Source organism: Neltuma alba, unplaced genomic scaffold, assembly GCF_004799145.2.
Source record: "Neltuma alba isolate B1F8T4 unplaced genomic scaffold, ASM479914v2 tig00011822_pilon, whole genome shotgun sequence".
Classification (NCBI taxonomy): domain Eukaryota; kingdom Viridiplantae; phylum Streptophyta; class Magnoliopsida; order Fabales; family Fabaceae; genus Neltuma; species Neltuma alba.
This window is the reverse complement of record NW_021636436.1, coordinates 1-139,891: the sequence shown is the minus strand read 5'-3', so window position 1 is coordinate 139,891 and position 139,891 is coordinate 1. Positions and strand designations below refer to the sequence as shown.

The 139,891-nt window shown below is 35.6% G+C and overlaps 18 protein-coding genes across 29 annotated transcripts; 10 read left to right on the top strand and 8 right to left on the bottom strand.

Moving 5' to 3' along the window:
- The first annotated feature begins 845 nt into the window (after window positions 1–845).
- Window positions 846–6,655, top strand: LOC114718257 (ADP-ribosylation factor GTPase-activating protein AGD12). Of its 3 annotated transcripts, none has more exons than XM_028903529.1 (9): window positions 846–918; window positions 1,664–1,746; window positions 2,243–2,324; window positions 2,474–2,549; window positions 4,533–4,696; window positions 5,344–5,473; window positions 5,752–5,868; window positions 6,009–6,104; window positions 6,204–6,655. In XM_028903529.1, the coding sequence occupies exons 2-9, from the start codon at window positions 1,710–1,712 to the stop codon at window positions 6,483–6,485; spliced, it is 984 nt and encodes a 327-aa protein (XP_028759362.1). In that variant the 5' UTR covers window positions 846–918; window positions 1,664–1,709; the 3' UTR covers window positions 6,486–6,655. The 3 variants fall into 3 exon arrangements, with proteins under 3 accessions (XP_028759362.1, XP_028759363.1, XP_028759365.1); XM_028903530.1 differs by lacking the exon at window positions 846–918 and adding an exon at window positions 1,242–1,396; XM_028903532.1 differs by lacking the exon at window positions 846–918 and adding an exon at window positions 1,448–1,466.
- Window positions 6,656–7,479: 824 nt separating this feature from the next.
- Window positions 7,480–8,299, bottom strand: LOC114718261 (uncharacterized). Its single transcript, XM_028903539.1, has one exon. The coding sequence runs from the start codon at window positions 8,128–8,130 to the stop codon at window positions 7,648–7,650; it is 483 nt and encodes a 160-aa protein (XP_028759372.1). The 5' UTR covers window positions 8,131–8,299; the 3' UTR covers window positions 7,480–7,647.
- A 1,955-nt stretch (window positions 8,300–10,254) lies between these two features.
- Window positions 10,255–13,872, bottom strand: LOC114718258 (ferredoxin--NADP reductase, root isozyme, chloroplastic). Its single transcript, XM_028903533.1, is given in 7 exon segments — window positions 10,255–11,019; window positions 12,138–12,252; window positions 12,254–12,343; window positions 12,345–12,359; window positions 12,446–12,757; window positions 13,312–13,368; window positions 13,649–13,872. Coding segments are annotated over 7 exon segments (1,113 nt in total). The 5' UTR covers window positions 13,673–13,872; the 3' UTR covers window positions 10,255–10,519.
- Window positions 13,873–20,985: 7,113 nt separating this feature from the next.
- LOC114718260 (nuclear transcription factor Y subunit A-7) lies at window positions 20,986–25,594 on the top strand. 4 transcript variants are annotated; one of them, XM_028903537.1, is made up of 8 exons: window positions 20,986–21,217; window positions 22,446–22,498; window positions 22,661–22,723; window positions 23,810–23,865; window positions 23,949–24,091; window positions 24,333–24,431; window positions 24,521–24,685; window positions 24,875–25,594. In XM_028903537.1, exons 5-8 carry the CDS (start codon window positions 23,990–23,992, stop codon window positions 25,058–25,060), a joined length of 552 nt encoding a protein of 183 aa, XP_028759370.1. In that variant the 5' UTR covers window positions 20,986–21,217; window positions 22,446–22,498; window positions 22,661–22,723; window positions 23,810–23,865; window positions 23,949–23,989; the 3' UTR covers window positions 25,061–25,594. The 4 variants fall into 4 exon arrangements, with proteins under 4 accessions (XP_028759370.1, XP_028759368.1, XP_028759369.1 ...); XM_028903535.1 differs by lacking the exon at window positions 23,810–23,865; XM_028903536.1 differs by lacking the exons at window positions 22,446–22,498; window positions 23,810–23,865.
- A 3,760-nt stretch (window positions 25,595–29,354) lies between these two features.
- Window positions 29,355–33,790, top strand: LOC114718247 (translocase of chloroplast 159, chloroplastic). Its single transcript, XM_028903516.1, has 2 exons — window positions 29,355–30,318; window positions 30,426–33,790. The coding sequence occupies exons 1-2, from the start codon at window positions 29,502–29,504 to the stop codon at window positions 33,524–33,526; spliced, it is 3,918 nt and encodes a 1,305-aa protein (XP_028759349.1). The 5' UTR covers window positions 29,355–29,501; the 3' UTR covers window positions 33,527–33,790.
- Window positions 33,791–44,407: 10,617 nt separating this feature from the next.
- Window positions 44,408–51,328, top strand: LOC114718259 (homeobox-leucine zipper protein ATHB-14). Its single transcript, XM_028903534.1, has 19 exons — window positions 44,408–44,683; window positions 44,721–44,947; window positions 46,636–46,795; window positions 46,938–47,050; window positions 47,301–47,391; window positions 47,506–47,601; window positions 47,713–47,826; window positions 47,940–48,023; window positions 48,216–48,371; window positions 48,464–48,538; window positions 48,614–48,720; window positions 48,870–49,059; window positions 49,167–49,355; window positions 49,471–49,551; window positions 49,798–49,932; window positions 50,017–50,342; window positions 50,482–50,593; window positions 50,667–50,816; window positions 50,962–51,328. The coding sequence occupies exons 2-19, from the start codon at window positions 44,736–44,738 to the stop codon at window positions 51,106–51,108; spliced, it is 2,538 nt and encodes an 845-aa protein (XP_028759367.1). The 5' UTR covers window positions 44,408–44,683; window positions 44,721–44,735; the 3' UTR covers window positions 51,109–51,328.
- Window positions 51,329–56,921: 5,593 nt separating this feature from the next.
- On the top strand, window positions 56,922–59,896 carry LOC114718243 (kxDL motif-containing protein 1). Of its 3 annotated transcripts, none has more exons than XM_028903509.1 (4): window positions 56,922–57,124; window positions 57,746–57,898; window positions 59,373–59,511; window positions 59,626–59,896. In XM_028903509.1, exons 1-3 carry the CDS (start codon window positions 56,997–56,999, stop codon window positions 59,473–59,475), a joined length of 384 nt encoding a protein of 127 aa, XP_028759342.1. In that variant the 5' UTR covers window positions 56,922–56,996; the 3' UTR covers window positions 59,476–59,511; window positions 59,626–59,896. The 3 variants fall into 3 exon arrangements, with proteins under 3 accessions (XP_028759342.1, XP_028759341.1, XP_028759340.1); XM_028903508.1 differs by having other exon boundaries at window positions 56,923–57,124; window positions 59,687–59,896; XM_028903507.1 differs by lacking the exon at window positions 59,626–59,896 and having other exon boundaries at window positions 56,923–57,124; window positions 59,373–59,591.
- A 1,855-nt stretch (window positions 59,897–61,751) lies between these two features.
- LOC114718234 (beta-amylase 7-like) lies at window positions 61,752–63,090 on the top strand. The gene is made up of 2 exons (XM_028903498.1): window positions 61,752–62,103; window positions 62,463–63,090. The coding sequence occupies exons 1-2, from the start codon at window positions 61,873–61,875 to the stop codon at window positions 62,805–62,807; spliced, it is 576 nt and encodes a 191-aa protein (XP_028759331.1). The 5' UTR covers window positions 61,752–61,872; the 3' UTR covers window positions 62,808–63,090.
- Window positions 63,091–63,491: 401 nt separating this feature from the next.
- LOC114718235 (DNA-damage-repair/toleration protein DRT111, chloroplastic) lies at window positions 63,492–66,668 on the bottom strand. The gene is made up of 2 exons (XM_028903499.1): window positions 65,494–66,668; window positions 63,492–64,040 (listed from the first exon to the last, which is right to left on the bottom strand). Exons 1-2 carry the CDS (start codon window positions 66,322–66,324, stop codon window positions 63,744–63,746), a joined length of 1,128 nt encoding a protein of 375 aa, XP_028759332.1. The 5' UTR covers window positions 66,325–66,668; the 3' UTR covers window positions 63,492–63,743.
- A 5,018-nt stretch (window positions 66,669–71,686) lies between these two features.
- On the top strand, window positions 71,687–83,117 carry LOC114718251 (serine/threonine-protein phosphatase 6 regulatory subunit 3). Of its 2 annotated transcripts, none has more exons than XM_028903522.1 (19): window positions 71,687–71,949; window positions 73,242–73,345; window positions 74,123–74,209; window positions 74,297–74,372; window positions 74,457–74,531; window positions 74,650–74,703; window positions 75,238–75,297; window positions 75,480–75,596; window positions 77,039–77,133; window positions 77,272–77,474; window positions 78,586–78,683; window positions 79,121–79,224; window positions 79,299–79,464; window positions 79,601–79,723; window positions 79,930–80,012; window positions 80,204–80,345; window positions 81,500–81,529; window positions 81,759–81,829; window positions 81,995–83,117. In XM_028903522.1, the coding sequence occupies exons 1-19, from the start codon at window positions 71,911–71,913 to the stop codon at window positions 82,551–82,553; spliced, it is 2,286 nt and encodes a 761-aa protein (XP_028759355.1). In that variant the 5' UTR covers window positions 71,687–71,910; the 3' UTR covers window positions 82,554–83,117. The 2 variants fall into 2 exon arrangements, with proteins under 2 accessions (XP_028759355.1, XP_028759354.1); XM_028903521.1 differs by having other exon boundaries at window positions 79,598–79,723.
- A 685-nt stretch (window positions 83,118–83,802) lies between these two features.
- LOC114718252 (U3 snoRNP-associated protein-like EMB2271) lies at window positions 83,803–88,351 on the bottom strand. The gene is made up of 7 exons (XM_028903523.1): window positions 87,812–88,351; window positions 87,166–87,505; window positions 86,454–86,678; window positions 85,762–85,990; window positions 85,130–85,308; window positions 84,700–84,765; window positions 83,803–84,226 (listed from the first exon to the last, which is right to left on the bottom strand). The coding sequence occupies exons 1-7, from the start codon at window positions 88,237–88,239 to the stop codon at window positions 84,149–84,151; spliced, it is 1,545 nt and encodes a 514-aa protein (XP_028759356.1). The 5' UTR covers window positions 88,240–88,351; the 3' UTR covers window positions 83,803–84,148.
- Window positions 88,352–90,925: 2,574 nt separating this feature from the next.
- LOC114718254 (accelerated cell death 11) lies at window positions 90,926–93,683 on the bottom strand. The gene is made up of 4 exons (XM_028903525.1): window positions 93,391–93,683; window positions 92,557–92,729; window positions 91,826–91,971; window positions 90,926–91,255 (listed from the first exon to the last, which is right to left on the bottom strand). Exons 1-4 carry the CDS (start codon window positions 93,583–93,585, stop codon window positions 91,149–91,151), a joined length of 621 nt encoding a protein of 206 aa, XP_028759358.1. The 5' UTR covers window positions 93,586–93,683; the 3' UTR covers window positions 90,926–91,148.
- Window positions 93,684–94,652: 969 nt separating this feature from the next.
- LOC114718253 (patatin-like protein 6) lies at window positions 94,653–96,974 on the bottom strand. Its single transcript, XM_028903524.1, has 2 exons — window positions 95,832–96,974; window positions 94,653–95,412 (listed from the first exon to the last, which is right to left on the bottom strand). Exons 1-2 carry the CDS (start codon window positions 96,783–96,785, stop codon window positions 95,053–95,055), a joined length of 1,314 nt encoding a protein of 437 aa, XP_028759357.1. The 5' UTR covers window positions 96,786–96,974; the 3' UTR covers window positions 94,653–95,052.
- A 13,701-nt stretch (window positions 96,975–110,675) lies between these two features.
- Window positions 110,676–115,212, top strand: LOC114718263 (E3 ubiquitin-protein ligase WAV3-like). The gene is made up of 2 exons (XM_028903540.1): window positions 110,676–111,203; window positions 113,072–115,212. Exons 1-2 carry the CDS (start codon window positions 110,952–110,954, stop codon window positions 114,905–114,907), a joined length of 2,088 nt encoding a protein of 695 aa, XP_028759373.1. The 5' UTR covers window positions 110,676–110,951; the 3' UTR covers window positions 114,908–115,212.
- A 2,129-nt stretch (window positions 115,213–117,341) lies between these two features.
- On the top strand, window positions 117,342–123,248 carry LOC114718248 (cyclin-T1-3-like). Its single transcript, XM_028903517.1, has 7 exons — window positions 117,342–117,481; window positions 118,366–118,695; window positions 119,102–119,183; window positions 120,400–120,534; window positions 121,081–121,256; window positions 121,350–121,501; window positions 121,898–123,248. Exons 2-7 carry the CDS (start codon window positions 118,463–118,465, stop codon window positions 122,812–122,814), a joined length of 1,695 nt encoding a protein of 564 aa, XP_028759350.1. The 5' UTR covers window positions 117,342–117,481; window positions 118,366–118,462; the 3' UTR covers window positions 122,815–123,248.
- Window positions 123,249–123,820: 572 nt separating this feature from the next.
- LOC114718249 (photosystem I reaction center subunit III, chloroplastic-like) lies at window positions 123,821–124,762 on the top strand. Its single transcript, XM_028903518.1, has one exon. The coding sequence runs from the start codon at window positions 123,896–123,898 to the stop codon at window positions 124,568–124,570; it is 675 nt and encodes a 224-aa protein (XP_028759351.1). The 5' UTR covers window positions 123,821–123,895; the 3' UTR covers window positions 124,571–124,762.
- Window positions 124,763–125,573: 811 nt separating this feature from the next.
- Window positions 125,574–127,545, bottom strand: LOC114718250 (LOB domain-containing protein 4-like). Its single transcript, XM_028903520.1, has 2 exons — window positions 127,307–127,545; window positions 125,574–126,080 (listed from the first exon to the last, which is right to left on the bottom strand). The coding sequence occupies exons 1-2, from the start codon at window positions 127,481–127,483 to the stop codon at window positions 125,769–125,771; spliced, it is 489 nt and encodes a 162-aa protein (XP_028759353.1). The 5' UTR covers window positions 127,484–127,545; the 3' UTR covers window positions 125,574–125,768.
- Window positions 127,546–136,795: 9,250 nt separating this feature from the next.
- Window positions 136,796–138,796, bottom strand: LOC114718244 (uncharacterized). 4 transcript variants are annotated; one of them, XM_028903512.1, is made up of 3 exons: window positions 138,470–138,796; window positions 138,407–138,440; window positions 136,796–137,222 (listed from the first exon to the last, which is right to left on the bottom strand). In XM_028903512.1, the coding sequence occupies exon 3, from the start codon at window positions 137,211–137,213 to the stop codon at window positions 136,941–136,943; it is 273 nt and encodes a 90-aa protein (XP_028759345.1). In that variant the 5' UTR covers window positions 137,214–137,222; window positions 138,407–138,440; window positions 138,470–138,796; the 3' UTR covers window positions 136,796–136,940. The 4 variants fall into 4 exon arrangements, with proteins under 4 accessions (XP_028759345.1, XP_028759343.1, XP_028759344.1 ...); XM_028903510.1 differs by having other exon boundaries at window positions 138,396–138,440; window positions 138,470–138,795; XM_028903511.1 differs by having other exon boundaries at window positions 138,320–138,796.
- Between the last annotated feature and the right edge of the window lie 1,095 nt (window positions 138,797–139,891).

Here is a 139,891-nt window from a genome sequence, read left to right as displayed (position 1 = left end):
TGGATTATGATTGAGTAAAAGTAAGTTTGGTTGTAAAATGACCAAAATAGATATGAGTTTTAATAAATAATGAAACATGATTAAAAAAATAATTTCACATAATACAATGAAATTAAAATAATTTAATATGAAGAAGTCATAAAAAATATTTTAAATATAAAGTGAAACATGAAAAAATAAAAGTATATTTTTAGGAGCATATTTAAAAATAAAAATATATTTCTAACTTATTCATTACTTTCAACTAATTTTAACTGATTTTTTATTATCTACAAATTAGTTATTTGAGGCTTATAATAAGAACCAAAAGAGGTAATAAATTTCTTAACTTTTTCTCTCTCTCCATATTTCAAAAGCCATAAGCCATAAGTTATAAGTCATAAGTTGTTAATTTTAGCTTATAGCTTATTGAAACTTTTCAGATAAAAGTCCGATTGCAAAAAAGCTGATCCAAACAGACCTAATTGTGTCAATCGAGCTTATAGAGCTTATAAGCTATTTATAAGCTCTAAATAAGTGATGCCAAACAGACACTTAGTGTTATCAAGCCAAAAACAAATCATTTAAAAGTGTCATTGACATTAATATTGTACTACATCTCCCGCACAAACAGGAACAGCCAACAGGGCGCAAAATCTTAGTTTAAATGAATCACCCCACACCATTTAACTGTATAAACAGATAACTACAGTTATGCAAAGTATGGCGCTAAAAATAAGGTCCAGTTATACAAACTGTACTATGGTATATTTATATGGCCAAATTTAATTACAGAATAAAAAAAATTAACAAATAATAAATTAATAACGTCCTAGTTTTCATCGACTCCTGTCACGCATCAGAAGGCTACCGGGATCGCTCCCTCGCATCTCTCCCCTGTCCAACTCTGGAGATTTCGAGCCCGTCCTTGATTCCCTGGTAATTCATTTGCTCGTTTCCTCGTCATTCTAATCTCAGGAGTGCTCGCAGTCGCAATTTCTTTTTTTCAATGTCGTTGATTTGTTTTGTGAGATTCATTCTTCGCAAGCGCAAACTATGGTTGTTTTTCTCCTTGACGAATTTGATGACTCGATGGTTTGACAAAATACATTTGTTTTTAACTGCTAATCGAATGTTTTTCAATCTTTCATAGCTCAAAAAATTCGCCAATATGATGTTTGGTTATAGAAGGAAAAATTGTACGAGTTGGGCAACGTTCGCATTTTAATTATCTCGGGATTTTACCGTTTGGAAAATGAAAATGCAGAAAGTCAAAAGCTGGTGTTTCCTGCATTACAGTTAATATGGCTTCCGTCTTTGCCATCTTATTTTGTCTATTTGAAATAAAACCTCTTATCCACTTGAGTTTCTGTGATGGTCTCAAAAACTAACTTGCTGTCTTCTAAAATTCCTACTGGTAAGCACAGACTCCATTTCATCCCCTACCTCTCTTTTTTTCTCACCTAACTAGGCGGTACAGATAATTTGTAAGCTATATCTTCCATCTTTTTTCTTTTGGCCCCTCAAAATGTTTCTTTTCATTCTTGATGATTCTTGTAGTGGATAAGTCTTATTATTTCAGGATTTCATGGGTACTGGGGGGTTGTCATTTGTTTAGTCCGCAGCACAAGATTTTTCTGATGTTTGTCCTGTTTTCTCTCTGGTTTTTGTCCGAGCATTACAGACGCTGCACTTTGGGTGGTTGTGACTCGTGAGCTTCAAGCACACCAATGAGTAATCGTCTGGAAGTTGGGAGGGCTGCCTCGGGTGTGCTTTTGATACTTACTCTATAAAATCAACTATTATGGTGTTTTGAAGCAAGAAAATATTATGCTTTTCTCTAAGAAACTTCTCGGCTATTCCACTAAGTGGGATTATTGATCTGTATTCCAATTTGTTTTGGGGGATGAAGATGTTATAACATCTTGTGGTATAAACTTGGAATCAAGTTTGTGTGTTTAAAAAGTTTTTTTCACCCTGTCCTTGAGGGGTAGGCTTGAGGCTGGAAGAAGCTGCCTTTTTTGTCTGGCCTTCACTTGTAGATTTCTGAGCTTGTTTTGTCCTTTAGGTGATTGCAAAGTTTTAAAGAATTTCATCTTTTGTCTATATGGTTATCTGGAAAATACTTTGGTTGTTAAGGAACATGAAATAGCAACTTAGCTTAGGATTCTTAATAACATCAATAGTATAGGAATATTGTGTCCCTAAAAGCTGTTCTCCTAGATTTTCTTGTGAGGTTGAGTGACTGGTAGGCTTTTTTCAGGTAAAAGAAGACTGAAAGACCTATTGCTTCAAAAAGACAATCGTTTTTGTGCTGATTGTAATGCTCCAGATCCCAAGTGGGCGTAAGTATTGCCCCCTTGGCACTCATAAATTTTATGGGTTTCGTTCATAGACATTACCTTACTCAAATTATGCTCAAAGTCAATTATACTGTTTGTTGATACATCTTATTAACTAAGCTCTGATGAGTATATTCTGACTCCATCTTCAGGTCAGCTAATATTGGAGTTTTTATTTGCTTAAAATGTTGTGGCGTACACAGAAGCCTTGGTACTCATATATCAAAGGTAACAGTTCCTAGATTGTCTGGTTGATGTCAAGGTGATTCTCAGTAGCTCGGGTACAACTTTTTAAGGGTGGGCATATTTAGACATTATCTCTGGTTCTCATTCAGCCCTAGAGACTAACCTGATATCATTGTGTCAAAGCTTTGTGTGTGCATGTAACTTATATTATGATGTTTGTGGGACATCTGGACATGCTTTACTCTTAGATCCCATGTTGCATTTTCCAATATCTCGTAACAATCAGAAATGCTCTCAACCGGGATTGGTTAAAGGAATGCACGAATGAGATATTTGAACAAGGATTTCTTTTAAATCTATGATAGAATGATTGATGATTCTACACTACTAGTTGTGTTTATCTGTGTGAAATTTAGAAGATCATTTGATGCACAAACAGTTGCAGTTACTTCTTAGATGAAAAAGACAGTTGGCAATGAGAAACAATGTATTAACTGAAATCATCACAGGCATGGCATCTCTCCTTCTCGTTGCCTGTGTCTATTTATATGGCTGTATGTCCAGGTTCTTTATCACTTATTGGTAATTTTGAGAAAATAAGGAATGCAAAAATTAAGGAGAAAAGAGGGGCGAAACAAACTTCTTTTTTAATAGAAGATTCAACAACAGTGTATTTAGCCTCTGTTTATATAACCACAAAGGAAGGAAAAAAACACGCATGCTCCTTACTTAGGTGCGGTGTGAGGAACTATTTTCTTAACCTGCAATTCTTAATGCTTCGTCACCTTCCCTTTCAAGCTGAAGCTTCCAACACTTTCAACTTGCAATGAATAACAAAGCAAATAAATATAACCAATCTATGTGAACTATGCCAACTATTAAGATCTTAAGCAACTATCACTTTCTTTGCCAACGTCCTAAGCAAACTAATAACTCTCATTCTTCTAACAACTTCCCATGAACAGTTCTCATTGGCCAAAATATCTAACCCAATGACATAGCTACCTGAAGTCTCTTATCTACTTCCCATGATTAGTCCCTTCAACCTTTTCTAACTAATGTCTGCTACTAGGGTGCAACCATGAGAATCTCAACAACTAGTTGTACTTCTAAGTGCAACTCCAAATGCAAATAAACCAACCAACCAAGTCTAAAACATTGAACGCAACTTCAGTGACCACTATATAGCAAAATACAATACCCCCACATATTTAAATCCCACGAATGAATGGCAAAACAACGTGAATGTTCAAACACAAGGAAAACTCAAGCCAATATATTCCTTTCGTCCTTTTGTGGAAGCTGATGTTTGAATTGAGGGTGGGTGCCACTTAAGGGGTGCCACTTAAGCTTTGATACCGTATTGGCACAATAAAGAAAGCAGTGGTTTGGGAAAACAGGGGAACGAAATAGGGTAAAATGCTGCTGCAAGTCGCAATGACCATGTGTATTATTCTGGCCCCTCAACATCAATTTATGGTAGCACTATATTCACAAAAAAAAAAAAAAAACCACCATTATATATCCTTAGGCCTCCATACTTGCTTGAATTCCTAGTACCTCATTAGGAAAACTCTGTTCTTAACCTACCCAACTTTTCTAAGTTCTGCATGTCTCTTAACAGACAACATGCTTCTAGTTACTGTTTTTCTGCCACAGTGTTTATTTAAATTTTTCTTGTACTGAACAAATTTTGAAGACTATGAGATATGCGTACTGTTTTATATGATTAAAATGTGAACTTTTCGGACTTTGAATAGTCAAGCATTAAGTACACCGTAAGTCAATCTTTCAATAATCAATTACATATTTTGATTTGACCCTTTCTTCTCTTCCAGTTTCTCAATATGCATGTTTTCTTTATTTCTTCCTTTTTTGCTAGCAAGATATTGGATCGCATGTTGACACATTATTTGTTTTCGATCAGATATGCTTGCCTAGTTCTGACACAGATAAATGCTGGATTTATTTATTCCTTCTACATAAGCATTAAACCCTCCGGACAACATCATGTTTTATTCTCAGGTTTTGTCTGTGACATTGGATGAATGGTCTGATGATGAAATAGATGCAATGATTGAAGTTGGAGGAAATGGTTCTGCTAATAAAATTTATGAGGCTCATATTCCGGAAGGATATAGTAAGCCCACACCAGATGCCGGTCATGAGCAGCGTGCAAATTTCATCCGGTTAGTCGTGCTGCTCCAACAACCCCCCCCCCCCAAAAAAAAAAGGGAAAGAAATGAATTGGTCCATGCATCCCTTGATCAGAACATCAGTTGTTTCTTTTTGCAAATTATACCTCTATTTTTTACCCTTTTTGTGTCTTCAATACCCAATATTCACCAACATATAGCGTCGTTACCAGTCTTATGTCTTATAGTAGTTTGGTAAAACTTCCCTCTGAAATTGGTTGGTACGTTGCTCTCAATGACTCCTGATGTCTTTCTCCTTTTTAATCACTCAACTTGTATTATATGTGTGATACTGTTATCAATTTCATGTGACTTTGTAATAATTTCAAATACCCAAACTTTGACTCTTATGGTATGTATTGTTCGCCAATACTTACCTCCAAACTATTGCATTTGATATTTTAGGCCCATGCTCAAGGACCTTTTTTTTCCTTGCCTCCGCAAACCAAGGGTCTGGTGCCATCACTGCCATTCTCAGCATAATTGTTATGAAATTTTGCTCCTTCCTCCTTTCATCTTGCCCGTTTATATATTTCAATCACAGTCTATTGTTCCTGGGTGCGTATTGTGAGGACTTGGGAGCATGCATAATGGCACTTTATCAGATCACGGCTCACATAATTTGTCAATTTTGACTGCAGATCCAAGTATGAGCTTCAAGACTTTTTGAAACCTGGTTTGCGCATTTCATCTGGAAAAAGCTCTCAAGTGTCAAATTCTTCCAACAAATTTATGGATAGTTTCCGTAGCACTAGTGGTCCACAGAAAACGGTGATTCTTGTTTATAAATTGGTTCCTTTTGTTCTCTACTTGTAGGATTTGATAGAAACTAGATTGCATAAGTACTTGAAACATCAAATTTGTTCGTTCACCACACATTGTGAAAGTATATATATTTTTGAAGTAGATGAGATAAATTGCTTTCCCCTAGAAGAAAAGTTTATTTACTTAGGATCATGCACCCAACTTTACTCTTAGGTGACAATGTCTATGCAATAGCATCATGAACGATTTCCTTAAATTTTTTCTGATGTTTAAAGTGATTACAGGAAGGAATGGTTGAATTTATTGGGTTGCTGAAGGTCAAAGTGGTTAAAGGCACAAATTTAGCTATTCGGGATATGATGTCTAGTGATCCATATGTCGTCTTAAAACTTGGCCAACAGGTTCTTTTCAGCATTTGTTCTTGCAGCTACAGCTTTAAACAAACCTATTGCTCTTTATCTTTTATTTATAGCTGAAAGATTTCATTATAGACGGTGATAATTATCTTTCTGAAAATGACTTCGGTGATATTTGCCTTCAGACAGTTCAGACAGCTGTAGTGAACAGTAACTTGAATCCGGTTTGGGATGAGGAACTAATGCTTTCTGTTCCCCAGGAATATGGATCATTGAAATTGGTAAGTCTGAATCTTTACGTGGTGAATAATACGAATACTTATTCTGCTTTAAATGACTGCTGATTTGTGGATTTTTCTTATGAATGGACTGCGTTACAGCAAGTATATGATCATGATACATTCTCGGCGGATGATATAATGGGCGAGGCAGAAATTGATCTCCAACCGATGATAACGTCAGCAATGGCATTTGGAAAAGCGGAAATGTTTGGCGATATGCAGATTGGAAAATGGCTTAAATCTGATGACAATGCTCTCATAGAGGATAGCTTAGTCAATATAGTTGATGGAACGATTTTACAGAAAATGACTCTCAAGCTCCAAAATGTTGAATCGGGAGAAGTAGATTTAGAACTTGAATGGATGCCTCTTGATCAATAGGTACATAAATGTTAGTTGCTATTGTTGAATTATTTTTAACTAAGCCTGGGTGTATTTTTTCCCCTCATTATGACTTACTGCTTGTGGATGAATTGATAAATGTAAAACGATACCTTGTAATACTTTCTCAGTATTACACTTTATTCTGTACATACCGTTGAATTGTTTTACATTGTGGCTACCCAGTCTTTCCTAAATTTTTTATGTCCATTGACCATTGTAGTTATTTGATAACTGCATTCTTTTTTAACTGAAGTTTATGAATAACTTGTATACGGAATAAGATGTTGAATGCATAAATAGCATTATGGTTTGGTTTCTTTCTGTGAAAGTTGGTTGATACATACATATATACACATATATAATTGATGAAGGCAGTTTTTATATCTTCACTAGTGAATTGTCTAATTAAATTAATATATCACAATACCAAAAACGTACTACCTCTGCTTCTTAACATAAAACTTTATTTGACTTTTATTTTGATTCTAAGTATCAGATCTCAATCTATTTTATTTCTCATATTTATATGTTTTTTTTTTCAAAGTAGTCCTTCTAATAATGATAGTTCTAACCAATACATTTGATTAGTAAGGATATTTTAGAAAAGATAATATTTATTTAGGGCAAATAACTAACTCAACTTACTTTCTTAATCTCCTCAAATTAGTTAACTAATTCTGATAATTAGGACTGGAGGTAGTATAATTTTTTCGGCTCTTCAGTGAAAACATATGTTTGTTACATAATTATCAAAAAACTACTCACTGGACAGTTTTATATTGTACACTTTACCGACGAGGATATCAGCTAAGTTTCAGTTAGGATTTTCCAATAGAATGAGACCAATAATATAACTTTTTTCAATAATAACTGATAGTTCCTCGCAAGGATTCAAATTATTCTAAAAAATTAAATTAACAATAAATTACTATAATAATAAAATATGGCAAGAGACCTCAAACCTCACTGAGCAAACAAGTGTCGTAGACTGAATCCATTGGCAAAAAAAGGTGAATTAATTTAATGAAACACTGAAGAATCTTTCAATAACGATAGTATTCAATAGCTACGCGTAACTAGTTTTACACTATTACTCTTTACAAAATGTGGTGGAATTACTGCGGTCAAAAGTGAAGGGAAATTAGAAGAGCAAGCAAATTCAAGGAGTCTCGTTCCTAACCGCTAACTGTAACTTGTCGTTATCTTTGTCACCGCTTGCGGATTCGGCTGCCTTGTGCTTTCGGTGCTTGGAGAGAAAAAGCAACCCCGTAGCCACTAAGAGAATGACACCTGTCACTCCACACACCAAGCTGGCCACCACCAAAGCCTGTCTCACATGACTCCTCTCACCGCCGTCGGTGCTGCTCCACCAAGACGGCGGCAATGAATCACTGGAATTCGTCCCCTTCGGCATCGTCATGATGCCCGACGAATTGGAAACCTGTGAGGAATTGAAGAACGATCTCATCTCCGATGAATAATTCAACCACGCCGATGGCGAATTCTGGAACTCAAGGCCATGTTCCGATGGCCGGAGCTCCTTCCCCATCGATTCTCCGGCGAGCATGAGTCCGATGATGACGGCGGCAGCGAATCCCGTGAGAGACGCCATGAAGAAGTCGATCTGTCGCTGCAAAATCATGCACCGCTTGCTTGCTAGTGGGGAATGGCAGAGCAGGAGAGCTTGGGGCAGAAAATAAACAAGGTAGCGATGAATGCGGCGTCGTTTCAGGTTGAGATTCCTCTAAGCTTTCCTCGAAAGACGAACCGCGGGGGTGTCTCATCTTTGTTGCGTTTGTTCTCTGTCTTTTCCCAATTCGCCGTGCTTTTGCTCTTTTAAGCTTTAATTTTTTTTTCCCAAAGGTTAATTTAGAATTTAGAGTTTTTATCCCTTGCTTTGGCCAAAATTTTACATTGATTCCAAACAATCTTAAAGTGTCAAAATAATGTGGCTTTAATCCAAGTTGGTAAATTCCCCCATAGCAAGTAAATCGAGATACCTAAGATATTTGAATCTAGGAAATAATAAGATGCTCTTCCGATCCTTAATTATTTAGTTAATTTTAATCCTAAATGTAAGACTTTTTCATCATGTTTATTAATTTTTGGTAAATTGTTTCTATTGATACTCTCTCAACTATAATTAAGTAAAAGAGGGAGAGAGGATATTAAAAAAATGATTATAGTATTTTTAAAAAAAAATAGGTCATATGTTTTATAATTAACAAACTTAACTAACTTTTTTTATTTGATCAGATTATTAAATATGTTTTATATTTAAGACCTCAAGAGTATTTTTTAGTGAGAAGATGAAAACTACCGAAGTACAAAGAGAAAAGTAAGCCTGGTCAAAAAACAAGAAAAGAGAAAGGTAAGATCTGAGCCGAGGATTCTTATAAATTTCTTCTTATTTGTTTACCTAAGATATTTGACTCTAGAAAATAATATACTCTTCCAATTCTTAATATAAATATTTTTATTTAAAAACCGTGGATTATGTTTTTTAGTGACAAGATGAAAACTACCGAAGTAAAAAGAGAAAAGTAAGCCTGGTCAAAAAAACAAAAAAGAGAAAGGTAAGATCTGAGCCGAGGATCCTTATAAATTTGTTCTTATTTGTTTACTGTGAAGTTCGTGATTTCTCTCTGCTGATGAGTTGTCCCTTGTCCATATTTCTAGAAGTCTCAAGCCTCAAATTTAAGTTTCTATAAAAATGCATGCCCACACATAAATGTGTGTGTGTGTCCTCGCACAAAATCATTCATTTGATGATTTCAACATAGTATATAAATTTTTAAAGTATTAGTGGCAAAAACATAACTAACATTTTAAGTTTGACACAATATTGCAAAATCCATATCAATGCCATTTTAATGGACTTAAAACAAATATTAAAGAAGCTTTACTCTACAAACTGAACGGGATGAAAGACTTAACAGAAGTTCAGATATTCATAAGTTTTGTAATATGAAAAAAAAAAATTATATTCAGCTTGTATAACTTGTAAACAGAAAATTAAATAATCATTTTGGTTTTCAATTTAAAAAAAAAAAAACTTAAACTAGTCAGTGCCATTGTCAATTGTAGAAAGCTGCCTTCACATATTTAGTAATGAGGAAATAACAAATCAGCACACGACTGATGCCATTTTAAGTTTTTAACAGGGCTCGTTTTTATTGAAAGACAAGGGAGACTGTCAGAAACTAGCTACCCTTCCGAGAGTCTATGAGCCAAGTCAATGAAAAGAGCATGTCCTCATCACTAGGCCATGGAATTCAACCCAATACATTTGAAGGCGCCATATTTGGAATAATGGTGGTGACAAAATTCATTTTGAAACAAAGCTTGAGAACCCACTTACGATCCAAAGCTTCAATTTTAAACTGGTTTCCAAGGGCTAAACCAACATGGAACATTCCATTATTCAAGCTCATAGACTTGGCAAGGAGAACAAACTGTTCTGGGTTTCAAAGCCCATTTAGGAGTTAAGTTGCCCTTCAAGCATATGCCACTTTCTTCTCACAACAAACCCAAAGTTACATACTATTTTCATCAAAGGCCCTGCTTCAATAGTTCAATTACTTAGGGAGATTGCCTACGGCTTAGCAAAATAAAAAGACAACAGACAGAAGTTGCCACTGTAGAAGAACTTCATAATCACCACCCAGGACCGGGTCTTCAGTTTTGTATTCATCAAGAAAATAAGCTCTATCATCACAGAATAATTTTTATCATACAAGAAAGCTACTCATTGAATTTATTGAAAATGAAGAAGACTCTAGAATGAAGTCTTTATGGGTTTGTTATCAGTTTTTTTTCAATAAAACTACAACACGTGGACATCTCTTACTTTCTTCCAACACAGCCATGTTATTAATGCATTACAAAGAAAATCCACGTCATAATAATATCGAAAGATGATAAAACAACTTTTGAGCACCTAAGTTTTCTCCTTGAAATAATCCATGGAATACCTATGTGTAAGGAACGTATTTCTCCATAAAGATGGGAATATCCAGCAAAATAGAACATCAGTAGACTTCAACATGCCATTGTTTGTTCTTTTTAAGTTGTGAAAGTTTCTCCTCCCAATTTTCTCCTCTCTGCTGAGCAACCCTCTTCAAGGTTTCTTGGATCCCAGGCATCATTCCTTTAAGACCACAGAAATAGATGTGAGCCCCATTGTCCAGGAGTTTGAAGATTTCATCACTATATTCCTCAATCTTGTCCTGAACATACATCTTGCCACCATTCCTGTTCTTCTGCTCTCTACTAAGAGCACGATCGTAGCGGAAGTTGTCTGGATGGTCCTTCAGATATTTGGAAAATTCATCATCATACAACAGACTGTCGCTGTTTGCCACGCCAAGGAATAGCCATGCTAGACCCCCAAATTTGAATGTAGGGACTGATTCCATGAACATTCTGCGGAGATAGCCTCTAAAAGGAGCAACTCCAGTGCCAGTGGCAATCATTATATGGGTAGCATTTGGGTCATCCTCAGGCAACAGCATTATCTTCCCTGAGGGGCCTGCCAAAAAAAAAAAAAAAGCAGTGTAAAAGACTAAATTCCTAGCATATAAAAATCAAATTTTAGCTACCCTTAATAATGATAAAAGTTGATAATCAAATTTTCATACGGAAGCAAACTAAACTAACGTTGTCATTTTGTCGTAGATAATGTCACGTATGATTTTATCAGCATCTCAAACCTATATTAGCAGTTCTATTACCAGCAGCAGCAAAGTAAACCTTTCATTATATCCATTTTATACAAAGATTACAAAGAATTAGTTTAATGATAAAAACAGCAATCGACTTTCAACAACTGGAGCAACAAGTTTACAGAACATTGCAAGAAAGTGAAAAAACTTGGGGTGGCGATTCATGGGAGACAAATAATGGCCTTTACGATGATGTTTGGACTGCATAAAGGAAAAACTGAATGGGCATGATACCCCATCTGTGAGAGGGACTACAACCAAGCCTCTTAAAAGCAAATTCATGAACATTAGTAACCCGGCTAATGCTTTCTATTATGTATGTCATTTTCCCATTTCTTTGCCATGCTCCAGAGTCCAGACCATTGAATTTGACGATGTATCACAGACCAAACGTTGGAACTTAAGAGCTGTTAAATTGTGAAAATTGGCACACTTTACTCTAGCAACTTCAAGCATACTAACAAGTCACCAAGTTTGTCTGATTTTGAACTCCAGCCATTGTCCATCAAGGGAATTAGGAGCGCTTATCTCACATATTGTCAATCATCCCATTTATTATTTAAATTTATTCACTTGCAAAGCACACCTTTAACAGAAGTCCACAGGATTAACCAACAAACAAATAGCTGTCAAGAATTTCCATTTATATGATTCTCAGAGAAGCGCCTAGTGCAAGATTATTTGCAAGCACTACCTCAAGGAGGCAATGAAAGCCTATGCACAGCTTTTGTGGATTTTGTGGCAACTGCAAAGTGAGCCTACGGTAACAGGAATCACAAGACAACTTAGCAGGTACAAAACACAATCAAGACGTTCAAAACCTAGTACCACAATATACAGGGAATACAACTTTTGAAAAATGTAAAAAGAAATGACTCATCTTGTAGAACCTTGACCTTCGACCAACTAAGATTAGATAAGATACCTGTAATCTGCACTTTGTCTCCGGGCTTTGAGTTACACAAAAAATTGCTGCAAACTCCATTCTTAGAAGGATCTTCTTTTCCTGTCTCTGGATCATAATAAACAGCACGACGCACCACACAAACTGGCTGTTTTGCCATCAAAAAAATCTCCATACCTAGTGGAAGCAATCGAATAAAGTCGAACATTATGAGGAGCCCCTGTTTTTCTTTGGATTTTCACCCTGTTGCCCAATGCACAGTATTAGTTAGAAATATCAGTTGCAAGTAAGGAAGCATTAGATAACCATCAATAGAATAAGGGAATTACGGGGGGGATAACGCCATAACTCTGTCCTTCCCAGTAAGGAACATTTCCACCATGATCGATCACAATATGACAAGTTTCCCCAGGAGCTTTTGGGCCCACCAACCTCTCAACAGAAACAATTGTTGCTGTATACGGTTGTTTGGGCTTGTATATATTCAATGGAGGTTCAGAGTCATCTTCCAATTTTAAAGGGGAGACAGAAACTTTAGGTGCACTTGCTTGTTGCACTGACTTGCATATCAGATGAAGATTTCTTGAGCGCACATTGTCTGACTTCAAGTCCAGAGTCAATAACCTTGCCCATGATTTCTCCTGAAAATTTACATTATGTGGCTGCTAACTAGCATTAGAAACCTGAATTATAGAACTCGAATAGAAAGCAAAATTTTGCTGACTGTAATTATTTAAAAATAATCTGTAATGCTAGGAACTGCACTATGATTCTCAGATGTTTGTAATTGAACTATAAAATGAATAGCATAACCGAATCGACATTTTTTAAGATAATCGAATTCCATATAGAATAGAAGTGCGCCAAGCAAACACAATTGATGAACCAGCACTGCGCTGGAGCAGACCAAAATTTTTTAAAAACCCTAGTTGCAATTATATAGAGGATTACCATAATTTGTACCTAGAATTTGTCCTTCCAAAATACAATGAAACTAGGCTTTCTCCATGATCTCTTCCACTCATTTCAGTCCCTTTAGGTAAATCAATCAAGAGTAAAACTTGCTTCCTCATACACTCATTAATAAAACATCTTTAATCAAAATCCTTCAGATGGTGGATTAAGATACATTAAAGGGCAATTTACAGAACCCGTTTTTTGAAAGTCAAAACGCGAATGGTAAGAAATATCGAACCTTAAGCGCAGATCTTCTCAGAGACAAATCGCTGCTGGCAGGAACAGTTATAGCCACCTGCAAAAGATATTGCAGCCCACATATTCGTATATTATTAATTTTTGCTAAATAGCTGAGAAATGCACAAAGAAAAAGAATCTCTCAATTTTATATCAGAAACCCCACACAGGTCGGCTGAAATTTTGAGCTTTGACATTTAACTAGCAGAAACTCAAGCTCCCGCTAAAACCCATATAGAACCCACAAAAAAGTCAAACCTCGATTCCATTTCGACTCGTCATGTATTCTAGTCAGTCAAAGAGTGTCAGCATCATGAAAATAATGTCACTGGGTTTACCTGGGACACGGCCGAATGAATCATCGTTGGGTCGAAATCTGAAAATACGTAGCCTCTGTCCTGTGATCTCAGGAACTAATTGGCAAAGGTGCCGATGGAAAACTGCTACGAGTATGAGAACTTTAAAGGCATATATAGCGAGGGTCAGGTCCCTAGATCATGCAGGAAGAAGTTTGACGAGCCCTTCCAATGATCTTTTGGCGACTGGGAAAAGACGGTTTTTTTCTTTTGGCCCCTCCGGAGTGCCACTGACTCGATGGGCTGCGCCATCAACTAGGCAATAAATCATTAATCTTTCCTTAGTTGAATTAAATTTAGGGGGAAATTGCAATTAAAAAACCCTGAATTTGAAAAACACAGATAAAGATCTTAACAACTTCATTATAGCTTTGGATAGTAATAGGTTACTAGATCATGAAATTGTCAAAACCCATAATAAAATTGTCATATATTCCTATCTGTGTTTTTTAAAATTCTAAGTTTTTTTTGTGATTTCTCTAAATTTAGTCTCATATTTTATGTCAGTCTTTATACTTCAATTCTTATAAGTCAATCTTACTTTTGTTTTAAAAAATACTAGTAAATATTATTGTTTGAACCAGAAGAAATAGAAGATTCAACATTTCGATCTTTAGGCTGAAAACATAAAAGCAATAGTAAGTCTTTTAATCACTGTTAATATATATTTTTATAAAATAAATACCATTCACAAATTATAAAAATTTCTCGTTGATTTCATTATTTGCTAGACATGTCTACTAAGTCAATTTATTTATAGATTATAAATAATTATGATTTGTGAGAGCGCGGTGCATGGTGAAAATTTAAGTTATGAATGTGCTGAGAGATTGCTGTTTATCAAGAAAAATACCAATTTATATTTTATAAAAAATTATAAAGAAGTGGAAAAAAAAAAAAGAGTGATTTTTTTTTCCTTTTAACAGCTCTCAGCATTAATGATTGAGGCCTTCAAACAACTCCGACTAAATCTAATTTTATCTTTTGCTGAGGAAAAGGAATAGAGTCTTAGATTTAATAAATAAAAGATGAGATTGTTATTTTATTTTTAATTGCTTTTGTGGATTTTTTTTCAAGGTGGAACCAATATTGGGCTTGCCCCAGTCTTGATTTCGATGAGCGATTGGACCCTGAGATTTGAGAAGTCTCTGAAAATAGAATTGTAAATTTGGGCTAACCTGACTAGGTAGCCTGAATAAGCCCGGCCTGGTGTTGCAGCTATGCAGAAAAAAAAAAAGGACCTTCAAATGCTCGGCCAAACTCAATGGATCAATATGCATCAATACGGGGAAGGGAATGGGATGGGTGCTTATAAATTATATTACTCGCTCCCTCCGCGCCCATGTATAATGGCAATTAACAACATTACATCTATCAATATTAATTAAAATTATTAAGAATAATAAATATTAAGAGATACTTAGCAGTTAGCAGAAAAAAAACATTTAGTTAAGTTGTATATAGTCTCCTGAAATATTTTTAGCAACATTTAATATTTTAAATTAACTAATTTTTAATAAATTTAGTGCTCTAAAATATTTTTAATAGTAGGAACCCAATATTTCATATTAATAATATTTAGTGCATCTAATATCTTAAAATATTTTTCAGTAACACCTAATATTCTAATAATTAATTTTAGTATATTCAATATCCTGTAGCATCTAATTTTAAAAATTAATTATTTTCTTAGTGTATCTAGTATCCTGAAGTACTAAATACTTTTACAGTAGGACCTTGTACTTAGGCTAATTAATTTTAATACATCTAGCATAATCAACTATTTTTTTAGTAACGCCCACTATCCAAATTAATTTTTTTTAATTGCATACTGTATCCTGAATTTTTTTTTGTAATACCCAGTACTATAAATTAATTTTTTTAATACATCTAATATTCTAAAGTATTTTTTTGATAACAATCTTAATTAAAAATACCGTAATATACTAGAAATTAATTAATTTAGGATACTGAATGTACCAAAAATTAATTAATTTAAGTAATGGTGTTGTAGAAAAATACTTTAAGATGATGAACTCACTTAAAAATAATTAATTTAGGATATTCATGCTATTAAAAATATTTTAAGATACTTAATATACTAAAATTTAGGATATGTTGCACTAAATACAATGTAACTCAAATAATTAAAAAAAAAGGGGGTTGCATTTCATCCCAAAACGACAGTGCTTGAGGGATGAGCATGCCGTGCCACGGGGTTCGCTGAGCACGGCGTGGAACTCACCAGTCTCCTCAGGCAGAACCAAGTCCCAATGTTCAAATTTACCGAGAGATGGAGGAACAAATGATGAGTAGTCCCAAGAAACCTCCCGACCCAGCAACCCTGGAAGAATCGAAACCTGATATGGATTCTAATGAAAAGCAAATGATCAATGATTCGAAACTCAGATCAAGTAAAGGAGGAAATGCAGATGGGTACCAGTGATTGTGTTAAACCTCATTTCTCAATGATAAGGTAGGACCCTTTTTAACCTCTTCCTCTTTTACCATGAATTATTACTTGGCATTGTAGAGGCACCGCCTCAAAATCCTTTCTGGGAAGAGTGGGTGATTTGATCAGGGGAAAGAATGTCAGTTTGCTTATTCTGATAGAGACTCAAGTGAGCGGAAAAAAATAGCAGATCGAATTATAAGTAAACTGGGTTTCACAAACTGTGGATTCGGTTGGAGTCAACGGGTTTCGCGCGGGAGGTACCTGGGTATTGTGGAACGATGAACAGAACAATGTTAAATTTATTTCTTCTACAACCCAAATTCTACACCTCCATGTGGAAAATAAAAAAGAAATTTTTCCTTCTTCCCCATCCTGCGTCTATGCGGAACCGTGTTTTGGTCTCAGAAGAGATGTTTGGTCTGATCTGATAAACATTAGCAGAATGATAAATGGTCCCTGGATTGTTGTAGGCGATTTCAATGCCTATCTCAGTCACGATGACAAGAAAGGAGGGGCAAGGTGTAACGCTCTTCCATGAAACAATTTGAAGAGTGTATCCAGGAGTCACAATTGGTTGAAATGGAATGTTGGGGGGAGAGATTCACTTGGGAAAGAGGGCTTTTAAAGGAAAAGATAGATGGGGCTTTCTCAAATATTGATTGGTTAATCTATTTCCTTCGTCTAAAGTGCACACGTTGAGTAAGTTTGGGTTTCGACCACAGCTCTGCTTCTAAAAAGTAAACCTGAACCGAGTAATAGAAGAACTATCCCCCGCTTTCAGATGCCGAGCAGCGTGGTCTTTAGAGAATGATTTTGTTGATTTAGTTCAAAGATGCTTAGCAACAGGTTCTTTTGCTCGCCAAGATACGGTGTGGAATAAAACTAGAGTGGGAAATTACAGAGTGAGAAGAGACAACCTGTTGAGCAGAATTGAAAAAAACAGAAAGAGCAAGGAGGAGACGAGACTCTCAGCACCTTAACAAGAGCTATGGAATGATTTTAACATGATGCTCCTTCGGTCCTAATTATAAGACCCAATTGACTTATTTGAGGAGATTAAGGAAGTAAGTTAAGTTGGTTATTTATAATAAATAAGTGTTGTCATTCCTAAAATATCCTTGCTAATTAAGTATATTGGCTAAAACTATCATTATTAGAAGGATTATCTTGGAAAAAAATGCATAAATATAAGAACACAAATGGATTGGGTCTTATAATTAGGACCAAATAAAAAGTCAAATTGGGTCTTATAATAAGGATCGGAGGATATATTTGAACAAGGGGCCTTAAGAAAAGTACAAGTTATTGTTTGATAGTCTTCCAATAAATACAGTGTTAGAGATGACTGTGATCAATGATGCATATGCTGTAAATTTTGATATTTCTCCGCTCAAGGCATGCATATTTAGATCGATGATAGCAAAGTTTATTTGTTTAAAATTCCATATAATTATTTAAAACAAGATTTATTTTTTAATTGAATGATAAATGAAATTTGGAATACTAAATTACTCACAGACAAAAATTACTAACAGCATAAGAGTCGATCACTAGTTTACAATCTTGTATCGCATTGTTCACTGGATCAACAGTAGCATAACAAAAAACCAATTCAGCAATGGGAAAGTATTCTTGCAATGAAAACCTCATTTCCAAGTGAATTTGACAGCCATAATTTACATCAAACCACTTCTGAAAAAGATCAAAATCGAATAACAAGAATGTAACACTAAAACACAAAAGAAATTGAGGAATCAACATGTGTACCATTGATCAAAATATGAATTGGAGAATGAAAAATTTGACAATAAAACTATTCCGACCTTCATTGTAGCCTCAAGATACCAAGAACACAAAACGGTCGTTCAGACGCTTTGTGAATATCCACACTCTATACCCTTCTTTGACACCCACATGGTCGGCCCAATATCGCTTAGTTCTTGCTTCGACACCCATGGATTCAGCCTTTTCCTGTATGGCGTGAGTTTGAGACTCATATCAGAAACCCTTCCATCCCTTCCGTAAACAGCCACATCAACTCCAGCCAAAAGTGACTCGCCGTTATTCAGGTACTGAGAGACTTTATCCACCGATCTGATGCCAATATTAATATGCCTTTCAAGTTCACAATAGCAACGAAATTTTTCAATAATAAACACATGGCTCGCATGCTGAGGCAAGGGAGGATGCAGGAGGGACTGAGAAATCGTTGGAATTAAATCCGGTGATTTTCTTTGGTATCGACAGCGAAAAAGACGTTAACAAGATTAGTGTAATTCATGTTTATTTTTTAACATCTACACAAGACCCCAACGACTCATGGAGATATATATTTCCGCCAAGAAGAAGGCGAGACTTCACCATAATACTTGACAGTTTAGACAAAAATATTTGACGATTTTAGGACAACTGTTAGGTCTTTTAAGAACATACTTGACGATTCTCTTCTAGAACTGTCAAATATAACATACTTGGCGGTTCTTCAGAACCGTCAACTATTGATCTCATTTATTTATTAAAACTTATTTCTGATATAATTTTTAAATATATGTGTTCGCTGAAAATATTTAACAATTGTACATATGTATTTTTAATTAAATTATAAAGTTGTAAATGATTCTTATATCAATATGTTATGGTTCAAAATTTTTAAATATATTTCACAAAACATCTTTGTTCAGGTTTTCAACCAAGTTATCAATAATTGAAATTACTTAAATTTTGCCTAAATTTAGTAGACAATGTTAAATAGATCATTATTAAATATTAATGTTAAATGACAAATTAGAGATTTTATATAAGGAGAGGTAAATTAGTAAGTAGAATTTATTTTGATATGGCTTTAAAAAAATATATTTAAAGAAGAATATTTCTTCACGGTGTTAATGATAATTCAAGGGAGATCTGTCTTGTTAGAGAGAAGATAATTGAGTCATTTGCTAAGTGAGATAGTCCTATATAAAGGGTCTAGTGTGATGTGTTTAGAGTGTGAGATAATATAATCTTCACCATAAAAGGGGGAGGTTAACTTGGGTCTCCAATGTCAAGAATCCTCATAGGTTATGAGATTTGTTTATCACCCTTGTATAAGGGATGATTAGTGTTAATCCAAGTGGGGTACAATGATTATATGAGCATGTGCTCTATCATATATAATACATCTGATTTCCATCTTTTTTTCTTCCTATTTCTCTCAAATCTCTAAAGTTAACATGTCTAATTAAAGTAATGGTCACAGTATTTTACTCATAATTATATATTTGGGCTTTGAGCTTGAAAAGACGTCGGATTTTGCAGCAAAGGCGCTCAGTGGAGTGGAGGCGTCTCTTCCCTCCTTCTTTGGGTCTTCATCTTCAAGACTTCACAGTCAAATTTACTCAACTTTTACAGACCCTCCCTTTGGTCACAGTCCACCAATGCTCAGATTCCTCCGATGCCGACGACGCTTCCCTCATGGATCCACTTAATTTTCGCATAAAAAAAGGTAAGTGGAGTCCTAAGTTCAAAGTAGCGTAAGACAATAACAAAAAGTTAAGCCCATAAACAATTAAAATAAATGCAAATGGGCTGGATATGTTAAACATGTCCATATTGGCAAAAATTTCCGTCAATTTGTATATGGGCAAAAATTGCGCGGAGGAAGAATCGATGTGAGAGGCCGCCGGCGGTGGATCTTCTCTCTGACGTGTACGGTAATGCTTCTGACGATGGGTTGATGACCAAGATGAACCGAAACGTCAGAAGCTCGCGCCTTCTTCCTCCAACCCTCCAAAACCCGACCTTCCTCCTCCTACCAACCACTGCTCGCAGCTCCAAACGCAATCTTCGCTTCCTGGCAGACGATATATTTCCCAGCGGCAAAGTGCGCTTTTGGCCGTTGATCCCACTGTTCCCGACCCACCTCTGGTCTCGCCTTCTCTCACATTATCTTGTAATTTCTCCCTTCTCACATGATCCTTTTCTTCTCATATTCTACAGCGTACAGCTAGACTGGTTGGTAGCTAAGGAAATGGCCAAAATGATCGATCAACTAAAATGAAAAATATAGCTATGAATGAAAAATAAATTAACCCATAATTGATGATATATGTTCTTATGAAGTATGAACCGGTCATGTTATTACTCCTCTAATTGCCAAAGTATGGATGTATGAACAAAATGGATGCAGGATGCCGCTTCCCCTATTTAATTTTGCCGCCTCTAAATATGGTGGGGGGGGGGGGAGGTCTGATTGAAAACAATTGAACAGTATAAATTTGAGTAAGATGATTTAAGTTGTTGTTAGAGATATAAAATAAAATTAAGATCATATAATTTTATTTTAGGGAAAATAGCAAACGAAAACCTTCCAATAAATAAAATTGCAACTTGCAACTTTCAATTTGAAAAATAATAAATAATAATGCAGTCTTATGTTATAAATATAAAATCTTAATTAAATTAAGCATTCTAAATCATAATTGCAGAACACAAGTCTGTTTTGAACAGACGTTGGGAAAAGGAAAAAACAGAGAGAGAATGAACGTTGGAAGTTGGAACCCATCACAGCCACACAGTCCTGGTCTATAGAATTTACTTCCTACATGGACGAAGGAAAAACGTGGAATTTACCATTTTAACAGGTGGCGGCACACAAACGGAAACCCTATCACAACTCCAATTCTGGTGGGTGGGCCCACCTGATCCGTTCCGTACACTTCATCAATCCTCCCTCAACTCCCAAACGGTCAGCGGTCAGACCTCATCGCCACCACTTATGCATTGGGGCCCACTCATTCCTTGGCCCAGATTCTCTCCTTCGATTCCCCGTGGCCCATTCTCTCCTGCCCGAAATTTCCCTCACGAACCTTAAATGTTCCAGCTGCCACGTCACCCACCATGAACCGATCGGGAAAACGAGCGCGAGCGGGACGGTGAAAATGTTGAGACCGGGATGGTGTTGGAAAGTTTTTGTGTAGATTAGGTGGCAGTGAATGTTCACTGAAGGATAGTGAGGTGAGAGTGGATTTTCTCCCATTTCTGTTGGAGCCCGTCTGCCTCGCATCATCGAGTTTTCGTTCCTCTCTCAAGCAGAAGAAGATTTCACGCTCTGCGAGGTTAATTTCGGATCTCAGACCTAAATTATGTTCCAAATTTGATTTTATATTTTTAATTTTTTGTTTGAATACGCCGAATTCGAAGTGAAAGAAAACTAACCCTTTTCAAATTTAGGATTTTTTTTATTAAATCATGCGGTAAACTTATTCGAAGCGAAATTAATTAGCGAATGATGAAAAGGGAGAATTTCAGTTCTCCTGCAGGACGGACCCCCTTCACACTCCCTTTCTTATTTATTCTCTAATTTTAAATGGTTCGTGAGTCGCGACGCTGTGTCTTCAATATTGTCTTACTTTTATACGTTGACTGAGTTGAACAAAATGTAATTTTTTTTGTTGTATCTTGAATCTTTCTGTCTGAGTAGTCTTATCTGTTTATGCAAATTATGGTTTTGAACTTCCGTGCATCGGAATGTGAATTGAAGCATTATAAAACATAAGTGTGATATTGTTTTGTCGTCCCATTTTCAGATTTACCTAAAGGTGTGTAGGTATTTTGTGTTCTCGACCTTATTTTCCCCTGATGATTCTATTGAATTTGGGTGACAGCCATTGCAGTGTGCATTGATTTACTCTAGCAGGTTAAAACTTACCGTATAACACGGGTATTCTGATTTTGCTCGTTTGTTGTCAGGATGTCTTTCTTTTCTTCTGTGTCTTGGTCCAATTATGAGCTGTTGATTCCGTTCTCTTGAGCTTTTTGGCACACTTTTCTTGTTGGATGGGCATGTCTTATATATTTCGGAAGTGGGAAAAACTTGCAATATTTGTACAGAGAAACTGATCATCATCTTGGGAGTGGGAGTGAACTTAGGAAGGCAAGTGTGCATAGGCTTCTATTCTGCAGAGATGCGCAGATGTGCCATAGTTTTAATGAGTGACTAAAATGGATATTTTTTCCCTTTTTGATTGAATACTTAAATGAATATTTAAATTAGATTGTTACTGTTATTTCTGAGAAGATATCATGAAACTACTGACGTTGACATTACTGAGGACATGATGTAAGATGCCGCATGCTTTCCTTAGTGAGACATAACACTGTAGCATGAATGCATGATAGCATGCAACATACAGGCTTTCAGTTTGATTGTGGCAATTATCTGTAGAAGTTGCGAGTGTTCAGTGTTTAAGATTGCTGCCTTTCTATTGGTGAAATTGTCGATCAATTTCAATTTCATCATTCATTTTTTCTGCTGATATTTCTTCTTTGTGATCTCCATGCCAGCTCTGTTATGGACTTTTGTCTTCTGGATTTGTAGACATTTCGACAGAATAAAGGTTCTTGAGCTTTTGACTTATTTATTCATTTGACGGCCCTTGACAGAGACCTTTGGATTCTGTCAATTATTTCTTATTTTTCTCTTTCCCTGTTTCTCTGTATAGCTTGCAGCTGTAGATGATGCTATTGAATTTTGTTGACAGTTTTTGTTTTGCTTCCAGATTTGGGCTTGGTCTTGCTCGTGAATTTGGAAACTATGACTTCATCTGATCATGAATTTATTGGTATTCCCATGAATAAACCTTGATCTAATTTATTATTTGTTGCTACTTTTTTCAAATTTCAGCCATGATAAGTGGATCATATTTATGCCCAAAATTTGCGAACAACCTACAAGATCTTCTTGTGGCTAATGTGGTAGTTAATGGGAACTATAAAATGTAGCTCTTTAGAGATGGAAAATATGCATAACTATTGGCATAAACATGATAAATATACAACTATCGATTTGTTATATTCCAGCAAATACGACAGTTCCATTATGGTGGTGAATTTCACTTTTGGTCCTGCAAGTTCTATATTCTTCTGGTTAGTCCTGGATATTTGTTTTTCATTTAAATGCTCTTCCTCCCATTAGTTTGGTCGAGAGTTCTGTACTTCCCTAAGATGTTGCATACGAGGCACTGATGTTGTGATCAGTGATCAGAAAGATTCCCCATGTCGTCATAGCCTTTATGCCTCACTTCCTCTATGTGCATTTCCCCCTTTCCTCTTGAAATTTGATTTTCAGGTTTTCTGAAAACCAAGACTAAAATTTTAAGCACTTGATTTTGGAAAGAAATCTAAGCTTTTAAGTAGAATCTGAAAGTCTCCATGTTTCTTCCTAATTATGTACCTCCTTTAATCTTTGGCCACAGTGACCAATGACCACCTCCTACGAGATTCGACCTTTTCTTTATAGGTTGCCCATAAATCATTAACCTTTTATTATGATACGTTCCTAAACCTCTTAATTTAGCTTCAGTGTAATTTATATGAAATGGTTTTAATTTTAGTCTCATATCCTCTTATCTCATAGCTCTTATTAAATTAAGCCAATATGTTACCTTCCTTTTCTGTTCACTTGACTAAGAACCTTACACATATTTCAGTAAATAAGACTCGTGTCTTTTCTAATCCATGGTATTCTAGATTTTACAATTTCATCATGACTTCAACTACACTATATATACATACATACATACATATATATATATATATAATATATTTTCTGAAAACAATTGAAGCATACCTCTAGTATATCTAAGGATTGTAGTAGCTCACTATTCATGATTTCTGCTTCCTTGATAATTTTTTATTATTTTTTCAAGGATGGGATGAAAATATCAGTTTCCTCTTCAAAGACATACGAGATAAATTAGTTATGGTGATGAACTGTATTTTACTTGATCCTGTCCCCTCCCCCAAAGAAAAAATATCTGAATCTGATCTTTGGAATGTGATTGCCAGATAACGAAGCTAATGAGCAGCAGCAGCAATCTAACTCAGAGATGCAGTCTTCATCTGCAAACGGAATTTCTGATTCAGGTATTGCTACCCAGAATGTTCAGTATGCAGTGCCTCCTCCACAGACTGGAACTGGACCTGCTATGGTATTTTCAGTGACCTTTTTACTTTTGTTTTGATGAATAAAATTTGGCATTTTAGTGTTTTAACATCTGGAGTTCTCTCTTTTTAACCTGTATGTACTCATATTAGAAGTTGCATTCTAATTAATGTATAATTAATTTAAGTAACTTGAGAAATCCTATATCAGTAGTAGCGAAGAGCATTACTTCCAATTTCTATTAAATTTAATTTTTTATGCATTTTGCATGTTTTATCTGATTGAAGGCACCGGTTTATCCATACCCCGATCCTTACTATAGGAGCATCTTTGCTCCATATGAGACACAACCTTATGCCCCACAACCCTATGGAGCACAGCCAATGGTTAGTCTTAGTTCTTCTAATAAAGTGCGATGGCTTCTTGTGAAAACACTTTCTTGATTCGTTGATCATTAAACAATATCTTGTGGCAGGTTCATCTTCAGTTAATGGGGATTCAACAAGCCGGTGTTCCTCTGCCAACAGATGCAGTTGAGGAACCTGTATTTGTCAATGCAAAACAGTATCATGGTATATTGAGGCGCAGACAGTCTCGTGCCAAAGCTGAATCATTAAATAAAGTTATCAGGAATCGCAAGGTATATTATTCTGTGCCCCGTTTGCATATAATTCTTGCTAAATAGAAAGTGGTGTTGGAAGCCACTGGTTTTTTGATGCTGCCATCGATTTTTTGTGGTTTTAGATGTATTGACTCACATTTTCCTGTGCATCCTAGCGTTCCTTCTATGATATACTTGATCGTCATGATCGTCATTTTAAACTTGCAGCCATATTTGCATGAGTCCCGGCATTTGCATGCATTGAGAAGAGCACGAGGATGTGGAGGTCGGTTTCTTAATTCAAAGAAAAGCGAGGACGAACAGAATGAGGTATCATCAGCAGATAAATCACTGTCCAATACCAATCTGAGTCCTGACCAAAAGGATCTCGCTTCATCAGATGGGATTTCCTGAAACTACAGAAATGGCGACTTCTTAGATAGCAGAGGTCTGATGTATATCAGAGACAAATTTCCAACCAATACTAGCCTTAGATGTGGCATTATGTGCTTCAGTCTGGTTCTGCGGAACCCCACAGGTTTTGCGTAGTAGGGTTTGTTAGGAAGGTTGCAAAATGAAGCAGGTAAAATGTAAATTGAAGTGCTTTCGACCATAGTTTTTCTCAGCGTCATCCTTTCCTTCTAGCCTCGGAAAGATGAGATTTTTGTTGTGTGGGCATTTCTTTGTTTTTGTAACGGGTAATGTGGATCCTTAAGAGATTATCCGACGTCATGAGATTTGGTTGGTTGGATTGTTTTATATTTAGCTTGTTACAGATAGAGCGAATGGGTTTTGTCATGATTAAGCGAGGGGAGATTTAACCCAGAGTTGTGTTGCGTATCGCTAGGTCTGGTGAGGAAATGTTGGACACCGTAGTTCGCAGTGTATTTGTATGTAATTATTAAGATATAGACCTTCCTGATATGACATTTAGGTCTTATTTTTGCACATTGAATTGTGATCATTACGCGCAAATTTTCTCCTCCACCCTTATGGTTGATTTTTCCCGCCTTAAAAAGTGTGTATTTTTCATTTGTTTTCTTTAAAAAGTCAATTTCTTGTCTAACCTGCAATTATAGTTTTATTTTTAATTTAATGTTAATAATAGTAATAATTAATTAACATTGAGTTCTAAAATGACGTTGCAATTTTATTCTCCATATGATAAAATAGATAATTATAAATTTTCTTTCGCAAAGTTGAATCCTGTGTAAAAAGATTTTGATTGACAAAGTAAATTATAGAGAAGTATTCTAGTACCTCCGGTCTTAATTATAAGACTTTGTTTATAGTCTACAAATGAGATCTTATAATTAGGACTAAAAGTAGTATAAAATTAAAATTTAATCAAATTTTTACAAATAACTTGCCATGGTTTTTAAATTTAGTTCTTCAACTTTTGACTCCCATGTGAAATTAATTTTTGAGTTTTTACAGTTTCACATAATTTGTACTCAGATTTTAATAGCTTTGTTTAATCATATGCTTATAGTTTATGCTGATTTTTGGCCATCTTTTTTATAGTTTTTATTCATGTCATCAATTCATTATAATTTTACCTTATTTGTAATCAAATTTCATGTGACTGGTTAAAAGAAGACAAATTACAAGAACTTGATTAAAAATGAGGTAAAATTATATGGATCTAGCAAATGTGGGGGAAAATTACAAGGACTTGATTAAAAATCAATGATGCCATAAAGATATTATAAAAAGGGAAAAAAATTTGGACATAATTAAGAATTAAGTGAAACTATAGGGACTCAGATTAATTTTTCTTTAATTTATTCTTAATATGATCTGTCCATAAAATTTTCACAAACATATTGCTTTTCTATTGCAAAATTCTACAAGTATCTATGGCTTGTTAAGATAACTTACCATGATTTTGAATATCACATAAGTTTAAAGATGATTTTTGAATCAAGGGTAATGCAAATAAACAGCCATATGAAGAAGTCCAAGGAAAACCTAACTGGGAAAATACATCTTTTCATTTGATGCATAACTTTTTGTATTTATCAATACTACTTATAAATAGTTGGACATATTTGTTTGCATAATATCCAATGATACATAGTTTTGATTTCAAAAAAGGGCTAGAATAATCTAGCTCAACAATAAATGATATCTTTCCTTCTTCTTTTTTTATTGCATGTACAATAATAAATAAATGGCTTTTTTTTCGTGTATTCTAGTGTTTGAAATCTAAATATCCAAATAAAACTTTTCAAAGAATAATGCATAAATGCATGATTTTGTATTTTAAATTCCAATCTTCCCTTGAAAATTACATAAATATACAAATGCACTATTAACTTTGATGAAATTGAACATCATATAATCAAGTTTGTGTTGCAGAAAAATCAAAGTTGGATTATTGGTATGTTCATGAAAAGCTGCCAAATAGTTAGGGAGTTTGAGGATAATTTAGATGATGAGACGATGAGAGAGGAATAGGCAATGGTGACCAATGAATTGAGATGAGGCAGCAGAGGGTGAAAATGGAGACACGTATTATTGATCCAAACGCAGCAGAGAAGACAAGCACTACCAAACAGAACCCTAAACTATTTCTATCCCTTACGCTATCTTTTATCCACAACCAGACACAACCTCAGCTCTGCACTTTTCTTTTCCCTCCCTGATATTTCCAATGAGCAGAAAATCAACCCTTTTTGTCCATTTCATTCCCTTTTGGATTTTTTGTTTCTTTTGCAAGTATAATTCATAAATATCATGAACCAACAAGTAAAATATTTTTAGATTTTGTCCATTTTGTTGGCAGGTGGAGATTCATGAGCATAATTTAATTCATGTAACTTGCCATGAACATATTAAGAACACTTTGAAATATATTTTTAGCTGTGTATAATATGCTAAATTATTTTGTGGTTTCTTTGATACTCTAGATGTATTTAACATTGTAATATTTTCATGATAAAATTGCATCATAAAGTATTGTAGTGTGATTGGAAAAATATTTCAAAACTTGAATGAATAAAAAATATTTTAAGATACTAGATGTGCATGAAAATATATTTTAAGATAGTAGATAAATAAATCAAAAAATACTTAAGATACCAAATATGTCTAAAATATACTTGCTTCGAAATATTGAATTGACCTTAACCTCTAAAATGTAAAATAAGCGTTAGGACATGGAATTTCAAAAATAATTCGTATGATTCATAATTTTTAAGAGGTAAAAATGAGCACCTTAATTATTTTTTTAATAGTATTTAGTATTTTAAACTAATTTTTAGACATCTAACATCTTAAAGTATTTTTTAATAGCACAACATACTATTCTAAATTTGAGGTGCTCATTGCCACTAAAAAAAATATTTTGTGGGTAAAATTGTACAAAAATTATCTCAGGATATTAAGTATTATTGAAAAATATTTTAGGTGCTAAATGCACTAATAATTAATTTAAAATAGTGGGAATAATTTAAAAAATATTTTAAAATACTGGATACAATTTAACTTTATATTTGATACTGGAGTTTATTTTTCAATAATGACTTTGCACTATTACATATAGAGCATTTGTCTTTTTGTTAAAAGGGAGAAATGAGCAAATTTAAACATAACCGTAATTCCAATATTTTTGCAAAGCTAGTGTGGAATTTCGTGCATTCCACGTAGGATAAAAAGAAATCATTCTTCATAAATAATAAAAAATTTTAAAATTTCTTACATTGTATATTAACAATATGTTACCTCTCATTTTTAATATAAAGACTAGTTTGATATTCAATTTAGTTTTAAATATAAGATTTTAATTTATTTTGTCTCTCATATTTATTTATTTTTTAAAGTAGTTCTTATAGTAGTTGCATATGTTAAAAATTCTATCTAATTTTAGCAGATACACACGATTAGCAATACTATTATAAAAAAGATAACACATATTTATTACAAATAAGTAATTTAATAAATTTTTTAATATATTCAAATTAGTTAATTAATTCTTATATTTAAAATTGAGAATAATAGATAGGTTTGGTTTCTTACGTAATCTTGAAAAGGCTCCAGGAAAAAAAAAGGGGGGGCTAAGTGATAAAATTACTAAAAGGCAATGGTGTACAAAAAACAAAAAAAGAAAAAGAAAAAAGAAAAAAGAAAAAGGGCATTACATGGGAAATGGGATAAATTTTTTGGTGATATGTATTGGACGTTTGTCTTGGGTTAGCCGAAATGGATCTTTTCTTTTTTGATAGTTATGCTGCTTGTCACCCATATTTTCTTTATATACAGTAAAAAGAATATTAAATTTTTGTTTCCTTTTATTCAGAGAACCAAAATCATAAGTAATATTAAAATAAAAATTATTGTGTCACATCCTAATTAATTTTAAAGACGTAATTTTTTAAAATTTTATTCAAAATTTACACGGATATCGTTGGCAAAAAAAAAAAAAAAGCCTACACGGCCATTCTTTGCGAAACAGATGAATTATATAATTTCTTTTTTATTAAAACTAAATAATTTTATTCTTAATTTTTAAATGTATGCAAATTTTTCTTAAAACTAGATAAAAGTTCGGTATGATATAAAAAAAATAAAGAGACGAGCATGATTTATTATTTATTTTTAAAAATAAATTAAAATAGAGTATCCTAATTAATATGTCATAATTAAGATACAAATCATATTCTCCGGCCGGAGAAAAAGCCCTCGAAGCCACCCCCATTGGCATATCATAGCTCAAAGCACAACCGAGAGAGAGGCTCTTCTCCAAACCTTATCTCTTCGGGGCCTCTCTTCTTCTCCCTCACTCTCTGTATTGTTCATCAAAACCTAATCTTGTTCCATTTCCCTCGCTCAAATATACCCACAGTCACCAGAAATGGACTCCGAACGTGCTGCACCAGAAATGGACTCCTATGCCTCCAACCAATCGGGCCCTGCTCCTTCATCTTATTCTGTTGATGACTGGGATAAAGAAATTTTGAGTCAGAAGCAAACTACCGGTGTTGTGGATGCTGATGATAACAAGGATACTAATGTTATTGTTAATGGCGGCGGTGATGATGGCGGGTCCGATAATGATGGGTTCGTGAGTGGCGGTGAGGAGTTTGAGACGCCGTCCGCGGGGCCAGTTCTTATCTATGCAGATGAGAAACCCGTGAAAGGGGAAGTTGTTCGTGCCGCTCTCGTGAATTCTGAGGAATTTTTCACGCCAAAGTCTGGGAGGCCTATAGCCAAGGTGTCAGCGGATGATGACGAAGATGACCCTTTGGGAAGTGGTAAATTGGAGCAAGGCAGTGATGATAATTTGAATTTAGCTGAAGAGGCTATGGGGGAGAAATTTGAAATTGGAGCATCGGCGGAGGAATTGAGGGGGGATATTGTGCAAATGGAGTCCCAAAAGGATTTGAATATCGGTGAGGTGGTGAAGGAGACTGGTTTCGATCGTAGCCACGTGGAATCTGCTCAACCTTCCGGTGACATCAATGATATGGGGTCTGAGGGCGGAAAAGTGGAGGGAAGCATAGACTCTTTGCTTAAAGGCGGAAATATTGCTGAGCAGAATGGGGTAGAATTGCACAACTTGAAGGATGAGGAGGCTGAACAAAAGCAGAACAATGAGCTCGTAGATGAAACACCGCAAGTGACTGCAGTTGAAGCTGACAGTGCTGCTGGTGCTCAAGGGGTGATAGCAGGTAACACTAACACCCGTAGTTGTCAAACTTACCATTTAGATTATTTGGTTGTAAATCATCGTATTGTAATTCTGTTGAATTTGATGATATCAAATGTACACGTGCAGTGGAGTCAATTGTTGATACTTCACAGGGGTCTGGAGCCGCTGTTGTCGGTGATAAGGAGGATACTGGGGTCTCTGAAATTGAAGGGCTAGCTGCTCCGGCTGGAGGTATTATCCTGGATCATGGGTTTGATTCAGCTGAAGGGGCTGCTGAGGAACCTTCTGGTGAGTTTGCGGCATTGGATCCTAAGTATGGCCAGAATATTGGTAGTGTAGTCAATGGTGACAGGAAGCCTGCGGAGAGGAAGCTAGATGTTGATTCTCTGGAAAAGAGTGAGAAGTTGGATTTTGATAGTCATGTTGATGCAGAGGTGAACGCTCCCCAAGATGATATAAATGTAGAGGCTCAAGCTGATGAGGAGGAAACTAGCAGGCATGTCAACGGCTCTGGTGAATCTCATGCAGCTGAACATGTGGATCCTAATTCTTCCTGGAGAGAAGCAATGAGACAAGATGAGGATGATGAGGAAAAGCATCATCTTGGTGCTGGAGAGCATGATGGTTCGGTTTCAAATCAGGAGGCTGAGGGTATGATTTTTGGGAGCTCCGAAGCCGCAAGGCGGTTCTTGGAGGAGTTGGAACAGCATTCAGGTGCTGACTCATACTCTGGTGCTGAAAGTTCACGAGAAGTCTCACAGAGAATTGATGGTCAGATTGTGACTGACTCAGATGAAGAAGTAGACACTGATGAAGAAGGGGATGGAAAAGAGTTATTTGATTCTGCTGCCTTGGCAGCTCTTCTAAAAGCAGCAACTGGTGGTGGACAAGATGGTGGCAATATCACAATAACCTCTCAAGATGGATCAAGGCTTTTCTCTGTTGAGCGCCCCGCTGGCTTGGGACCATCACTCCACTCTGGAAAACCTGCTGCCCGGCCAAATCGTGTTAGTCTTTTCACTCCTCCCAATCTCAGAGCTGGTGCTGATTCTGATAGCAGTTTAAGTGAAGAAGAGAAGAAGAAAGTGCAGAAAGTGCAGCAAATCAGGATTAAATTCTTAAGACTGCTTCAGAGATTGGGTTTTACTACAGAAGAATCTATAGCAGCTCAGGTTCTATCCCGATTGACACTTGTTGCAGGTAGGCAAGGCGGGCAACTATTTAGCTTGGATGATGCAAAGAGGAGTGCTTCCCAGCTTGAATCTGAAGGAAAAGATGATTTGGAATTCTCCCTGAACATACTAGTTATCGGCAAAACAGGTGTGGGTAAGAGTGCTACCATAAATTCCATTTTTGGTGAAACAAAGACCAGCATTAATGCATATGGACCTGCCACAAGTGCTGTGACGGAAATTGTTGGGATGGTAGAAGGAGTGAAGATAAGAATTTTCGACACCCCAGGCTTGAAATCTTCTGCCATGGAACAAAGCATCAATAGAAAAGTCTTGTCTATGGTGAAGAAGTTCACAAAAAAATCCCCCCTTGATATTGTACTCTATGTGGATCGTTTGGACACACAGACAAGGAATCTCAATGACTTACCATTACTAAGATCGATCACTAATGCCCTTGGTGCTTCAATCTGGCAAAGTGCTATAGTCACTCTGACTCATGCTGCTTCTGCTCCTCCTGATGGGCCATCGGGTTCTCCACTTGGTTATGATGTATTTGTTGCTCAACGATCTCATATAGTTCAACAAAGTATAGGACAAGCCGTTGGTGACCTGCGACTCATGAATCCCAGTTTAATGAATCCAGTTTCTCTGGTTGAAAATCATCCTTCTTGTCGAAAAAATAGAGATGGTGAAAAGGTGCTTCCTAATGGTCAAAGTTGGAGACCACAATTGTTGCTCTTATGCTACTCCATGAAGATTCTTTCTGAAGCTAGTAACCTATCTAAAACTCAAGATAAATTTGACCACAGAAAACTTTTTGGTTTTCGTGTTCGCTCTCCTCCACTTCCATACCTGTTGTCATGGCTGCTGCAGTCACGTACCCACCCAAAACTCCCATCTGATCAAGGTGTTGACAATGGTGATTCGGACATTGAGTTGGCTGACTTGTCCGATTCTGATATAGATGAAGATGAAGATGAATTTGACCAGCTCCCTCCGTTTAAGCCTCTTAAGAAATCTCAGATTGCAAAGCTTAGCAGAGAGCAGCACAAAGCATATTATGAGGAGTATGAATATCGGGTGAAACTTCTCCAGAAGAAGCAGTGGAAAGAAGAGTTGAGACGGATGAGGGAGATGAAGAAAAAAGGTAAACCTACTTCAAATGATTACAATTACTTGGAGGAAGAGGATCAGGAAAGCGGAGGTCCGGCCACTGTGCCAGTTCCCTTGCCTGATATGGTCCTCCCCCCGTCTTTTGATAGTAGCAATCCAGCTTACAGATACCGTTTCCTGGAGCCAACTTCCCAGCTCCTGACAAGGCCAGTGTTAGACACCCATGGTTGGGACCATGATTGTGGGTATGATGGTGTAAACATTGAACAGAGTCTAGCCATTATCGACCGATTCCCAGGTGCAGTCACTGTTCAGATCACTAAGGATAAGAAAGACTTCACCATCCATTTGGATTCCTCAGTTGCTGCAAAGCATGGAGAGAATGGATCCACCATGGCAGGATTTGACATACAAAACATTGGAAAGCAGCTGGCATACATAGTCAGGGGGGAGACAAAATTCAAAAACTTCAAAAGAAATAAAACTGCTGCTGGGGTATCTGTGACATTTTTGGGTGAAAATGTGTCCACTGGGCTGAAAGTTGAGGACCAGATAGCTCTGGGGAAACGCTTGGTGTTAGTAGGTAGCACTGGGACTGTCCGGTCTCAGGGAGATTCTGCTTATGGTGCCAATGTTGAAGTGCGTCTCAGAGAGGCAGATTTTCCAATTGGGCAGGATCAGTCTTCACTCGGTCTTTCTCTGGTGAAGTGGAGGGGAGACTTGGCTTTAGGGGCAAATTTTCAGTCCCAATTTTCTCTTGGACGAAGTTACAAGATGGGTGTCCGTGCGGGATTGAACAACAAGCTCAGTGGACAGATCAGTGTGAGAACAAGTAGCTCAGACCAGCTTCAGATTGCGCTTGTTGCCATTCTTCCAATTGCCAGAGCAATCTATAGAAACTTCTGGCCCGGGGCTAGTGAGAAGTATGCCGTCTATTAAATTTTGTTTGCTTTCATGCTACTAGTTCAAGAAGTAGAATATGAATTTAGCATAGCTACTTGCTACTTGCATCCTCTCCAATAATGAATTAGTTATTCATCTTGTTTAGACCAATAGATTTCCTACTATTTTGGGGTGATTGTAGTGGAACTGAGACCAAACCACGAGGGAATTTATTCATTACTGCTGATTTGTTTCCTGTTATTTCTTCTTCATTGCTAATAAGAGTTTGAAATTGTCCGAGATACTTAGGACACAGCTGCATGTTTGGTTGTACCATGAGCTTGGTGGGAAGAGCTGCATGAACCGTGTCATAGAAATTTGTTTCTGAACCTTTTTTTCCGTAGCTTATTTATTGCACATTCCCGTTTTACGTCCCTTGTAGAAGACTCGTGTGAGTTTGTTACCTCCTGTTTGCTATTGAGTATTTGCTTCCAAGACAGTTATTTTCCAATCAGTGGAAGATGATGCAGGACACCCACCTGCTATGTTATTAGATGAACCCAATCATTGGTTAGAATTATTCCCTCTGCTTTGTTTGATGGCCTTGTGTAATTAGCAGACCTTGCTTGGTGGCTATAGTGTAAGGGCCATGCATAGCGCCCATCCGTTGCATGAAGTACAAAAGCGTCAACGATATATGCTATTTTAGCTATGTGCATTATTTGAAGAATTGAAGTGCTAATAACGAACACATGTTGGCTTCATGTCCCGAATTCGCGTGGGGATATCCTGCTTTCCCCGGTTTAGGAGAAATTGCCACAGGCTCCCCGGTCACCCTTAAGAAATAAAGAAAAGTGGGAAAGGTTGCTTCATGTTAAGATAACGCAGATCAATTTATACATATATATTTGTTGTTCTTGCTGGGAAATTTATGTGTATGTGTATTAATGTTAATTCTTTCAACCCCCTCCCCTCCTTCATATGTTTATATCCAATGGCTTTCGTATTTCTTTTCTGTGGTAACGGTAAATTTGCAATGAAAAATTGGAGGGACGGCAAATTGACATGTTTGTAGACTCCATGGTCTTCTAAGCCGTCCCTTCGATTGGAGGGTTCTTCATTAACAGCTCTTACTATGAGTTTAAACTTTTTTGTTTTTTCTAGTAGTTATATCGTCTTCGTTCATGTTGTAGCTTTATTGTTGGGTTTGGGCTGTTTATAACCTTATATTTAACTTCTGCTTCTGCGATGCCTGTGAGCTGAAAATTTAAGTCGCCCCATTTTTTTTTTTTTCCTTACTCGAATAGTACGAGGTTTTCCATTTCACAAGACAACTAATACAAGCAAGGTCACAGACCAAACAGATAACATATGGATCAACCACTTCCCACATTCCGACATGTACAGTACAGGCAAAAGCGCAACGCAGAAGAGACGCAAGAACGGCATTTCGTTAAAGATTATTAGAAAACCCGTAATTACTTTTAGTATACTGATCACGCTAACGTGTTGGTACTATTTTCAAGTTTGATTAGTCTGCACAATTATTATTCGATGAATTATATTGAAGAAAAAGAGGAAAAAATTGGCCTAAAACAAGAAATGAAAGAGGGAAAAAAGATAATCGAAAAGGGCATGATGAGAATATAAAAATATAAATAAATCCTGCATAAATTCAACTCTTTGGAGTTAAAAGCACTAAACAAGTAATTAATTTGATATTATAGAAACTGAATTTATTAAACTGAAGCTGTTATATATACTCAAAATTGGTCAATAAATGCATAAAGCCAATTGTCTTGCAGGTTAGAAAGTGGGGATTGAGGAAACTGAGAACCAATAATGCAGAGGAGAGCCAATAATTAGATGAGTCAATTAATATTTCAATCAACATGATTAATTATAGGGCTTTGATATGAAACAAGGGTCGTCAAAAATTCAAAAAGAGAACAATGAATAATGCGGTTTTGTTGTTTGGATTATGTGTGATTGTCAAAGGGAGAGTCCATGCATTAATCATATCACACACACACACATAGTTAGAAGCAAGCCTGCCTATATAAATAGAGCCATAGGATCTGTCTTGTGTTGTAAAACAGAACTGAATGATTTTTCGTTGGAGTGTTTCCTCTTTACCAGAAGTTATTGAAGAATGAATCTGAAAGGACTGGTTCAGACACACTTGTCCACCTATCTATGAATATGATTCCATTCTTATCCTTCACAGTTCACACAAAACAAACAAACAAGCAAAAGTGAAAGAGGAGAGAGCACAAATAAACATGTTTGGGAATCTTTAGAGACGGATCAGAATTTGAGCAATCTTACTTTTGACCTCAACAAACTTATTCATCATTTGCAGGCACTCTCTCCTGCTCAGAGACTCAGCAGAACCACCCACCAACCCCACAATAAAGCTCTCATTCATTTCCCTTTCTCTTCTCTTCTCACTGACGACTCAATTTTCTCACTCTTTCACCTTTTTTTTCTCTCCTTAGCTTTTCTTTTTTTTTTAATTATTATTATTTTCATTTCTTACATATTCTTTCTTCACATCAAACATTTCTGTTTCTCATTCTTTCTTGTACATGACATATCTAAATTCTCTGAATCATTTACCCCCAAATGGTTCCAGTTTCTTGTGTGATTATGGCCCCAAGAATTGCCTCAACATTACCGCTTTCCTTTTTTATCTTTCGAGAATTACTATAAGATCTCAAAATTGGGATGTAATAACGAAAAATCTCCTCACAAATAAGCAATATGTTATAATAAATTTCGGTATAAAAATGATAAATTTTTTTATAATTATTTTTTTCCTTAAAAATTTATAGTAATTCTTCCTTTTTTCCCCCTAAAGCACAAGAAGTGTTTTTGCCCACAATAAAAACTATAATCTCTCGTAAAATACCAAAGACAAATGGTAGGTTTTTCTCAATTAAATTCGTTACATGCGTGATAATTATAACTTTATTAATATTAATAATTAAAATATGAACATGATTTTTGCAACATGAATTCTACATATGCACCCCGTCGAAAACATCTAGTTGTGAACTTGTGGTTACTATATAAAGAAAAGAAGATATGTATGAATTTTTTTTTTATGTTTGTGAAATATATAATTATTTCTTTCATGGACAACCAATTATCAGAAAATGAAAATATTTTAGATTATGATTATTAATGTTAATAAAGGACAAAAGAAAAGGGAAAAGCGGTGAGGTTTGGATGAAAGACATGATTAGATGGGCAGCTGGTTACCGAAATACTTACGCATACAATGTTCATACTAAAGGCTCTACTTTTTGAGACAGTACGTAATTATATAATAATTATCTGATTTTTTTTAATAGTAAATAAATAATACTATAATCCCATGCATTGCTTATCAAAAGCAGAATATCTCCGAAATAATTAAGTATCTGCCTATTCATTTCTATTATGCCAAGCATCACGCATGCCATGTGGGATACATATTCTACAATAGTTTATTTTATTTTGAATTAGAATAATTTAAAATAAGCAGAATATAACGTGAAACAAAATTAAAAAACTATAATTAATGTTTAACATATTCAATTAAAATCAAAGAAAAAAAAGCTTAAAACTGATTTATTCTGTCTTAAAATTTAATAATTTTTAACTTTACTCGTACTTTATATAATAGGCTTCGCAAGAAAATAATAATCTAAATAATAATAAATAAAGGACAAAATGATATATTTGTGTCAAAAAATTTAATAATGTAACTTGTAAATAAGACTAGAAAATCTTCACCCTTTGAGTTATAATTTATAAATAGAATCAGACAAATAATTTTCATTGCAAATGACTAAAGGAAATGTTTTGGAGAAATATAAATACATATTTTTTTTATAAATAATTAATTTAACTAATTTTTTAAATTTTTACAAATTAGTTATCAAATTCTTATAATTATGATAGGAAGGATTATAATATATATATATATTCAATGTAAAGGATGAAAGTTATATAATTGCATGTCTTTTGCTTTCAATGGGATAGTCTCAAAATTACATTAATGATAATGAAAATTAAAGCTTAGCCTGATGATATATATATATATATATATATATATATATTTAATACATTTCTTAGTTGATGAATTGTTGTGTTGGAGGGATGGGTATAGCAACTTATAAAAGCAAGATCTAATGGGATATAGCAGGACTTTTGGAGGGACTTTTTGAAAGTATTATGAAGAGGAGTAGTAGAATTAAACAAATAAATAAATGGAGATGTAATGATGAAGAGGGATAAGAGATGAAAATGGGGAGAGACATAATTAGGTGAGAAATATATGAGATTTGGGCTCATCACATGTTCCTTTCTGCATTTCTATGTCTGCCTTTACACCTCTTCTCTTCTCAATGAATCAAAAGCGCAGAGAGAGAGAGAGAGAGAGAGAGAGAGAGATGTAAAATAGACGCAAAGTCATATATATATCTATTTATATTATGCTATGCACACTGTTCCAGTGTGAGTGAGAAACGGTGCTGTGTGGGGCCTTTCCTCTCTCTATGAGTTTTTCACACTCTTTGTCTTTGTCTTTTCCATTTCCAAAAATTTACAATAAGAAAGGAATAAGATCGATCGTATATCAAGAGTGGTGATATGGTAATTAAGCTGGAATGAAACATGTGAGGAATTGGAAAAATAGGAAAACGTAAATTAGATGGATCTTACGAGGCCATGTTGTCTGTCATATGTTTGGAAGGGATGGAATAAAATAAAAGAGTCTGATCGACTATATATAGAGAGTGAGTCTGTCTGTATTATGTATGTATGCATGTTTTATTCTCTTTTAGGAGTTTATTTCTTGTTAAAAAAAGAAGTATGATATGATGATAGACATCAATAAATATATAACTCGATTGATTTCTAAGATGAAGAGCCCAGCCACAACAGGATGCTGCAGTAGCATGGAAGTCCTTCGTGCAGTGGAAGGATTGCCTGGTTGATGGCATCTCTTTGTTGGTGGTTGTTTATACAACAACAACAAAACCATGAGGTTGAGTTCAACGAAAGAGCCAGTTTCTTAACGTGATGAAATAAAATTGAATTCTGATCGGAACAGGTGTTTACATTTAGTAGTTAATAATATTCAGAATATAATTATTTTTAATAGGAGGAAGATACTTATTAAAATTAATTAAATATATACATATATTACTTCTGGTCCTATTTATAAGAACTCGTTTGTACAAACAGGATCGGAGGTAATATTATATTATAAACAAGAGAATAGAATAGCAGTGGGGAAAGAAGAGATGGATTGGATAGAAAGGAGGGCCCTCGCATGAACTCAACATATGCAAGTGGACCTGACCCACTCCTGTCCCTTCTCTTCCGTAAACCTTCTCTCTTCTCTGCTGTCCACTCACACACACCTCTCTTTATATATACAACATTAAATTCAAGGACTATAAGGCAATTTATTCTCCAAACAGACATTTATGAGCAATTTTTCTTGTATACATACACAGGAAAATTTGGTTACATACGAGGAGACGAGCATTATACATACTTAACAGTTATTAAGGAATATTAATGTACATGGTATCCCAAAATACAAATATATATACCTACGTACGTGCTGTATGTGCGTTGATAATATATAATTTAACCCATGATGACGGGATAATGTATATAATGATAAAAAACAAAAGATCAGGAGTTTTGATTCTCATACATGAATTCAATTTAATTATACTCGAATTAAGCAATATTGAATGTGGCCTGGCTCCAGATACCAATCATCCAAAGCAGTTCTCTCAATAGAATTCATCATATTTTACAGCATGATATATATATATATAGGGATTTTCTTTTATTGATATATATATATATATAAGTATACATAAATCACCTGACTGTGTATATCTGTCGTTGGACGACTTGGTCTTATTATACCCAGCTTAGCATAGATTAGAGGACGACGAAGAACAAGTTTAGCTCCTGGCCTGTGCACCCTGAGGCTTTGGATGCTTTAAAGATGCCATACCATGCGTAAGAGCCTTTTGTATGTAAAAAGTCAACGTCGTGAAATGTGACATGAAAAGTCAACCGCTTTTCAGAGGCATTGCCTTTATTATTGTCTTTTTCATGTGTGTTTCGTATTATAAATGCTTGTTGGATCCTTATGAATAAAGGCAATTAAAGAGGGTCTGTGGGGAAACACTCTCAATTGTGGCCAATTGGTTTGGTGATGTGGTCGATATCCCTAACATTATTCCATCTTAACCACAACATTATTATTAAATAATATACTACCTCCGGTCTTTAATATAAGATCTCGTTTTACTTGTATTTTGATCCTAAATATGAGACTCAAATCCACTTTATTTCTCATATTTATGTATTTTTTCCTGAGGTAGTCCTTCTAACAATGATAGTTGTAGCCAACACTCTTGATTAGCAAGGATATTTTAAGAAAGTCAACACCTATTTATTACAAATAATTAACTTAACTTATTTCTTTGATATCTTCAAAGTAATCAGCTAGCTGTTATAATTAGGACGGACGTAGTATATATGCTTTATTACTTATAGGGTTTAGATTCTATATATATAGCCAACTTGAAACTCTTTGACTTACTCAGCACTTCATCTTCTATCAAAGCTTTTGGATTCTCTATAATTACGTAAAGCATTTGTGTTTTAAGCCACTATCATATTTCATTATATTAAATTAACATCTCCTCTTCCTTCTTAAGTAGTTAATTACATAAGACTGATGAAAATCCTAGGTATGCATGCCGCGTTATATATTTCATATATATATATATATATATATTACTCACTTCATCATGACGATGCATGTGAAATTATCACTACGCTTCATATTTATGTAATAGATTTCCCCCTTTATACGCGCAAAATTTTGTAACGGATAGACTATAATTATACCACATGATCAGGCAAATAATTTCAACTATTAAACCTTCCATTGGTTTTTCCACCTCATCTCTCTCTTAATAACATACGTACATAAAACAGCTAGCTCATCTCGATATCGCTCCCTTTTAATTCATATCACTGCCAATCCTATATAAAACGAACAAATATATATTGATATAGCGATAAAACTCAATGGTTAATTTATAAGAATGAAATATGTATTATGTTATACTGGTGTGTTTGTGTGTGTGGTTGCTAATAATTAATTACTTCCATTTTGCTTTTCGAAAGCAGATACATGTAAATGTAATAATTATGAGAAGCATTTGCAATCTATCATGTTTCCATGAGCACTTAAGGGATAATAGCACTGAGCACATACACATCAAACTGTATATAAAAGTAGTTGCGAGAAACTTATTTATTTGATTTTTGGTTTTGATTTTTATCATGGTTTAGTTTTTTGCTTTTGATTTTTAACACAAATAAAACTCTAAACACTATGTTTATGCTGGTTGGTACAACATGGAAAAGCAACAAGGGTTAGCATCAATATTTGTTTGTGATTTATTTGATGCTCCAAATATGCATACATGTCTCCATGAATCATTATCTAACAAATAACAGCTACCTGAAATCTTGATCTATATTAATGTATAATTTCATTTAATTTTTATTCAAATGTCTCTTTGATCTGCTCGATGTGATGAGACTTGAAAAATAGGATCAAGCTAAGCGAGAAATAATAAGAATGGCTTTTAGATTGAACGCAGCACACTCTAAATATTAATAAATGAATGTGAGACCAAAGTGCAATTAATTAAGGATGATGAGTCAAAAATTGTGACACACAAGCAAATTAAATTGCATCACTCTATAGTTTTACCAAATTAGGGTACACAGACAACGTTGGTTGACTGACAATAATAGGCAAATTAAGTTGATTAATTTTTACGCACGGGTATATAATTAATATGCATGCATGCAGATGAGGAAGAACGTTCGTTCTTTAAAAAATATACAAGATTCATTCATTTAATTAGTCTTTTACCAAATAAGTCCAAACAAAAAGTGGTGATAAATTATATCTCTATAATAATGAATGGTATACCAGTAATGTCGCAAAATGCTTTTAATTTTAAACCTCATATACTTAAACTCCTGAATATGTAGTAAAGGGGGAAAAATGTCTCATAATTACAGCATACTAATGCTTTGTTTGGTTGGAAGGTTTTTGGGAAGAGGGGAGAAGAAATTGTATTTGGTTTAGAAAAATAGAAGGGAGGATAGGAAAAAAAATTTGTCTTTTAGTGCTCCATTCTAAATTTAGGGTTTTTGGGAGGGGAGAGAAATATTATTTCTTATTCTGACTAAATTATCTATATTAGTTTTTGAATATTCCAAGTTTCTTCTTTTCAATAAAAAAGTTTTTTTTACTCTTTACCTTTTTTCTAGCTCTTACTATTCTTCTACAGATTTTTTTTTACACTCCTCAAAGATTCTTTTTTTCTCTCCATATTTTCTTTCTCTGATTTTATCATTTTCCACGCTCTTTACCATTAATCTTTCCCATTTTTTCCCCTTGCCTGATCCCCCACCTCATTCATCTTATCATTATTATCAGTATTTTTTATTCATTTATTCTGTATAAAATTATTTTTTATTGATTTATATGAGTTGAATTTGTTGAAATCTATTAAAATGATATTATCAATCACCAAATTTATTGATATGTGTCCATATATACCTATTTTAATTCACTTTCATTTTTTACACAACTCTGTGTATTATCCAATTAAACATGTGAGGCTGCGCATATTATATAATTAATGACGGAATAGTTTAAAACTTGTAGCATAAATGTATTTATAATTTATATAATATGCTAAAGATTATAATATATTTTTTAATTGACACTTATTTTGATATGTGATTATTTATAATCTATTTGTTATGCCTTAAGATATCTGTTTTTTTCGTAATAAAATAATAAAGAAGTTTAAATAAAAAGATAAGGATATATTTGTCAACTTAAAATTAGCTCTCCTTCCTTCTCCTCCTAAACCAGACAAAAAATCTCCCATCCACTCCCTTCCCTTCCAATCAAACAAAACTCATAATCTCCCCTCCCCTCCTCTCCCCTCCTCTTAATTCACCTCCCCTCCCCTCTAATCCATTGAACCAAACAAAGCGTAAACATAGTGAGTCACTCACTTTGTTATATGTATAGAGATTCAATAATTTAGAAGGCAAGACTTCTAGTGATTGATTGCGTTAATTAGTGTTTGTAGTCTATAAATGAGATTTTTTAATTAATACCAGATTATATACTAAATTTAAATTAAGCCTCAGAGTCTTCTTCTAGTCCACCCTGCGCCTTTAAACAGGAGCACACCAGTATATACGTTTCCATTTTCATTTCTATCGATAACGGGATAACGGGTCCTCATCATTTTAATTGTAATCAGAGAGAATTACAATAAGGTCTCAAATAAGGAAAACAATTAAAAAACAAATCCCAGAAGTGTCATTATTTACTAAAGAACTTATTATTATAGACTGTTGAGATTGTTATTAGAATTTTTTGATAATTATTTTTCTTTTGTAGGATTTAATTGTAATTCCTCCTTGTAATTATAATTAATATTCCTTCAATCTTAAATATAGGATCTATTTTGTAATATAAATTATACTACAAAAAATGAATTCTATATTTAGACCTGATGGAGTGCTATTTTATGTCCCTGGCCTCTTCATGAACGTAAACTCGTAAACTACATATTCCAATCAAGTACGCGGGGCTAAAATCAAATTTAAGTACAGGAACTACGAAGTAAGGGGAAAATAATTCTGAAAGTGGACAATTTTTGGATGGGGGGTTGAAAAGGCGGATAATGCTTTTAATGATCGAGGTATAAATGAAAACACATCAGATAAAACAAAATGTTCCTATTCGGTGTAAGTAAATGGACTCAATGAAAGTAAAAACTTTTTGGGTAAGCATTAAGTCAAATCCACCAAACCTGCAACCTTTAATACCCAGCACAGCAAATATTTGTCGGATTCCTTTTGTCTATGGTATATATAGAGAGAGAGATGAGCATTACACTATATAAACACCATCACATGCATTCATGCCATGTATGGTGGCACATCATATCATCACACACACGCATATATAATATAATGAAACATGCCGTGGTGGAGGTAGGGGGAGGGAGAGAGAGAGAGAGGCTATACACAGTGCTGCTGCATCTTTTTTCTGTGGAGAGAGAGATAGAGAGAAGAGGAAGGAGCAGAGACTGGCCTTCAATATGGACAACACCTGACGCTTGTCTTGTTTGTGTTCTTCATTTTCTATTCTCAACCACATTTTGTATGACATTACTTTTTTTTTCAGAAAAATATAAAATAAGTATTTCGTAATCTACTGCCATAGAAATTAAATAATACAGGGAGCCGTATAAACAATCCAACCTATCTGTATATAAATGCACAAATCCACTTTCATTGGCAATTAAAAATTAAGCAATAGCGAAAGAAACTTTGAGTTTCAGATAAATTACACATATGAGCGATAAAGTTTTGATACATACATATGTTTGTACATGATATTGATGATGCTTCACATTGAAATAAATGTTTAAGAAATTATGTAGGTATTTTTTTCCAAATAATACAAAAAGAAAAACCATTTTTGTCCTGCTTCCAGTACGTGCAGTGCTGAGCTTTGTCTCGGCTCGTCCATTCTCATCCTATTGCTAAATCTTTGCTTGCTGTATTTTATTTTCTGCATCACACGTTTCGAAAGAGGGGAGAGAGGGAGAGAGGGAGAGATGGTGTGCCTTTGTAAGAAAATTTTTTAAAGAAAAAGGTAAAGTGAAGGAGCCACTAGCGGTTCGTTTGCCATTTGATTTATTTATTTTTTTTAATATGTTCCAGTTTTTTAATCAACTTTTTCCCACTCTTTACATCAAGACACAATAAAATCACACAAATAGTCGCTCTTGCTTGCTCTGGTTTGGCCCCCCGTTCCATCTCTTTCTTTGGGTTTGGTTCTCTCTCTCTCTCTCTTTCTGGTTCTCTCGAGATTGGCGTCTAAGATAGAGACCAAGGAACCCCGTCTGGTTTGTTCTTTTCCAACTTCAATTTTTGAGGGAAGTCTTCACTATCAGATGAAGGAGAGTGGAGGCTCTCTTGGAGAAGAGAGCCTGCCCGATAACACTGCCACAGAAGACGACCAAACCAAAAAACACTACTAGCTTTTTTCAAATCCCATTTTCTGTTTCAGCACTTCACTGTGTGTTTCTGAGCCTTTCTTTCTGAGACGGTTCTTTCTTTTATGGCTCTTTCTATGCACAAAGATTCACCCAGCAAGCAGATGGACTCGAGCAAGTACGTGAGGTATACACCTGAGCAGGTCGAGGCTTTGGAGAGGGTATATGCAGAATGCCCAAAACCTAGTTCTTTGAGGAGACAACAGCTCATTAGGGAGTGTCCTATACTTGCTAACATTGAGCCGAAACAGATCAAAGTTTGGTTTCAGAACCGCAGGTAAAGCAGCTCAAGAGTGCGCGTTTGATGCTTGTTGTTGAGTTCATTTTGATGCTTTACTTTTATGTGTTCTTTTCCATCATGCATCCCTTTTTTCACCTTTGCATCTGGGTTTTGCAGCCAGGAAAGTGAGGGAGATATGTGAAAGTTTTCACTTTAAATCACATAAATTTTCCTCTTTTTGCAATATAAAGTTTAATCAACCATCTTGTTTCTCTTAGGTTATGTTCATACTAGTGTTGTTGCCTTTCTTGAGAATCTGTTTCAGAGCAGAATGTCGGAAGAAAATGTTTTTTTTTGGGGACTTATTCTTAAAGATTCTTGTTTTTCAATGTTCTCTTTTTGTCCTGAAGGCTGAAAGGTTGATTTTTTGTGGCTATCTCTTTTCTTCGCTCATGTTAAAGATCTTATGATTCTGTTAGAGAAACATTTCTTCGTTTCACAGATTAGTTTATCATCACCTTAAAGATGAAGATCTACTGGGAAAGTTACTTCCTTTTGTCATTTTCCTTATACAGATCTCAGTTCTTCTGATGAATGATATTATGTAGGAAGGATTAATTATTTTGGGCTGATTAAATGGAAGACAGCGACAGCTGATCAATCACATTTTGCTGTTTCCACGCTTAATTTTTTTGTCCCAGTCATCATTTTGGTCATTTAATGATGTTGCTGTAAAAGATGCTGTAACAGAAATGTTTCCAGAACAACCATGAGTAAAAATATTTATTATTTTAAAGTCTTGAGAGGACAAAAGCGTTGTGAGGAGTACTGTTTGAACAGGAGTGAGGAAGAAAATTTTTAAATTTGCTTTATAATTGGTATTTCTGATTTCTGATTCTAAGTAAATTTAAATTTAAATCCAAAATCTTTTACGATGAATATTGATAGTTTAATTTATACTTTATGTTTTTCAGTTATATGTATGTTTTTCTCAATGTGGATGGGTGGTTATGGATTTGAATGTGATAAGGGGGTAATGACGGCTGATTTTGAGGCTTTTCCGCTCTAGCTAATTTTTACTTTTGACTCGTCAATTTTTAATTTTTAGTTTTCATTTAATTTTTAAATTTTTAATGAACAAAATATTAATGAAATTAAAAATATGCTTTATTTGTATAACCTTAAAATGTTTCTTGTTCTCTCTGCTTGACTGATGATTTTCTCATGCCATCCTAAAGATGGAAACGAGGAAATAAATCTCAGATTTGCTACTCTATTTCATCTCAAAGCAAACTGTTTGAAATACTGTTTTGCTTTATTCAGCTCCAAAAAAAAAAAACTGTTTTGCTTTACGCTTAGAATTCCTATACCTGAGCTTTATACTTACATTTACATTAGATATAAACGTTTAATCTTCTCGATCTTGTTGCCATAGGAGGGCGTATAAAAAGATAATGATGGTCCATAGCCAAAATATGGAAATGTTGTTGGTTTCGTGATATTGGCGAAAGCTTCACTGTATCTTTATGGATTTCAATTTCTCTTTATCACTGCCCAATGTTTTTGTTCCATCCTTAACATGTAAGAAGGTGACCAAAAACCTTGTTTGTTCTTTAAAATAATTTAGTTACACTTATCGAGTGTTGAGAATGACGTATTAGTTTGTTGTTTTATTGAAATGATATATTCTTTTGTTATTTTGGTCAGTTTAGCAAAATTGTAAATGGGTGATTATGTTTTTGCAGATGTCGTGAAAAGCAGAGGAAGGAATCTTCACGGCTGCAGACAGTAAACAGGAAGCTCACTGCAATGAACAAGTTGCTAATGGAAGAGAATGATCGACTGCAGAAGCAGGTGTCACAGTTGGTGTACGAAAATGGATATATGAAACAACAGATACATACTGTAAGACCTTCTCCTTTGTTTGGTTGTTAGTGTTTTCATCTCATTCACTGGTTGGTTTATGAAGTATTGTTCCGGCCATCATGCTTCACTCCCTCTGAAGGTATTGTTCATTGGGGAATCTGATTTACTGGTTTCTTAACAGGCATCTGCTACTACTACAGACAATAGCTGTGAGTCTGTGGTAATGAGTGGTCAACAACAACAGCAAAACCCAACACCTCAGCATCCCCAGAGGGATGCCAATAACCCAGCTGGGTAATTAACTTCTAATCCGTTTTCACACTAAAGGATGAAAATTAGGCGCAGCTTTTTAGATTGTTTTTTCTAGGTTTTTCAGTTAATTATGACACACGGCTATCCTTCATACCTGAGTATGACATCAAAAAAGGTTCTGCATGTTCTGTTTTTGTTGTTCAAGTGGATAATAAACGCCTAAGGAACTTAAGTTTTTCTTTTAATTCCTTGAGTGAGTTTACACGAATGCCTAAACCTTTTAACTTTTCAGTCTTCTGGCGATAGCTGAGGAGACCCTGGCAGAGTTCCTTTCCAAGGCTACTGGAACTGCTGTCGACTGGGTCCAGATGATTGGGATGAAGGTATGACTTCTTTAAGGATTCTTTACCAGTTTACTTTATGCTTGTATATGTCATTGAAATTCTTGTAATTGAGAATATTTGTCTTTCCTCATTTTTGTTTTCTACATTATGTAGCCTGGTCCGGATTCTATTGGAATCGTAGCTGTTTCCCGCAATTGTAGTGGAGTAGCAGCACGAGCTTGTGGCCTCGTGAGTCTAGAGCCCACGAAGGTATGTATGTATAGTTTTGGTTTGATGCAAGTTTTCTGTGTTTTGTCTTTAGTCTCGCTTGTGCAGTACTTTTGTTTGATTATTACATGATTGCATGATAATTCATCTCAGGTTGCTGAGATTCTTAAAGATCGTCCATCTTGGTATCATGATTGCCGCTGCCTGGATGTGTTGAGCATAGTCCCCACTGGGAGTGGAGGGACAATTGAACTCTTGTACATGCAGGTATAGTGAATGAGTTGGGCTATAAATTTAAGTTCAACTGCAATTTCAATTGTTAATTACTACTTCCTTGGTTCAGTTGTTATGTAAAATTTGATTGGACTGCTTTTTATCAGACTTATGCACCGACGACATTGGCAGCAGCACGTGACTTTTGGACTCTTAGATATACTACAAATATGGAAGATGGTAGTCTTGTGGTACTGAGCAAAACCTAACCTTTTTATATTTCTTAATTTAGATTGTGATTCCTTTTCTTGGTGAACATTTGGTCTGTAAGCTGATGTAGAATCAGATATCTTTCATTGACTGATTGCAAAATAATGAATTACATGTTCCTTCCGTTTTTTTGATTGTAAAACAAATGTAACATTTTGAAATTATGCTTGCAGATATGCGAGAGGTCATTGACTTCTTCAACTGGTGGCCCCACAGGTCCTCCTGCTTCAAACTTTGTTAGGGCTGAAATGCTTCCTAGTGGTTACCTAGTTAGACCCTGTGAGGGTGGTGGATCCATTATTCACATTGTTGATCACGTGGATTTAGATGTAAGGAATAATGTATAAATGATTTTCAATTAGGCTCATATTTGCAAGCTTTGTTATCGTTGATAACTTGATATCAAACCTGCTTCTGGCAGGCTTGGAGTGTTCCTGAAGTTCTCAGGCCCCTTTATGAATCATCAAAAATCCTGGCTCAGAAAATGACTATTGCTGTAAGTCTGCTTACATGAATCACTTACCTGACAAGACTTAGTTTTCTTCATTCACATTTTTAATGTGTTGTACAGGCCTTGCGACACATAAGGCAAATTGCTCAAGAAACAAGTGGAGAAATTCAATATGGTGGGGGCCGCCAGCCTGCTGTTTTAAGAACATTTAGTCAGAGACTTAGCAGGTGAGGCCCTGCCATCCTTGGTGCCAAAATCATTGGCAACTTTGTGCGCTTGTGTTTTTGACTGGGTACATAGAACTTGGTCAGTCAAAATTGATAAAATCAACTTATGTTCCATACTGACTAATAATTTCTTAAAATTTCGTTTTTAGGGGATTCAATGATGCTGTGAATGGATTTGTGGATGATGGTTGGTCACTACTGGGTAGTGATGGTGCTGAGGACGTGACCATAGCCATTAACTCATCTCCGAATAAATTTTTTGGGTCTCACTATGGTACCTCGATGTTTCCTGCATTTGGAGGCGGGGTGTTATGTGCCAAGGCATCAATGCTGCTGCAGGTAACTCCTGAGCTTGAAAATCTATGAGGCCATATTATATGGCTCACATCTTCAAGATTTATGGATTATACGTCAATACTTTGTCATAACTTCAAGATGGCATGCAGAATGTTCCTCCTGCTTTGCTTGTTCGCTTTCTGAGGGAACATCGCTCAGAGTGGGCTGATTATGGGGTTGATGCATACTCTGCTGCGTGTCTTAAGGCTAGTCCCTACGCAGTTCCTTGTGCAAGGCCTGGTGGCTTTCCCAGCAGTCAGGTCATTTTACCACTTGCTCATACTATTGAACATGAGGAGGTATTGGCTTTCTTCATCTCTTGATCATTTTTTCCCCTCCAAGTTACAATTCTTGATCATCCGTTTCTGTATTTGAACTCGACATAATTATTGGTCATCCCCTGCAATGGTGCAGTTCTTGGAGGTTGTTCGTATAGAGGGTCATGCATTTTCCCCTGAAGATGTGGCTCTTGCCCGGGATATGTATCTTCTGCAGGTAGAATTCTGTTTTTGTTTCTTTGATCAATCTCCACCTTTCCTGAGAGGGGTGGATCTTGATGAAGTAGGATAATCTCTGTACTGGCTTGATGTTTTGATTGGCAAGATTTTCAGTATTATTCAAAAAAAAAAAAAGAATTCTGCTTTTGTGCTGTCTGTTTAGTTATTTTGACTACACAGAAAGTTACAATGGATTCTGAATGATTCTTTTTACCTATTTGTTATGTGCAATTTGATTTTGCAGCTATGCAATGGAACTGATGAGAATGCAATTGGATCATGTGCTCAACTTGTTTTTGCTCCTATTGATGAATCATTTGCTGATGATGCTGTCTTGCTTCCTTCTGGCTTCCGTGTCATACCATTGGATCCTAAAACAGTTAGTATTGTTTCTTGGCTACTGTTGTTAGAACACGAGTGCATTGATGACTGAATGCTTGTTTCTGTTTCTTTCGAATCTCAGAATGGTTCAGCAGCAAGTAGAACTCTGGATCTGGCATCTACGCTTGAAGCTGGATCTGGCAATGCCCGAGCACCTGGTGACACTGATCCAAACAGCTATAATCTTAGGTCGGTCCTTACCATTGCATTTCAATTTATGTTTGAGAACCATATGCGGGACAATGTGGCTGCCATGGCTCGCCAGTATGTGCGAAGTGTTGTGGGGTCTGTTCAGAGAGTTGCCATGGCTATTGCTCCCTCTCGGCTAAGTACCCAGCTTGGGCCAAAGTCTCTTCCTGGTTCTCCAGAGGCTCTTACTTTGGCACGATGGATCTGCAGAAGCTACAGGTTTGTCTTTGACTGCAAAACTTCCATTTTGATGAGATATTAATTGCGCATGAAACTTTTAATTTTCTTTAACACTTTTGATGTCTTGTTCTTGTTGCTAGCATTCCTGAGTGTGAAATTATTTCATGTCCTTTTTCAGGATTCACACGGGGGGTGAGATTTTTCATGTTGAGTCCACGGCAACTGATGCAATCTTGAAGCAACTCTGGCACCATTCAGACGCAATCATGTGCTGCTCTGTAAAAGCAAATGTAAGCGCATCATGCTCATGTTCAACATCAAATTAACCAGGATGAGACCACTGACTCGAGAAATTTATTGCAGGCATCCCCAGTTTTCACCTTTGCAAACCAGGCTGGACTTGACATGCTTGAAACCACTCTTGTGGCCCTTCAAGATATAATGCTTGACAAAGTTCTTGATGAAGCTGGCAGGAAGATTCTCTGCTCTGAGTTCGCCAAGATAATGCAGCAGGTAACTCTATAAACTTGTCTTACTAAAGAAATCCTCTTGCCTAACTCCTAGGTGTTTTAGCATCAGGAACACACGATATGTAGAAATTTCTGTAATTTTGTTGAACTGTCCAATAGATTTTTAATTAGCTGTTGTCTTTTTTCAGGGGTTTGCTTATCTGCCGGCAGGAATATGTGTATCGAGCATGAACAGGCCAGTGTCATATGAACAGGCCGTTGCCTGGAAAGTTCTGAATGATGATGATTCCAATCACTGCCTTGCCTTCATGTTCATGAACTGGTCTTTTGTCTGATGGGAAGAAGAAAACCAGCTTTAAGATAGTAGTTTCTATCTATTTAGTTTATGACGAGAACTTAATCACCTTAGACATGTTATGTAATAACGTCGGGATTTCAAAACTCATGCTTATGGATGCTGTTTAGCCTTTTGCTTTATATGCTTTAGTGCCTAGAGTTCCGTGTTAGCTGTGAGAACCTTTATATATAAATATAATGCTATTTTGATACTGGTGAGAACCTTGTTGCTGTCAGAGGAACATGCTATGCACTTCTAATTCGTTACAGAGCGGGGATAAAGCTTAAAATGTGATTCCTTTGTCGAAGGATGCCCTTGTTCGCTTCAGAAAGAGTGATTCCTTTGATGGGTTTCGATGCCCCCAATGGCAAGGGATTAAACTCATTTTTCAGTATAACGCGTTCCTGACTAGTGGTTAAAATGTTCTTTTGAAAGAGAGTGCGTAATTATACTGGGTGTGAAGATTTGCGGGGCCCACAGAATCTGAGCAAGCAAGAGCGTTTGGAATTGGGGTAGCATTATGCATGGGTCAAGGGGGGGTGACGACATCGTTTCAGATCGGCCATCACAGGCCTGTACAATCCTGACCCCATCCCAATGCTGTTCCCTGTTTGGCATGCCAGTTTCGTCACTTTCTTTATTTCTCTGCTCGTTTCATTTATTTGTTGGTTTGTCGTTTTACAGCATCTCCGAATCATTATTACGCTCGCCCTCGTGACAAACGAATACGACTTCGTTTTGAAGCTGGGTTTTGTGGCTGAGCGCTAAAGACAATTAGGTAAGGCTCTGACCCTACAGAGTACTGTTTGGTGTCCATTTTTGTCCCTTCTATTGGTTCCGTTGAGGACTTCAATGCCCCCACCCAGTTCTCATACTTTATTTAAAGGGCAAAAATATTGTTGAAGAAATATTGTTGAAAATATTGGATCAACAATTAATGTAGGAAAAATTACAAATAAAGACCCTTAAATATGTAAAATTGTGATTTGAGTTCCTAAATTTGAAAAATAGTAAATAAGGTTCTGGTTTAACTTTCGCAAATATGAAATGTGGCTAAAATGTCTGAAATACCCCTTAGTCAAGTAACAAGTTGACTATAAAAAATAACAAGTTCACTTTAACGAATAATAATTTTGGTAAACCAAATCACAATTTGGCTGAAAGTATGCCAAATGACCAATTCACTATGGGAAATGACAAGTTTATTTTAGCGAATGATAATTTCAGTAGATCAAATTACAATTTGACTGAGAAGCATTTTAGACATTTCACCCACATTTCATATTTATAAAAGTGAGACCGGGTCCTTGTTTGCTATTTTTCAAATTCAGGGTCTCAAATTACAATTTTACATATTCAGGGGTTTTTATTTACAATTCCCCCATTAATATGTATATGCTTAACTAGAGAAGATAAAAGTTAGTTACATTTGTGGGTGACACATGAAGTTCGTAATTTGTAATTTATGCTATAAGTTGAATATAAAAGATTATTTATATTTCTGGACTAAGATAGAAACAAAGTAATAAAAGTATGTGTCCGCTGGGGGATTGTGTGTGCTTACTGTTTAGGCTTGAAAGTGGGCCTCACGGGTGCTGAGCTACATTTATATTTTAACTGGGGGACAAGGAAGAAAAGGAAATAGGGAGACCATAATGGCCTAGACGTACGTTGGTACAAAGTACAGACCTACGTATGTAATGTACCATGATATATGTATATATATGTGTGTGTGACTACGATGGAGCAGGATGATGCATGTAGCATAATGATTATGCCACCATCATCATACATATGTATACAGAGGGGCCCACCTCATCAACATGTCATATACACAGTAGATGGTTTTATTTCCTTTTTAGAGCCTTGAAATTCCAGGGCTTGTAAAGCTAAGTGGGAGGGACACTTTTTGAAGTGGAGCAATAGGGCATACAATTCATAACAGCAATTAAATTTTTAACGTGCCCCTCATGAATTAAATAGATACTACCTCCGGTTCTTAATATAAAATCTCATTTTTTTTATGTTGATTCTAAATATAAGACTCCAATTCATTTTGTTTCTCACATTTACTCAATTTTTTTCAAGATAGTCCTTTTAATAATTATAGTTTTAGCCAATGTACTTGATTAATAAGAATATTTTAAGAAAAGCAATACCTATTTATTATAAATAACTAACTTAACTTCTTTTCTTAATTTCCTCAAATTAATCAACTGGCTTTTATAATTAGGACCGGAAGTAATATGTATATATAACACATTGTATGATGTGAAATTAAAAAGAAAAAGGAGAAGAAGGGAGGAAAGCGTGGAGATGGGCAAAAGCGAAGGAAAGAGAAAGTGCGGCTTTTTATTTAAAGGAAAATGGCAAGTCATCTTTTTGGGAGCAGCCTTGCAGGTTTCTTAAATTTCTTCACTGGAGGGGGAAAGAAGGGGGGGTGGTTAGCTTCACACTTGATACTGATAGGCTATTACCAATATGATGGGTTAGGGTTTAACATAGGAGGAAGCAAAGAGTGGTTTTCAGTGGCACCCCTAGATTACTCACTTGTGGTTTTTGAGGGGTTTTATGTGTGTACCAATGGTTTGGTTTGGTTTTTCAAATGGAGGACAAATATACCACAAACATCGTTGTTACCTAGTTAGCATAACATGTTATGTATCGAAGGTTGCAACACTTGATGGGGAGAGAGAGGGAGAGGGTAGGGTAGGGAAGGCGTAGGAGAATAGGACATAGGAGGGGCATGGGAAAGGGAAGAGTGCTGTGTGGATATGAATTTGTTTGCTTGTTTGTATTCTGTGTTCCCTGTTAGGGTTAATGATGATTTCTTGGTTTCTGGGGTTTTGTGTTGGACCATCTCCCCACTTTTTCATGCTGCCTTCCTTGTGATTCTCTCTACACATTTCATAGCTTAGGCTTCCACTACCTTCCACCTACTCACACCACCCCTTCCCTTTTCATCTACATTTACTGTCCTCTCTCTCTTTCATGACTCTATATATATATTTAGTATATAATTTGAAACCAAATGAGACCCATTGTTTAAAACTTAACTCAAATCATTGTTTGAAACTTGGGAAAGATTTGTGGTGTTTATAATGTTATTTTCAGAAGATATAATCCAACCCAGTAACATTGCTCCACTTGCTTTGGAATCAGCCTTTTGTCTTGTGCATTGGACCGCCTTTTGAATAATGGGAACAACTTATAATCTCATTTGAACATTACCATAAGAGAGATTGGAGAGAGGCGAAGAGGAGTGGGTGGTGGCTGCAAGAATTAAAGAGGTGAAGATTTTAGGATCTGCTTTAGAGATACACATATAACCAAAAATGGTACGACCGAGTAGTAGAAGTAGATCTGCTGGGGAAGGAGCTAGCCAGTGATCATCATGATGGGTGATGGGTGAGTACACTCACTGTGTAAACGCAACATTTACTCCCATTTCCAACTAAATCTCTCTACTTTCTCCATTAAAGATGAACAAGTGAATGTTTTTGCTTTGGATTGAAGAATGAGGCAAAGTCTACCACTGTCATCCACATGAGAGGCAATAAAGCAAAGCTGCGTTATGCTATCATGCTGCCACCCTCCTTCCTTCCTTCTTTCTCTTCCTCATTAATTCACAACGTAACTGATTAGCATGCCAGTAAAGTATGTTATTTAATTCGCTGCCACCAGTAAAGACCATCTTCAAAAATATTACATCCAATCGTATCCAATCATAATTATAAGATCTTGTTTATAGATTATAAATAATGTTTTATAATTACGACAGGAAGTAGTATTATACAGCAGTTACGGTTCAAACTCCTAATCAATCATATGCTTAACTGACGAGAGCTTGTGCCGCTCATGATAATTTCAATATTCTATCTTAAAATAAGGTAAAAACAGTTCTCCATAACAAGTGACATGAGTCGTAGTTTATTGAATATGTTCATATAATGTAAAATAAATCCAAAAAAAAAATGATAATTTTAAATTCAAAAGAAGGAAATTTGAACTATCTAAAAAAGAATCGATGTTGTAGCCGTAGCCTGTTCCCACAAATAAACTTAAGTATGCATGCCATTTGACTTTGGGGGCAGATTTTAAAAGAAGTGAATTTTATGATTTATTTCTGAGAAATCGTTCTTTTCATTACGTGTGAAAAGTTGGGCCCCACCAGATGAGAAAAGCCCAAGATCTTAGTGATCTCTGGGCCCATGACGAACGTGATATGTTTGGGTTGACTTTTGTTATCGGCTTTGTCAGTGTTGTTAGCTTTTTTTAACCTTTTTCACTTTACTAGTTGACCATTTTACTCTAATTTGTCTCCAAAAGCATAATCCAAAGGCAATCTTAAATTGCACCTTACCTTTCATGCTTCCTTACTCTTAACTCCAAAACAATCCGTAACGTGAATTCCAGTGGAGAATAAGGTGGCGAATGATATGTATTATTTTGGTATTATGATAGCACTTTTTCACTGTCCTGTTGTTTTTGGCAAAAATAAAACCTCATGATGCTGTTTGCATAACTAGACTCACTCCTATATCTCCTATGTTGTACCAAATCTTATGTGATCTGCATTGTTCAATAATGTATAAATAATATGATTTGTTGCAATTCATATATATACATATATATATACTGACATATCACATGTGAATAGATCATGTTATTTTCTCATAGCAGTTTTTTGTAATACATAATTAAATACACAATGATAACTTTCAAGTTTCATTTTTTTTGGGGTACATATAAATAGTAATTATGAAATAATATATATTGTATACTGTTTAAGAACAACAGACAAATAACAATAGAAACCTCTGCGGTGCACATGGGCTTGTGTGCAAGGTTAAAAGTAGTAAATATATTTGTGGCTGATAAGAAGTAAATAAATGGTACCAACAAGTGTTGGTCGCAGTAGTTAGTGGCTGACGACTCTAAGGTGAGAACCTATGTTCAAACCTTGAAAGCGCACTTGTCAGTAGAGGAGGATACCCATCTTGACACAAAGTGTTATAGGATGCGCTCCAACCAAATATCGACTCCGGATTAGTCAGTTGCCCGGGTTTACCTGATCCAGTGGAAGGTCAGGGCCCAAAAAAAGAGCCAGATACCGGAGGGAATTGCAGGTAACTCGCCTTAGATTACAAAAAAAAAAAGAAAAAAAAGAAGTAAATAAATGGTATTCCTCCGGTCCTAAATATAAAACTTATTTTACAGTATAATTTACATTACAAAATGGATTTTATATTTAGGACTGGAAGAAGTAATTTTTGTTCAACTTTATATATCATGTAAATGTAGGAATGATGAACAATACTCCTCCGTTCTTTAATAAAACCTATTTAACTAATTTGATTAGGTTAAGAAAGTTAGGTAAGTTAGTTAATTATAAGAAATATGACATATTTTTTTTAAAATACCATAATCATCTTTTTTAATTCCTTCTCTTCCTTTTACTTGATTATGGTTGAGGGAGTATCCATAGAGGTAATTTAGAGAAAATTGATAATTATGAGAAACAGGTCTTATGTTTAGGATCAAAACCAACTCAACAATTGAGTCTTATATTAAGGATTGGAGGAGTATTAGATAATAAGAGCTAGTTCTTATATTTAGAAATAAAAGACACTAAAGAGTCAAAATGGGCCAAGCCTTGTGCAAACCCAGTTTTCTTATGAAAATAAGAATGGTCCATTTCAGAAATTGGGTCGAACCACTAGCAAACTTTAGTTGTCCAAAATCACAGAACATAAAGTGCAGCGCAGTTTGGGCCTGGCTATGAAAAAACTCTGTTTGGTTTCGCGGCGTTTCTAGGAGTGGCGGGGTGAAGCGGAGGCGAGGGTCGAGGGTCGAGAGTCGAGGGATAGCCGAGGATAGAAAGCCATGGAAATGGAGCATAGAGAAGAAGAGAAGGAACCAATTAGGGCTGCTTCGGAAGAGGTTTCCCGTGAGTTCAAAACCCTAGTCAGTACAGAAGATCTTCATTCTCTCGAGCAATTGCAACACATCATGTACTTTTCTTTCCTCTACCATCTGAATGGCTTGTTGGATGTTTTTTTTTTTTTTTTGTGGACCGAGAATGTATTTTAGTTCTGATGTTTACGAAGTATAATTTATATTATGTTGAGCGTCGCCACGTATTGTCGCTGTATTTCTAGTTTTCTATCTTTCACCTTTTGGATTATTAATTCAGGCCTATAGATTGGAATTGTTTTACAAGTCAACTGAGGAATTTATGTGTCGGCGAGAAATGGTATTGCTGGCATAGAAACTGGGTGTCTGTTTATGTTGTGCTTTGGTTACTATCATTTTGCATCACAAAAAGGAAATATCATTTACAATGCTGTCGTAGCTGGAACGGACCAAGCTCCTACAACCTAGGAATATGTAGTTGTTGCGTGGATGTTGATAAAAAAATTGGAAGTCCTCCCACCTCCCTTTTTTCCCTTAATGAACAACCGTTTAGTAATGACCAAATAGGCTCATAATTTGCAAACGCGGAGAATGGTTTTTTTTGTTTCTACCAGAGTGGCATATTCTATCTTGAATATTTTCCACATGATCTTTGGCTGTTTAATCTTGAGATCTTGACTAATTGCTTCTGTTTCCTTTCTCAAATGCCAAAATTTCAGATTGGGAAGGTTGCAGGATAGCAATGCTGTCCTATCGCACTTTAATGAGTTCTCAGAAAACTGCTTTGCTGAAGTTTCTGGAGATATCTCCAGAAATACCCGCCTATTGAAATCTATGAAGTCAGACCTGGATTATATATTTATGAAATTAAGGTACATTAACTTCCAACTGTTGGTTTTATCGTGATTATGCAGTTGTACCAAGAAATGTTGTACAAAGTTTAGATGCAGTTTTGGAGCGTTTGTTATCAGGCTTTCCACTGATAACATGATATATATATATATATATATATATATATAATATTCTATAATTGTATAATCTCAGTTCCACATGATCATTTTTTAACAATATTCTCTGTGCATGTAATGTTTTATTGAATATTACTCATGAGTAATGTGAAGGAAAAAAAAAGCCTGTGCTTCATTCTAAGACGTTATTATATTATTACTCTTTGTTACATGGTATGAGTTGCATTTTTAACTTTCAGGCATAGAAATATTTGTCTGCAACCATCAGAGAACAACTTTTGGTGAAGTTTCATTGACAAACCTACTTCAATGACTTAAATTGTCATTTAAAGGGGCAAAATAATAAAAATACTCTCTCTCTCTCTCTCTCTCTCTCTCACACACCACACACACACACACTCACTGCCTACTTATTTATCGAGCTTCCTTGAAAGCTAGGAAGCATGCAAACTCCACTGGAGACTGTAGTTTTGCCGGATTTGGACCTGTTCACCCTGATGCTAAGGGCACATGGCTGGTTATATGTAACCTCTGCTTAGCAGATTTAAAGTAGTGGCTGCAACTGCAAGTTCTACTTGTGGTTTTATTCTGGCATTACCGTGACTCCATGTGTCTTAATGATTGATGCAGTAATACTTATGGTTACCTCTTAATTATAGGTCTTTGTAAGGTAATCATGTCTATATTCAATTCTATAATGCTGAAGCTTAATGTTGTTCACATTTTATAAATAACATACTAATATTTAGGGAGCAAGTCTTTTAATTTCTGTACTTTTGAATTTCATGCACGTGTTATTTATGTCTTTCCATGAATCTTGGGTGTTACCTTTAGGTTCTAAGAATGTTCACTTGTCATAAGAGTGGAAATGAGTTTGGCTGGATAATTGAGGGCGTTGTGTTGACTATTTGTGAACAAAGATTGCTAAACCATGATCAGAAGGTGAGGGAACAGGAAAAATATGTGCCCGAAAAGAAAATGGAATAAAAGGACTAAGAAAATACTCCTCCGGTCCTAATTATAAGACCCAATTGACTTATTTGAAGAGATTAAGGAAGTAAGTTAAGTTGGTTATTTATAATAAATAAGTGTTGTCATTCCTAAAATATCCTTGCTAATTAAGTATATTGGCTAAAACTATCATTATTAGAATGATTATCTTGGAAAAAAATGCATAAATATAAGAGATAAAATGGATTGGGGTCTTATAATTAGAACCAAATAAAAAGTCAAATAGGGTCTTATAATAAGGATCGGAGGAGTATCATGTATGCTGCATATTGAAAGAGCTTGTTATGTGCGCGCTGTACTTTTGTTACTTCTGGTCTTTCATTTCTCTAATAACATCGAATGTTGTTGCTTGGTTCACCCTTGACAGAAGCATGAAGTCGAAAATTTCAGCAACTTATCCAGATGCCTTTCCTGATTATTCAGCTAATGAAGTGGTTGATGAGAGACCGGATCTTGAAATGCCCAAGTGATTATTGCTTGCAAATGAAGTAGAAATTCTAGATCATGTAAGAAGTTCTATATATACATACATTTGTTTTTTCTTTAAGTAGATTTGTTCCACGTGATCGAAGTTCTCTTTGTTGTTTTGGTTGTGTTTTGCTCTTCTTCATCACCTCAAGCTCTATCTTTTCCATTGCAATACGCCTATAATAAAATAAATACACTCACTATTTCACGAAGGGGCATGAATCTGAGTGCTAGATGGCCAGATGGGAATGACAAAATGGCTAGCTAAGGAATGACAATGGGCACACGATGGGGGCGTAGACATGATGTTAAGGATTTCCGGATAACTAACGGCCCATTTGGTATGAAGGATTTGGAAAGGAGGGGAGGGAAGAGAAGGGATTTTAATGATTTTTCTTTTTTTGGTAAGATAGAAATTTTAGGAGGAGAGGGAAAATTTTTTGACATTTTTCCTCCCCTCTCCTTATAAGCCTCCCCTCCAAAATTGGAAGAATTTGGAGGGAAAAGATAATATTTTGGCATGTATTGACTAATTTGCCCATATCATTTTCTAATAATTTCATGTTATCCTTTATCGCCAAATTGTATGTGATTATATTTATGGATTCAATCATACCTCTCAAATATTAAAAAAAAAAAAGTTGTCAAGTATATTTTAATTTCTAAACACAAATCAAGCATTCAAAACAAAATATACAAATAAGTCATCTATGTCGTCTTTGAAAAAGTTATTTGATTACTCGTATCAACAACAAAAAAAAAAGCTGAAAAAAAAATACTCAAATTAAACATATTTACTTCATTAGACCAGATTTTAGATATAAATACAATTATAATTATTGGATATATAATAGCTATTAATTATGTATTATCATTATATTTATTTAATTTTGCTAATTATAAAAAGTTGATCTCATATATTACATATTATTTATAAATATATTTTATTAATTACTCTATAAAGTTTATAGAAATCAATTTAAATAATATAAAGGTAAAGTTGTCCATACAAAAATATTTTGCCTCTCCTCTTTTTTTAAACAAAACAAGATAACATTAAAATTCATCCTTTCTTCTCTTCTCGTATTAATCTAAATAAAATAATATTAAAACCATTCTTTTTCTTTTTATCTCTTTTTCTTCCATTAAAATCTCTTCCTTTATTTCATCTCCCCCTCATCTCTCATCTCCTCTATTGACTCAAACACAACTGTGTGTTACATGGATTAAAATTTTATCTGAAACGTTTGTGCTTGGTTCTCGACAGCGAACTAACCTAGCGCATCCCTCCTTGCAATGCTTTTCTGGACAAGATATTTAGACTTTTTCATGTAGTAAAATAATCTCTTTTGCTTAAGTTCGAATATATCTCATCTAGTAAATAGTGTCATTGTCCTTTGGGCCGAAAAAAGTATTGTCAATGTTAATTAAGTATCTGCGACATCTGAAATCGTTGGAGCATGCCTACTTTAGTGACTTAATTTGTAGAAGAAATTATGATGATGTTGTACGTGATATGCAGAGAAATTCTGGTGCAAGAAGAGATCCCCGACCCCACGAAGTTACTTAATTCATGGAAGTCTCTTAATATGAGATTTTTGGATATGACTCCATACGGGGCGGCATCGATTGTGGAATTGAAAACAATTATTCGAACAAACTACCCTTATAATATATGTACATGTATATAGGGTTAATGTGCAAAAATTTGTCATGAAAGTTTTTGAGTGCTGGACATTCAAACTCATCCACTTCTTTACTCTCTTGCCTGCGCTCTGATTCCATTTAATTTTTGGAGAAATTAGTCTGTGATCTTAAAAAAAAAAGTAATTATCAAAAATCTAGTAGCACAATTGAATCACAAGTTATAGCCTAGGTTCATACTAATCATTTATTATTAGACCCATTTCTTTTTGGAGCCTCGCAATGATTCCTTCTTAATTTTTCCCCCAATATTTATTTAATCATTATTCTGCATCCCTCTTATTACAAAAACTTCTAACATCTTCAATGATATATTATCTCCGATCCTAATTATAATATCTTATTTGTAGACTATAAACGAAGTCTTATAACCGAAAGAGGTAATAATATGTTTTGTTTATAATATGAATCTTCTTCACACACTATCTATGGCTAGCTGTAAAATCTTTTAAGCAATTGAACTTCTCTAGCTGCTCTATACTGATTATAGTCACCATTGAACATGTAATTCTCACCGCGACCCCTTGTCTTTGTCATGCCAAAATTCCCAGCTCTACCAACCCCAATTCTCAGCCTTTCAACATTTTCGCCTCCACATGGCCACTTAGTTACCGTTGGATTGGTTGAGTCACATATAACCTTCCTTCTCAGACGCCAAGCATTTCCCGCTTGGAGGAAAACACAGACGCAGAGGGATGAAGGAAGGATCTGGAGGAGGAGGAGGGAAGAGGAGTGAGAGCGACAAGGAGAAGACCAGGATGAGAGAGAGGCAGAGAAGGGCTATCACCACTAATATCTTCCATGGCCTCAGGAAGCATGGTGGCTATCGTCTCTCTCCTCGCGCTGACATTAACGAGGTACTTCGTCAGCTTGCCCACGAGGCCGGCTGGGTTATTCACCCTGATGGCACCACCTACCGCGCCAAGGTATACTCTCACTCTTCACTCTATTTCCCGACCTTCCTTTCATCAATTTTTTCGTGTTTTTCTCTGTAAATTTTCTCGAAAACCATGCACTACACACCAGGCAAAGAATGCATTCCGAGGCCGCCTTTCTTTCTACCATAACGCACGTACCCTCTTCACAATAATGCCTTCTTCTACTGGTATCCTTATCATTTTATATTCTTCTTTTATGTGTTTTCTACCTCTTTCCAAAACATTTCTAGGAAAATTAGCAAGTCAGAACAGGGTAGCTGTTGTAACAAAATCGACATGTCCTGTGATGTTCTCCTTTTCTCCGATTTTGTTGATTTGCATGGTTGGTTTTGTGATTCGAATCGAAGGTTTCGGGTAGCTGTCCCTTGTGTGGGGCTCTTCGTAAAACCGCCGCCGCCGCCAACCCCACACCCACCGGTGGCGCTGTGATAGCAGCCGGAGGAGAGTGTTCGCCGATGGCGTTGGGAACCCCTCTGTCCACCATCAAAGCCGGGTCTTCGTTATTATACTTTCCCGAGAGCCTCAAGGACAGTTGTCGTCAACCCATCCCTGTTCCAGAGTACACGTACCAAGAGCTCTCCGGAGAGGCTCAATCCAGCAACGGTGAAGGAAGCCAGAAGAATAGCGACAGTGGCATTGGGGAAAGCTCGGGAATGGCGATGGAGACGAGTCAGGGGAATCACTTCATTTAGAGGACTTGAGCAGGTCGAATCAGAGAATAATGATAGGTCTCCTCCATATGACGAATGAGGGCGAAGGGCCACCAGCTGACAGCCACCGGCGTCGCCTCGTCATACTGTTTCGTCCGTTTTATTACTAACATCCACCGCCGACCAGCTCCCATGGATAGTTTAAAGATTCAACTAGAAAAGAAATAGTAAGAGTCTCTGGGACTGTCTCCCCGGTTTATAATCTTCTCTTGTTTTGGTGAGAGTGTTGATAGCTATTAGCTAGGAACGTAGACAATTGTAGGGTAGAAGATAGGGTTATAGTTTTTGGAATGGGTTTTCCTTCCATCTTAGAGATATATAAAATTTTAATATATAAATATATATTTCATTTTTACCCTTTCTATCATTCTTTTACTTCTCGTCTCTTACCTCTTTTCCCACTCATTTCTATAAATAAGAGCGTTTAATACATTTCTCACACATTTATTACCTCTTAACTAATTTGAGTCGACTTTTTAATTTATGTAATTTCATTATTTTCCCAAAGATTAATAGCCATGATCCAGACAGAGGTGCCGTGGCTAATAATTACTCGAAGCACTCCTGTGGTTCCCAAAAGATGGCTAAATCCTGGCGAAATGCCGAAAACCGTTAAAGCCAACCAAACAAGGCATTGGAGATATTGAATAAGTGCGTAACTTCCCATAGAGTTCCTTCTCCACTTACCTGGTAAAATTTCTTTTAAAGAGCTCGTTTCTTTTCGTTACTAGGAAGAATTGCGTCACCAAACGATATGAGCAATCAATCCCTAAGCAACAACCTTATGATGCAGTTACAAACACCATTTTTCACAGATGGGAGCCTACTCACCACAAATGATGAGCAAAACTCACTTCCGAGTTTTCATGGCAATCACTAACAAGTTCTTCTAGGACATCACAGGTTGAATCTCTTATTTCAGAAAAAGCCAGGGACTTCTCCCGGCATTGGAGCTAATTCATTCTTTCCAAATCTCTCTTCGTCATAAAATGAGGCTCGCACCACTCTACCTCCAAAGTACCTACCGTCAAGGTCAATAATGGCTTTAGTTGTTTCTTCAGACCTCTCAAATTGCACAAAGATTCTGACGGCCTCATCAGCGGGGAAATTTGGCTCTGTTATCTCAAATATCAGGACCCGAGTAACAGTCCCATACTTGGCACATTCTGACCCTACCTCATCTTCAAGCTCATCATCTACCTCGCCAGGACCCACCTTCATGAAGGAAGTAAAATTAGTGTCACGTATAATCAACAAACTATAGACAACCCCAAGTACATCTATAGGTTGAACTGATGCAAATCACCATTGAGCTTTTAACAGCATAGATCAAATCATAATAAATCAAAGCAATGCACTCACGGAAGCATATAGTCATACACGGAAAAGTAACAAAATACCATTCATAAATTCATAAAAATTACTAATTGCGTTTCCACAGTACAGCTACCAAGGCTAACTCTCTTGGTTTCTTTCAAAAATTTTGAACTTTGAAATTTGTGATTGAACCGTCAATAACCAAGTATAAATTTGCTCACATGATCAACACATCTAGCCACACAAAAAGGGGTTAAAAAACTATTGCAGTAGAGCATGTAATTCAATCCATGTCTCCTTGATGTGACTAGAAGTACATGTGTTTGCCTCATTTTCATGGATTACACAGTTACCCTGAACCAATAAAAAATTAAAAAGAAGAAGAAGAAGAAAAAGAAAATAATGGTTGGGAACACAAATCATGTTACCAGTGCAAGAAAACAGAACTAAGAATGTGAGTTATCAATCACCACTAAGAAGGAAAAGGGATATAACAAGAATGTATTAATATATTAATCAAAATGAACCCAAGTTAACGGACCACACTCAAAACACATTCAGAATGATCAACACTTACAAAGCACCAAGAAACTAGGCCAATCACCATATACATTATTCAATTGACTGAACACCATCCTTAATCATGCAAAAAAGCTGATGCAGGAGAAAACAGCCGACGATTGTACAATTTCAAGGTTTCCTTTGAACAAGATAAAACCAGGGATATGGGAGCCAGGCCAAAGGATTACGTTACAATCAATAATTTCGGGTCTAAACTGAATCATAATTTTACTTGTTTATCTTTTATGAGAATGGAAGTTCAGACACCAGGATCTATTACTAAGCGGAAGTTCATTTCAAATAGACAGAACAGACTCATTATGCAGATATAAGACCCAGCATATATTTCTAGTTAAATTGTGTATGCTAATCATAATATATCGTATCATGACTTCATGATAAACCCACATTCACATTGAGCATCAAGCTGAAATAGTATTAGATGACCGTACAGCGCAAAGTGTAAAAGCAGCAAATTAGCGTACATCAAGGAAATGTTTAAAGGGTATTTCAAAACAAGGCACGCAAACACAATTGCTAAATCAGTGGTAATGAAGAATAGTTATATCAATATCAGCCACAGAAATGGCTAACAAAAGATCCATAAATGTCAGATAAAATATGAACCAATCGTGAATAAGATTAAGCTTGAGTCATATTAAGTTGCATAAGCATTAAAATCAACCAAGACACGAATTAATATACAATCAGCATCTTTTCTTGCCACATTCAAGCACTCAACATCTAGAGGCGGCAGCAAGATTCAAAACATAAGTCAAAATATGCATACCATGTTCCTAAGCAGCAGCACCCTCGTAGGTGGCCCATTGAAACTCACACTCTTCAATTTCTTTTCCGGCTTATTGTCACTAGCATTCACAATGACTCCAGCTCGTCTATCTGTTTTCTTCGCCATCAACGGTGTAGTAATTCCCTGCTCCTGCTTCCCAAGTCCTTGTCCCTCCTTCCATCCCATCTTTGCCATCATTCTCTGAGCTGCTGTCATTTGCCCACCGGCACCAAGCCCCAAACCGCCTGTTTCTGACTTGCCAATAGTAAAACCATCTCCGTTAGGCGGTGGCGATGGAGATCTTGGCATTGCCCCACTCATCGCCGCACGCCTTCTCCATGCCTCCTCCCCAGAAATGTTCAATCTCGAGTCTCCATATTCTCTGTCCCTCTCCTTCTCCCGCTCCTCTTTCTCCCTCCTCTCCCTCTCTTCCTCTTCCTGCCGCCTCCTCTCGAGCTCTTTCATCATCTCTGCCTCCCTAGCCTTCCTCTTCTTCTCCCTTCGATACTCTTCATAGTCATTCGGCCTCGCCGGGTCATACTCCTCCATCACTGTCGATTGGACACCCACAAGAGCGGGTTGCGCTGCGTCATCAGGCACAACCGGTGACGGTGCCGTGACCGGCGTCGACGTCGCTGTTTTAGGTGCTGAAGAATTGACAGTTTTGGGCTTGTTCTGGGTTCTCAGAATCGTCTGAGGAGGCGCGAAAACCGGCTTGCGAAGGGTTGCTGGCGCCATCTTGGTGCTGCTCGACCATACATTGGCGTTATTGGTTTTCTCTTCTTCGGCGGATGAAGGAGGAGGGAGGTCTCCATATAGCCCACCCAACATTTCGACACCGCTTTACAGCTCGGCAACCAAAATTTTGTGAAATCCAAGAAATTCGAATCTGTGAGCTCCGACCACGCTTCTATTTCGTCTATGGAAGACCAATTGGTGGTAGGGTAAGCCCCCACAGAGGCTTCGACCAGTATGAACTTGAGTAAGATCCCGAGTGGAACCACCTCTCCAAGCTGCTAGAGAAACATGAAGGGATTCAATGTCTCTGTGAGTGCTTGAGAGAAAAACACGAAGGAACAAGATGGGGTCATTCAACAGGGAAGGGGCAGGGGTCGCAACTCGCGGTTCGATTTAGGGCTGAGACGAAACGAAAACGCTAGAACTCGGAAGTCGGAACTCAGAACTGACGAGTTTGATCAATGCCATTTTGCATTTATCTGGCCTAAATGTTAATTGGGCTTTGGCCAAGCCACAGGGAAAGCGTATTTTGCCACTTCTTTTTCTTTTTTAAAAAAATTACAAATTAGTTGAGATAATTAACGATCTCAACACATAAAGAAAAAAATATAAATTTGAATTTTAGAAAACGTATTTATTAAAAGAATTTTAATTTTAATATTCTCAACTCGATAATAATTAGTCTCAAACCTTAAATGATATAAGGATACTCTGAATAATTATATTAAAAAAAGTGGTTAAACTTATAAAAAAAAACCGAATAAAACCTCCCAATTTATAAGCATTAATCCCTAAGTTTGCACTCATTCTTAAAGCAGCCCACGCAATATTTTTCTTTTTGGTGATTTAATCCTTAATTAATACCTTGATCATAAAGTTGACAGCTACACTTTGCAAAGCTGGCCGTCACATGAGTAAAATTTGATAGATTTCAATGAGTTGTAGGCAATAAGCCACTAAGCCCTATACCTTAACACCACAAATAAACTCAAGAACTAAGTCATAGGAAACACGTAGACAGAACATAAAGGAAAAATAACATTAAGTTTAATATAATTTTTGATTCTTTAAGTTTACACGAATTTTGGTTTAGTTCCTTGAGTTTCAAATCAAAGGTTTTAGTCTCTCAAAAGACAAAATGATTCAGGTTTTTACTAAATTATAGATATCAATGTTTAAAATTAAAAAAATTAAAGGACAAAAAATATAATTTAAAACTTAAGGGATCAAAATCAAAATAAGGACAAACATGAGGGGTTAAAAATTGTATTAACCTATAAAATTAAAACTCATATCAACAACCCTAATCCTTTCATCCATAATCTTTAACTAACACCATGCTTCTCCATCCAAATCTCAATTTCCATTCTCGTGGCGTTTCATGATTGGCTCCCTTTTAAAGTCTTAGATTAAGGCTTAACTTTGGTGGCAATCTACAACTCGTTTCATTTTTGTTCCCCATGGTTCAATTCAACCTTCCAACTTAAATTTAGGAGCTTCCCAGTCTCCATTAGACGTCAATTCGGCAAGGCTTCAATCTTTCCTTTACCTCATAAGCATTTCACAACATTTTTGAGTCCACTCCCACCCGAACCTTCCTTTCACCAATATCTCATGCGAACATCAACCCCTTCCTTAAACCCCAACATGTTACTTCATACGCAGAACACTAGCCTAAATCACCTATGAGGCCTACGATCCATTCTCCACCTCTAACGTGCAACACATCTTTGTAACTCACGCATCCAGGGTTGCCTCAACTCACCTCTTATTAAGCTCAATTCATCCCTCCTTTTGCTTCATCCGGCCAGACCTCTTCTGCCCTTCACTAACATCGGTATCATTCTTAGTATACATGCCACACTTTCCATGCCCGAGACCTACACAATTCCTTTTGTTGTTGCTATTGCAGTCTTGATTATACTATTAGACCAACTTCATTCTGCAACGGTGATATTATATTATTGCCTTATTGGTGTCACTTTTAATAATGGGTTTCTCTGCTCGTGAAGCTTCAAGAAGTTGTGGACCATGTAGATCACTTGAAATTTTACTTCAAAGATATAACACTTGTTGAGAAAACTGAAGGTGAATATCAATCTGGTTCGAGTTGTGCTGGTAGATACTGTCCTTAAGAGTTATTCCGTCACTGTAGACAAATATGAATGCGGCACTCTCTAGAATTAAACAAACCCTTCCTGCAGTAAACAAGGTGACAGAACAACAGAAACAAATGTAACCCAACAACACAGAGAGAAGAAGTAGAGAAATGCAGAGGAGAAATAGATGCTTGAAAGCTCAAGAGTGGTGTGTTGACCACACTGTCTTGAGCCCCTTTATATAGGCCACAGAGAATCTGAATGTTGGGTACTGCACTAATTACGATAAACACAATTAAGTCATCACGCACAGGAGGAAAATCACCAATTTTCAACTACGTTTACCTCTAGTGGGCCCTTGTCATGCACGCGAGATTATTCTTCTCCTCTAAGCCCATTCATTAGCCCGATAACATATGATAGTATATATATAATTGATCTCCCTCTCTCTTGAGCAATGTGGGAATTCACTTTTGACACACCCACTCATATTCACAACAACGCTTACTAATCTTCCCCCCAAAACTTGCCATTAAATCTCTTTGCTTAGTTCTTGCAATACCTTCACATCTAAACTCCATCCATCACCTATATCAAAAATTAGCTTGCACCAACCCATTATATGCTTTCCCCATTTATTCTCTTGCTATACTCTACAACAAGCAAAACCGTTATTTTCTAATAATTGTTTTTACTTCCCCTGTGTGTCTCAAGATTTAGCCCATTTAATCTTGAGGCAAATTGAGATCACTGTTAGACAATCATCTCTTCCTCTAATTCCACATCATCTAGGCCCGTACTCTAAAAAATGGAACACCACGTTTATTTCTGACACTCTAATTCAATATAAATTAATCACTAGCAATTCACATAAATAAGAAATCAAATTCTTTCCCTTTTGGCAACTCATACAAACTATGCTTCAATTTAACATAGTTACGAATCACATATAGTGTATTCTCTTTCATATGCTAACAACCAATCATCCTGCTTTCATTTATAGAAGTTAATAATGTCCCTCCTACTCGCTAGCCACATGAATCCTTGTATTCTTCTGGTCTCTTTCCATTTTCATATTGTATTCCAAGCACCGATATCACTATTCATTGATTCACCATATAGATGCATGCATAAAACTAACATGGTGAAGGAGATTATAGTAGGATGAAACCACACTATCATATCTCCAACTTCATCTTGCTTGATGGAGTTGCTCTTACACTTGAGACATTATCACCAGCCATTATTTGCTCTAACACTTCAAAATTTCACTTCCCTTTAAGTGTAACATAATCAATGACCTAACTATTATTATCATTTTTATTAGCTCATGCCTCATTTCTAGCTATAAGATGAGGCTTCCCATACAACCGCCATTTATCATGTCAAAATCTCACCCTTCTACCATGGCAAGCCATAACCCACTAAGAGGATGTTTGGGTAAAAACAAAGCCATGATTTCAAAAGTGTTTTTATGGTTTACAAAATAAATATGTAGAGGAATTTATTTCGATTTGTAAAAAAATGCTTTTAAAAAGTGATTATGGGGTATTCCAAACACCCCCTAATGGCTCTTCCGTAAATATAAAAGCACTTCCTTTAGTAATGACTTCATAAACTAGCTCTTACCCTTTACCATACTTCTCAATAAGAAATTTTAAATACAATTTCTTAGACTTAGCAATGACCTCTTATCTAAGATGCTTTTCAAACGAGAATGGTGAAAACCACGTTGCTTGATAACCTCTTCTCAACAAGCACTTTCTACATTCCTCCAAAATGCGGTTATGGTTCTTTTTTTTTTTTTTTAAGAATTAAAATTTTAGCTTGACATGTTAAACCTTCTATGCATCACATGACAACATCAATTTGATCCCAATCCACTTCGGAAAATATGAATAAAACATTTGTAAGGAGAAGATGAGAGATATAAATCCCTTTCCTTTGCATTCTAATAATGGGCTCCATCTCCTCCTCACTACCACATCAATAATAAAATAGGATGAGAACTGGTATTAATATAGATCGTCTTGTCTCAATCCACATGTCGGAGGCTTAACCCCATTCTATAGTCTTTAGATTTAACATAGCTTAATTTAATGAATAATGCGTTGTGGGATCCCTCTTAATCCCATTGACATTCTCCAGGAGAACCCCATGCTGTCTTTAGATTTTTGGAAATTAATCTTGATTGCTATGTACTCTTTCTTTTATTAGTTAGTGTGATTACTAGCTTTTAACTCTATACAAGTCTGAAATCTAATTTCAATTAAAGATATATTTACATAATAAATGAAATGTGTAATGCATGTGAATAATATCGAGCTTTATGCAAGCTAGCATGTTTTCTTGGGGGATTCCAAACGTTATGTCGCTTTCAGTGATTTTTAAAAAATTCTGCCCACCCCTATCATGAATGTTTTTTTTTTTGCCACCACAAATGATTTTGACTACAAAAATTTAATTGAATCATTCATGCACTTGACCAGATAAAATATTAATGTATATGGGTATTTGTGGCCATGCCAATTGAATAATGTACTATATAAATTTATTACCATCACAATAAAATAAGTTGAAATCAACTGATAGGGTTGGCTCCAACAAAAAGAGCTAGCCTCTCAAAACGTTACGAGTTAAGGTTTGAATCACCGTTACAAAAGTTGCTCATATTTAGCACATAACAGTGTTTCAAATAAAATTGTCTCTCATAAAATAATAGCTATGTGTAACAAAAAGAAATTAAAATCAGTAATACTTAAAACTTGTTTGCATAAGAAGTATGATAAATTAATAGTAACTTATCATTGGGACTATTAACAGTTAACAGTGAAATTGATTTAGGGGGACAAAAAATTGATTATAGTGTTGAAAATTGAATGCTGTTGTAGCAAGTCTGCAAGTGGACAATAATTCTCCAACTTTGAAGGATCGACTAAATTTAGCACTTCTTAGAATTGGTTATTGCCTTTCACTCATCCTGGTCAAATTTATTATCCTTTATTAGCAGAATTTCAATATCTCCAACGTCACAATTTATTTTGCTTTTAAAAGCTACATATTTATTTCTGGATGGTCTCCACTCCTCAAAGTACAATTTAACCGCAACCTATTGTATTCAACATTTTTTCGTCATTTTGTTTTTATTTTTGAATTATTTATTTAATTTCAATGTTAACGTTAAATTGTTAGTATTAATTTTCCTTCTCGAGCTCGTTTTATTAATTTTTCTTGGGCAATATATATTATGGCATGAAAAACCGTAAGATATTTAGATTCACAAATATATTTCAGGTCTCAGGAGCATGGACAGACTGCTCATTTTTCATCTCTATTCACATCTGAACAGCCTTTCCCTTGCATTTGAATGTGATTTGGTTTTCTCTCTGCGATTTCTGGATTTGATTGCCGTGTGATCGATTTGAATCTTCGCGTTTCTGATTCTAGGGTTTCTTTTGGATCACATCCCTCGTGATTCGTCGATTGATCATTCAAAGCTTTGGGAAGGCTCTAGGGTTTCTGGGTTGGCAGATCCGTGTTTGGTTTGGTTCCTGAGGAACCATTTCTGCAACAATTCAACATGTTTTGGCGGATGACTGGGTTGTCCACAGCATCTCCTGTGAGTCTCTATGCTTAAGTTTGGAGCCCCATCTCTTATTTTCCCTTCATTATCATGTTTATATTTGATATGTTGCGGAGGCTGTCCTTGCTGGATGCGTGTTATTAGGTGGCCGGGTTTGTTTGTTGAGCACGGAGTTTTATGTCTTATTCTACGCATTGATTTTCTTTTTGGGTCCCGCGAAATGTGAGACGGGAAGGAACTTTTACTTCAGCCGTTTCGTTTGGAGGGCCCAAAGATGCTACAATCACCTTGACTGATTCGAATTGAGTGCTATGATATGTTGTTCACTCTACCAGGCATATCGTCATTGTCTCAATTTTCTGTTGATTTCAGTGTTATAGTTGTGAATAAACAAAGTTAGACTTCCTGGACTATTATGAGAATCAACACATATAGCAACATTTCAATGGGTCACATGAATTAAATTTTGCTATTATACTATTTCAATTCTAATTTTGAATTTCACAAACAAAGAGAGGAAACAAAAAGAAGCCACGACTTTGAATACTGGGTTATGGATGCTTATGTGTTGCTTGACTTACAATTTCAACTTTGTTTTTTTGGGTTTCATTTGGTTGATAGTCAACATATTCATTGCATTTCCTTCTTTTTATGTGAATCACTTGATGTATTATGTTAGGTATTGATGTATTATTAGTCACAGGTGGCATCTTGTATGCTGACATTTGATTTAGTAGGAGATAAACTGAATTTATCCAAGTATTTTTAACATATTACTTCCGGTCTTTAATATAAAAGCTAGTTGACTGATTTGAGTAAATTAAAGAAGTTTATTAAATTAGTTATTTGTAACAAATATGAGTTAAATTTCCTAGAATACTCTTGCTAATTATGTATATGAGCTAGAATTATCATTTGATAAAATTTTTAATGTGTGTAACTATTACAAGAATTATTTTGAAACAAATGGATAAATATGAAGGACAAAATGGATTGGGCTCTTATATTTAGAACCAAATTGAAAGTCAAATTAACTCTTATATTAATGACCGAAGGTAATATTTAAAATAGGGTTAAGGTGAAAATTTGTCTCGAAAGTTTTCACTCAAAAGCAATGTTGCCCAGTGGTAACTAAATAAAAAACCTAGCGGATATTTTAAACTGTGGAGTTAACCTGGTTTTGTGCCAAACCAGTAGGGTTAAATTGTAATTTGAACTTCTATTGTTGGACGCTATTGGATTGTGTTAATTTAATTAAAATTGTTATGTATTTGGATACCTGTTGGTGTAGGGATTTCATCTGCTCTGTTTTGTGTATTTAATTTCAGGTGGAGACGATTTTGGATAAAGACAATTTCACTTTAGAAGAACTGCTTGATGAGGATGAGATTATTCAAGAATGCAAAGCTTTGAATAGTCGCCTTATAAATTTGTAATGCTCTTGCCATGCCTACTGCTAGCATAATACCCTATTTGTTTGTGTAGCTTTTCTTAGCAGAATTTGTAGTATTTTTAATCGCCTCATCTATTTCTTAGAGGTATATATTCCAATATAGCCCAACGAGGTGGTGAACAAGAATGCTGTTAGCATATTTCAACAACTGATATCTATGCTTATATATTTTGACTTCATGGAGATGAGATTTCCAAGGAGGCTGTTTGGTATACTTTAGCGATACCTTCTTAATAGAAGAAGTTTAGGTTCAGTTTCTCAAATTGATAAGTTGAATGTTGTGAACGAGTTCTCCAGTTCTATTATTCCGAAGTCCTAATAGGGAAAAAGCTATTTCTTTTTGGTGATAAAAATCCTGCTTCTTTAGAAGAAATATGGGTAATAACTATACAAATTTTCTTCTACAGGCTTAACTTTGATCCAATCAACTGTGAATTATCTTTTCTAGGGGTTTATTTATGTTTTTCATTAGCTCGGATGGTAATATCATTGATCTTTTTAGGCTGAACTAGATGTGTGCCTCCTATGCACTGCGTGGAGCCTGAAGAATTAGCCGCACTATTTAGGATTTATGAATAATATTTGCTTCTTATAGATTTTATAATATATATTGATTGATATTGATTTATTGATGTTGATTTTCCCATTTGGATATCCTGCAATTGTGGTGTTTTGGTATCATGTGTTTGGCAGTTTGAGTAACTTGTTTTTATAATCAAATGGTTAGCTAATGAGGTTTGGCATTGTCTATTGCAGTTTGCGTGGAAGAGCACAGGTTGAACAGTTGTTACGATACATTGTTGAAGAGGCTCCTGATGATGCTGAAAAGAAACGAACTTTTAAGTAAGTTGATGAAAATGAACATGTTTCTATGTTTCTGGTTGGGGAGCTTGTGTAGTGACTACATGTTCTTACTGCTATCTGTAACAGGTTTCCTTTTATTGCTTGTGAGATTTTTACCTGTGAAGTTGACATCATACTCAAAACACTTGTAGAGGACGAGGAAGTGAGAAATCAGATCCCAATAGCTCTTTTGTCTTAAAATATATTTGGAAAAGCTTTTATTGCTGACTGTATTGCTTCTTGGCAGTTAATGAATTTGTTGTTCTCCTTTTTGGATCCAAAGCCGTCGCATAGTAACCTACTGGCTGGGTATTTTAGCAAGGTGCTGATATCTTGAAACATTCCATCGCAAGTCTTTTCTTCCCCTATATATTTGATTATTTTCTTTATTTCCTTCTAATTACTGTGGCCTTATGTATATAGTGTTCTTATGGTGCTAGGTTGTTGGATGTCTGTTGTTACGCAAGACAGCTCCTTTCATGCAATATTTACAAGTAAGTTCTTTATTGTTATTATACAATAAGTTTTTTGTACCATGAGATACTATGATCAGGTTGGCCTATTATCTAATGAACCTTAATAGACAAGGCCTTTTTCAGAAGATCCAACCAGGGAGGCAGTGCAAGAGATCGATGTGAGGAGATTGCTACATTAGTGTTTTTGGGTCTTGGGCACCAGAACGTGTCTTAACTGAACTTAAAAGTTTGATCTTTCCCCCCCACTCTAGCACAGCCAGTGGCTTTGCTTTTAACTGAATTTATTGTGACTTGTGAGTTTAAAGTGTAACAATGATCAACTGTCTTTGACCTGAAATTTCAATAGAACTTACGAAAGCTAGGATTATAAAGGCAAACTCTGACGTTGTTAAGTTCTATACAGTTGCTCACGACCTGTTCTATATACGGGGATGGGGATAAGGATGAAGAATAAGGCTAATCTAGTATCAAATGACTCGCTATAAATAATGTTTAGTCATGCTTTCTTTAATTTCAATTTCCTGTTGGCTGATATGTTCTCCTTCTATCCAGGCACATCAAGATATTGTAAAGAAGCTAGTTGACTTGATTGGAATTACATCTATCATGGAGGTTTGTTGCTTTATATCTGACGCTGGTGCACGTGATATGGCTGGAATTAATCAATATTTTAACTGTTGACTATGATATACACTCACTGGTTGCTGAAGTCAACTTATCTGTATTGTGTGACACAGGGTTTCCATATATGTATCTTTTCCGTAATTTCTGTTCTGTTCTCTTCCGTTAAACAGGTTTTGATACGCTTGATTGGTGCTGATGAACATATGTATGTAAATCATGGGGATGCAATGCAGTGGATTGAAGACACTGACGTGCTTGAGATGATTGTGGACAAGTTCAGTTCTTCTGTAAGTAATATCAATTTCTAAAAATCTATGTTATGTGAACTTGACCTGGGTCTATGTTAATCCGGTCCATATTTATAGGTGTTTTTTGTGTGTGGATGGGTTGATTGCATGTGGTGCTGTTAGTTCATGCATCAATGAGAGCCAAGGGAAAAACTCAACTAGTAACTAAAGCTCAAACATTTCATTGTTTAATGTCATAACAAGGAAAACAGATTGTTCCTTGCTGTCATAACGGTGGCAGTGTAGAGGAACAGCAGGTGTAAACTGTTTAAATTTTACATGGATGGCCTAGATTTACCTATATTCTAAATTTTTGACATATAATATAATGTTTATCTTGAAAGAATCAGGACACAGAGTGAACAATGTTTTAATTGTAAGCTATTAAACAATGATTATTACAAATAAAAAATTAAAAATTAAAAATTGTTAAAGCTGGATGGTCTAAATTTACTGCTATTTTTGCTGTAGCAACACTTTTTTTACCATGGCAAAGTATCATGTCTCAGGTTATACTGCAAGGATGTGAAATGATCTATTTATAGGCAATCTAAGCCAAACTTAATTGTACTGATTACTGAATTCTAAATGGCATATGAAGCCCCCGCCTGGCTTAGAATGCCAAGCCCCTGCCTTCAGTCCAAGGGAGATATCAGGTTCGAAAACAATAAATTGCTTTAAATTTTCAAGAAAAGACAGTGAATGACTTCTGATAATGGTTGGTCTCATGGGAGCATGATTAAATAAAGGCTAGACTTTTACGCAGTTCCTTGCACGATAAATTCTGACTGATAGAAAAAGATAGGAATTAGGGGAAAAAAATCTTTATTAGAATGTGAAACAGGACGTAAAATCCGTATTCTAGTGAAGTCTATCTGGTGCTTATATATGACATATAAATAACTGCTCATAACTGCCAACATATGACTAACTTATATGAATGACATTGCATTGCATGGACTCCTAAGCACATGACAAATTAAATAATTGGAAATTCATTACAATTACACTTAAACGTTGAAAACTCAAAGACAAAGCTATTCCTCCCTCATGAGAACACGGGGAATAATTCTTCCTACTGTATGTGAGGTTATCGTGTCTAAGGGGAATTCTATCATTGTATCCTTACTATCAAAGTTATTACAATCAAAACATGACAGGCCTATGGTTATTTGATGATAACATGGCAGGTGTATGGTTTGATCGGGAAATCACAGGGTTTATATGAAAAAACCATACACTTGTCATGTTATTTATTACTGAAAAATTTGCCAACAAGAATATGGGGAATGGCATGTAAGTCATGTCGCAACTAATAATTGTGCAAGGAAAATGTATCTACATCGAACCTTCTCTTTTCCAAGAGTATAACAACTGAATAGCAGATGTTTGGGTTTTCATTCTTCTTATACTAACACTGACCGTTTGTTTGTCTTCTACAGGATTCTCCAGAAGTGCATGCTAATGCAGCTGAAACACTCTGTGCTATAACAAGATTTGCTCCACCCGGGTTTTCTGCTAAAGTCTGCAGCCCTAGGTAGGAATCTTCCTTTCCAAATCTTGCTGCTTGTGGTTGTTAGTGCTGTTCTAATTTATGTAACTTCAGGTCATATATTCTTTTCTTCTAATCTTCTTTATATGTATATATATTTCTTAATATGTCTCTTATTTGCAGTTTTATCGGAAGATTGTTTCAGCATGCTTTAGAAGACTCTCGGCCAAAGTCTGTTCTTGTTAATTCTCTTTCCATATGCATTTCTTTGTTGGACCCGAAAAGGCATACTTTTGGGGGATATCATTCATACAACCGCCAAATGACTAATGGGCCCACAGTAACTGCAAATCCTGAGGCTGTTGAAGGCATGTTAGAAAGCCTAGGTAAGGCTGCTCTATTTTACCATGATTTCACCTAACTTTATCTAATAAAAGTTGGCACAGCTCTTTGGGTTGCGAAACTGTATTGGTGATGGCAATTTAGTGTGCATGTCATGTAGCTCCTTTAACTAAACTGCGAAGCTCTCTAAACCAATCTAAAATTATGCCAACCAAACTTACAGTGTGCTCCAGCTATCCAAGTGACCTTTTATTTTCAGTTTTTATTTTTACTTTTTTAGAATGTAGGATCAATTAGGTAATCATTTAATAATTTAAACAAATCTAACTTATCAGGTCATTTAGCTATACTTTGTGAATATCCCCTCTGGTCCTATTTATAAGTTTCAAATTTGGAAGGGGTGTGATTCATTTTATAAACTTGATTTGGTTTTGTCTTAACATTTAAATTTTTTTTTTCAATTTTATCCTTAATTATTTTTTCTCTTTTCTTTGTCATACTCTCTTTTATCACATCTTCTTATACATTGTCATTCATCCTTTTTTATTATAAGGACATATTTGAAAACAAAAATATATTTCTAACCTATTTATTCCTTTTAACTAATTTTAACTGACTTTTCGTTATATGCAAATTAGTTATTTAAAGCTTATAATAAGGACCAGAGGGATTACTTATTATTTACTATTACTGACAAATAATTATTATATAATCTGTGTTATGTCTTTTGCAAATATATTTTGCTGTACATATACCTTGTATTCTTGAAAATTGCCATATCTCACCTGTATCATACCAGTGACCATAGCTATGCCATATACCTCCTTTGGAAGCAAAAAACCTATGCCAGACAGAAGTGGCTACTCTTGGTGTCAAAGAGTTAGAACAATGTATCATGAATATAGGAGACATGTATGTTGTTGGGCCTACAAGTCTTCGACATTAAATTTAATCCTGTAGTGTCTTGATGTACAGAGTGATGGCGTAACCTTTGGTGGGGTTTAGACTTGTAGCTATTTTACATCTCCTTATGCTCTATATTTTGTTGCATAACAATATCATGTCTCTTGTAATAATGCGTTCTCTGTTCTGTATTTATTCCTGACAGCTTGTATGTTCAAACAAAAGTATGCTTATGAGGTTCTTATTCTGCAGGTGGTTTACTTAAGCTTTTAGACATTTCTTCTTCAGAAAGTCTCTTGGTAACTACTTATGGCAACTTACAGCCACCACTTGGGAAACACCGGTTAAAGGTATGCTAATTACTTGGAATTGTTGTAGTCTAGAATATGTCCTTTGGATTGCAGATGAGTACAGCTGAAAAAGAAAAGGCCACATTGGTGATTCCCTGTTATTAATTGAGTTTTGAACACGTTATTTGTTACCATAATGTGACTTGTGAAAGCAATTACCTTATGTTCTGTTTGTTGTAAAGCTGAGGCTTTATCAAAGTGTTTAATTGAGGACTTCTTCCTTCGCACCTTTTATGAGAAAGAGTAGCCCTTGAAGTTTCTGTTTAGAGTTCATCTCATGGGGTTGTAGTAGGGAATTTTTTGATCTATTGCTGTGTCCTTTTGCCTTGTGTACTTTTTTTTATTGTTAGTTATTACCCCTTCTTTGTACTCCTTGTAATTTTTCTAGTAACATCAAATATAATTTTGCATTGATAGTCATGCACATGCTTGTTCAGATAGTAGAATTTATATCAGTATTATTAAGTGTTGGTGGTGAAACTGCTGAGAAGAAATTGATTCATCTTGGAGCAGTACAAAAAATTCTTGACTTGTTCTTTGCGTAAGTCTAGCAACTCTGTTTTCATTCCATAGTCAGTTGCTCCCCTGCCTTAATGCACTGTTTAAATGTTGTAGGTACCCATACAATAACTTTCTGCATCACCATGTAGAAAGCATAATAATATCAAGCTTGGAGAGCAAGAATTTTGCTCTTACTGAACATCTTGTTCGTGAGTGTGATATTGTTGGGAAAATACTTCACGCAGAGAAGCATTTCACTCTGGAAGCTGATAATAATAAGGTTTATCTCTAGATTTCATATCTTTATGAATGGATTTGTATTTTTTTCTCCATAATTTTTTGACACTATTCCATCTAATCTTTCTGGCGAAATAAATATGTTAATGTTCTGATCTGTTGATCAATTTGCTCCACAGCCAACAATGCCTTCTGGGGGTAAACCACCACCCAGGATTGGATGTATTGGGCACTTAACCCGTATATCTAACAAACTTGTCCTGGTTGGGAAGGGCAACAGTGAGATTCAGGCACATCTGCAGGTACGATACTATTTATTTCCATTTTTATTGGAAAATTTCTGATTGATTGAACTTCTAATGCTATACTGTCCACTGTCTTTTGATTTGCTGCCTCTTCTTTCCGGCTAGTGATTACCTCCTCTTTCTGTGGTGGTTGAGCCCAAATTCAATGTTGAAAGGCAGCAACATAATTGTTTACTTTATTTGCAAATGTTTGTTGTTGACAGGAAAATAGTGAATGGACAGATTGGTATATGAATGTTCTAACACAGAGAAATGCTATTGAAAATGTCTATCAATGGGCGTGTGGGTATGTTTTCTTTTTTCACTGGATTGCGATCTCATTAGTTTCTCAATTTTTTTTGTCTCAATTATTATGCTTTTAATTTGATCTGTATGTTTATATTTGGGCTTATGTCTATGACATTCTCCTTTCTCTGTGCTTTTATTTGTCTCCTGTCTTTGAGACACGCTTCTAATTATGCTAATTGATTGTTACAGGAGACCAACGTCATTGCATGACAGGACTAGGGATAGTGATGAGGATGACTATCAGGACCGGGACTATGATGTTGCGGCATTAGCAAATAACTTGAGCCAGGCTTTCCGTTATGGCATTTATAATAATGAAGACATTGAAGAGGTATTGCTTTGTTCTTTTCAGGCAGCACAAGTCCATCTGCTGCTGCCTCTGCATTTATTTTGTAGTTGCTTTTAACTAGTTATGATATAGAAGTATACAGGAGGTAGAGCGAGCTTCAACTGGACAGGCACTGACTGTCTTATTGTTGGTCTGATGTACAGTAAGGGATCTTATAAAGGCTTTAAAGTAATTTCCTCTTCAATAACCAGAAATAGACAAGTTAAATACAAAGGTGCATTTTATGGAGTGTCATAGTCTTCCAGATAAATAAGCAATGTTTGAAGTTTGAACCACCATTTATCAGAGCCTAAGACTTGGTAGCGATGCAGCTTCCCTGGTACTTAAATTTGTTATTTACTATAATCCAAATGAAAAATATATATTAAAATTGTTACTTACCGTAATCCAAATCGATATATTTAAGTCAAACGAAATGGCTCAGTTTTTGGTTCAAGAAGACCTTAAATAATGCAACATGGTGGTCTGCAACTAGCTATAATGGAGTTAAAACACGCAGTTTTACTTTTGTCTTTGGAAATTGCCTTATTTAAAGTTTCTTTTATAGAACTCTGCTGCTTGCCTGCAATTGTTTGATACTAGCTGTCACAGTTGTGAAATGCCTAATGTCTTTACTCAGTAGTTTATGCTTTTGATGATATCAAAACTTTCTTTACCTAGTAGTATGCCTAGTCAGGGGTTATATTATTGCCTCCTCCGTGGTCCCCTTCCCCAGATCCTCCTTACAATAGATTGTAACAGAGCTAAAGTGGGTTTCTGCTTGTCCGATCTAGCCCTATGGGATTTTGTGCAAGGTAGAGTATTAGAGCCTTTCCTTGACAAGTTGCCATGAGTTGAGGCAGTCCTTGGCAATAACAAATACTTAACGCTTCAACTAAAATTTTGTTCAACAAGCAGCCAATCTATGCTTGGTGCACTTTTCACTTCAGGGGCAAGTGTGATCAGACCAACCATTTTTGTGGTCTTGTTTACGTTCATAATGCCTAGCCCCTGGGCATCATTGTATAGTAGATCAATTTATTATAGAATTTCTTGGTTGTAACAAGTTCCTGATGTAGGTCTTTTTTTATTATTTTGCCATTGGTTTGATGTCATGTTATTGTTTCATGATCTTGACCTCTTTACATGTGTTTTAGGCTCATGGCTCTCTTGAGCGAGATGATGAGGTATGATTTAATTCTCTAATCTTCCTAAATCTCAGTCGTGCCATTTATCCATGATGTATTCATTTGGCGCCTGTTTAACTTTAGAAGATGTACTATTATTTGAGCTAAATACTCTGTTTCGCCAGTTAGGAGTTTTTTATCCTGAGGTTTGCATTATTATTTTATTGTGTTTTTGAAGTTTCAATTCATTAACAAATTATAAAAAGCTGCTGATGTATTTATTTTGTAGGATGTCTATTTTGACGATGAATCTGCTGAAGTTGTTATATCTTCTTTGCGGTTGGGAGATGACCATGAAAGGTAAGCGGCACTGGCAGGCCTTCTCGGGTCTTTCCTGTATCATTAGTTCACAACGTAACTAAAAATGACGTCGTGTAATTTATGGGAGTTGCTTCTTGCGTCTGTAATGAAACTTGTTTTGTATTGTCTTTTGATATATGCCTCAATTTTTCCTGGCACATGCAGTGGCTCTCTCTTTACAAATTCCAACTGGTTTGCTTTTGAGGATGATGGAGTTGCCAATGAACGGTCAATTGGTTCCCTTGCTTCTCCTTCGCCTAATGCTGAGGATACTGGAGTAATTAGTGGCAGTGGAGATGATAATGTCATTGTTGGTGATGATGAGGATTTGGCTGACACTGCAACATCATCTCCAGAACCGGGACCTAAATCAGAACATGGTGAAACTGACAAACCAGTTGAATGGGTGGAATGGAGAGAATCTTCGGATGCCAATGACTCTGCTGAGCTTCCCAATGGAGAACTTAAGGACCAGTCGGGCAGTAATGATTCCAATATAGCCGAAACGTCTCCGTCAGCCAGTGCTACATCAACAAAGGATGTGGCGGATGAACCATTAGCATCGCCCAATGAGAACTCAAGTGAGGAAATCTTCCTGCCGGCAGAAACAGAAATTGGAACTAACAGTTCATCCGCACCCATGGATGTGGAATTAACCAAAGTTGAGGGAGGTAGTAAAAAGGATGTTACAGATGACAAAGGGGATGAAAAAACGAATTGCTAATGTAAATGCTTGTGAGTCATCGCGAGGGGCTAACTGGGCAACATTAACAAAGGTGGGGAGATGAAATCTGAGTTTTACTAGGCAACAGTATTTAGAACCTCTGAACATCTATGGAGCTTTTTCTCAGAAGGAATATTGATTCTTTATGGGACCCACCAGCAAATTGAGGCTCGCGCATCTGTTGAAGCATGAACTATGGTGTTTCATGAGTCTTTTAGCTCATGCTGTTAGGCGCTACTGAATTTTTCACGTGTTTATATCAATAGTCCAATTAGGACGACACTGAATTTTTACCCTTTTTTTTTTTCATATGGATAACTGTTAATATATTTATGGTCTAAAACACAGTTCAGCTATGAAAATGAGTTCCTTGGCTGATAAAGGTTCATAAACTCATTCAAGAGGATATGATCTTCGTTGGAAGTGAGGTATCTTGCTCGGATCATATGAATCAAGTTCAAGTTATTGGAATGGCATGGCACCCAGTCTAGATGCGATTGGGGGTGCATGTAATTGAGTTCTTGGAGGAATAAAATTTCTGATAATACCTCTAGTGCTCCGAAATTTAATTGTTCAAGCTTTTTGTTTGTTTGTTGTAGGCCTGTTTCCCAGATCAATTTAGATTTGGGCTTTGTAGCCTTGAACGTGTCCGGACTGTTGGAATCAGAATTCGCATATAGAATCTGTTTAAAATAGTTTGAGTAGTTTTTCTGTCATGATATATAAAATATGAAGTATGTGAAAAAAATTGTCCCAAACTTGTCCTTGAAATACGTTTATAAATGTTTTTGAAAACTATCCCGACATGTTCAGAGGCAAGCCTCGTTTGAAACTTGTATTGGCTACGTCACAATTTATGCTTCGCCATATGACTGCAAATTCTAGGAATAACTGACAGAATATTGGGAGTTTTCTCTTCTGAGATTAATACCTGGTCGTTTTTATTAAAAAGAACATGGCGCACAGTGCAAAGTTGACCCTGGAAGCTGGAGATTTGCCATTGACTCAAGCAGCAGTAGGCTCCTAAGATGATCAGGCACGCCATCAGGAATAATGTTTGAAACAATAACCGGATGTGTTTCTTTCCTTCGAATCAGACACTATCACAAATTCGCTTTACCGGTGAACCATTTGATAGCTAGTTCAAGCAATATCACTAAAATGTAAAAAAATTTATTACGAATCCACTTGTAACTGAGAACAAATTTGACCACGCAAAACTAACCGGTATAAATCAATGATCCAATAATTTATCAAATAGTCTTGAAATATTTCATTCTGATTGCATGTTTGTTATTTTTCAGTTTTGACTAGGACTACCACATAAATAATTTTGCTATACCTTCTAAAAGCTCCAATTTTATGATCCTTCATCCAGTGAAAATAAAATATAGAAAATAGCTATATGCATTCGGCCAAATACAATTAATAATAAATAGAGTTCCCAAAAACTTGGCTGCTTTTCCCCTCCATCACAGCCAAGCCATAGGTATGACAAATAATGCAATTAGGATCAGCGACATATCATTGAGGTCAATGTTGCATTTCTTCTAAGTCAAAATTGTGAGGGGTTACAGACTATAGTCCTCATTGGCTCATGATATCTTCAGGGGATGAATGAAAATACCATTTCGAGCTTCTCGGATTCGACCCCACTTTCCCAGACGAGGTTCCTGCAAGCAAGGGGCAGATCTCACAATGCTAGGAGAGTAAATTGCCATAATATAATTAAAGAACATCATAAACCTGGATACAAGGAAATCTCCACAAAATAAAGCAGCAGGGGACTACTTACAAGAGACGAGCTATCAATATTAAAATCGCAAATCAATTGAACTAATGTCCCATAAATAGAAGAATCAGATTATAATAAAAATATATTCTTATCCAGGTACATGTCAAATTCAAGAGTCACGTTAACAAAAGAGGAGCCTCCTTCAAATCAGACAGTAGGAGCTTGTCACTTGGCTTCTCTTTAGAACTCAACCCAAGTGAAAATAGTTGGGGCCCATAAAAGAAAAAATCCTAACCGAAAATAAGCAAAACTAAGATATCTTTGCAGGGACCAAAATATATTCCAAGGGCTTTATATATATCAGCTTATTGAATAAGAAAGCACGTTATCAGAATTGGAGCAAAACTTCACCTGCCCAACTCCAGCAATCAGGAATTCTGCTGATTTTGAAAAAGCCAAGGAATTCACAAATCCAACCTGCATTGCAAGAAGGCAAAACAAAATCATGTTGGTTTAAAGAATTGCATATCATACTTTATCACAAACCCGCATCTGATAATATTGGTGAACAGCTAACGCTTTTTCAAATTACAATGAATTTCACCGATATAATTAGTTGATTACCTACGAATTCCAAGTGAGGACTTGTAAAATCTAGAGAAGAGTAGGTTTCTATAAGCTGAATCCTCCAATATTCTAACAATGATCATGTGAGTGGTAAAGATATTTACCATTCAATTTACGAGTCTCACCCAACATCTTAATAAAACCAAAAATATTTACCATTCAAGTTAGAGAGAGTAAGAGGGGCAACAATTTTGTTGCTATTCCTTTTCCTTACCACTGGGACATCATACAGAGGTTTAACATCCTTTCTCTCACTTTCAACAGCCCAAAATCGAACAGAACCATTACCGGCACCAGATGCTGCAAGGTCACTGTTCCTACAAACAGTGACTGCACCAACCCATGACAAAGCTGATGAAGAATGATGATTCAGAGGTTTGTGGTAACCGTTTTCTGCAGATTGAAGATGATGCTACAACTTTAATATACTAAATGAAGACTTTGTAACAATTACAAATTCACATTCAACTTACGAAGCAGAAAGCATGTCCTATCCTCTGTCATGGATAAGCATAACATTTTAAAAGTGTCAACAGACGCAAGACCATTGTCCATCAAATAAATGATATAACATCTCTAGGAAAAGAAAATGGTAGAGGAATTCTTTTATAGACACATTACAAAGAAATTCTTCCAATAAATTAACACAGAAAAAGAATTCACAAAACCACAGATATTTTGTGACAATGACTTGTAAGAAATATCCATAAATCTATCAATCTATCATCTATCAATAACATTAAATCTATAGGAAGCTACAATATTCACAAGTCATGAGCAGTGCAGCTTATTTCAGACTCCATGTGAAACACCTACAAACTTGTGTTAATAGAAAAGGGATCATACCTAGGTCACCATTGGGGATTCTTCCATTATCCTTCGGTTCAGATTCAGCCTCCTTTGTCACTAAAGCATGAGCATTTCTCACAATGTAAACAGGCTTCTTTCGCATTACACTCCAAAATTCAATGCTTCCATCATCCGTTCCAGACAGGAATTCATCATTATTAACAAAACAACAGGATTCTAAAGACGATGCCGAAGCACGAAAAACTAATCGTGACTCTTCATGAACCTATATTCCAAAGAAGAAACAACTAATTTAAGGAGCAACATACAGCTGAAAAATAAGGATATAAACCCCTAAAAAAACAAAAAGAAAAGAAGTCTAAAAGCCCACCCTCAGCTAATCAGAAAACTGCACCTCAATCACTAGATAATTTCCACACATATGGATAAGATTTGTAGGAGAATGTAGGAAACATGTACCAGAACAGATGATTCATCACCAAATTATTCCACAGTAAATGCAAAGAAATGTCTCATCCAATTCGTTATAAGAACTTGTTCTGTATCCTTTTCTGTCTTTGCATTTTCTTTTTTCAAGACAGAGGCTTTGAATCAAAGTATCAAAAAATGGAGAAGAAACGGAATTTACAGCCTCCGGGGAAATCATGTCAAAGCTTAAAGGTAAATTTAAATACAAAGTTTTAAGTTCCAATATTAAACAAGATGCACGTTGAATAATACCAGGTTACCTTAAACAACTGCATGCTACGATCTCGTCCAGCTGTTAGCACCCTTTCTTTTCGTAAGCAATCAATAGTCAATACTTCACTTTGGTGGCCAAACAAAGTATTCATATAAGTTCTGTCTTCAGCATTCCAAATCTTAACCATTCGATCAAATGAACCAGAAAAAAGTTCTGAAGTTCCTTGCCTAAAAGTTAGACATGAAACAGGGCCATTATGACCTTGAAAAGCCTGTAAAAGACATAATTAAGAGCTAAGAATAGAAATTAACATGGGTAGTCAAAAGTGAAAAGCACTAAAACCCTAGAATGCCTGAGGCTAAAAATGCACATGTCCTGGGAATGCAAGAAGCAAAAATATATGCTAAATATGCACTATAAAATTCATGATATATTTTCTAAAGTTCTTTGTTGAGCAATACATATCGTTCTATAGTAACATGAGATATGATTTTACTTAAAGCATAAGTTACCAGACAAGCAGCAAATTTCAAATTTGAAATTTCCCTCACATGTGGACCATTTAAACGATCGACATAAAGGGGGGAAAAATACTTCCAACGCAGAAACAGCTATTATGGTTGTCCAAACATTCATATAATATAAGAAAAGCCAGTTACTTTATCCAATTGTAGACACTTGAGCAGCTGATATTTTTAGCTTAAACCTAGACAAGTAGACAATGAACACATGATAATCTAGAAAGAACAAAGTGCCACCTGAACATGCTCTCTTGTACGTGTATCCCATAGATGAACATGGCGGTCGAGGCCTCCAGTTGCCAAATACCGACCATCAGAGCTCGCAGCCAATGCTAATACATGTTTACTATGGTTTCGAGCCCGTCCTTGTGGTTCTTTCATCCCATGAGACCTCAATACTTCATCACTAGGCCATTGATACTTTTCACTTTTCCCACTATTTACATCCCAGTGCATGATAGTCCCATCCTTTGAAGCTGAAAAGCCCTTCGTGTCATCCTCCGATAGAGCCACAGCAGTAACAGGCTGCCTGTGCTTCACTAACAGGCGGAATTCTCCACTCGTTCCTTGTTTCACTCTACAATAAATTCATGAAAACTATAAGCCAAACAAGTCCCTAGGTTAATGCAATCATAAATAGATGAGATGCATGTTTCTATTTCCATTTACCATCACGTTTTAAGCCCACCTCCGGTCGACAACAATAAGTTTTTATGTTTTATAGCAGCAAAAGAAGATACGGTAACCAGCGACATTAGGCAAAGAACTTAAACTCCCTCCCCAATAAAAACGATTAAAAAAAATGCAGAAATCAAGAGTGACGAATTAATCCCCAACAAGATGCAATTGCTACACTACAACGTTTTCTGAAATAAAGCATCACCTGGATGCTAATGCCCTCCGAACCCGCCCGCTCTCTTCTTGCTGCTCCTGTATCAACTTCTGGGCTACGAGGGAGTCTTTTTCGCCTTCCTTTTCATCATCGTTATCACTCTCTTCTCCATCGGCTTTCCTATCTTCCTTATCTTTCCGAGCAATATCTCGATACATTCTCAAATAATCCTCCGCAATTCTCTTCCTTGCTTCAGCCTCAGTTTCTTCTTCCATTTCAGCCCCATGAGCTTCCCCTTCCCCATCGGCACCACCACCAAAGAAGTCATCTTCCTCTTCATCGCTTTCTATCTCACCGTCATCAACTTGGTCATCAACTTTCCGTCGCTTTCTCGATTCATCGCCAAAGAAAGGATCATTATTGGATGAGAAACTTTTACCCTTCCTTCCACTTTTCTTCCTAATATTCTTACTCCCCATAATGGAATGCTAAGAGGTCAGTTACTCCACGAAGAAAATGGCAGGGCGGGGTTTACGCAGAAGGCAGCTAGGGTTTAAGCCTTGAGTTTGCGAGTGCGGGGTTTACAGTCATGAACAGGGGGGCGGAGGCGCTCTGGAACACCGTGAGCGGCAATATTTATACCACGGATGTTTGCAGTGTTATTTATATACCATGTTTGATGCAGACAAAAAAAATCTTAAAATTTAACAATTTTTAATTTTATTTTTATTTAATATATATTATATTTTATATAAATAAAATCAACACAATATAAATCAAGTGTACAATTGTATATTTATGTAAAAAAATTTCTTTCAGTATCTTGAAAATAAAATTAAAAAAATGTTTTCTTTTTCTGCTTTATAAACAAGACTAGAATTTTTTTTTCTTAAGAAAATGATATAAAAAGAAGTCGAAAGGCACTTAAAAGTTTAAAATCTCATGGGAGAAAAGAGTACCTAATTTGATATTTTTTATTAGATTTAAAAAGAAAAACAACCAAATTTATTATTGTCAGTATATTTTTTGTCACCAGCTGTTTAATACTTATTATTGTTAGTTTACAACTTCTTAATAAACTTTTTGATATAAGGGTTTTTTGTTATTTAAGTACATTTATAAAAAAAACCCAATCATATATCGCTTTCTTAAAGATTTGTGTCGGAATTGGAATATAAAATTTTTTAACATCTTTTTAGGAAAAACGGCAAATAAAAACCCTCAACATGTGAAATTGTGATTTGAGATCCTCAATTTGGAAAATAGCAAATAAAGATTAAAGACCCAATCTTATATTACAAATATAAAATCTTAGTGAAATGTCTAAAATGCCTTTCAGCTAAATTATGATTTGGTCTACTAAAATTGTTGTTTGTTAAAGTGAACTTGTTATTTTTCATAGTCAACTTGTCATATGACTGAAGGGTATTTCAGACATTTTATCAAGATTTCATATTTACAATATAGGACTAGGTCTTTATTTGCTATTTTCCCATCTTTTTATGTCATTTTCCTTTTTTTTTTTTGTATTACAGAGATTAAATGTAATAAAAAAATAAAAAAATATTTCTTAAGTTTTTATTTAAAATCATAATCCTATGTTTTTTTTTTATACCAGCAATAATCCTATGTTATTATATGTGGTGGCGCTCTTTTCCTTTAAACAAGTTTTAATTGGGAGGGCACTCGCTGGCCGGAAATATTATTGGTAGCATTTACTAGGCATTGTATCCAGTTGACACTGTCAATTTAATATTGCTTTTTCTTTTGGGGCTAAAGACATATATTTTTATATTAAAAGCAATCTATTTAAAACAACATTAGGTACTAAATGTGACATATCTCCTCATAAGAATTTGAACCTTACTTTATCATATCATAAAGACTCGTTCAGTTGATGTTTAACATTAATACTCCCTCGATTTGGCTTTTATCTTATATCTTATATCAAATTAATAATGAGTTCTGTAATTGAATTGGGTGGTTCCATAGGGGTTTTAAGTTTTTAACACTATGCTAAAATGCTGTAAATTAATTTTGATAATTAAGTATAATGAGATTTATTGCTATAATTTTTAATTAATGTGAACTTTTAAAAAAAAATTTGTCCATTTCTCAGGTAAATTAGATTAGATTAATTTGTGATCTTGAAAATTAATCTTTACTTTTCTTTTGCCATCGAAAATTAATGCTCAGAATCATTAAAATTGATATGGTAGTAATTACTAATTTCAACAATTATTGTGAATATTTTTATAATAAAACAGTGAGAAAATACTGATGTCAAATTGTTTGTATTTTTCGATCCAATCGGTTGGCAGCATATTATTTCAACCATAAATTGCAGTAAGATATCAATGCCTCCGATGCTTAAATAAGAGTTAATTAATTAATGTGAGTAAACTAAAAAAATTTGTTAAATTATTTATTTGTAATAAATAAATATTATCTTTTTTAGAATGTTCTTGCTAATTATATTTATTTGCTAGAACTACCATCTAATAGACTCTTTAACATGTAAAATTACTATAAGGACTATTTTAAAAAAAACAGATAAATGAGAAAGACAAAATAAATTAGTGTATATTTAAAATAAACTTAAAAATCAAACTAACTTTAGCATTAGGTTGTGCCCTTGTGCTTTTGTAATGAAACATAACATGACTTTCTTCTTCCCCATCGGGCATACATGGCTTATCGGTTTAAAAGAATAGTTGGGATTAAAAAAAGAACTATGCATGTGAATACCTAAACAAACACTAATTACTCTTTTGGATTTATACAAAAATTAAGAAAATTACTTAAATAAGTTATTTATATAAAAAAAAATGTACATTGGCTAGTTAAGCCAGAGCAACGGAATACGCGTTAAAAATTACTTAAATGGGCATGGTCATAAATCATAACCTCATAGGCGAGACAAATTTATTAGGTCCAACCTTAGGCTGAGGTTACCCCTCTGTGGCCCCCCACAACAAAGCGCCTCACTAATGTGGAATCATCAAGAACTTCAGGCTTTTACCACCCCCCCCCCAAAAAAAAAAAAAAAGAACTTCAGCGAACCCAATTAGCCCTCATCCTCAGTAAGCTGGCCCAAGACCAGCCCATCTCCTTTGCTGTCCTCAAACAGGACAGTAATAGAAGAGCATCAAATATTCCCAATACTTGGCTAATTCCTCACATGAATTTACCAATCATTCACTGATACAAAATCACATGTAGTATAAAGAAGTATCTCAATCACCATCAAATTAATGATATAATGTACAGTTTATATGCATAAATTCTACAACCTAGATGCTTAGCACTATAAAGACAACTTTCCCATCGATAAATTATTGAATGACACTGTAATTATAGTAGGTATAAACACAATACAGTCCAAGACTCACCAATCAATACCCAGTTCTCTTGATAGAAAGAGCTTATCAATGTATTGGATCAAAGGTACTGATGCCGTTACATAATTTTGCATTTGGACCTTCGCTGATGACTCTGAACCAAGGAAAGAAAAGGCATCATAAATAACTTTACTAAGACAAAAAAATTGAATAACATAGAATTCATATTAAGATGTGGAAGCATTCTGATTGAAAGCGAACCAATTGACATTTCGGAGGATTCCAGAAGAAGGTAAGTTCATCTTGCTGTGTGTCCCTAAAGTTTTAGGTTACTTGGTAGTTCCGTGTAACTACTTTAGTTTAAAGTCTTTCTAGAACAGTGATTGACCATTCTGGGTTCTCTCCCATCAACAATGCACATCATTTTATACCGTAATTGGTATTTAAGCACCTAGTAGCTGTTATGGATATACAAGCAAAGTCTCAGGGTAAAAATGCGCACTTTAACAAGGATGTCTCCCCTTGCAAACCATAAAAATTTAGCAGATCAAAACTAGGGTAGGAAGCCCAAAATTTATTGTCAAACCAAAAACAAATAACTGCTAATTGATCTTCCCTCTAACTCTATTTCCTTCTGTTCCCCTTTTCACTGCCAATCGGTCATTAAAGTCCTCTTAATGGATTCAAATAACTAATGTGCATGCAAACTTTAACCTACACTTACCATCCTCATGGAGTTTTCGCAGGAGTTGTTGCTTTGTAGGAAGGGCGTACATCCCAGCAGCAACAGCCTTCCTGATAACCCAACCATGATGGGGAGCAAATACCTCTGCGTAAGCCTTGGAAGCTGGATCCTTGAGAGAATTCCCACTGCCGAAAGACATGCAGATACTAAGCTTATATTCACTACTTAATGGAACTTGGTTCTTCCAAATGCGCCTCTCAAAATAGTTATCCACCGAAAAGGTACCCTTCACTTGTCCACCAAAGAGGTACCCCTCAGTTTTAAAAAAACAAATTAATTTTAAAAAAAAGCCTCAGGATAAGCTGAGGGTTTATTCCGTCTGGAAATTCAAAATTTCCTTTAGCAATCAGACAATTTTTAAGAAGCCAGAGATTTCAGCATCTTGAAAAAATGGTTTTTTTAGTAACAAAATAGTTCTGTCAAAAATTATCCAGACCAAAAAAAGGCCAGCACCAAAGGAGTAAAAAGCAGAAAGTTTCCCAAAAAACATTTTAAATTTAGCAGAAGAACCTCAAGCCAGATAAAAATAACACTCATGAGTTCATAACTATGTCAAAAATTTCTTTTTTTTCCATGGTCAAATTACTTTTCCAACTTGTTGCACAAATTCACTTGTTCCTACAAACTTATGGACACGATGGATTATTAACATGTAAAACTCATCATCATTTAGCATCACATGATCAGATGGTAAAGACTGATATGCATACTCTGTCATTAGGATCTGCTCAAAAAGCACCCTGACCATGTCGAGTCCACGTTTTACTCTAAGAAGATTTCTTGTATGGCTACCTGCTTTTCTCACAGTATTAGCTTGTACGTCCCGATCAATCATGGATGGTAAGGTCTGAATAGACTTTGATGCCTCAACTAGATCATCAACCTGTTAATATCAAACAATATAACCAATGACATAAAACAGATAAATAAAAATTATACCAAGCTAATTTGGAATTATGCTGGAACAATAGTTTTAGAAGAGCAAATCTTTATAGCGACCACATGGAAGCTTTAAAACTTGACCATGCAGAATAATGCAGTGCCCCGCCTTTAAGGTGGATGGATTATCGATATTTAAATTTAATCATGGTCAACGAAGATTATGGATATTAGGAATCTTATTGGGAAATCGCTATTAATCATATAGAGAGGCTAATCAATGTGGCAATTGGTTGGCACATGGACTTCACAGAAGCATTTCTGATGCATCTCTATTAATCATCTAAACTGATGTGTCCAGAAGGGTGCAATGGTTATCTCGAAGTTTACATCCAAAGAGCAGATTCTCAATCAGGAAGTCACGTGTTATATTATACTGAGTTTCTTTGATAACTGAAATCCAAGTCAACTTTACAAAAACCCACGAGTCCATTGTAATCCAGAGCTCAATGCACTCACCAAGATGGTAACAGGAAACCCAACTCACGTTTTTACCAATCTCAAAGCAGCATCTAATCAATTTCCACTGACCACCACCTTATATTTGCAACAAAGTCAATCAAAATAATTCAGGGAACAGAATGAGTCTTAAAGGATAGGATTACCTTGGCAACGTAATCCATCTCGGCAAACTTGAAGGCGATGCCCAAGCAACCAAAGAGAGGAGAGACCAGAGAAGAGGCCCGAGAGAAAGAAGCAACCTCGACATCAGAACTTTGGGAATTGACAATGTCTGCGAGCTCTTTGAACGCGTCCGAGATTTTTCTCAGAGGCTTGGCATCGGGCGAGGTATCTGCCATCGAACCGGAAAGATCTTCGACTGTCTTTGGCAGCCTTCTGCTTCTTTGCGTCGGCCTCGGTCTCTGGAAAGTGGAAACTTATTCTTAGCTGTAAATGGACGCTAATGGGTAACGGCGAGTTGGCGACAGGCGTTCAAACAATACAAAAATGAGAGGGCTTCATGGGTGGGCCTTATATTTCACTGTTCAAAACCATGGGAATAAGGAAAATGAGCTCTGTAGGCTGGGCCTTATGCATCTTCCTGACGTTTTATTATTGGACACGTTTTTAAATTTATTATTTTCTCTGTTAATTTTATTATTTCAATTTAGAACATTAAATTTTATTTTTTATTTTAATTTAATCTCTTAATTTTCAAGAATTGCTTTGTTTTCCCTCTAGGATCATTAAATTAAAATGCTTGACAAAAAAGACTTTGCGTGGGTCTTTTGTGAATTAAATGTAAGAGAAGACATGGATACATAGCTTTTTATATATATAACTCATTTTATAATGTAAATGACACTGCAAAATAATTCTTACATTTAAAACTGCATTTTCTTATTAAATCAAAATGAATGAATTTTAGAGTATTAATAGTATTAAGAACTAGGATTAGTTATATAAAGAAATTCACATGTTTTGATTTGATTGGAAACAAACACCTTGAATGTGCAAGGTCAAGTGTATGAGTTTTTCTCTTAAAGGTATTGACATCCCGTTCGTAGAAAATATATCGATATCATGCTAATTTTTTTGTCAACAAAAATAACATTCATTTACTTCTGTAAGTTAAAGCATTATGCTGAATGTTGGTTTAAAAAAAAAAAGATTTTGTATAAAGAGTGAAATTAAAATTTAGAATTAAAAGTATATTTAAGTACATGCCAAATAAAAATTTTAAGGGTGAAAATATATGAAAGTTGCATCCCCGGGGGGGAAGAAAAAGAGAAACGAGAAAGTGAAGAATTTGAATTGTTTTGGCAGATGAAATAAGTTGGGCATGGCCCAAATTTACATAGCCGGGAGACTCATTCAAGCCCCAACATAACGTACAAGCATGCCAAACAATGTAGTTCAAAAATAATTGAAAGAAGATGAATGAAGCACGTTCCAATTAATCTGAAAATTTCAGAATCCACACTCCTAGTTGAGTCGCAACACTATCAGACTCAACAACACAACCTAACTCTCACAGATCCAAGAGATGCTCTAAAAAATCTCTAATCCTGAACCAAACTCATTCTTTAACAAATAACCATATACACAGATTAATTACTCTGATCAGAATAAATACACGTATATATATATATATATATATACCCAAAACAAAAAGAACCAAAAAAAAAAAACCACAGTGAGTTGAGGATTCAGCTCTGCTCGGCTCAGATTCAACTTGCCTTGATTGATCTAAAGCGGCAGCTAACTCAAAGTCCCCAACTCATTTAAGAATTGCAGTCTCATTTTCTGGAATCAATTGTGATTGGTTAGCAGCCTGAGGACAAAGTAGAGAGTGTGGTGGCAGATGAAGTTCTGGGCGAAGGAGACGCATGCTTCAACACCACAGTAGGCAAAATGCTGGTTTTTCTTCTTTCTTCCTCTTTTATCAACTCTCCTCCAAACAACTCCAACTTGTCCCCATTTGTGTTATCCACCACTCTCTTCCCCTTGAACAGAACCGATTCCACACTCTTCTGGGCCAACATTTCCTCCGAAGCTGCCACCAGATCCGACGTCGTTCTGCCCGACCCGCCCTCTGCCTTCTTTGCCATCACCCCGTTTGACTGGATGCGCACATAATTGCCTCTGCTACACTCCACAAATGCCATCGATACAGCTTGATCAACCTGCAGATTTTTTTTTAAAATAAATCCCGTTAGCAATTATTACACTACCAACCTCTTGTGCATTATAAAATGCAAAAAAAAAAAAAATCAAATGCTGTGTGTGTGTGGAAGGATTAGGTGACACATTGATGAGCCATTACTCTAACCACCACCTCTTTATTTGTTGCATAATAATCATCTTTTCATTTCTCACTTTAAAAGTCCGGCGGATTTCGACTTTTATGTGAAATAAGAATTTAAAAGAAGAAGCTTTTACGCAGTAATTCATAGAATTAAAGGGATTAATGCTGTTAATAATTATTCCACATTTGACCGTCATAAATTACGCGAAAAAGTGAAATATGCTAGACTTTATACTTTTGTGAATTGACTGAGTGTGAAACAGTAGGACAAAAAAAAACTCGGTGAAAAACACTTACCATATCGGAAGCTCCTTCTCCGGCGATCCTAACGAAGCCGGATGTGGACAATTTGGGTTCGACGGTGTTAAACTCGGACTCTCCGTTGCCCAGAGAGAGAACCAAGAGATCGGAGACGCTGTTACAAAACGGAAACTCGTGCTTATTGTTCAAAACGTGGGTGATGGCGGCGGCCGTTGGATTGTTCATCGCTATTCCTCCATCGACGGCCACGATCTTCGTCCTCCCGTCCATGGACTTCATCTCCACTGGGCCGACCGAAACGGGATCAGCTGACGTGGCAACGCAAACGTCCCTCATCTTGAAATCATAGCCGTCCAATTCCAGAGCGTCGGCGCGGGAAAACAGGAACGGGGCGCGAGTGATGAGGTCGTAGCAGGGGATCAAAACCGGCTTCAACGTGTCCTTCAACGTGCTCTCACCGAAAATCTTACGGAACAGCTTCTCGACTTTCGACGCCGACGACGACGCGCGAATTACTCGCCGGAAAATCCCCGGCTTAGAACGGAAAATCTTGCGCCGGTTATCGACCAAGAACTTCAGCGCTTCCTCGGCGGAGAACATCGGAAACCCGTCTCTCCCGCGAGTGAACAACAGAGCCGCGAGAACGCCTCCGACGCCAGACCCCGCAACGACGTCGAAATAGGCAGCGATGTGGGCGTTGGGGTTTCCGGATTTGCGGCGGAGGCAGGCTTCAAGGTGAACCAAAGACTTGGCAGCGAGGATGCCGTCGGTGGCGCCGGTCCCATCAATGCAGAGAATTCTGACCTTACCATCGTTGTGTTTGGCTGATTTCGCGTCTTCTGGGGAAATCTGAGCAGAGTTGGCAACGACGGTCTTGGAATTCTTGGGCTCGTTGTAGCCGAAGAGGAACTTGTTCTCCAATATAGAGAAGATTTCGTAGGTGAGCTTGTCGACTTCGAAGGTAGAGTCAATGTTAGAAAGTGCCGCCATTTCTGCAATTTTTCAGTTCGGAGATAGAGAAGTTAGAGAGAAAAAGGGAGATTGAAATTTGAGGGTGAAGCGACTGTGATGGGAATTTGCGTTGAAGAGGAGAAAGAAGGAAGCGTGGATGAAAGAAAAAGGAGACGAGGGTGGTGTGTATATATAGCGAGGGAAGGAAAATAAGAAGGCAGCGAGAATGATAGTGATTGCGATCATCCACGAACATTCCTAAGGACGGAGGTGTGGTGATTAAGAAAAAATTACACATCTAGACCCGGAATTCTTTTTCAGCAAAACTCATGATTATCTTAAAAACTAAAAATTTAAAATTTTATCTTTAAATTGACTAACATCTCATCTCACAAAATTTTATAATAATTTCTGGCTTTGAGGGGCAGCAATTGAAGTTCCGTTTTGACATGGTTTTTTTTCTCTATAGTTATGGGCCCTTGATTGTGATTTTTCAAAAATCATTATGCACACGACTGTTTTATAATTTTAGATGTTGGCTCAATTTTTATAATGACGGCGTGGAGGGGATGTTTGGGAAGTTGAGGGGTGGGGGGGAATTAATTTAAGTTAAGGAGACATGAGATGCAAGAAAATTGCGTTGATGCAGGGGGGAAAATTAAAGGGCTAAATTCTAAAAAGCAAGGATGGACCAACTTTATTTCAAGCATATGAATTTAAATTTTGCGTGGTGGGAATAGTTCTTATTTTAGTACTTTTACATATTGTACTTTCCTCTTTTTTTTTCAGCTATCCAGTCCCTTTATTCGTATATACTTTATGGCGAGAATGCATGTTTTAAAATGTAGTGGAGGGAAGGCTATTCTTGACTAATGACCAGTGTTTTGTATTGTTTTCTTTTATTGTTCTAAGTATTTATTTATTCATTTCACACTTCATATTGAAGCAAGACAGTGCATAGCTATATAGTTTTATGCTTTAATTTCTAATGAGTTGCTCTTCAATATGCGTTGATTGAGGAAATTAATTAACATTGCTTAGATATTAGGTAGTTTGAGTTCTATATCAGTTTTGTCCACTTAGGAACCTATTGAGCTGAAATCCAAAATACTTCTCCCGTCCTAAATATATTAATGTATATAAAGATCTTATATTTAAAATTAGAAAAGTACAAATGAAATGACACACCAGGGATGGGAAAAAAAAACGAAAAAGAGACAGCGGAGATTTCAACGGCTAAGTCGTACTGATTTTTTTTTTTTTGGGTGTGGATGGTATGGATTGAGTTGAGGAAGAAGGAAGCAAAGCGGGGGAGGGGTGGGGGAGGAAAGGGTAAGAAATAATGTCGGCGGGGGGAGGCCAGTGTCAAGGACACAGCAGTGTGAAGATCCGAGTAGGACCCTTTCCTCCAGATACGTGCCTCTCTCCTTTCCTTTTCGCCTTCTCATCCTCTCTCCTCTTCTTGACATCCTCTCTCTAATTTAACCACTTCTGCTCATCTACCATCTATAAACTACTTTTAACATAGAGAGATGTTAAGTGACTCGTAGGGGGTGTTTGGATAGAAACTAAATTATGGTTTCAGAAGTGTTTTTACAGTTTACGAAATAAATATATGGAAGAATTTGCCTCATTTTACAGAAAAGTGCTTCTGAAACCATAGTTTGGAAGTTGTCAAACACCCCATAATCACATAAATAACGTTTTGGATCCGTTTAAAATAGTTTATAAGTAATCTTTTAATTAGAATTTACAAAATACATAATAAATATGCAAAATAAATTTTGATACATATAAGCGATTCCAATCAAGAGCTCTATATTCCCTCTGTCTGCAACTCTGCATAAACAATAAAACTGGTTGTGACTATCCTACTTCATTTTTAAATAGCTCACTCGCCGGCCCTATCCTGCTATCCTATCCATAGATCATACTTTAACCTTACCAGTAACAAGGGAACGTTTTAAATAGTGCTTCATCACTCTCCTTACAATCTTACAAGTGGAGGACATTGTGGGCGTGGGGACTAATCTAAAATAAAGGGGACAGAGGAGAGAGAGTTGACCTCACACCCAAAAGAAAATGGAAAAAAAAATTAAGGAAAATAAAAATAATGTTCCGAAGAGTTTAATTAATATTACCCAGAAAAAAGTTTAGTTAATAATAGTTAGGTTTTTGATAAATTTTTTATAAAATGAATTCTAAATATCAATTCAGATCATTGCAAATTTTATAAATAGAGCATTAAGTTTGAAATTTAATTTCCAGTTACAACTTTTTTTTGGAAAAAATTAAAAAAATCAATTATCATGAATTATTTTGACTTAATGTTATTACTATTTAAGAATACAGTTGTCCGGACTGTACTGTGCCCTCTTCCTCGCTACCGTACCGTCCCCCCTGTACCCACCCGCCTTCCCTCTCCCCTCTGCTTTTAATTTCCCCCACGCTTCTTTTATAGTCATAACTCATAACTTGTGAAGGAACATATTGAATTTAATGTTCCGTGCAGTGATTTTCATTGTTTTCTAATCAAATGAATGGGGAAAAAAAAAACAAAGATTGTCCTAGAGACAGAGATATGTGACCAGAAAATATCAATTACAAATGAAAGCGATATATATATGTCCACCATTTCTTCCTCCTCAATTTTCACCCTCAATTTCCAATTTTATTTGGACTTTGAAACAAAATATTACTACTTTTGATCTTAATTATAAGATTTTGTTTTACAAACGAGATCTTATAATTAGAGTGGGAAGTAATACCTATACAATACGCATACAAATACATATATATTTATATAGAGAGAGAGAGGGTGTGGGGTAAATGAAAGGCACGAAACAGGACATGACCGTGGCAAGAAACTGACCAAAGAATGCTGTAGCTATCTCCACTCACAGGTGTGTGCTACTTTTCCCTTCTGCTTCTGCACCGCGCCCTTGTTTTTCTCTCCCCTTAACTGCCCATTTAATTTTGGTAGGCCTTCCCTTCCAAATATCTCAAACTTTCAAACCTTGAACAAGCGTTACAATTCCATATGGTTAAGTTCGGTACTAACAACTTAAAACTACAAGCAGAATCAAACCCGTCAAACTTGAATATAACAGCTTACAGTTAAAAGTGTCGAGAGGTTTAAAAGAAAAGGTCAGAGAGGGGAAATGAAAAGGTAAGATACTATAGATTCGCGGGAGTGATTATTGAATTTTATATAATGGGGTCCTTAAATGTGACTGCAGAATCATAAATTATTATCACCACTCCACGCATATGGACCAAACAGTAACTATGCAATGCAACAACGAAGAGACAAAGAGAGAGAAACAGCGACCAAAAGAAAGAGTGAAACTTGAAAGTGAAGTCTTTTCTTTTCTTTTAGTTTTCTCCCCATATCAAGTGAAGTGTGTTTACTTTTAATTTCCCATCTCATTCCCTAAATGGCGGGTCATAATTAATCTTGCCCCACCCCCCAAAACCCCAACAAAAAACTATTCCTTCTCACGTTAATCTACACCAGATTATGAAATTCACATATCAAATACACTGATAAACAAATTGATTTGGTGTGTGTTGATGAGATATTGAGCTATATGCAGAATAATAAAGTGAGGGTGAGTTTCGGGAGGGTTTCTGGGCACAACCACCGACGATCAGGTACAATGTTCCGAAATAAAAGACTTGATTTTGGAGAGGCAAGTAGGGAATAGCAGCTAGCAACAACGTAAGCGGTTGGTAAGATTCATTAGATGAAGAGAGTTCCGGATCGATCACACCACGCACAGCCTTTTAATTAGTTCAGACTTAGAAGCCAACATTTTTGCCACCTTCACTTGTCGGCCTAACGCACAAGCCTCTTTCTTTTTAATCATCAGATTGATCAGACTTGTTTATTCAAGAATACTGTGTTTTTATATATATGAAGTTCGTAACAATAATAAACAACCTCTTCCTAGCTCCTGCGATCCTGCGTGCCACCTTGATTGACGTTTTTGCGCTTTAATTTGGTTTTTACTCGACAAACAGCGATTTGTTTATGCTTTGTTAATGATGTGCTTAGGCCTTTAATCATTGAGGTTTGTTAGATTTAATATTGCCTGTCATGATAATGTCTGTACGCATTTCGGGGGGCCATTCTCTTTATTGTTTCCATATTTCTTTTTTTTCAATTGTCTTTTTAACGTTCCGACCCGTGACTTGTGAGAATCCCTTTTGCTATAGCTGAATGCTTAATCTTTGAATTAACAAAAGCCAAGTTTGAATGAATAAATGTCCGTTTGCATCCTGTGTGTCTGCAAAAGGTTTGAATCTCTTTTTCGCATGTAAATATCACTGCGCCAGATTATAGTGTTGTGTTTCATATGTGAAAAGAAAAATATTTCTCTGGATCCAGAGATTCCGGCAAATTAATGAAGACAAGTTCCATTCGAATATTCGCCGCCTTTTTAATTTCTTTGGTTTATAAATATGAGACTCTGTCGAAGTCCGGTCGAATAGTGAGAATATTGAGGATATGGAGAGGAACTTCAGTTAATTTCTTCCACAGTGATGATTAGAGATAATGACGTACGATATAGGCAGTGGATGACAATTGACAAAGGCCAAAAGCGAGGAGCACTTAATTAAAAAAAAATAAAAAAAAAACGTTTTTCTCCGTTAGAGCAAGAATTGGGAAGATTTTTCTCTCATTAGTCATTACCAACTTATTGATTCTAAAAATTATATCAGGCCCTAACTAATTCAAATTGATGGTCAAATCAAATCATATGCCTTTCAAGCTTTGAGATTAGTTGTCATTTTTCTTCATATACTCCTCCGGTTCTTAATATAAAACATAATTATTGAATTGATTTTGGTCATAAATATAAGACCTGATTTTTATATTTATCAATTTTTTCTAAATTACCCTTATAGATACTCCCTCAACCATAATCAAATAAAAGAGGGGGGAGGATATTAAGGAAGATGACTATGGTATTTTAAGAAAAACGTGTCATATTTTTTATAATTAACTAACTTATCTAATTTCTTTAATCTGATCAAATTAGTTAAATATGTCTCATATTAAGGACTGGAGGAGTATTATATTTGAACCCAAATCCTTGTTAGTCAAGGAAAACAAGTAGTTAAGTATGTATACTTAAATCAACTATATCATTGGTTAGGATTTTTTTTTTCCAGGGAGAATGATGGCATTTTTATGTGAGAAATTTGGTGAAAAGTCCCCATTTTGAGAAATTTATTGGTCAAAAAAACATGATGTAACTATCTTCGAAACCTCTAACTCTTTTTTAACTGTGTATAACAAACATTCTTTTTAATTATGTACAAAAATTTTGAAAAAATTATTTGTACATGACGCTGAAGACTATATGTTGCACACAACTGAGAGAGTTACATCTCTTTACATTAAATATAAATTCAAACTTTTCACCAAATTTTCCTCACAATATTAACGAAAAATACATTTGAACCACAGAATATTTCATGACATGACGACACTTATTCCTACACATACATAGGAATGAACAGGTCATTGTCGTTTCCGTTAAGATCGTTGCATCAATCAGCGCTTTTACAGGAAATAATCAAAGTCCTTGTTTTTTATTATTACTAATTAACTAATTAATTTTTTTACTGTCAACCTCCACCCATCTCTTTCACACGCTGGCTATATTATGTTTCAATTTATATTTATATATATATATATATATATATATATATATAAGTCAACAACGGCGACAGGTTTGAAAAGAATGAATAAACTTAATGATATATTTATTTGAGCATCGTGACAAATTAAAGAGCTGGAGCTGTATGTAGCGAGGACCATGTTTATGAAAAGCTTCAATAATATACCAATACGTACCATTGACTAAAACTGTGGTGTATTTAAGTAAATACTAACTAAGCTCATGGCCAGGTATTTGGTTTATATTTAAACGATGACGTACGAAGCTTCTTCTTAATTACATATAATAATAAATTAAGGTAGGAAAATGGATGGGTGTGCATGCAACAGCACAGTGTTATATACATTGTTGGAGGTGAGCATTATTAGGGTGAAGGGGAAGACACATAATGAAGAAATTGCAAGGAGAAGGAACAAGAATATCAGGATAATGATAGTGTGTTGGGTGTGTGTTTTGTGGGTATGATTAAAGATAATGCAGCATTTGTCGGAAAGGAATCATCACCATATTAACAAAGAAACAAACACCTCCCACGCCATTATTTTTATTTAATCATTCTAAATCTTATCGTAACGACATGCAATATATTCATTATTTATTTATACAATTAGCTTGTATTATTTTGAAATTTTGTTGTTTGTCAGGGTCAAGTTATATTGTTTTATTAATAACTTTGTGAAAAAAAAATGAGATTTTTGATACACAAGAGAGAGAGCTGATCAGATATTAATCAATTCACGTTCCGAACATGCCTGCTTAAGTCATTTTTTTTATGTAATAATGTCGTTTCTCAGTTCCAATCAAGGTTGATGGTCGATCTTGGTCGTTGTATATAAAACGATGATGAGCAAAGTAAATATATTGCATACTAAAATGTGAATCACGAAAAAAATTAATTAAATTAGTTATTATATATGATTTCTCTCTAATTAAACCATACGTATCCTCATGAAATATGAGCAGTTAATGGGAATAATTTTTTTTAAAAAATTATTGAAATAGATCCCCTGTTAGGTTCTATATTTGGATTACGGGGAGTTTTTTTGGGGGGGGGGGGGACAGAATTAAATGATGAAGTGATAATAACGGGAAAAGAAGTAACAGAGGGTGGTATAATAACGTGGGGAGAGGTAGGGGCGGGGGGACAATTTAAGGTTTGTCGTATGTAGAATGGAAGAGACAGGAGGAAAGACAAGAGGAAAGGGGGGAAGCGTAGATAGACAGATAGAGTAGATATGGAATAGAAAAGGGAGGGTGCACGTGTGGAGAAGAAGAAACTAAACTTGGAGAGGAGCAGAATACACGAAGGAAACAAGGTTGATTTTAATTGAAAGAGAAAAAGGGTTTTTTTTTTTTTGGACGGGGGGTTTGGTTGGTGGCGTTGGGAATAAGAGAGGCAGATACGATGTATAGCACTATTCCGTTTTTTTTAATATAAAACTTATTTAATTAGTTTAATTATATTTAAAAATTAGATAAGTTAGTTAATTATAAAAATATGAAATGTTTTTCCTAAAATACTATAATCATCTTCCTTAATATCTTTTATCTCTTCTATTTGATTGTGGTTGAAGGAGTATTTATAAAGATAATTTAAAAAAATTAATAAATATAAAAAATAGATCTTATATTTAAAATTAAAATCAACTCAATAATTAAATAATATTAAGAATCGGATGAATATTAAAACTTAGGAGGAGGAGGAGGGGACCACCTTAAGAAAGAAGAGACAGTGATCTGCTTAAAGAGATTTGGACGACCCGCCGACACAAACAAGGTGCCGCCCTTCCTACTTCCTACCTCCTACTTCCTAGTTCCTACAATCCTACGTTGCCCTGTCACTCGCCACAGCACTCCCAACCCCTTTTCCTTCGTTGACCCCTTCACATACCCCCCCCCTCCTCAATTCTTTTATTTTCCTTTTTCCAAAGGAATACATACATTCGTCAGTCTCTGGAGCTTAATTAGTTGTGCGAAAGTGCTTCTTTTAGAGAGGTTGCTGCTTTCATCTGCTGGTAACATCGTTTCCTTAGAACTTGTCCCTTTCCTTGAAAAAGAATAGCCCATTAGTGGGCTTGAGTCTGGTTTAAAAAAAATGATGAACTAATATTTGAATTTTCGTTGAAGAAGGTACTCGTATTTACTATTTAGTGAATTAGATGGAATTTGGTTTCAAGTTAATGATAAATAGCAGAGCTTACCATATACAGTATATTGATGGATTGAGACATGGATGTCAATTGTTTATTTTGTTTTCCTTTTATATATTTGGGAAATATATCTCATGTATAGCGTGCCTTTCTCATGCGCAAATGGGACTTTATATGCACATACACATGCACACCCGACCCAAGCTTGAATCTGGATGCGAAATAATGACGTGCCATGGTAGATAGGTACTTTACCTGTTGGTTTTTCCTGGGAATTTGTTGTAATTAATATATATACTAGTATATTTATATAATATTTTCCCCGTTTATTAATGGCCACCAGTTTAGCGAAGGGATGGAAATTAAGCAAGACGGCTTCGCGCGCGGAAGAAATCAAGAAAATGACGTCCGGCTAAATAATTTAGAACGGTTGTTAGCAATCATGTAGGCTGTCCGTTCAACGATTTGATTTTTTTTTTTTTCCCCAAAAGCTTTTAAATTGAGAATTATAATGAAAAATTTTATATTTTCCCTAATCAACTTTAAATTTTTGTTTTGTAATATCAAATCAAGTCATAAATGATTTTTTTCCCCTATAGTTTTAGTCATTGAGCCCATTTTTCTTGGGCCCAGATTTTAATAGCCCGTTTTAACGCCTATTTAACCGGAATATTGAAAGGGAGAGGCCTCGAAAGAGAATCTTTTTTTTTTTTTAAATAAACTCATGGGCTTCAGCCTGGGCTCAGCCGAATACACACACGCACACACACACATTTATATGTAAATACACACACACACACCACACAGACACAGACACAGACACACACACACACACAAAATGAAAACCCAGCATAAATGCAGTTCAAGTGTTGGTTGGCGGTTGCGATTTGCGAAGCTAGTTCCAAGTTCCAACAGGCTACACAATATTTTATGCTCAATTTAAAATTAAAAAAAAACTCTTAATTATAAGGGTAAATTATATATACATCTTATGTTTTTTTCTTACATGTCATTTTTAAGGATTTTTATTTATTTATACTCATCCAATTTTAAATATAAGACAAAATTAACTAACCTCACTATTCTTAAGAAATGAATTTTACAGTTTTACATTTGTAGAAAAATATAACTTTCCAGATTTTCTTTCCGTTGAAATTAATGATATCATAATAATGAAGCACGCCTACAAATTAAAAGCATCCTAATAAAACCGTGTGGGATTGAGGGGCAATATTGGAAAAGAAATAACCACAACTCATCTTTACTACTACCATGTGTAACCATTTCAGAGCATTCGACTTATTTGTTTTTTGATAAAAAAAGTTTAGTTGAATTGGGTTTTAAGGCTCATACTGCCTACCGTTAAAATTTTTAAATCGGTAGTAAAATTTGTTGGAATATTTTTAAAATGAAGAGATATGTTTTTTTTTTAAAAGTCATGTCCTTATATAATTTATTAGATTAATAAATTTATATGAGGGGTTATATCTTCATATAAATTAATAAATTTATTTGAAGGGTTGTGTCTTCATATAAATTAATATATTTATATGAAGGGTTATGTAGGAAGTTAAAATATTAAATGAACCTACATACTAAATACATTGTATTTAACAAAAGGTCATGTAGGAAGTTAAAATATTAAATGAACCTACATACTAAATTCATTGTATTTATTTAAATTATATTGGTTCATGAACCAACATATGATTATGACTTTTTATTTAGTAAGTTTTTATTCTAAAAAGTATCATTTCAAGGCATCATTTCATACTCTATGTAAACCTTTCATCATCATTTTATTTGGAGATAATATACAACACAGTCACTAAGATCAAACTCATTGCCTTTGTCTTTGAGTGCACGCAAAGATAGAGTCAAATTATCACTATTGTTGTCTTTGCTTGAATTTTGGAAGTGCAATCCATATTCAAGGGTCTTCATTGCATTCTAAAGGAAATTCGCTGGTCAACCCAACTTGTACCCTAAAAGATAGGAATAGGTGGGGGCGAATTAAGCCTAAAGGAAAGTGCTGTCCACGCCTTGAAGACATAGTGCACCACTTTCTTCTTCATCTCTTCTTCTTGTACTCTTCAGAGAACTATTCCCGCTAACAAAATTTAAACTTATAATTTTATAGGTTATGAGCTAAGAAATTCGACTTATTTGTCACAATAAAATTTCCAATGTCTCCCTTCTTTTTAATCCAAGGACGAAACAAAGCCACGTCAGTGATGGCATAGCCTTTAAATTTTGATAGAGAAGCTAGTTTTGTTTTGCGCCTCCCATGGTCTTGTTCTGAGCTTACCAAGTTAGCGTGTGGACGGCAAGATTATTAAATTATTACTTTCGGTTCTTAATATAAAATCTCGTTTGATTTTTATTTAGATCCTAAATATAATATTTTAATTCACTTTGTCTCTAATATTTATATATATTTTTTTTAAGACAGCCTTTCTAACAATAGCAGTTCTGGACCAATACACTTGATTAGTAAGGATATTTTAGGAAAGACAACACCTATTTGTGACAAATAACTAACTTAACTTATTTTCTTAATCTGATCAAATTAGTTAACTAGCTCTTATAATAAGGACCGGAGGTATTATTTAGAATTAAGCGACACCATTATATCTCCACGGTGTGCTCTCTCACAATCTCCCCATCTAAAGAAAACTAATATTATTGGATAACTATTTATCACGTCACTCTCATACATTGCGTTAATTGCCATGAAATAAATCAAATTCTAAAAAATAATAAATAAAAATAGTATCAAATAATTTTTAAAACATGACATCACCAGTACAAAAACACCATGGCAGTAAATAATAAAATAATAATGATTAATCGAGTGCAGCTGACTGCGGTTTTATACAACTATATTGATGCATTAACTACATAACTTGTCATGTTTTAATTAATGGCCAGTTGTTTTTATAAGTTGTGCTTTGCACTTGTGTAAAAGTTTAATTCATTTTTATCTTCAATCAGTGATATGTTTCTATCATATATTTTACCCCTTGTGTTCTCTCATCTATTTTTTTTTCTTTCTTTCTCTCTGCTCACCCTTTTCTAAATAAGGGTATATTTAAATAGAAAATAATACTAATTTTTTTTACATATTTATTTTTTTAATCAATTCGAAATATATTTTTTATTTACATAATTTAATTATTTGTAATTTATACATAGAATGAGAAGGAATACTAATTTTGCCCTTTTGGGTAAACTGGCGTGCGTGGGCTAGTGATGCAAAACCTTATGGCCATTAATAAACACGGGCTCACCTAACCTGCGAAAATTTCAGACTATCATCTGCCAACCATAAACTGCATTTACCATATTTGCGAGTCCTTGATCCCCATTTTAAACGGGCTTATTTAATTCCATTGTGCCGTGTTGAATTGCATCAACAGAACGGCGTCATGGTCAAATCCACCTAATTTGATTTTCTTCTTCCACTGTTACTTTTATGAGGATTTGAGCTCTACCATATATACGCAATATTTTTGGTCAAAAAAACAAAAATCTACCGTGTTATTGTATTGCCATTTGAGCTAATTTCAGACAACCCACTAGTAATGTTTGTTGGATTGATGCATCCCACTTGCTTCTTGTTAATAACTTTGTCATAACAGCGCACATAAAACCTTTGTAAATATTTTAAACAGCCAAATACTCGTCTGGTTTTTAATATATGACCCAATTGTTGACTTGGTTTTAGTTTTAAATATAAGACCCATTTATCATATTTATCAATTTTCTTCAAATTATCCCTATGGATACTCTCTCAACCGTAATCAAATAGAAGAGGGAGATGAGGTATTAAAAAAGATGATTATGGTGTTTTAGGAAAAACGTGTTACATTTTTTATAAGTAACTAATTTACCTAACTTCCTTAATATAATCAAATTAGTTAAATGGGTCTTATATTAAAGACCGAAAGAGTATATATATATAAATTCATCCCTTAACTTGAACTAAGATTTCAATTTAAAGATGTAGTCTTAATCCTTTAATTCTCAGGTCAAAAAAAACAAACCTCTAATTCTAAAATCATTAATCTTAAATGATTATTTTTTTTAATAATTATGGTTGTTTTCAAAATTAAACAAAATATGTTAATATTTGAAAACATTTAAAATATCAATATATAGTCAATACATCATTTTTTATTATTCGTGTTAGACTTAAATAACTAAAAATATACTTTCAAAAATTAAGAGTGGTTAGTTACACTGAATCATGATTAGAGCGGCTGACTAATTCTATCCAATGCTCAGGGAACCATGTTTTAGTTTTTCTCAGATTATACGGACAGTTCATATTTATACTATGAAAATTATGTTAGCACCACGTTATCAACGAGTTGAGCGTGGCCGTAGAAAGAAACAGTAGACTTGAGACCGAGATTTTAAACGGCGTCCAAATTCTTTGTCGCCATTAAAAAAGAAAGAGACATTTGGATAAGCGTCCAAACTCAATTCATTTTACCATTACTTCATGTTTTTTTTTCCTTTATTTTTTAATTATACTGTGCATCATTTGTTTTTTCATGCGTCGACGATGAATAATTCCATTAATGTGTTACGGAAACTAAAATGAGAGCTTACTCTCTGCACTGTGCGTGTGCGTGCATACTCATTCGATCCTCGATATAAAACCTATTTAACTAATTTAATTAGATTAAAAAATTAGATAAATTAATTAATTATAAAAAATATAACAAGTTTTTCCTAAAACATCATAATCATCTTTTCTAATATCATTCCTCTCTCTTTTACTTGATTATGGCTGAGGGAGTATTTAGAGAGATAATTTAAAAAAAAAATTAATGAATGTAAGAAATAAGTCTTATATTTAAGACCAAAATAAACTTAACAATTAGATTCTATATTAAAGATCGAAAGGGTATTATATTTTGACTGCCTATTTAGTTATAACCTAGAAAATATCTTTGCCTTTCAATCATGAATAAAAGTAACAATGTCCCTTTTTTGCTAAAGAATACATCTTTTCCAAATACCCAAACTTAAATACATATTTTAATACATGTGTCTCCAATCTCAAGTATACAAATTTAAATACATTTTTCCATACAAATACAAGTACATGTGCATAATACTTCATAAATTTAATAATTAAATACTATTTGGAATTAAAACAATACCACAGTTTGATTAGAATATATAATATTTACATATAGTTCTCAAAAATAACATTTAGAAAATTATTAGAAACATTTATTTATTTATAGAATAACATTTACATCAAATTCTTTATATGTATTGTGTCAGGTTCTCCAATCACACATGATTAAGTATACTGTTTTTAAAATATTAGCATTTAATAATATCTAGTTATAAATCATATATAATGAAACAAAACATTGCTATTTTCTTTTAATTTTGTTTACTCAAAATAATACTCCTCCAATTCTAAATATAAGATCCTTATACACTAGTATAAAGATCTTATATTTAGGATTAGAGTACTCCTCCGGTCCTTATTATAAGACCCCATTTGACTTTTTATTTGGTCCTAATTATAAGACCCCAATCCATTTTGTCTCTTATATTTATACATTTTTTTTCAAGATAATCCTTCTAATAATGATAGTTTTAGCCAATATACTTAATTAGCAAGGATATTTTAGGAATGACAACACTTATTTATTATAAATAACCAAATTAACTTACTTCCTTAATCTCTTCAAATAAGTCAATTGGGTCTTATAATTAGGATCGGAGGAGTATTATTTTAGATTTAGTATGAGGAAAAAATATAAAATCCAATCCCATTAATTCGTCCAAAATTGTTGACCAGATTGGTTTTCTGATTTACCAATCTGACAGGGTGATCTGAATTGGCTTTTAATATTATACTTCGCAAAATAAATTACACCATTTTCTAGGCTCTTATATATCCCATGGAGTTTTTTTTTTTTTGGGATGTGTTGTGCTTAAATATAGTAATAACACAGAATTAGCACACAATTACTACACTCAACATATTAAAATACTATTGGTAATAACCATTATTAAAATAGTAGTAATAAACATCATATGACAATTTCCATATAACTTCCATCTTCTCCCCATCTGAGAAGTGAGAACCCATATCTCAGGCTTCGCCTAGAGAGGGGGCCTATAACTACACATGGAAGTGAATCACTTGAAGATTTGGCCGCGTAGCCCTCTGTGTCTGTTAAAAATTTCACCTCTTTCTTCTTCTCCTTCTATATAGAACCGTGCTTGACACAAGCTCTTCTTCCCCAATTTCATTTCACCCAATTTCTTCATATTTTCTCTTAAAAAAATCTCTGTCACACACCCTCTTTCTGCATCGCACAGAAGCTAAAATGGTGTCCGGAATACGCAAGCTCAAGCACTCATTCGCTTCCCTCTTGTCATCTTCCTCCAAATCCGATTCATCGTCTCGGCTTCCTTCTGACTCTGCCACAAATTCCTGCAATGACACGCAACTACCGCCGCCGCCGGTTCGTTGCCGGTCCGTTTCCAACGCTGACATCACCTCCTCCAGCTCCGTGTTATCTCGATCCTCTTCTTCGATTTCCCGCCTCTCTCGGGTTCTCAGCATGCGATCTACTAAGGTCAGTTCCAGCTGTGTATTTGAATTTTCATTGAGATGTTCGCTTGTTTGGTTTGTCGGAAAATGTCCGTTTTGTTAAATATTTGTTGTTTGTTTGGTGGCCTGTTTACTGACTCCTGGATCTCGTTTGCCTCGCCGGGGAGAGGTTTCTCCGGCGCTGAAACTGATTTTCCCGGCGAGGCATAAGCGGGAGCGAAAAATTCGGCACTGGCAGGTTGCCAGCTGTCCTTTTCCCGAATAAATCAAGACAGTGGGCTCTCTCCGAACTCAATTGAGGAGGGTTTCATTGTCCATTTCACCCTCCTGTGTACTATTTATTCTCTCGTGACTCGTGCTGCTGCATAGGTTGCAGTCGAAAACACAAAATATGATTTTTCATTTTTTATCGCGTCATCAGCCTATCCTTTCAATCTTGACTGCAGGGTTTGATTTGGTGTATAGAAAAATTATTTTCTCATGGACGAAGTTGGGACTTAAGATATGGTCCTATATTATTATTATATTATATTTTTACTAATAAGACTTTTTCAACATTGGAAAAAGAACATTTTGTTGGTTGCTTTTTTTGGTGCAGCCGGCTGGTGCCGCTTCGAAATTTGACCACGTGATTACAATGATGATTCATTTGTTTTGTTTGTCAACGGAATTGCTGGACACGATGTCTTCTTGGAATTCAATAATGGAAAAAGGCATTGAAAAGTAAAGGGTTTAAGATTCAGCTCATCATATATGCCACGGGACCCACATCTCCGTCCAATTGTTTGATGCTCCTCCCCGCCCGCATTGTAGCCATACGATACATCTGAAGACTTTTCTGCTGCCACGCCGTCTCCTCGTCGTCGTCCTCCTCCTCCTCCGCCTCAGTAATTCACATGCAGTTATGGACGAAGTTCATTTCTTCCACTCTCTCAGAACTTCCATTGCAGACGCGTCTATACTGAACCCTGAGTTTCGGCTTCCGTGATCACTGTCTCTAAAACCATTTTATTTTCAAACTCAATTCTTCTCTTTAGCTATGAAAGAAAGAGAATTTATTTCTTCAATGGCTGGATCCTTGCATATGCCGTTTGTTGGTCTTGCCTAATTATTCCTCAAATGGATGGGCTTCCTCCCTTATAATTGTGATCTCCACTGAAGTTTTTGCAGGCCATATGGCTATTGAGTTTAATTTCTTCTCATTTCCTTTCCTTTAATATTAATCTTGATCCCTTTTCCTCCTTGATTCGTCTGATTAATTTCGATTTTGGGGCGACAATTTCCCATTTTCTCAGATTCTTTATGTGATCATGGGGTGCTATAAAATAGGAAACATTGCCTTTGATTTTTTATTTGTAGTTCTTCTACCAGGATTACGTCCCAAACCCCAAATTTTGCACCTTATCACGAGAGCTTGCCAATCTGACTACTTTTGCATGCTGCATGAAAAGGAACTTTTCTTCTTCTTTTTATGGGTTTTCATCATGTTTTCTTTTAAGAAGAACAAATAAAGTAGAGAAAGTGAGTCAAATTGTCAGTTTCATTAATTTTGCTGCATGACGTGACTAAGAAAGATTCTTCAGATACATCAGACGGCAGCAGCAGAGAATCCAAACGCTTAAAGAATCATGATCTCGTTGTCCTTGGCCCGTTCATGTGTTTGCTTGGTGTAGGTGTTCGAGATTGTCAAAGTTGGGATAGAATGGCTCTTTGCTTTTGAGAAATTTATGGCACCCTACTTTTCTTTTAGAAAGCAAAATTTGAATTTCGCGTGAAATCCTCAATGCTCTGAATTATGTTATCTCGTTTTTCTTATTTATGGATGTTTATGGATATTGTTTTAGGCCCATTCTTTTGTCAATTGTTGTTAAGGAGTTGCGTTAACTTGTGCAGAAAACTTGCACCATTTGCTTAGGTGACTTGAAGATAGGGCTAGGCCGAGCCATCTTTGTTGCTGAGTGCGGTCATTCCTTCCATTTCAATTGTATTGCTTCCAATGTCAGGCATGGGAACCATGTCTGTCCCATCTGTCGCGCCACATGGAAGGAAATCCCATATCAAGCTCCAAGTAATTTTCCTCCTCCCCCTCCTCCCCCTCCTCTCCGTGTCAGGAGCAGGCTCAGATCATTGGCTTCACCACCTCGTCTGTTAGATCCCTCAGCTATATTTGAGCCTCATCGCTTCTCTGATGACGAGCCACTCCTTGTTCCAGCTACCTCTGCAGAACATGTTTCATCTGCACCTAATGTTGTGGCTATCAAGTACTTTGCAGAGTATCCCGTTCTCTCTGCATCTGAAGCTCATTCAAATTTTGCTGTCCTTGCCAACATCCGTGCACCAACGCTTTCTCAACAGGATCGTGCACCTGTGGACCTGGTTACAGTGCTCGACGTCAGTGACAGCATGTCTGGTTCAAAGCTTGCACTTCTCAAACAGGCTGTTCTTTTTGTCATTCAGAATCTGGGTGCTTCTGACAGACTTTCTATAGTTGTTTTCTCTTCCACTGCTCTCAGGATTTTTCCACTTCGTAGGATGACTTATAGTGGCCAATCTGATGCAACCATTGCCGTCAATTCTCTTTCAACGGATGGTGGAACTGACATTCTGAGCGGGCTCAAAAAAGGAGCTCGTGTACTTGAGGAACGGCGAGAGCGAAACCCAGTTGCCAGCATTATGCTTCTCTCTGATGGCAGGTCTCAACCTATTATAACTCCGCCATTGGGACCCCAATTGCCTGCTTCCCTTTCATCCGGTCGTAATTCAAATGGGAATGCTATTCCTGTCCACTCTTTTGGCTTTGGAAGGGATCATGATTCCATTGCTTTGCACGCCATCTCTGATGCATCTGGTGGCACATTTTCCTTCATTGAATCTGTGGGCATGGTGCAAGATGCTTTTGCAAGGTGCATTGGGGGTCTACTGAGTGTTGTGGCTCAAGAGGTACAACTTATCTTCAAAACACTTTCACCAGGGCTGCAAATCAGTTCAGTACGCTCGGGGAGATACATCAGTGAAATTCATGGTGAGGGGAAGCGATGTGTCATTGACGTTGGTAACATGTACGCGGAAGAGGAAAAGGGATTTCTGTTGTACCTATCAATTCCTGCAATCCCAGCCAGTGAACGAGACAATACGGAGATAAAGACTTCTCTACTGGGTGTTACATGCCAATACAAAGACTCAACCTCTGAGGAAGAGCCAGTTAAGGTTGAGGGTGAGAGAGTAGAGATTCGAAGATCAGATGGTTCACCACAGCCTAACGAACTTACAGTGGCCTTGGAGGTTGATAGACATAAAAATAGACTCATGGTGGCTGATGGGATAGCAGAAGCACAGAGGCTGGCTGAAAGAGGAGACCTGCGGGGTGCAAAAGCTTTACTGGAAGCAAAAAGATCAATACTATTGTCCTCAGCCTCAGCCTCAGCCTCAGCAGGAGATCCTACTTGCACTTGGCTTGATGCTGAACTGAGGGAAACTAAGGAGAGGATGGAAAGCAGGGAACGATATGAACATACAGGAAGGGCTTATGTTCTCTCGGGATTAAGTTCACATTCATGGCAGAGATCTACAACAAGGGGAGACTCTTTAACTCAGTCATTTGTCAGCGGCGATGTCAGGGACCCTACGGTAAGCGGGTCAATCGGGTATGACACGCCCTCAATGGTTAACATGGTGAGAATGTCACAAAATCTTAGTCTGACTGGACCTTGGCCTCTGCCTGAGCATTGAAGAGCACTCTCTTGATTTGCCGGGTACTGATCAAAGAATTAGCTCAGTTTCTGGTAAAATTTGCGGACATTGCCGATGCTTAGACGGCTTTTGGTATTTCGTCTGGTTAAGAATTTTGATAACAGCCACATGATTGCTGAACCTGTTGAAATTTAGATTCTGACTATGGATTTTTTGAAAGAAGAATTTAAACTATCCTATTCTTTTCTGGAAGTAATTTGCTTTATTTTTTATTTTATCTTATTTTCCCAAGTAATCTGTAATTGAATTGAAGGCATAGAAATTCGTAGTTTGATTACAGCTGAGCTGCCTGTATAGTTGTATACCTAGTTACCTACTGTCCCCAGGTAGGTAAGATGATAAAATTGATTTACTTATTTATTTTTCTAAAAAAAAATGATAGTATAAATGAAAATTGAAAAGCCAGCATCCTGCAGTTTGCGTATAGTCATTTCCTTTTAAAGGTCGTCCGTAAATGGGGGCTTTAAAAAGAATGGGATCATGAAAATTCGAAGAGGGCTTGCGGTTTTATTGTATCATTATTATTTTTTCAATGAGACTTGACAATATATATGCGGGCTGTTGTAGAGCGAGATAGCAAAAGAAATTCTGATCCAACGGCCAACGCACGTCACCATGGCCGATTGGAAAAGTGATTCTGGAGAATAGATTCTGGGGAGAATAGATTCTGTGAAGAATAGATTTTGTAAAAAAGTAATTCTGAGAAGTGAGAGTGTTTGGATAGTTGTTATCAGAAGCACTTTTTATATATACAAATTACTAAAAAAAAAGACATAAGTTAATATGATAATTACAGAAAAAATAAATTTTATGATATATTTTAATTTGAAGGAATAAAATTGTTAATAATATATTTTTTACCAACATAATTAATAATACATAAGATAATATAATTAATAAATAATTAATGTGTATATATTTTATAAAATATAAGATTAAATATGTTTATCAAAAAATATGTTTATAAAAAAAATAAAAAGATACATCATATAGGCTCTCATACTCTCCCTTTTTTCTCCAAAAGCAAAAATTTTTTGCTTTTTCCAAAACCATGGTTTTGACCCAAAACCATGGTTTTGGTTTTTAGAGGGGGTGTTTGGGTGATTGACATCCCAAACCATGGTTTGGGGTGTCACCCAAATACACCCATTTGTCTAGTTGTCTAGTCGGCCTCCCAGTGGTACAATTAAAGATGAACGAAGAAAATGCTATTCCTTCACACTTAATATAGAATCTAATTAAAAAAAATTAATATGAATCTAATTAAAAAGTTAGTATTGTTTCTATATGCAAAATTTATTTTACATGCTTATCTTTTTTTTTTAAATTAACCTTATTAATGTTTTTTCAACAATAATTAAGAGGAGTAAGAAAATTAAGAAAAATGTTTAGGGTGTTTTAAAAAAAATTTGCTGTTATGTTTTTTTAACTTTTTCTTTTGAGGAGTTAAAAGAGTACCGAAATAAATAAAATTAAAATGAAATATGAATAAAATTTAATTCATATTTTTTGAAATTATTAAATCTAATCTCGGTCTAGTTGTTGGGAGATGGAATATGGAATGGAATAAAATTTAATTCATATTTTTTAAAAATGAAATACGAGCCATGGTTCTTCGGCTGCTAGCGCGCTTCGTAGTTTTATCAATTTTGCGCCACCTTACTTGAATTATGGAGTATTAAAATTTTCAATATTTACGGACCTAGTGAATGTGAAATTGTGAATCATTTGGAAGAAATAAAACTATATTAACCAGTCAAACACTCAACTGTCTGTTGCAATTTTATTGAATTCCTCTTCAAGTATAAACTAACTAACATACTACTGTCTACTGTGCTAATTATAAGAACTGATTGATTAATTTAAAAATATTAAAAAAATAAGTTAAGTTAGTTACTTATAATAAATAACTGTTGTTTTTCTTAAAATATTCTTACTAATTAAGTGTATTTGTTAGAACTATCATTATTAGAAGGAACTACCTTAAAAAAATAGATAAATATGAGAGGCAAAGTGGATTGGAGTTTTATATTTAGAACTAAAATAAAATTCAAACGATGTCTTATATTAAGGACTGAAAATAGCATATCCTGTTTTTAATATAAGAGCTAATTAATTAATTTGAATAGATTAAAAAAATTAGTTAAGTTAGTTATTTATAATACAATACAAGTTATTTTTCTTAAAATACCTTTATTAATCATATCTATTACTTAAAATTACTATCACTATAAGAATTACTTTGAGAAACAAATAAATAAATACGATAGACAGAATGAATTGAGTCTTATATTTAAAATCAAGATAAAAATTAAATTAGTTTTTATATTAAAAAAAAAAGTAAGTAATCAGAAATACTATTTTATTTTAAGTAAATATTTGCGGGGAAAAAAAACCGAAAAAGCAACGGGAACTCGAGCAGCAGGATTGCAAGCTTCGGGTTGCTGCAAGGATCGCCGAGGAAACAGAGTCGCGGTGAGAATCGAGGACCACGAAGCTCGCATCCGAGGACACGACCTTGCTTCTACCCTCTAACTCTCTTTTAATGGCTTTGTAAGCTGCTGAAACTTTTTCTCTTTAACTCTATTTCTGCTACTTCTTTTCTCTTTCCTTTGCTTGAAGTGTTTGATCTATCACATATCTTGTTCCTTGCATCGCATTTACGTCTGGAATTGGCTGATTATTCATCCTTTTCTGAAAATTTTAGTCTTTTATGAATCAATTTATTGAAATCTTTCTGGGTTCGGTAATGGACCGGCATTTCTTACCTTGAAATAGTGAAATGTTTTAGGAGGGGAATTTTTCAGGATTATGTGATAATTATGAAGTTAAATATTCAAAGGGGATATGTCTAGTCTTCTGCATTGCCTAATGTATGGAGATTCTTTGCAAAATAGGGTTCACTTTTTCGTACTTTTTTTTGCGAATGAGATCATTTGATCATCAGGACTGACTTAACTGACACAACTAAAGGTTATTGAGAGTGGAAAAACTGAAAGGTCCCCTTGCTCTGTGTACAAGTCTCAAATATAGATTAATGGAGATGTACTTGAGGTCATTTGCTTTGTTGCATTTGACCGGAGTTCAGTGTTGGAATCATATAGTAGATGTTATGATCTTTTCACCATTGGTCGCATTAAGACACAATGGATCAGCTCTGGAGATATGAATGAAAATGAGAAATTGCTTATTTCTGCACTCATAACCTTGAGTATTCACTTAAGGCAACTGACAGGCTATAGAGAGCTGAAACTAATTGGGCACAGCATAAATAGATATATATATTATATTGCTTTCTTAGATTTCTTTTTAACTTCATGCTTTTTGGTTTAAAATTGATATAGAAGAAATGTTATATCATATGATTTCATTTGTATTATATTACTCTGAATTTCAGATGCATTATTTTCATCTAGTTCTGTTCTCTTGATCTGCAGAATCACTTTGCTACACAATGTCAAGGAAGTAATTTGAACCAATTAGAACCTGAGTGTTCATATATACTCAATTCAGTGCAAAGAAAACTTGGTACATATGACAGGATTCTTGTCTGGGGAGTCAGTAAATAATGGAACATCTGATAGCAGTGCTTGTGAAAGTTCTACTGCCGCCAAGAAAGCGGAAGAAACAGGTCGCTGGTACATGTCTAGAAAAGAAATAGAGGATTATGCTCCATCTAGAAGAGATGGAATTGGCTTGAAGAAAGAGACATATCTGCGCAGGTCTTACTGCACATTCTTACAGGATTTAGGCATGAGGCTTAAAGTGTAAGTTTGCTGATACAGATTTATCATGAATATTTGCACATAAGGCATGGGGCTTAAAGTGTGAATTTGCACTCTGAATTTTTAGTTAACCTTTCTTGACAAGTAAGGCTGTTTGAATGTATGAAACACCCACTAATTCAATTTGTGATTGCATGCATGTACGTAAAGCCCCACAAGAACATGCACCCTTACACTCCCCAACTAGGTTGCTCTTTTTACTCTGCTTTTCTTTATTCTGAGATAGCTACGTATCTTTATAGGAGTCTTTGCCCAGACAAATGGAAGCCTAGCATCTGAAGTTACTTTTGTGATGCATGTGGATCTACGCTATGTTGTAGATATTGATATCCAGTTCTAGGATTTTGATTGGAGATTCACATTTCGGTGTTAATTTTGACCATTGCAGGCCTCAGGTAACTATAGCAACAGCCATAGTTTTTTGTCATCGGTTCTTTCTTCAACAATCTCATGCAAAGAATGATCGAAGGGTGGGTTGTTTCACTTTCAAATTGATACTGTGCATTTTACCTCTCCTGATCCTTACTAAGTTGCGCTTATGTTAGTATGACATGCTTGTGTTAATGGTTTAGTGAGTAACAGGTCTGTGGTATGCATTTGCTGGTGAGTGGCCTTAGTTGTATGTTAAGTTGTAACATTTTTATACATGTTAGTTGGCACTGCTTTCCCTACCTGACAGATGCTTGATGGATGGCTTTTGGTTATGATATTGTTGTATTTTCATGTTCTTATGGCATACTTTTATTTTTTTGGATAGTTGTTGAATGGTATTTTTGACAAAAGAGGACTATCTTTCATACTACTACTATAGTCCATATACCAAAAATGCGGTACCAGTGTCTAAAGGAAAGTCAACCTGTTATACAAATTTCACAAATTTGTATTATTTATGTTTGCAGCTTCATTAATATAATTGTTTAACTTCACAAAAGATTTTGATGATCTTTTTCATTCAACTAGTTGTCAAGAGCTTGCTAATTTTATGCTTTTTTTTAGGAAAAAAATTCTGATTGAATGCATCCCTTTTCATTCTTTAAGGGGAAAAATGACAAAAAGATTAGTTGTAATGAATCCTTTTTTATTCTGCATTTTGTTTGCATTATCTGGTTAAAAACAATCAATTTTCCAGTTCTGGTAAAAGTTTTGAATTTGCTATTTATTAACATATCTGCACCTCATCATTATTCTTGGATCCCATGATTATTGATTTGCTTTCAGGAAATTGTAACTTTGATGTAAATCTAGTATAGCTATGATCCATTCTAATTCTTGGGGGTTTTCTTTCCACTTCTGATAAAAATTTTATGTGACCTAATAATAGTTGTCATGCTAATAATTTCTGGACTCATTGACGTTGACAGTGATCTTGCTATACAAGATACTGGACCAGAAACCAGTCATATTTGGTGTAGGTTTGGTCATAAATTCTTGTTTTGGTGGCAAAAGGTGTTGAACTTGCACTTTGCCCATTTAGATACCGGGTCTCTGGTGAAGCATCACGTGACTTTGGATAACTTGTGTATTAACTGTGATCTGTGGGCATACAGCTTCAGGAATGAAGATGGTCTCTTAAATTTGCTGACCCCATGATAGTTCTGATTTAGATCAACTTTTAAGAATATGTGCAAAAGCTGTAAATACTTGAAGCATGTACTTTATTAGGATCTCACTGAAAATTTTCTGCAGATTATTGCAACTGTCTGTATGTTCCTTGCTGGGAAGGTTGAAGAGACTCCTCGACCACTAAAGGATGTCATTATTGTTTCTTATGAGATTATTTACAAGAAAGATCCTGCTGCTGCACAGAGGATAAAACAGAAGGTATTTTATTATGGAATAGTGGCAATGCTTTAACCAGTTCGTTTCAATACTAATCATCCTGAATTGCGGAATTTCCTGCATTGTTGTTGTCCTGCACTTATCCCAAGCCATTCTCTCTTGTTTTCTTTCTCCCTGTTTCTTTTCTACACTGGAGTAGTTCTGTTTTCCACATGCTTCAAGGATGGCTTTCCTTCAAAATCAGTTTCTAGCATATTTACCCTTTTTCTATTGTGAAATGCTTGGTCTAACATTACTGGTTTATCTTACTGAAATTATTGTATGTCATGAAGTTATTAAAGCGGAAAAGCCTTTGATTGATATTTACTCATACACCTTTCTGTTACTACTAATAAAACAGGTTGTTTGGAATTTTATTATTTACTATCAGTATTTCTTCTTTCTCTGTACCCCTTTTATTAGGATGTAGATCAAATTTCACCTATTTTAGTCTCCTTAGCACCTTTTCAACTTGCTTTTATACTTATTTGACTACTCGTTATATTATTTCTATTTATATTTCCTTGTTATTGTTCATAAACAATGCAGGAAGTATATGAGCAGCAGAAAGAGTTGATTTTACTGAGTGAGAGGTCTGTGCTTGCCACTTTAGGTTTTGATCTCAATGTTCAACATCCCTATAAGCCCCTTGTTGAGGCCATAAAGAAGTTTGATGTTGCAAAGAGTGCCCTTGCACAAGTTGCATGGAATTTTGTCAATGATGGGTATGATTAAGATGCCATTGTATTAATCGTTATCATGTGTGTTTTAATTATTTTCCACTATATCTTGTTTACACACTAGAAAGTGGCTTTCAGGCTGAGGACTTCGCTCTGCCTGCAATTTAAGCCACATCATATTGCGGCAGGTGCCATTTTCCTTGCTGCCAAGTTCCTTAAAGTGAAGCTTCCATCAGATGGTGAGAAGGTTTGGTGGCAAGAGTTTGATGTCACCCCACGCCAATTGGAGGGTTGGTGTCATCCCCTCTATTTGTTTGTATACAAATCAAGTTGACCCAACTGGATAGCCTTTTTAAATCCCCATGGCTTTTTACATTATGATAGTATCAGTCACTCCTGTTTACCTTGAATTTTGTGAAAGCTTGTAATGAAATCATGTCTCTAGCCATCTTATGCATCCTCATGCCTCCCACCGATTCTGCCTAAACAGAAGTGAGCAGATTGCCAAGAACTGAAATCTGCATAGTTACTCCTATTACCTGATCAAGTTAGGCATTCGGAGGGAAACAATCTTAGTTTCATGCCATGGGTAGTTTTTTGATGTTAAATGATGGGCTGTCCTTTTGTGTCTGACTGCATGAGTGTTTCTGTGTATCATAAATTGCTTTGTTTGTATTTTCTTGCAGAGGTTAGCAATCAAATGTTGGAACTCTATGAGCAGAATAAAGCTCCACCATCTCAAGGAAGTGAAGTAGAAGGAAATGTTGGAGGAGGAACAAGAGCTGCGGCAAAAGAGCCTGCTGTGAGTGAGGAGCAGATTTCAGAACAAATACCATCTTGTTCCGCTCCTCAGAACTCATCTACGCGTGAGGTGCCACCCACAAGCACAGAAAATCAAAGTAACGATGGGAGTGCAGAAATAGGAAGCGTAATTACTGATCACAAGTTAGACGTTGAAATTAGAGACCCTCATCTTTCAGATGGGTTGCCTCAGAATGATAATGACGGAGAATTAGCAGATGGATCAAACATGGGAACTCAGCAAATAGGTGCAGGAGACCAAGATAGGATTGGTCAAAATTTAAAGCATCGAAAAGGCCCAGTTGGTCAGTCACCCAAAGAAGCAATTAAGATGATTGACAAAGACAAGTTCAAGGCTGCATTAGAAAAAAGAAGGAAAGCACGAGGGGAAATTACATTGAAGAGAGATGATTTAATGGACGAGGATGAATTTATTGAGAGGGAGCTAGAGGATGGCTTAGAGTTGGGTGTTGAGGATGAGAAAAGTAAGTGGGAGGGGAGACAGTATGGATCTGAATGCGATATTGCAGACTGGAGAAGGAAACACAAGGAAACTGAAGATGGGAAACACAAGACCGTGAAGCTTGAGTCATGCAAAGAAGTGAAACCAGAAGAGGAGATAACAGATGGTTCCTCAACTTTGATGAAAAAGCTCAAGAGAAAGCCAAGACATTCGCCAGACGGGCAACCCGAGGATAAAAAGTGGCTTGATGGGAGTTACTATAATGAACATGTCGAAGATGGTGGAGTTCCTTTTGCAGAGGGGAGCTGCAGAAGACCAGAAGAGGAAAGCCATTGCTGAGAATAAGTATTCTGTGTGCTCTGTACGAAGGCTCATTGTGGACTTGGGGTAGAGGGTTGCTAAAGAAGTGACGATTCTGATGCCTTTGTATGCGTCGCACAATTCCATATTCAAGGAGTGTGGATATTTCATTTCTGGTACTGACATTAAAGGTGGATGCCTAGTTGCTACTATTTAAAGACATTAGCATCATCAGAGCCATCCTGCCGGATACTTGTGCAATGCTCTGCAAAATGAGATGGATGTGACTGAGGATTGTAATTTGATCACCTGGACTTCGATGATGCTCATCTTGAAGCATATATATATATATATATATATGAAAGAAACTTAAGGAAGTTAAAAATGTGCTGTTAAATTATGAATTGTTAGTATGTTGTTGTATTCGAAACAAGTTGATATTAAGCATTCAAAACCTACTAGTATTTCTTTCTTTCCTTGCCTCCTTCCATTCTTAGTAAATTCAGTGCCATCCTAAAGCGAATGGCCGGCGGAGTTTATTTCCGTGTTCTGTTCCTTACGCTTAGATGACTCTGTAGGCTGGCCAACCCCTTTTCCCGATCGCATGATAGAGAAGTTGTTGACGATGAACCATTTATTCGCTATTGACGATGCTCAAATTGAACATGAATAGTGTGAACTTTTAAAGTTAAGATTACATTTATTTTAGATTTCATATTTAGTAAAACAAAGAAAATAAAAATATAAAAATAAAATATCCAATCTCGTGGCTGGCACGCGGATACTGTTGTACACGCGCAAGCTATGGACCCCATGAGTGACTTCACAAGCACTCTCTCTCTCTCTCTCTCTCTCTCTCACTCACCATCTTATCCGCCCTTCCCTCCCAAAATTCCAATCTAACCCGCGCAGATAACAGATCAAATACTTCAATAAGCACTCATCCAATAGCAACTCGCCAACTCAGCTTCACCTTATCCCCCTTCTCCTCCTTCACTCCTCACCAAAGAATCTTATACTCTTCTCTCGTCTCTCCATCCACTGCCTCTTTCTCTCCCTCTTTCTCTCCCTCTTCTCTTCAAATCTCTCTCCCATTTTCCTTCCCTCTCAGAACAGAAACATGTCTCTCACAATCCCCACCAACCTCTCGAAATTCAACTCCTTCAAGCCCAAGTTAGGCAACTCCCAACCCTCCCTCAAACCCAGACCCTCTACAATCGTCTGCTCTGCATCTTGTGAGAAAACCTCCGATGCATCGCCACTTCAGGCATTCTCCGCCGCGCTCGCCCTCTCCTCCATCCTCCTCTCCGCCCCGCTCCCCGCTGCCGCCGACATCTCCGGCCTCACCCCCTGCAAGGAATCCAAGCAGTTCGCCAAGCGTGAGAAGCAGCAGATAAAGAAGCTTGAGTCGTCGCTGAAGAATTACGCGCCGGACAGCGCACCGGCTCTGGCGATCAAGGCGACAATCGAGAAGACCAAGCGGAGGTTCGACAACTACGGGAAGCAGGGTCTTCTGTGCGGCTCGGACGGGCTGCCCCACCTGATCGTGAACGGAGACCAGAGGCACTGGGGCGAGTTCATTACGCCCGGGATTTTGTTCCTGTACATCGCGGGTTGGATCGGGTGGGTTGGTCGGAGCTACCTGATTGCAATCCGGGACGACAAGAAACCGACCCAGAAGGAGATCATCATCGACGTGCCTCTCGCTACCAGGTTGGTGTTCAGAGGATTCAGTTGGCCCGTCGCTGCCTACAGAGAGTTCTTGAACGGTGAGCTTGTCGCCAAGGACGTGTAGGCGTAATAATTTAATGAAGCTGCGTGTAATCTGATTTTTCTCTCCTTTTTCCTTTTTTTCCTTTTAAATTTTCTGTGGAAATTACTATGAAAAATTAGATTGATGGTGTCTGTCACATCTCCGTGCTTCATTTGATTTGTATATTCTCTTGGAATGCCTGTGAATTAGAGCGAAACTGAAGCTGATCTTAAATCATGCATGGTTTATTGCCCTAAAAGAAAGGGAGGCCCCATGGCATCATTACATTGCTTTAAGAAATTTAAAGAATATACTGCCTACCAATCAAAACTAGTATGTAAAACCCACATGAGTCCAAAAAAAAAAAAACCCACATGTGTGCGCACTATGAACTTTTCTTATTCTTGTCCTTACGCATACATGCGCGATTCTTGTATCTGATTTTAATGTGAACTAGATGTGAGGACTGAGTATTGTGCCAAGTTTGAGAAGGAATTGTTGTCATTTATCGAGAAGGATGCATCTGTATTTTGCGAAAACAATCGGTGTCCAAGAATGAAGCGCTTTCATAAAAGTTTCACGGAGGCTGATACACGATAATCCCAAGCATTTGTCTCATCCACCTCAAAATGGCATATTTTTGCCTTTGATTAACTAGAATACACTGGTAACAAGGGCACACCAACCACAAAGGCGGATAGGGAGGGGGGGGGGAGACGAGAAAAATCAAAAGATGATGGCAATAACCATTACAAGGAAGCAGCAGAATTTAACAAGAGTTGAACATGAGGCAAATGCTTGCTGCTTTGATCATGCAGATCATAACATTACTTGATAAACAACACTAAAATCCCATAAAAGCCCACAATCCCACTGTAAGGTTTACTTCTAAGTTCTAACCTTCATATCATGTTTAAGTCTTACATATATATATTTACACTATATATTAATCATAGACTAACCACGAACCCTTTTCCACCTTTCCAAATCAAATAAATTGAGCGGGCGAACACTTCCGCCACGGCTATTTCCTCATCATCTGTTGTAATCACCGCCACTAAAATGCTAGCAAAGACTTGATTTAAATCATTTATACTTTCTAAAGAAATTGATTGTTTCAATTTCAGTAAAAGAGAAAAACACAATATGTGAGATCAAACACATCATCCATATTGTGTCTCTATCTATCTCTGAAGATGAGGGGAATCAACTTCTCTGATAAAGGAAAAAGGGGACGAAACTAGCAGGGCCACATTGAATCAGAATATGTGGATTGGTCCATCACAAAGTCAATGTCAAAAACGGGCTTTGAAGGTGGGGGCGAATCACTGCTAGTTGGGCTGAGCCCATGGTTGGAAAGGGAAGCAGACTGGCTAACCCTAAGATGGACCACCTCAGCCTGGGCTAAGGCCAATTGGGTCTGAAGCACATCAATCTGCTGCTGAAGAGAAGAGATGGCCCCAACACACCCATACACTGGATCTCTCACTCTTGCATTTGCCTCATACACCATACTGCTCACTGCATCCCCTCTTTGATGCACTGGTAGCTCCTGTAATGGAAACAGAAATGGCTGTTATTCATATAGGACTAGGACTATATGAATTTGACAGGATAACCAATCTTCACGTGATACCCAATGTCACATGAAGAAAAAGAGAAGCAATTATTCAAAGAGAACAGAAGAAAGTGAGTTAACAGGGAGAATGAAAAGGAAAGGAAGCGGAAGGAGAATGGACTACTTTCTTACTTTAGACAAAAGGCATAAGTGTATAGGTTGTTATATTTGATGGATGGAATCGTCTAAAGCTTTTCAGTAAACTTGCACAGCAAATTCCGATATGAACTGAAACAACCTTAGGGCTGAAATTGTTTACCACAGGACATTTTCTCAGGTAACCCTTGACATAGAAGAAAAGGCTGAAAACACATTTATTAGTTATATGGTGCGTTCACACTTCACATCACACCTCTCCCTATCTATTTTGCTTTCATTTATATCTCTTTTTTTTTTTTTTGCCCAAAGTATCCTTCCACCTAAGCGTCATAGCGAGGACCACTCTGAACAGTGTTTTTTCCATACACACCGTCCCAAAGATCAAACTCAGAACAGTCTCTTCTACTTAGACTAACACTTGTTGGTTTTCATTTATATCTTTTATTACCTCATCTTTTCTCTAGGCCCGCCATAGCCGTCCAATATACAAAACCTAGCCAGCATCAAATTTTTATTTGCTGGAGCATCATTTTGCTTCTTGATTGTGTCCCTCAAATCAAAAGGACAAGAACATTTTTTAGATTTGGATTATCAAATTCTTCACTATGCAACGCCGTTTGTGTTTTTTCACACCCAAGAAAAAGACAATAGTCTAATATATGGGCTGGAAACAGCCCAGCAATAGTTCTAGTATATTCCTAACCAGTAGTTACTCTGTTTACCTCTCACTCGCGCAACTAATTCCACACCTTCAATTATTGATTTTAAAAAATTAAGTATGCAGTGAACTAAATCAAATGAACTGTTTATGGTAAAGAAAAATAACTTGAATGAGCAAGAGCAAAAAGTCAGTGATGAATCCTTCGAAATTTCCACAGGTACCATAGAACTGTCAATGATTTGATGCCTCAGGTAGAATTAATTTTAGGGCACCATAGAGCAGAACATTTTACTGCAGAAACAGAGCTCCAATGTGTGGAAATCAATTACCACTACCAACCAGTGTGTCTCGCGAAAGATATAAAGTGCAAGAAAACAGAAAAAGGAGGAGATGAAGAAACCTGAAGCATTTTGTTGACATTACTGGCTCCAAAGACTTTGTGAACATTAGCGAACTTGTGGGGCTCATCGGCGGGGAAATAAGGAGCGAAGACACAGTCGTTAGCACATCTTCTTCGAAGCAGCTTGCATGCCGCACACGGCGACGCGGCACCCTGCTTCCTTCCTCCATCTTTCATTTCTTCAATCGCTTGATTGGGTGTTTACCTGCACATCAACATGAAGACGACGCCAAAGAAGACGGGGGCAAACGCATAGAAATTGGACGGAACGCAGAAGGGATTATATAGACAGGGGATGATGCAGGGTGGAAATTACATCTAAATACCCAAAAGGCCGAAATGTCTAGACATGTAATAAAAACTATAATCTATAAATTTATTGAAATTGATATATTGTTTGGGAAAATTGCAAATAAATACCCTCAAATATATAAAATTATGATTTGGGATCCTAAATTTGAAAAATAACAAATAAGGACCCAGTTCTACTTTTTTAAATATAAAATGTAGGTGAAATACCTCTTATTCAAATGATAAGTTGATCATGAGAAATGACAAGTTTATTTTAGCCAATGACAATTTTAGTACACCAAATCACAACTTGACTGAGGATATATCAAATGACGAGTTGACTATGGAAAATAACAAGTTTATTTTGGTGAATGATAAATTTCAATAGATTAAATCACAATTTAACTGAGGGGTATTTTAGACATTTTACCCACATTTCATATTTGCAAAAGTGAGACTAGATCCTTATTTGCTATTTTTCAAATTTAGGATCCCAAATCATAATTTTACATATTCAAGGGTCTTTGTTTGTAATTTCTCCTATTGTTTTTAGAGATTTTTTTTTTGGAAAAAAGGGTGGTTGCACCGCATGGACATTCCTTGTGGGGGACCACTAAATTGTTTCCCATTTTTTGATGTTGGTGGATTCAAAAGTAGGCATATTTCTACCCCCATGATATGATATTGACGCCTTTGCGCGCCAAAATATTTTTCAACCCTCTACTCTTTTCTAGTTTTCTTTTCCTATATTTTAATAAACAAATGTATATATGCTCAAGTAATATAAAAAGTATAAGTTTAAATAACTTGAAGTATCTTTGAGCAGTTTGGACTTGAAACTAATTTTTATCAGATCGAGAACGTTAAGACTAAAACCTTCCTAATAAGTGCATTTCTCGGATTTAAATTTGTATTTTTCTTTTTATAAGAGTGAGACCCCTTACCATATCAACTAATGTGCATAAGTTTTGAACTTGATTAAAATGCTTGAATATGGTTCAATTCAACAATGGAATATGTAACAGTAGAAGGTCATTCCAACAACAGCATTGTTAATTATATTTGGCTGAAAGTCCTGAATTTAAACCCAATATTTGTGTGTTTGAGAAAAATGGATTGTAATAAAAAAATATTGTTATGTTCTTAATATAAGAACTAGTTGACTAATTTGAGTAGATTAAGAAAATAAGTTGAATTAGTTATTTATAATAAATATGTGTTATGATCTCTAAAAATATCCTTAGTAATTATATATATTAGTTAGAATTACTATTTAATGAAACATTTAACATGTGTAACTAATATAGAGAATACTTTAAACAATGGATAAATATGAATGACATAAACATATAGTGAATTAAGATTTTATATTTAAAATCAAATTTAATGTGAAACTAGTTTTATGTTAAAAATTGAAAGTGATGTTTAATATTGATACAACAATAATTAAAAAAAATGGAAATATAACAAGTTTGTGGTGTGAAACGTGGAGTATACGCTAGGAATAAGAAGGCACGAATTCTAACAAGAGCTAACTTTTTCCCAATTAAAGCAGTGAAAAGGAATTAAAAATTCATAATTATATCATTCTTTCTTTCTTCTTCTTCTTTTTTTTTTTTTTGGTTTTTCACATCCTTGAAAAAAATCCAAGATATGCCTTTTTTTTCCTTTTAATTAGAAAAATAGATATTAACCACAAGATGTTACATGCAGAACTAAACGCGCAACCTCCCTCAAGTTTTTATGCAACTAGACTAGAAGGCCAAAACTAAAATTCCAAGTTATGATTCATTATGATAAGAGGATATATATATATATATATCTCTCTCTCTCTCTCTCACACAGACACATATATATCAAAATATTAATGGTAAATCTATAACAATATTTCTTTCTATCTTCTCAAGATTACTGAATTATGATAAACTAGGTAGGCTCTATGTATTCAATAGAATAAAAAACAGAATCCAAAATTTAACCAGGAAGCTTATTACTTTCAATGAACAGTCAGCTTTTCGTTGTATGAATGAGTTGAGGATTGATCATGCTTTGTCGTGTTTATATAGGATTCCTCATCACTTGCATGTGCTTCCTTGACTTACCACGCAGGATTTCTTGACTATATACGCACACACACATCCTTGAAATCTCCAATAATCAATCCATTATGCCTCTCCTGAATCATTATTCTTAACTCCTTCATGTGCTTTGAAAATTGCTTCCTCCAATTGTGAATTGTGAGGGATAATGGAAAATTCAAATATATCCCTATTTGTGCACGTGATCTCTACTCCTTTTTTGTCTCTTCCTCCTTGTACTTGTCTTTGTTTCACCAAAAATGAAAAGTTACAGTAGATACATTTAAAATTTATAAATTTATTATGAGACAATCAGTGTAACAATAAAAAGTTTGCAATATTTCAAATAATAGCAATTTACTTAAAATCTTATCAAAATATTAAAGCAAGACCGTGCTCATTTGTGTGGAGTTGATGGAGTGAATATTTGAAGCCAAGGATATTTAAAACCTGTTTGAAATATCTTATAAACGGTTTTTAATTACTATTTATGAAATATTCATTCAGTATGTGGGATAGATATTATATTGTTTTACACGAAACATGTTTATAAGTGATTTCAAATATAATATGTCTTATGTTTTAGTCAACTAGATGGGATCTTTATTAATTGCCAAGATGGGGCCTTGGAACTGGTAGTTAGGGGCATGCATGCACAACACGCACATACAAAGGACAAACCCTAATAATTATTTTCTATATTATTAATATTTCTTGGGATGTCTCCAAATAAATAAATGAGAAAGGGTATTAAGTAGTGGTGGATAAAGATATACACCGTTGTGTGAAAAAGGGTAGCCCTATGGTTGACTATTAATCCTTCAATGTAAATAAATATATTTGATCCGTACGTCTTTCAGTTTATTGAGCAAAGGAAAAATAATTTAACGGAGAATTACTGATAGGGATTTAGATTTTAGTTCAATGAGAACACAAAGGTCAAACTAGCAGTGCGGTTTTCGAAGAGGGAGAGAATTCACATTTTAATATTCCTTTATCTAAATATAAAACTCATTTATGATGTAAATTATACTACAGAATAGATTTTATATTACAAATAAATTACACTACAAAATAAGTTTACACTACAAAAAAGTCTTATATTTAGAATCGGAGGAATAATTAAAAATATTGATCCTGCAGGCCCCCCAAAAAAAAGCTTTAATTTGATCTTATCATAAATAATTGTATATAGATGCTTCATGCTGTCACGTTTATCCATACAATATTATTATATAATCGAGTGAGTTCTCAATATATGCTCATTTCAGGAGAAATTTTGAGAATATTTATATGTGGCATGTCTAGAAGATATTTAAAAATGAGTAGAGATTTTTTTTTTCAAATAATATAATACTAACGTATATTTTCACACAACCACTAGTCGAAATACACACGTACATAAAATTGTTGAATTCTAGAATCACCATGAAATTAATACATTTATACTTGGTTTTGGAAATGAATAAATTTCAATCAAGAATTATAATGCCACTCATCTTCCATAATTTATAAGCATGTCTATCTTGTCATTTGAGAAGGAAATAGAGAATCTAACCCTATTGTAATTGTTTATTTGTCTTTGTTAAGTTGTCATATCAAAGAAAAAAAATTAAAAGAATTAAAAAGTCAAAATTAATGTGAGCTTAAGAAAGTGTGGTGGGAGTTATAAATAGGTAAAGCATGTGCGATCCGACAAGGAGGAACATAGTCATGGGATTTAGGTTGGAGTAAGAAGACCAAATTAAAGCATCATAATGATTCATATGAGAGACTGTTATAGGTATGAATTAATGTCTGACTCTATTGACTAATTTGAATATATTAAAAAAATAAGTTAATTAGTTATTTGTAATAAATATATATTATTTTTTTTAAAAATATCTTCGCTAATAAGTGTATTGGCAGAGCTATTATTATTATAAGGACTAATTTGAAAAAAATACATAAATATAAGAGATAAAATAGATTGGGATCTTATATTTATGACCAAAATAAAATTAAATGAGATCTTATATTAAAAACTAGAGGTAGTGTGTGTGTGTGTCACTTGTCAACCAACCTACCCATGAATTTAATCATGGCGTAGTGGTCATCCAATTCAACTAACACAATCACTTCAAACACTTTCTCTTCTATTTTGTGTGACCAAAACAGGATTTCTCTCTAGTAGTTGACTTGGCTGCCTCAATCATTCCCACTTATCCATACACAATGTCCATTCTTCTCATTATCAAATTTGAAGCTGAATTTCCTTTTGTTAAATGTCTTGGTTCATCAACTGAGGAGCACAATTAACATCCATGAGTATAATATAAGACCCCAATCTATTTTGTAAATAACTGCTTTAATGACAATGCAACCTTCTACGCTTAGAAAAAGCTTTACATTCAAACATGATGTTGATATATTTGTGTGTGTGCATGTTTAAATTGATTTTATTTTTTTAAAAAAAGTAAGGATAATCTAAGTGATAGGTTTTCATCCTCCAAGCAAGTAGTTAAAGGTTTGATTTCCAACTTTTACATATATATTAAACTTAATTAGATTTTAAAAATAATTAAAGGATAGTACTACCTCCGGTCCTTAATATAAGATTCTGTTTGACTTTTATTTGGTTCTAAATATAAGACCCAAATCCACTTTGTCTCTCATATGTATGTATTTTTTTCCAAGATAGTCCTTCTAATAATTGTAATCTTAGCCAATATAGTTGATTAGTAAGATATTTTAGGAAAACAATACCTATTTATTACAAATAACTAACTTAACTTCTTTGCTTAATTTCCTGAAATTAATCAACTGGGTTTTATAATTAGGACCGGAAGTAGTATAGTTAAAGAAAGATGAGTTGAAAGGAAATTCCTATAATTTTTCAGAAAGAAACTGGGCGCTATTATCAACAAAGATACTCCTAAAATTTGGAAAAGATGCCGCTCTTGTGTTGGTAATCTACAATTAATTAGATTAAACTCTCATACAGTATATCTCAGAAATATTGAACATAAATAAACAAGGTTGGATGCTACATACGGACTCTAACTTCTTAGTTAGATTTGTCCTATTCAGTGTTGTTTGTCTCAAGAATCAGACTAATAACAAACCTGCCGTCTAAGACAATATGATTGGTTTAGTTTATGTTTTGGTCAAGAGTGAGGGAACATGTAGCAGTTTTTGGGTCAAAATGTGTATATAATGACAGTGGTTCGACCGTTGAGACAAGAAAACGAGGAAGCAACTACTGATATTTCAAATCTGGAGACACAAAAACCATATCAAATTCAAAGCAAATGGACCCCACTTGAGAAGATACCAAAATTCTAGTTTATTCCTGAAAAGATTAAAAGAGAACTAATCAATTTGCATCATCACCAACGTAATACTTAATAGTAAGCATGAGCGAGGAAAAAAATAATTAAACCTATAATATTTTATTGAAAGTGGGTCATGATAGATAGGGTGACAAAGGGTCTTCCATGTAAAGAAAAAGCTCAACTATAAAAATACTGAACTCAGTTTTGGTGGTTTGATAAGGTCAAAAAATGTTGATACTACATATCCTGCACAGATCCTATTGTAGTGTGGACCTATTTTGAATCTCAAGATTACTTTACATAATTTGAGGTATGAGATTAAAAATAAATAAAGTGATAAAGCCAACTTTTCCCCAAAAATATTTATTGGATTTGGTATTATTTCTAAAGTTTTACCATCCATGAAATTAAGCATTAAAAGCAAAAAAAAAAAGGAAAAAAAAATGATTGATTGATTGGTTCCTGGTTGAGACAGACCGTGTTTTGATGAGATGATTGGGTTAAAAATATAATCATAATCTAATGTTAACATCATTGATTGTGATTGCCTTGATGCTTAAGCGAATTTTTTGGGTCCAGTCTCTATTATCCACAAAGTAAAAGCAATAGTCACTTAAGGCATTCACAATAATTTTCCTTCAATCCTAATTAACAACGCTTCAGGCCTGAGGGGAAAACTAATTAACAATACTTACAATCGTAATCTTTGGTAATTTTTATGATGCCATCTCCGGATTCTCTCATACGGGCTTGATCTACTTCTCCACGCGCCATCTTTCCCAGTCTGCTTAGTTTTCTTTCATCATCATAAGATAAGTTTGTGATTTTAATGCAAGTCCACGTCCATTATGTCAACAGTCAACATTTTTTCACTGTGGCATTTCCAACCTTCTCCCAATTACATAAAATTTTTCTGGAAAAATAACATAACATTGATACTGTAGTTCTACAGTACCGTCACAAAAATTATATACTCAGGCCCTGTTCATGCTTATGCTGTTTTTTTTTCCGAGTATAGGTGCATGGGTAGTTGTAAGCGCCATTTTTTATTTACTTTCCATTCTTTTTGCCCTTTTAAAGTTTTGTGTATCAACTCTCACACACACAAATTAATAAAGTAAATATGTATTTAATGTATGAAAAGTCGTAGCAAAGCAAAATTAAAAAACCCTGGGTATGGTGAGAGGGGCAATTTGGAGCATCTTTAATCATGATTTTGCCCCTAATCATACTTTTTTCAAGTACACTTTAATATTGTGCTCTTTATTTAGAGAGGTTACACGGCATGAATGGTACACATTGATATTGGCATGATGGCTTTGACTTGTGAGAAATCTCTATTGCCCAGTGGTCCCTTTCTCTCAAAAGAAATTCAGGCTATCCCTTCAATATTAGGCAGGCCCCTCTTGTCTCCTAGTCTTTTAACCTCTTGAAGCAAAGTGCACTAGATTGTTCCCAAAGATTCCCATACTAACAATGAAAATTTTTGAGTAGACACCAATATAGACCAAATTAATCATGAATACACATATAAATACATTATCAAGTAAGCTTTACTAAAGGGGAGAAAAACTTGTATGCCCATCCACAATTGATTTGATTAGTGAACTTCTTTTTAATTAAGAAGTTTGGTATTAAAGTCAAGGATTCAAATCTTCGAAATACACAAAGAAAGACAAATACTTTTAAGTAATGATAATATTGTAGAAATTATATATCTCCTTTTTTGCATAATAGAAAAAGAAAGATTTCCCTTCCCTTGTATCCAAACGCAACCTAAGAGAAGACAAGAAAAGCAGAAGGGATTCATAATAAAGGGGACAATGTAAGTGCTGAAGGACACTAGATTTCTCCGCACAACAAAAGAAGACAAATTTGTGGAGGTTCAAAAAGTGATACAAAGTGACATGCACACTATGTTATTATAATGAATGTGGGCCCTTGTGACCCCTTATTGCCACTCCATATAACAAACAAACAAACAAAGCATGGCCAACAGGCAACAAAGTGAATCCTGTTTGTCGCCCAAAGAGAGAGTGCATATATGACTTAACATATCCTCAAGAAATGACAATTCATGCAAACTGCTTTATCCATGGCCTCAATATCTTGTCCCACAAGAATCCCATGAGGTCCATTAACCCGAATGTGGGATTTTAGTTATTAAAATTATCCAGCAAAAGATAATGGAACACATTTTCATGCCACTATATGTCCACTTAAAAGCTCTCTCCACGAGAGACAAGCAATGAGCACTGAGCAGCACAAGCCCAGAAGTGGCTCTCAGGTTGAGAAGAGTATATTGAATATGGAAAATGGAAAGTCCTCCACTTCAGATGGAGAAACAAAAGTAAATCACAAACATCAACTAGGAACTAAACTCTGCAATTGCAATTAGGAATCATTCAACTACCCATCTTAACAGAGAAGAGGGCATGTAGCCTGTAGGAATACAAGTTACTGAACATGTTGAAAAATCGTGATCTATTCCTCAACATATGTGAAACCCCAAGGAAAATTTGAAAAAAGAAAAATTTAAAAGAATCATCCTTTTCAGCACAAGCATTCAAAGATCTATTAAATTGGTTCTGATGGGAGTTCTCTTTTCCTAGTCTTCCTGTGATTGTTCCATTAAAGATCCTTTTTAGCACAAGCCGTTGAAGATCTTCTAGCAGTATCTTCTGCTATTTGCCACTTCCTTACCTCCTCTCCCCTCCAACCAAACAAGATGCAGAAATACACTAACAGGCAGTAACAATAAATAAATTTGATTCTGAAAGCACAGACTAGATACACGCATCTTTATGATCCAAGTAACGTCTTGCAACAAAGCAAATATGTAAGATCAACTGACCAATGCAAGTGCATGTAAGAATACGTTCCCCAAATGAAATTACTAAACTTCGCAAGAGTCATTTTCTTCCATGCCAGTGTCTTATAAGCAACAGATGATCGTAAAAATGCAATTGCACGGTAAAGCCACCTTAGGCAACGTTTGGTACATTGGAAAATGTTTTCTAGAAAGGAAATGGGAAATGCACCTAGAAAGGAAAAGGGATAGATGTATTTCTCATTTCCTTTCTAGAAAACACTTTTCTACATAACATCGCATTAAGGGATGCAATCTATTTTCCCACAAGCACACTGCGGTTCATTTCATCAAAAACAAGTTTATAAGCCATTACATTCCATCCATTTTACTGCAACTTGCAAACAATGGTAAAGGAGGTTCTCCCTTCCCTCATTAATACACCCAATCAATGGAATGGCACATACTTGCTATTCTATTCCTTCATAAACCAAGAGAATTATGCATCCAGAAACTGGAACGTCCTTTGATTCTATATAACAAGTATCTCAATCATTTAACTAAGATGTCTTTCTCAGATATATGTTCCGACGCAGACATAATGGAAATGACCTGCACAACCAATCATTCTTAGAATAAATTACAGATATGGACAGGATTGTGGAGGCCAATTCTTCATGTAAAAGATAGGTCTGCAATCTGAAACATCAGATATCTAGAGAAAAATCTATATATTTGTACCTTTGAAACAGAGACAAATTTGTTAAATTAAAATGTGTCAAGCAACTATGCTACGTTTATTATTTTTAATGGGAGTAAAAATACAGATGGGTTTTGGTACAATATGAAATGATATCTAACAGTAAGTTTGCATTCCTATCAAACACTAACACAATCAACAGTAATCCAAGAAACTAAATGACATTAACAGATGGCCCACATTGGCAACTCACTACATGCAACCTTTTGAACAAATTCACCTCATAGTGAAATATTCTATGAAAGATAAAAGACCACCACTCCATTTTAGGTCCAGTACCAAAAGAATAATATCCATTACAACTGACACTTCAGGAATGAACTCAAATAGAAAAAGGAGAGAAAGATTTGAAAACACTATTCTGAGAAGTAAATCAGTTGGCTCATTGAATGTGCTTAGGGATTTCACCTTTTCTTAAAAGGGAAAGAGAGTATTCTGCAGCATCAATGAGGTCAACAATGTTGTGCACTGACCGTTCCTCAGAACCCAGCAAAAAAATGGCACGTACCTCTGCCTTCTTAGCCATTCTTGCAGCTAAATTAAGTGGTAACTTTGGAGAGTTAAGGCTTCTCAGTATTTGGCGATACAATGAGAGAACCTTTCCTCTATTTCGGGCCAAATCCTCTGCTGTAGCCCATATCAAGCCCTTTGCCATCTTGCAGGACTGCAACCATAAATGAAAAGGAAACCAAAAGGGCGATGGGTCAGCAGCAGCAGCAGCAGCAGTGGTGGTAGTAGTTAGTAGTAGTAGTAGTAGTAGTACTATACTAGTACTAGCACTAACAATAACAATAATTCCAAATGCAGGGCCAGGAAGCGACAGAAACACAGACACTTCAACAAAAGAAAAATGCTTCACCATTTTTCCTTCAAGAAGTGCTTCTCCGGGTGGGGGAATAACAAGGAAAGAAACTTTGTTGTGTTAGAAAAAATTGCATCTATTCATTTCAATTGGAAATGTTTCCTATGAAAAATGCAATCGTGAGGGCAGTTCAATAGGAAAAAAATAAAAGAGAGTGATGCTACCAAATATCAAAAGACGCCTACGGGCTGTAAAATTAGATAGCGGCAAATCAAGGTTGATCTCACAGAAAACTTAGTTAATCAGTAATTAGGCAATAAAAATTCTTTTTTCGTTTAAGTTGAGAAAATCAAGATTGAATTTGAATTAAGTAAAATAAACTTGAAATTAAACAAGTGAGAGTTACCAATTAGAATTGCAAAAGACAAAAAGAACAACCTAGAGCCACTAATCCATTGTTGATCCTTAGATTTTATCCCCACTAGATTAATTATACTTAATTAGTTAATCTAGAGTATTAGTAGTTAAAAGTGCTTGTTGGTCCACTTATAACTCTACCTCAAGTAATTATGTAATCTCTCACACAATTATATAAGGCGTAATTTAATCCAATTTCACTCAAATTTGATTATGCGGAGCTCTAGGAAGATGTCTATCCTAGGTACAAATTAGATCAAATCCAATTCCATATTACTTAATCCCACGGTCTATCTAAGATTCCCTTCGTCAAGGTCAATCCTAAACTCCCAAAACAAACTCAATGGTGGCCAAGCACTGAGCAGGTTAAAATTAAATACAAGATTGAGTAAACTAGAGTAAAGATTAAGCATAACCAAACAATGGGAATAATCTCTAAATTACAAACAACTTCGTAGTATCTAGGTTGCAAAATGAAATTAGCTACACATGACTAGTCAATTCAAATTCAGCAACAGTAATTCCGAAACAGGATGACATAATGGAATGGAAGAAGAATGTTAACAGTGGAATGAAAAATCTGAATACTGGAATGATGAAAGCGGAATGATTGTAAACCGGATAAGAACCCAAGTCTCCAGCAACTGTAGCTCCGTTCCAGCTCGACAATGCTTCCTTCCTACTAGAACCAGTCGGTCCAGAGAAGAAGAAGAAACGTCAATGAACCAGAGTCGGTCTCCAGCTAAGCTCCAGCAGAAGAACGGCGCACTCCCCTCTCCACAATCCGATCGGCGGCCTCAAGAGGAAGACGACGGCGTCTTCCCTCAGGTCCAGCGAATCATAAAATTACCCAGAACAGTGCGGCCCAGTCCCTCCCGCAGCCAGCTTCTCAGCCGATGATGAACAGTCCCTAGGTCTCCAAAGTGGTCTCCCCAGAACGCTGCCGTCCTTTGCTGTGGACTTCCCGAAAACTTCATTCTCCCAAACAGTGCGTTGTTCAGCAGCTTCAAACTCTCCTCCACGGTGTCGTTTCTGGCAATAATGAAAGAGGGGGAGAAGTAAAGATAAAATAAATAAAAACTAAAAGAAAAAAAATAAAATTAAAACTGAAATAATATAAGATAAATTTTTAAATTACCGATAACTACTTTTATTTATTTAAAACCAATTCATTTACAATGAAATCCCCAAATCATGCTCAAAATTAAATCTTCCAATTAACTCTTAGAAATCTACTTAAAATGTATTGATAACGCTCCAAAAATCACTTAAATACAATAATATCTTTATGGATGTTTATATATCTCTCATTATCTCCTATAATCTCTAATATATCTTATTATCTCTATATCCCACAATTATCTCCTATTATTATATAATCTGAAATAAAAGCCATGTATCATGTATTTAGGAACTCTTGAATAGAATGAGAAATACTCTCTTCTTCTATATTATTTTTCTCTATTTCTTCTTTATTTATAACACTTAAAATATTCTTTAAATATATTAAAAATAAAGAGTATCTGAGAGCGTAGCCAATGCAGCATTATTGAATTCTAATTCATCATGTTAGGATGAATTATTTAAAGAGAAGGGAGCATCAGCTGCGCCATTGTCGTTAACCAAGTCATTCTGATTTAGAAAGAAAAAATCTGTTAACTTGGTAACTTCTAGCTATACCGGAGAGCATCACATCAAAGTAAAAAATAACCAACAAAATTTAGCATTTAAAATTCACCAACGTTGCATAAGTTACCAACCTTTTACTACCATTATTTGGAATTATTAGGGAAGTAGACAAATTCCAATGCTGAAGCATAACACGAACTAAATTATTAAACATCCAAACTGAATTCCCACTAAGAGAGTACCTCAATATTGCTTCTACTAAAAAATATGCTTATGCATAGTATGAAAAAAAAAAATGCTAGTATTAAGAAGGCTTTGATGAAACATGACTGGATTCACATTAATCGGATCCTTGAAAAAATTGTTATATTAAAATAGGGGGGGGGGGGGACCAGAGACCCAAGACACTTGGCGAAGTAGTAAGGTGAGATGAAGCATAAATAGCAACCTAAATTCAAATCTGTTGTAATTAGTTACGTGGGACT

Excerpts from the sequence above, each read along its gene's own strand:
- LOC114718257 (XM_028903529.1), top strand. The coding sequence starts at position 1,710 with ATGAGTAATCGTCTGGAAGTTGGGAGGGCTGCCTCGG. Across the intron at positions 2,325-2,473 it reads GCTCCAGATCCCAAGTGGGC|GTCAGCTAATATTGGAGTTT; the intron begins GTAAGTATTGCC and ends CTCCATCTTCAG. Across the intron at positions 5,869-6,008 it reads TCTTAAAACTTGGCCAACAG|ACAGTTCAGACAGCTGTAGT; the intron begins GTTCTTTTCAGC and ends ATTTGCCTTCAG.
- LOC114718261 (XM_028903539.1), bottom strand. The coding sequence starts at position 8,130 with ATGATTTTGCAGCGACAGATCGACTTCTTCATGGCGTCTCTCACGGGA.
- LOC114718260 (XM_028903536.1), top strand. The coding sequence starts at position 22,696 with ATGACTTCATCTGATCATGAATTTATTG. Across the intron at positions 24,432-24,520 it reads CCTATGGAGCACAGCCAATG|GTTCATCTTCAGTTAATGGG; the intron begins GTTAGTCTTAGT and ends ATCTTGTGGCAG. Across the intron at positions 24,686-24,874 it reads AAGTTATCAGGAATCGCAAG|CCATATTTGCATGAGTCCCG; the intron begins GTATATTATTCT and ends TTAAACTTGCAG.
- LOC114718247 (XM_028903516.1), top strand. The coding sequence starts at position 29,502 with ATGGACTCCGAACGTGCTGCACCAGAAATGGACTCCTATGCCTCCAAC. Across the intron at positions 30,319-30,425 it reads TGCTCAAGGGGTGATAGCAG|TGGAGTCAATTGTTGATACT; the intron begins GTAACACTAACA and ends GTACACGTGCAG.
- LOC114718259 (XM_028903534.1), top strand. The coding sequence starts at position 44,736 with ATGGCTCTTTCTATGCACAAAGATTCACCCAGCAAGCAGATGGACTCG. Across the intron at positions 47,827-47,939 it reads TTGAACTCTTGTACATGCAG|ACTTATGCACCGACGACATT; the intron begins GTATAGTGAATG and ends GCTTTTTATCAG. Across the intron at positions 50,343-50,481 it reads TGGATCTGCAGAAGCTACAG|GATTCACACGGGGGGTGAGA; the intron begins GTTTGTCTTTGA and ends GTCCTTTTTCAG.
- LOC114718243 (XM_028903509.1), top strand. The coding sequence starts at position 56,997 with ATGGAAATGGAGCATAGAGAAGAAGAGAAGGAACCAATTAGGGCTGCT. Across the intron at positions 57,125-57,745 it reads GAGCAATTGCAACACATCAT|ATTGGGAAGGTTGCAGGATA; the intron begins GTACTTTTCTTT and ends CCAAAATTTCAG. Across the intron at positions 57,899-59,372 it reads TATATATTTATGAAATTAAG|AAGCATGAAGTCGAAAATTT; the intron begins GTACATTAACTT and ends CACCCTTGACAG.
- LOC114718234 (XM_028903498.1), top strand. The coding sequence starts at position 61,873 with ATGAAGGAAGGATCTGGAGGAGGAGGAGGGAAGAGGAGTGAGAGCGAC. Across the intron at positions 62,104-62,462 it reads GCACCACCTACCGCGCCAAG|GTTTCGGGTAGCTGTCCCTT; the intron begins GTATACTCTCAC and ends TTCGAATCGAAG.
- LOC114718235 (XM_028903499.1), bottom strand. The coding sequence starts at position 66,324 with ATGTTGGGTGGGCTATATGGAGACCTCCCTCCTCCTTCATCCGCCGAA. Across the intron at positions 64,041-65,493 it reads TGCTGCTGCTTAGGAACATG|GTGGGTCCTGGCGAGGTAGA; the intron begins GTATGCATATTT and ends TCCTTCATGAAG.
- LOC114718251 (XM_028903521.1), top strand. The coding sequence starts at position 71,911 with ATGTTTTGGCGGATGACTGGGTTGTCCACAGCATCTCCT. Across the intron at positions 74,532-74,649 it reads TGGCTGGGTATTTTAGCAAG|GTTGTTGGATGTCTGTTGTT; the intron begins GTGCTGATATCT and ends TTATGGTGCTAG. Across the intron at positions 75,298-75,479 it reads GAATTACATCTATCATGGAG|GTTTTGATACGCTTGATTGG; the intron begins GTTTGTTGCTTT and ends TCCGTTAAACAG.
- LOC114718252 (XM_028903523.1), bottom strand. The coding sequence starts at position 88,239 with ATGGGGAGTAAGAATATTAGGAAGAAAAGTGGAAGGAAGGGTAAAAGT. Across the intron at positions 86,679-87,165 it reads GTACAAGAGAGCATGTTCAG|GCTTTTCAAGGTCATAATGG; the intron begins GTGGCACTTTGT and ends TGTCTTTTACAG. Across the intron at positions 84,227-84,699 it reads TGATTGCTGGAGTTGGGCAG|GAACCTCGTCTGGGAAAGTG; the intron begins GTGAAGTTTTGC and ends CCTTGCTTGCAG.
- LOC114718254 (XM_028903525.1), bottom strand. The coding sequence starts at position 93,585 with ATGGCAGATACCTCGCCCGATGCCAAGCCTCTGAGAAAAATCTCGGAC. Across the intron at positions 91,972-92,556 it reads GAGCAGATCCTAATGACAGA|TGGGAATTCTCTCAAGGATC; the intron begins GTATGCATATCA and ends GTCTTTCGGCAG. Across the intron at positions 91,256-91,825 it reads GCGAAAACTCCATGAGGATG|AGTCATCAGCGAAGGTCCAA; the intron begins GTAAGTGTAGGT and ends TCCTTGGTTCAG.
- LOC114718253 (XM_028903524.1), bottom strand. The coding sequence starts at position 96,785 with ATGGCGGCACTTTCTAACATTGACTCTACCTTCGAAGTCGACAAGCTC. Across the intron at positions 95,413-95,831 it reads GAGAAGGAGCTTCCGATATG|GTTGATCAAGCTGTATCGAT; the intron begins GTAAGTGTTTTT and ends AAAAATCTGCAG.
- LOC114718263 (XM_028903540.1), top strand. The coding sequence starts at position 110,952 with ATGGTGTCCGGAATACGCAAGCTCAAGCACTCATTCGCTTCCCTCTTG. Across the intron at positions 111,204-113,071 it reads TCAGCATGCGATCTACTAAG|AAAACTTGCACCATTTGCTT; the intron begins GTCAGTTCCAGC and ends TAACTTGTGCAG.
- LOC114718248 (XM_028903517.1), top strand. The coding sequence starts at position 118,463 with ATGACAGGATTCTTGTCTGGGGAGTCAGTAAATAATGGAACATCTGAT. Across the intron at positions 120,535-121,080 it reads CACAGAGGATAAAACAGAAG|GAAGTATATGAGCAGCAGAA; the intron begins GTATTTTATTAT and ends TAAACAATGCAG. Across the intron at positions 121,502-121,897 it reads CACCCCACGCCAATTGGAGG|AGGTTAGCAATCAAATGTTG; the intron begins GTTGGTGTCATC and ends ATTTTCTTGCAG.
- LOC114718249 (XM_028903518.1), top strand. The coding sequence starts at position 123,896 with ATGTCTCTCACAATCCCCACCAACCTCTCGAAATTCAACTCCTTCAAG.
- LOC114718250 (XM_028903520.1), bottom strand. The coding sequence starts at position 127,483 with ATGAAAGATGGAGGAAGGAAGCAGGGTGCCGCGTCGCCGTGTGCGGCA. Across the intron at positions 126,081-127,306 it reads ATGTCAACAAAATGCTTCAG|GAGCTACCAGTGCATCAAAG; the intron begins GTTTCTTCATCT and ends TTTCCATTACAG.
- LOC114718244 (XM_028903511.1), bottom strand. The coding sequence starts at position 137,213 with ATGGCAAAGGGCTTGATATGGGCTACAGCAGAGGATTTGGCCCGAAAT.